Here is a 132,516-nt window from a genome sequence, read left to right as displayed (position 1 = left end):
TAGTATATATCTATGGTTTTAGAGCATCCGCCATGAGAATGGAATTTAGAATGTCATTAAAATAACTATGTGCCTATTATCACCCAAACCAAACGTGGGCTTAATTTCAACTCAATCTGTTGTGGTTAACTCACTTAAAACCTGGAGGCACGGCACCGCCAAGTTGAGCCAAAAAACAACAAAAAAAGCGGCACGGCATTACCATTAATTTCTCGAAGCAATTCGGGGCATTTTAACCGCTTTAAAATGCAGGTAAATATTTGACCCACGACATACTAAGAACTAACAAGACAAGTTAGAGTTTGTTGTTTACAATTTGTAACAGATAAACTATTTAGAGTAGGTACTTTGTAAAGATGATCGCTTCATTTACGTTAATGGTATGGGCAACGGTTTCAGGAAGCTACGATACAGCTGATTGTGTTTGCCCGGGAGCATATCTCCATTAATCACACAAGTCTAAATGTTTGCCCGCCAATTCTGCCAACAGAACTGAAGCCGACGAGTAATCCAAATTCGCTGTTATAGGTACTAATACTACTAATCTAGTTATTAACCGCAATTCATTCTTCACGAATGGTTTATGCGTACCATTAAAACGGTAAGCTTCAATCGGGTTCACGTTTCTAGGGTTCTGTAGGTACAAAAGAGTAAAAATCGAACCCCATTTCTAAGTCTCATCTGTTTATACATTTAAGGTCTCTATCCCTTTAACTAACACCCAAACAGATAAACACATGAATACAGGATATTACAGAGGTTGATATAATAAAAAAAACTGCCACGAGCTCCCACTCTTGCCGCCCGCAACCCTGGAAGCCCCCTTGTAGTCGCCTCTTACGACAGGCAGGGGATAACGTAGACCTATTCTAGTCCCGGAACTACAGGGACAATTTTTTCGTACTACCTAATTCTTGAACCGTAATAGGAAAACAGGTTAAATTTTCACATTCCTTTAGTTCTATGTCTGTCATAATAACAAAATTAACTAATAACTGTATAATGGTAGGTAGGTACAGAACCCTTTCTGTGCGAGTCCGACTCGTACTTGGTCATTATTTTTATTGATTTAGCAGTGCGCGGCGAAACGAGAGCGCAATAAAATGGTTTCGGGAAACGTTTTCAATCCCGACTGAAAGGAAATGGTTACAACTAATTAATTTTATTGCTTAATCACAGTTTTATGATACATTTTACAAGCCAGTTTTATTTTCGTACCGGATGTTACAGAACAAATATATTTTTGTTAAATCGACACATGATATCGACCTAAACTAAAGTTTAAAGATGTGATTAACAGAAGAGTCCGCACATTTTAATACTGTGGCCAGATGTCCATAGCATTACAGAGCTTTTGTGTGTGGACAGTTTTGTAAAGCGTTATAGCGGTCATATTGTCGAGTAATAAATTTAACGAACGTATCGTTAAAGACATTGTAATTGGTCCAAAACCGCGCGGAAGCCCGACAGTGTGTGGTTTATTTATTGTTTCTTTGTAATTATAAAGATGTGGCCATGGTTTTTTATAGTTTATGAGTAGAGATACGATAGGGAATGTCTGTAGTAGAATAAAAAAGAAACACTTTAATCAAAATTTTGCAAATATGATTTTATGCTATAAATCAAATAAAGTGATAGCACACTTTAAAGAAGCCATTTAAATTATAGTGTTTTATTTTTTATTGAAATGAAAATATTTGACACTATTGTTAGTGCTCAAGCAATAATACATAATTAAAATTACCTTCGAGTCTTCACAATGTATGATAAATTAAATTTCATACTTTCTTTTATTTGGTCGATTAAATTAGATTATTGTTTGTGATGTTCAAAAGTTCATTCTTTAATTTATTAGGTTAATCAAAATTAAAAAAGTGGGCCATATATAAAATTGCAGATGGGTAATCTTAAAAAAGCCTATATTTATTAGGGACTTCCCCTGAGGAAGTCTGAAGACATCGCTAAGGTCTCACTGATATGTCCTTTCCTCGGAACAAGAATTCTAAGTTTCCTAACATTATCCCAAAGGAAATTAAAAACATTAGGTTTTATAGTTTGACGTAACTTTCAATATTACATACCATTTGCACCTAGTAGCTGCCAAAGCCACGATGATCCAAACTCCACAATAGCCAATCGTTGCTACCACTATTGGGGAACCAATGCAGAGAAACTTTCAACTGTTTTAATATAAAAAATAACGTAGATCTGGTGTTAATGGGCTCTTAAGCTATACTCCAGAACAATATCTTGGCTATTCTGAATTTTATGTATCCTGTTTTACTAGGAAATTAGCTAAATTGTTATTGTATTTACCTACCGTTCTTCGCGGCCGTACCATTACTACCCATTACCAACGCTTACAATAGATTTAGTTACAGGTATTCGAAAAAATATTATTAGTATGTGTGAGTCATTTAGACAGATGTTGCATTTTGAGCTAATAGCCGGTGCTTGTTCTGTAAATAGGTCACAACAGATCAGTTTTGTGATGTGAACAGAACTGCGAACAGAGATGTTGAGATGCCTACCTGTATATTTCATGAATTATTACTTCTTTTATAATGCAACTAAGTCCTAGAGCAGACGTTCTCAAACTTATTTCATCTAATGCTCACTTAGTATCATAGAATCCATTACGTTCTGGCGCTTCCTAGACTGGCAAAAAATATTTTGTTCTATTTCTGTCTGGGTAATGACAGTTCTCGCAAAGCTAAAATCGCAGATTTTCACATTAGGTCCATTTAATAAAACACAAAACAACCATCGCTGCTGAAACCATTTCAGTGCCCCTTATTTACTTACTGATTTTCCTCGTCAACCTGGAAGCACCCAACGCTAACAAGGAATGTTTTCAGCCACTTTGAGAAGGCCTGTGCTACAGTAATGTAGATATTAAATCAACCGCTGTTCAACAGTACTGTTGGCAACTGTAATGATCGACGAATTAATGTGACAATCATCCATCTCACCTACCCGAGCGATCACGCGTCTCTTAACGTAATTTATCACGTGGGACAAATTAGAAAATGTTTTATTTAGCATTTTAAAATAAATAATTCCTACATGATTGGTTTTTTTGTAATATAGGAGAAGCTCGTCTAGCTTGCTGTTCGCCTGATGTTAAAAGGCTATTGCCACCCATGGACATCTATAATCAACCGCAGATAAGATTAGATTCCTACCTGAGATCAGCCATAGAGGCGCCGCTACCCTTGAGGACTAAGCTTGAATGTCTTTGAAAAGTATGTCTCTCTTAACACACTCATTAGACCAGAACACAACAGCGCTTAACAATGTTGTAATAGGTTCAACGATGTTCGGGACCAGAATAGGGCTACAGCATCCCCAGCCTGTCGTAAGAGGCGACTAAATGGGGGCTCCGGGGTTGCGGGCGGCGACAGTGGGAGATCGAACCGTCTAGCAAGCGACCCCGGGAATAATGGCGCTCCCACGGCACCAGGTACCTTTTGAAGGTTTCCCCCTCGATAACAAAAAAAAAAGGATCAACGATAGTTCCGCCGAAGGCGAACTACAGGGTATTCTACCATCTTCAACTGACTTAAAGTATGATTTATAGATAAGGGTTTAAGAAATGTATCGAGACATCTTCGGTTATAATTGAGGAAGCACAATGTGTAACGTGCATAACCAGAATACCAGAAATAGGTACGTACAATAAGTAAGCACTGTAATATTTACGTCGTCGTCAATTCATCAATCTCTCTCAGGAAGACAAGAGTCGAGACAACAGGTCACCGCGACAGCCAAGTGCGAAATCAAAAGTGGACTATTTCAACCACCCGGATTTCAAAGTGCACATTAATCCACATTTTTTGAAGTTGAGGTAACGAACGAGCGTGCAGTCCACCTGACAGTATGTCTTCCTTAAGACACCCTTCAAAGTCGAAGACCGCAGCGCTTATCACTCCTGTTATAAAGCAAAAATAGATGGTGTGGTGATGCCGTCGGAGTCAAACCACAAAGGGTTCCTTCCCTTCCAAATGAAATAATTAGTCCTCTACGCAGTATTCGTGTTACAGGGATTTATGATAATTAATATTTTTAAGTTATTGTCTGCGAACACCATCGATAACATCTCAGAAATCCTAGCTGATTTTGGATTGAGTACAGAAGCACCTAATCAGGAGTTGGCAAACTTGCAACACAGACATAAAAATCTGAGTGATTTGCTAATTTTACTCATTAATATTATAAATAGGTACTCTTTTATACGGTACAGAATTATTCTTCGGTCATCGGCAAGCACTTAGCAGTCCTAAGATAAATCCGGCGTAATTATGCAGGTACTTACTAATTAGTAAGAGTAAAATAGCTAATGGAATTTGGCCCGACGCGACGGTGATTGACTTGGGTTTGACCTTGACATTTCAAGGGCACTGTTTTTGGCAAGGTGTCGGGAGTAGGTACCTGGCTAATACAAAGTCCAACAAGAAAGATAAGAAGTATGCTAATTTAATAAGTAGTAATCTATTTAATGTTGTATAAGCTAATTTACTAATGTAGGGTATACATGGGATTGTTCATTTTACTCAGCTTTTTTTTCAAAGTTTAAAGTTGCTGATGGCCCTATCGACACCACCACCGGGTGTCACCGGGTGACAGCATCACCGGGTGGCGTGCCTAAAGCTCTGCTGGAACAGGAAGACTATGGACTAGAAGAGAGGGATTTCTTCACCGATTTCTGAGGCTTTTAAGCAAAGTAGTAGAACACGTAGAAAGAAAGTAAACGGTAATACACGAATCGTTGAATAATGAACACCTAGGGAAGTATCTTTAAGTGCAAAAGTAGTGAAACGCACAATATTATGTTTTTCCAAATTAGATTAATCAATACGAAATATTTTTGTTACCTAGTATATATACCTAATAAAGATATAGCTGCAGAATATAAAGCTCTACCTCTAAAGTAAGTATCATCTGGTAAGTAATAAGGACAGAGTTCAGAGAGATACAGAGAGAAGGCGTCCGTCATGCAAGCGTAAATTGTTATCAATTTCCTCTTATAGCTTGGTAGTAATTTATTAGAAGAGCGCTCCTGTTAATACTTAATAAAAATAAATAATTTTGGAGACATGCATAAGGAGTCTGCTAATTTGATGTCAGAAAGCTTTCCTCATCTGTGGATTTCGCGATCATGCACGTCAACCGTGATTATAAAACCGAGCTTAAGAATAAGGCTCAAGTCCTAAAATAGCACCAGGGTGTAAATTATATTTGAATCATAAGCAGTTATGTAAATAGATTACACAAGGGGCCTCGCACTGATTGTAATCAAAGGAACACTGCACAATGCTCGGACACGCAGGCGGCCTGTCAATCTCGAGCGTTCCTTGTAAACGAAACCCATTGTTCATTACGCATCTGTCAGCCTGAAAAATCTTCTCTATTTAATTTCATTGGCAACAGCATCGTCAACTATATATTTTCTTTTGGTCACCGCGTGGGAAGACTCCGATATAGCAGGTGACTGACATCGATTTTTATTACGTGCTTGTTCCAATATTTCACGTATTGTTCCATTGGATCGTAACGTAAATATATATACGTTTTATTGACGTAGAATTTATTTTAGTCCGATTCTATGGAGTATCACTTAAAGACTCCAATAAAATAGTCCGCATACACCGAGGTCAGTATCTGGCGTATCATGAAAAACGTTAAAATATTTTTATGCCAGTTGGATTTCAAACATACAAACACACTGTCAGTCTTTCTTGTCTATTATTAAATTATAGCCGCGCTATGTATTCCAGTATATAATCGGCCGATGGCTAGCTGACGGTTTATTTCACGGAATCGTTTCTGTTTTTGCCGTCAATAGATTTACTTGCGTCAGTAAAGAAATATTTAACGCGCTATATAACTATTTATGAAAAAGTATGATGAAAATAAATGGTTTTTTATTTAATTAATTTTACAGTTTATAGTTACATACTATCTATTATTTTTAAATTCTTAATATTCTTATTGACTGTACCTTTTCTAAAAGTATTATTATCCAACTTCGAAAAGGAGGAGTATGTTCGGCTCACAGACCTATATCTAAACCCAAAAATACAGGTCTGTGGTTCGGCTGTATGTAGATATTGTTTTATTAAATAGGAGGTACGTTATTAGCTAATTACGTAGAACATAGGTAAGTAATACGTAGGTAAAATACCTCGTATTTTAGCACATATGAAAAATTACAATGCTAAGCTCGTTCATATAGTGCGCAAACAAGTGACAGCGTCTTGTCGCTCGCCGCTTTATATTTGAGATGTCCACGCAGCCGCCGCATGACGCCGCGTCACTCACTCCTTAATCTCGCGATAGACGCGGAACAAAAACGATCATCTTGTTGCCATACACGATCACACTTGCCGCTGTCTATTAGATAAATCAAACAATAAATTTGGATATTGTCATGTTTAACAAATCCAAAATTGACGTCTCATATCGGATATCTTCTTACTCTATTATTAGAGAAAGTTGTTTTATAATTCAAAGTAATTTTACAAATTTGGTTATTATTTTAACACTTCTGTTACAGAACTTTTTATACTGTATAGTTAATAATTATGTTCCTTTCATAAAACTAAAACGTTGCTTATTAAGTTTTACAACTTCACAAGCTTTTATAACAATATAAAAACCCCGTTTAATCATAAAATGCAGCTCAAAAACAATTGTCGTTTTATAACTTGAACAATGAGTTATTGTTGATTCCCATCTCTTTGGGTGTATAATAGTGGGTTGCCAGGATATTTTCCACTTCGCGATTGCCAAACAATGATGCACGTTTGTCGTTACAAGACGGAGAAGATAAGAGATTGCGACAGCTTATGTTATATACGGCTGACAGGTGCCGTAACGATCTTTCAGAGTTCATTTTTTGTTATTACTCCACGAAAAGATAGCAGTGATAGCCTAGTGATGAATACACGGCCTACGTTTCGGGAGGACCAGGTTTCGAACCCCAGAAATCAGTATTAGAGATGTAGTAACACTTGCTTTAACGGTAAAGTAAAATATCGTAAAAAAACCTACACGTCTAAGAGTGCTTTAAAAAAAGTTCTCAAAGGTGTTTGAAGTCTACTAATCCGAACATGGCCATTGCTGTCATAATGGCCTAATACAGAGGGTATTAGGACCTTAATAGGAGACTTATGCCTAGCAATGGGTAATTGACATTGATTGTCAAGCAATTGACAAGCAAATCAGGTTGGTAGGTAATAAAAGCAGTCGTTTATAGGGTGGACGTTGCTAAAATTTTAATGAACGTTTTCCCATACAAGTCTGTGGTTTTCCCTTATAACCCCCTTATAAATAATTGTCACTATAGAGGCCTAACGAGCTTATGGCATGACACTTACAGCATGGCGCCAGTAACAAAGGGGATTGTAGTGCGATTATCAGTAAAAAAAACGCTCAATTTTATTGAATGTTACAAACCTATCAGTCAAGCAGTGAAAGCCGAGTGGTTAAAAAACGCAACCACTCATTCAGAGATTCGAGGTTAAATTCCGAGACTCGCACCTCTGATGTTTCAAAGTTATGTGCGTATTAGAAATTAATTATCACTTGCTAAAACAGTGAAGAAAAATACATTGTGAGGAACCCTGCGCGAATGAGCGTCCGAAAAAATCAAGGGAGTGTGAAGTATAGATACCAATTCGCTTTGGCCAACGCGGTTGACTATGCTCTAAAGCTTAGGGCCTAAACACCTTAATCTGATAGGAGACCCGTGCCCAGAAGTGGGATAGTGATGGGTTCGCGACTGACGACTACAAACGTATTGTGTAGACTTATCTAGAGTAGTAAGAGTACAATTTAAAATACAATGAAAACCTTTTGTATTTTCAGACGTTACCGAAACATCAGACCATCACCCAGGCATTAGATTGTTAGCAGGTAGATTATATTTACAGCACTTAAAGTATCTCAGCTGGATCTCGGAATCGTTCCACTAATGACATAATATTTCGAGTGGTAACGTAGTCGCCGCCAAGGACACGTCACCGTCCGTCCGCCGTTTATTTTAGCGTTGGCTATTCTTGAAAGCTTACATTGTTTTATTTCGGGCTGAATACTGTCCACGGGGAAGTACAAGCCTATTAGTAGCGTTAAGGCTTTGGCACTGAGCGCGTATTAATTAGCACTTGCTACGTACCAATTTAACAGATTGGGTATTTGAGTAAACGCTAATTTTGGTAACGGTTATGGTGGTTGTGTTGATGTCTTGTATTAAGTCTATAAGTCTTGTTCTTGACAACTCGAGAGGGAGCGGCCACTATACCGGTCTGACACGTAGTGGGTTCCGGGTTTAATCCCCAGCAAGACAGTTATCATATTCAATATCTGATCTGGGTGTTTCTGTGTGTCCAATTGTCCATGGCACCAGCGACACAGGTTATGAGGGTATAAGCATTATTTATTTGCCTATTATAACGTAATATACCTCCTTAATAAGTAATAGACATACTTATTAATTTGCATTTCGTGTTACTTAGAATTAATTTAAGTAAAGTCATTAATACTTAATTAATTAATATACGCAACACACGTTATTTAAGTAGGTCGTTTACCCGCCTTCTAATAAGCCGATACTTTATGGATTTTTTCAATCGAATCCATTTGATGAATTAGGTCTAAATCAAAATTAGGTACAAATCAAGATTGAGTCTTTAGGAATTAGATAACGACGTATGTATGTATTCAGCAATGTGTTCAATTTTTTTTATAATATAGGAGTAGCAGACGAGCATGCAGTCCACCTGATGGTATAGGATTAGATAGTCCTACCTGAGGTCGGCCACATATGCGCCGCTACCCCTGAGGACTAAGCTGGAACGCCTCGGGAAAGTCTATCTCCCTTACCACACCCTTCAAACCGGAACACAGCAGCGCCTAACACTGCTGTTAGTAGGCCAATATCGGCCATAGCCCTTCATCAAGGTAGAGCAAGATAGTCTTTCATCGCCCTATGGTCGACGGTTTCTAGAAGGACCTTTTATCATTTATTTCATAAGTAGATTTTTGTATAAAAACTTATTTTTCTTCGCATTGGTATCTTTGGCGTACCTTCCCAGGCGTCTAGGTGTACTTTAGAGCTAGCAGTGGACGCTCTTCGGTCTCTACCTTAGAGATGACCCTGGATTTCTCGATCCTCACATACCTACTACCTAATGCAAATTTACTTTGCATTAGAATCATGTAATGCTCTTACGAAGCTAACATTAATATCTATAGCTGGCTACACTGATATTTGTATGTCTATATAACAAAATCGTGAGTGCGATCACGATTACGTTTTGGTTGCAAAAAAAGTAAAACTTTTTCTCATTTTAAATAGACAAATTTTGTAAAATTAATCTTAATACACGATTCTGTTCTAATGACGACTTTATAATGTAAACCAGCTGACCCGGCAAACGTTGTGTTGCCATATAAATAAAAAAATGTTAAGGGTGAACAACCCTTATCACTTAGGGATATGAAAAATAGAAAGTAGCCAATTCTCAGACCTACTGAATATGCTTATAAAATTCGGTGAAAATCGGTAAAGCCCTTTCGGAGGAGTACGGTAACTAACATTGTGACACGAGAATTTTATATATAAGTATGATGTTACTGTGTTATAAAACTTTATTTCCAATTTAACACTTATTGCAATGTTTGATCGTACCATACTCAATCACGTAAGTAATTATTGTTACCAATCTTATTTCTACTTTAATAAATCTTATTTAATTACTACAAAATCTCAGAATGAAATATAACCATGCGAACTTTTAATCATTCAGATGCAAGCCGCGGAAGTATTCTTTTGTGCTCGATTTTTATCGCATCTTTTATATTCTGCAGTTCCATTCGCGGTTCCACGTTCGTCGTTTTAATATATATTTAAATTAAAGCCAGCAATTCTTTGGAAAAGTATTGTATTCCAGCAATAACTATATAAGTATTTTAATTTTTACCCAGATTTTATATCAGGCAAATAAGATTGTCTTCAATTTATCATACTTAATGTGACCTATCTAAGATTACAGATTGTTACCATTAATTATTAACGTAAATATCACGTGTTAAGCGCTGCGGTTTTCTGGTTTATAACGTGTGATAAGGGAGACATACTTATCCGAAGAATTCCAACTTAGTAATCTGTGGTAACAACGCGTCTGTTCAGGAATCTCGGGTTGATGAAAGAAGTCCATGAGCGGCAGTACCCCTTACGGTTGCAGGTCGACTGCCAAGTATTTGCCACATCTATATTACGAAAAAAAATCGAACCATAGTCAAAAACATATGCCTACACCAGCATCAAACTAAATCAGTGCATTCAAACTACAGAACAAATAGATACTAATACAAATAGGTATTTCTGTAGAGATTCGATTGTGGAATCTCCACAGCCACGCACCGCGTTCTAACACCTTGAAATAGCTACATAAGTAGTAGGGATTCACCGGTTCTGGGGCACCGATTTTCCCCCCTCCCCTCTCTATTCACCGGTTGTGGGGCACCGACTTTTCCCCCTCGCTTCCCCGTCCCCCCGCTGCCCTGTTTGCCACGATCGAGGGGCGAGCCCGGCTAAAAAAAAAAAAAAAAAAAAAAAAAAGTTTGGTGTCAAAATGGGGGTTTCCGACCACGCCCGATCGATTGCACGCATTTATTTTACGCTATCTCCTTTGCTTACGAAGTTAGCTTTTATGAATAACGACCTCTAATTCATTATCTAATCACCTCCTTATCTCATTAAGCTCGCTATGTCCATATAACAATACGGACCTTACTTATCTAATCACCACTCGCTGTCCTCACAACATAATAGGGTCATTATCACTGTGTCGTTAATGATGGGGGTATGCGCATGGTAATGCAATAAAAAAACTTCGTATTGACATTGTTTATTATTTCCAAAACAACCTTTTGAACAATTGCGATACTACAATATCGTTTATCAATTTATCCTCACAAAACAGGCTTAAAAAATCTCTGAGTGTATTTCCATAATACATGTAATGCAAGTATGTAAGACTATATTCTCCACAAACTGAAGACCAATCAAGTTGTATTCTATATCTATTAAAATCCCAATGTTTTGCGTTCCTTCTGAAAAAGGCTTTGTGATGGCCTGTTGGTGGTCGACCGTATGAATCAAAATACCCACCGATGCCATTTCTGTCTATGTACATGCCTACCCAGTGAGAGCCTGGTTCACTGTCAGGGTCCAAATTACTTATCAAGTACATTGGAGTCTTAACGTATAGCGGTAATCGGTTTGCTGCATAGACATTGTTTTTCAAGCTACAATGAATTTTACTTAAATGCTTCTGAATCTCGATTGTATCCATTGTGCATGCCTACTTATCGATACCTCTGATAGGTACAATACACTATTTACAAATGCAGAGCAAAATTATCCAAACCTTATATTTAAAGGGACGCAATATGGTTTAACTCGAATGAAAGACTTCAAATAGGTATAATATATTACATTTATTAGGCTTTTACTTACATCTAAGTATATAAATTTATCTTAACTACTGTAGTCGACGGTTACATTTCGGTTCTTATCAATTTCAATAACATTATCAAACTCTGCATACACTATACAATTAATAGTTTCGGTTAGAGTTGATTCAAACCGAACTTCTACCCTTACACTGCCATGCTTTATAAGATTCCAATGAGTCATGGAATTTGATGACAAATCAGGAGTTAGGTCAAACGCTAATAGGCAGTAACCTTTTGCATATTGCTCCCTAGATATTCCATTACCTTCATTTAGAAAATGTATACCAGTCCCCGAAAATAAAGTGTGATAGGCTGCAGTAAAAATATCATTCTCGAATGATGGTTGCAATGCTTTTGAAGGTATTTGTTGGCCATCAATATATAAACAAAATGTGTTCATAGCATAGTTTTCAAAATTGAATGGATTTTTAGTAAGACTTCCATTGAATGCTGTGTTGTTTACAAATCCAACTATACATCTTTTAGGTACTTGCCCCAGAAAAATGTTGTCAAGAGTCTTTCCCTGAACCCCTGATGGTATAGTTAAAACTTTGACTTCAGCTCGAGTAATAGGATATTTTGCTGTAGTAGAGGCTAAGACTTTTTGATGTGCGAGGAGTACAGTTGGATTTATTCGTGCTCTACGAACAATAAGAGTTGCATCCGTAATGCATACTTTACATTTTATATCAGTAGAAGAACCCATCAGATTAAACGATTCTCTTGAGCGAATTAATTTGACACTCATTTGAACCCCATTAATTAAAAACTTTTCTTGGTTAAATATATCACCATGTAGATGTCCAATCATTTCTATTTCTTTACTTTCAGATGCTAGTTTTTGTCGTTTCAGAAATCCAGGATTTGTGTTGTCTGTTGAGTTCATTTGACCAGCTGCATCTTCATACCAAAGAGCACAAGTCAAATGAGATTTCTTTGCGGCAGGAGAGTAGTTCAGCAGAGTTTCCAAATAAGCACGGTAAGCATATGTATTATTAGGTGGTGACACAAGTTTTTGATTTAAATATACATCTAACTGGCTGAATAGTGAGTGTAACCAGTTATTTATTGGTGCTATTACTGTGGGTGTGCTCACTTTTGATGAATCTAGGTTAACTATCTTTGCTTTAATATGTATTAACGTATGCGATAAATCTAGGTAATCGTCACCAGATCCTGGTACTTGAAATTCTATTGGTCCATCATCAGCAAGAGACGAAATTGGTTTGTAATGAATCCAAATACCATTTTCAATACTTGTTTGTGTTGATGGCAATGCAAATAAATCTAGTTCAGACTTTATACATTCACAAGAATGACTATGTAAGAAAGACATAATTCCTTAAATTTATTAGTTATGAAAAAATATCTTTTATGTTGGCACGAGAAACTGCCAATTTTTTAATGGCTTTCACTTTAGCAGCTGAGCGTGCACTGAGTGAGGAAAGACGCTTTCTCTTCGTTATATACCCCGATCCAGACATGTTTATTCTATCAATTTTTTCATCAACTTTTCGTTTTAAATTGGAACTAGCGTCCTTGAGACGAGATTTTATTGAATCCTCCATGGGTCGTGCATTCACTAAGTCCGACAAAATACCAACTCCAGCGCCTAGTGCTTCTTTTCCTATAACTCTAGCACCCCTTGAAAGCAAAGGTAAAACTGATCTAAACAAGCCTCCTAAAAAACTGCCAATGCCATGACCACGTTGAAACGCTGCTCCTTTATATATTACTCCAATACCAGAACCAGCTTGATGGGAATAATAATGTTCGTAGGGGCAAGTCATATTATTATTATTATTATTATGAGAAAACATTGTTGTGTTTTTTAAAGTGAAGTTTGATACACACAGTTCCAAATTGAAATGGTATCTTTTGACCAGTGGTTGACCTTATATCTATTTCAATAGTGTCAAATTCTCGTCGCATGATTGGTAAATAGTGAGGAGGTGAAAAAACATGCATTTTATTCGCCCCATAAATATATTTCATTAGATCTAATGGTATAATTCTTAGTAAAGGAGTCATGACGTCACCTACTATCTGTGGTTCAACTATATCGCAATATACAAATAATTGTGATGGTAGACCTAAATGTAAATTTGCAGGACACTTTCCTGTGTTTCTTTCAATGAGATTCCTGTCAGGTTCAAACCCAAGTTGAAACGACAGCTTAGGAGATAGCTTCACTGATCTTATTGATTTATCGGTAACAGAAACACAAACTAATTTTGATACTTCATCATAACGAAATTTTATATTTTCCTTTGTATTATTTAAAGCTACCAAAATATGATCTATGTTGTCATAATTCGTCGCTGGAATATGAGTCTTGTAATATACTAAGGATGGTATTTGATCGCCTGGCATGGTCATGGATTTTGTAATATATATAATATTTTCATGTTCTTGTACAGTAAACATGGTACATGGATATTGAAATTCGGCAACTCCAACTGACCATTCCCCATCTAGCGTTAAGGATTTTGGTAATTTTGTTGAAAACTTCGTTGTTTTGTTATCAGGAAAGTACTCCATAGAACTGTTACTTAGCAATGTTAAATAGAAACTTTCTTTCATCATATTTTTTCTAATTCAGAGGCCAACACCCAGCTATTAAATTTATCTGGATAACCTTTCCACTTCACCAACACTTGCTTTCTGACACCAGAATATCGCGTACTGATTATTTTATCTATTTTATAACTTGAGGTAGGATTATAAGATACCTTTTGTAACTCCTTTTCATAGAAAGTCCCACTTATTGTTTCATTTTGTAAGTCTTTCAAAGTGTATACAACCCATGGAGACCGATCTATAATTGAGGATATAATAAATATTTCATCACTCCAATTAGATTCATATCCTTTTTGAAATATATGCTTATACTTGGTTATTCTTACATAGTCACCGATGTGGAAGTTAGGTAATTGTGTTGTTGCTTCTGTTTGTTTCTTATCTCTATCATATAAATTATTCCATACAGTCATAATATTATGTGAGTTAACATCACAGGGGCACATTTTAATACTTGAATGATAACTATGATTATATGCATATACCAAGTCTTGTAAAACATCAATATATTTATAAGTATTATTGTGTGTAAAATAACGCCACATCTTCATTTTGAGGGTTCTTTGAAATCTTTCAACAATACTTGCTTTAATATCGGGATTATTAGTAGTATAGTAATTTATATTTTTACTTTTTAAATAACTTTGCACATCTTTGGAAATAAATTCTGTACCCTTATCAGACTGAATATGTATGGGTGTTGCATTAGCTTCAATGAAAATACTTTCAAAACATTCTTTAATATTAAATGAATTTTTATTTTTCATAGCTCTTACAAATGCATATTTGCTAAATACATCAATTACACAAAGAATAAAGTTAAATCCATCATTGTACTTAGAATATGTTCTCAAATCACTTAAATCCGCTTGCCAAAGAATATTGAAATTTGACAGTATGTATTTGTTACGGGAAAACCTTCTTGTTACAGGTTTATGTAATGTGTATGTTTCTTGTGAGCGTAGCCAATCTTTTACATCTTCTCTTTTCATTTTACCTTTCATAGCTTTGGCTAATTTATTAATACTACCGAATGCAGCAGGATGAGAAGGGTTATAATAAATACTATTTATTTCTAATAAGGGCTCCATTTCTCCCAGACTAATTTTTTCTTGGGTTTTACTTTTTCTCTTTCAGTACTAGTTGGTGTTGAATTCGGATCTTTTCGAGGTGTAAAGTTCTTATGCTCATCTAATATTAGCTGAGTTATAAAGCCAGTTCTTTTAGTATTACCAAGGTAGGTAACTGGTGTATTGATATCTTTCAATAAAGTTGCAAATTGTTGCCATCCTACTGGATCAATTTTTCTACTTGGTCTAATAAAATCACTCACCAAGTCTATGATGTTACTTCCAGGAATTTTAACTTTGTCTATGAATACAGTACCCTCGCCATCCCAATTAATTTTATCCTTGTGATCAGACAAGAGACCTAGCAACAGCTCACCTTTCTTTAAATATGTTTTAGGTATCACTCTCAATATTTGTTTCGGTGTATACGTTGGTGAGTTAACCTTTTCGTGTTCATTTATATCAACTGTTGTTCGCTTTGGAGTCTGTTCAGCAACTATATTAGTCTTAGCTTCTTCCTGTAGTTTTATATCACTAAAATCTTTCTTTAAATTAAATTTATTATTCGTATCTAATTCCAGTTTATTATTATCAATTTTCATTTTGATATTATCTGTATCACCAGTATTAACATCAGAAAAATAAGTAACAATAGGTAACTCATAAGGTTTTCGGTCTTCTTGAGTATGGTGTAGGTACCTTTGTAAAATTTGTAAATAGAGAATACACTTTTCTCTATCTTCAATATTACTTTTTAATATATTTTGCATTTCGGCATCCAGTCTAGACATGGGACTGTCTAACATTGTTTGTTGATTAATTTTTTCTATTATACCTGGATCTATAAGTAACATTTTCTTAGCGTGTTCCATGTTCATGTTAGGGTATTTACTAGTGCACTCAGAACTGAACCTAATATTATTGGTAAAAATGATCCTCCTTTTTGAATTATAATATTTTTACGGACTTTGTTTGTAGTTTTACGCACCAGTTGTCGAAGTAAGTGTTTGTATTTCTTTAATTTATTCTTCTCATTTTCTGGGAGTTGTACTTTACCTTGTAAAACGTTATAGATACATTCACAAATACAATTTATCTCTTGTTCGTTGCAGGATTTTAAGAGTGCTTTTTGGTATTTTGGTTTAAGAATATGAAGAGCTTCTAAAAACTTTTTATGTGTCTTCAAGGTTCGAGACATTATTAATAAATGACGGAAATTTCTTGTTGCTTTGCATATTTAAACCCCTTTGTAGGTAAGTATACAGTACAGTAACAGTCAGAAGGGAATATTTTTGTTTTTAATCTACATATATCACTAGTATTTTGTTTTAAATCTATCATTAAATATCCATGAGGTTCTTTCGTTGCATCTTTATAAGAATCTTCCATGAATTTAGTATTTTCAGGTGATACTTGTCTCGCTAAGTGTCGAATCTGTGTTTTATCACGTGGATTTTTAAAATATATTATATAACTCGAGTTTAAGGAAATGTCCCTCTGACCTCTACCTTGATGAAACAAATTTTGAGTTATATAAAACACACTCAAATTTCTATGATGACTTCCTTTTGTAAAAATGTCAACGATGCGGCCATCCGATTCTCTCATAAGATCATCGATGATAACAAGCTGGGGACCTTTCCCATCAAACATACTAAGATCTGGCATACCTTGATGGTAATTAACAAGTTTCAAGTTGTATAAAGGTTGCATTTCATCAAAACACCATGTAACTTGATCGAAACTTGTACTACAAATATCTTTTACATATTTCAAGAAGTTTGTAACGAATTGTGACTTTCCACATCCACTTGGACCAGCAACTATTGCAGTAAAGGGATGAATGAAATGAAACATTTTTAAAACAAGTTGACTGCACAACGTATTATTTAACAATGAACATAATTTAATGAACAATACACATTTATAATAATCAAGTATAATTTGTCTTAAAACTAGAACACATACATGAAATGGTTTACAGGAACAAACATTGAAATACATTACCAAACTAACAATTATAAACTAGACATACACATTTATAAACACAATTAAGATAATATATAGTTCAAAGAATTACATTAAACATATTTGCAAGTAAACCAATATTTCACCGTTGTTATCTAAGTTTGTAATGACCCCAAGCTAATGTGTCAATACCATTAGGCAAAATATGGCAAAATTTCTGGAGCAAGTACCTAAAAGATGTATAGTTGGATTTGTAAACAACACAGCATTCAATGGAAGTCTTACTAAAAATCCATTCAATTTTGAAAACTATGCTATGAACACATTTTGTTTATATATTGATGGCCAACAAATACCTTCAAAAGCATTGCAACCATCATTCGAGAATGATATTTTTACTGCAGCCTATCACACTTTATTTTCGGGGACTGGTATACATTTTCTAAATGAAGGTAATGGAATATCTAGGGAGCAATATGCAAAAGGTTACTGCCTATTAGCGTTTGACCTAACTCCTGATTTGTCATCAAATTCCATGACTCATTGGAATCTTATAAAGCATGGCAGTGTAAGGGTAGAAGTTCGGTTTGAATCAACTCTAACCGAAACTATTAATTGTATAGTGTATGCAGAGTTTGATAACGTTATTGAAATTGATAAGAACCGAAATGTAACCGTCGACTACAGTAGTTAAGATAAATTTATATACTTAGATGTAAGTAAAAGCCTAATAAATGTAATATATTATACCTATTTGAAGTCTTTCATTCGAGTTAAACCATATTGCGTCCCTTTAAATATAAGGTTTGGATAATTTTGCTCTGCATTTGTAAATAGTGTATTGTACCTATCAGAGGTATCGATAAGTAGGCATGCACAATGGATACAATCGAGATTCAGAAGCATTTAAGTAAAATTCATTGTAGCTTGAAAAACAATGTCTATGCAGCAAACCGATTACCGCTATACGTTAAGACTCCAATGTACTTGATAAGTAATTTGGACCCTGACAGTGAACCAGGCTCTCACTGGGTAGGCATGTACATAGACAGAAATGGCATCGGTGGGTATTTTGATTCATACGGTCGACCACCAACAGGCCATCACAAAGCCTTTTTCAGAAGGAACGCAAAACATTGGGATTTTAATAGATATAGAATACAACTTGATTGGTCTTCAGTTTGTGGAGAATATAGTCTTACATACTTGCATTACATGTATTATGGAAATACACTCAGAGATTTTTTAAGCCTGTTTTGTGAGGATAAATTGATAAACGATATTGTAGTATCGCAATTGTTCAAAAGGTTGTTTTGGAAATAATAAACAATGTCAATACGAAGTTTTTTTATTGCATTACCATGCGCATACCCCCATCATTAACGACACAGTGATAATGACCCTATTATGTTGTGAGGACAGCGAGTGGTGATTAGATAAGTAAGGTCCGTATTGTTATATGGACATAGCGAGCTTAATGAGATAAGGAGGTGATTAGATAATGAATTAGAGGTCGTTATTCATAAAAGCTAACTTCGTAAGCAAAGGAGATAGCGTAAAATAAATGCGTGCAATCGATCGGGCGTGGTCGGAAACCCCCATTTTGACACCAAACTTTTTTTTTTTTTTTTTTTTTTTTTTTAGCCGGGCTCGCCCCTCGATCGTGGCAAACAGGGCAGCGGGGGGACGGGGAAGCGAGGGGGAAAAGTCGGTGCCCCACAACCGGTGAATAGAGAGGGGAGGGGGGAAAATCGGTGCCCCAGAACCGGTGAATCCCTACTACTTACATACATATTGGCAATAAATTGAGTTATTATACACTCTACCGTTAAAATTGGCTCGCATTAAATTTATGCAGGTATCTGTGCATGCGTGCGAAAAAATGCTGAACTCAGCGATAAATTACCTCGTTCATGGTACACAGTAAGCGCCAGTAGGTAGTGTTGATGGCTCGACTCAAGATCGCGAAGTAATGATGGCAATAAATCCCCCATTGAATGTGCATGAAGTATTTATAGCCGTGGCGGTCACCTGGGACCTTGGCGCTGGGTGCCAGCTAGCCGACAAGACATTTACATCTCTCGGTTGTGTGCGACGATTATGAACGAATACATATGTTGGTGAAATCGGAGTCGTTAATGTTGGAGCGTGGGCCACCCGGTTCCTGCACAATTAATGCACAAACATTTCACTTTTGCGTTTAAATTTCAAGAATTTATTTCAGTGTTTTTAAGGGAAATTCAATCCAAACTAGTATGAGTAATCCTATTTTATTTAAAAACTTTTTTATGACTCCATTTCGAAATTGATTTCGTTTGCCACTCACATGCAAAACTTTAAGGAATAATCACGCAAACCGCACTTAAAACGCTTCATTTTCTAATAAGCTTTGACTACATCCAAGATATGGCTGATTCCTAACATTGTTGAGAACAATTTTTAAATTAAAAAACATCAGCAATTTCTAATAATGTATTTTAGGTATTTTAACAGGTAAAGTGAGTTACCTAATAATTATAGTACCCTAGTTGCTACACGTCAAATACAAACTGCCGAGAAACGCGCAATTGATGTGAATGGCGTATTTTACGAGTTACGTCCGCCGGCATTAAAACGACTAATTACATAGATTGCTCAAGTAATAACGCTTGGCTTTCAATATCGGATAAAGACAATATATTTTATTATAATGAGGCATTTTACTATCGCACGAGTTATTATAAATCGTGAGGCGTGATATTTTATTTAGAGCTCGCGGAAGGGAATATGAATAAATATTTATGTTCTACATGATTGTCTTTCAACGCTGGCAGCTTGTTCCCGCCCACTACATAACGTAAACCTGTCTTATCCTATAAGATTTTGTTGTACCTTATGATGGATGACTAGTTTATTGAACTAGTTATTTAAATCTAATAACCTATTACAGGTAAAGGTAGAAAATCCCTGTGTGGTTCGACTTAGGAATAAACCTTCAAACAGAGACAGCTGTTATTAGGTAGAAATAGGTGATGTCTCTGGAGTCGTACGATATATGGATTTACCACCATCCAATCCTTGTTATCCGTTAATTATAAAAATGTGAGAAAGAAACTTATTCTAAGGGGTAGCAACTCATTTACCTACTCTTCCGCTGCTACGTATGACGCAACTGCATATGTGATTTAGCATCACTTATTCATGTTACGCTTCCTACCAGCTACTCTTAGAACCATCTTAGAACTAATAATGTTACACGCGCGAGTAACACTTACTCATATAATACTATCTAATTTTATACCCAAGGTAAGTGTACGTATTGTAAAATCCGTATAATATTCAGATATTTCAGTCTTACGAAGCTGCATATCCGTTATCGAATAGTTCCGAGATTCTCTGCTTCCATACAAAGGTATAGTGAAAAAAAGTTTGTATTAAAGAAAGTTTTTGAAAACAATTTTTATTTCAACTAAAATGAAAATAATAACTGTGTGCAATTAATAATAAAACCGATGATTTCAATAGCTCGAAGCTCGTTACCCAATTTCCATCTTTTGGCTCAATTCAAAGTTTTATCTAAATCAGATTCCGCGATGTAAGTCAAATTTAATTTGCAATATACACAACATACATACATTAATTAAAAACTTGTAAGAATTATAACAACAGCAAACAAACATTGCCTCTTATGAACATCTGTAGTCAACCCCAAACAGGATTATAGTCGTAGATACCTAAACTTGGCTACAGATGCGTTGCTAACTTTCAGGACTAAGTTGTAAAGTTGTTTAAACAAGTATACATCAACGTTTACCATTACTAGAAGGTAGATAGGTATAGGTAAAACCACAAATGAAAACTTCAAATTCAATTTAATTTTCATGCATCCAAAATCTCAATATTTTACGAAAATTTAATGGTGCATTACTTTGCAAACATTTCAAAACTAAATTCTATCTGACTAGTTTATTTTTACTCTATTTTAACACTGATCTTGATATTATCAATCTCAGTGAAGCTGGTGTTGCAACCCGCTATCTCGTAACTTTCTGACCGATATTTTCATTAAATTATTTTAGAAAGCTACTAATTTATTGTACCAACCGATTTTTAAAAATATATAACTATGCTAGAACAAACACCTATATTTGCTTTTGGCATATTTATTTGGAATAAATTGATGATATTTTTGGCGTAATTAATGCTAAAAATTTCTAGTCTATTTCATGGCTATAAGATAATAAAATTGTTTGTTAGTTCAAATGCAAAAATAATTGTTTGTTAAATGCAAAAAACACACTCGATCATATTATACAGGTGACATCTACTAACCTCATCTTATCCAGAACCTCTTAATCTTTGATATATTTATTATTTATATACATTTACTTTATATTAAAAACTTTCACTATTGTTATAATTTTACAATATAACATTAGTTACCTTTATAATTGCCTAATTACCTTCTAATTTGAAACCGTTAATATTAACGAAAAGAAAGATGCCATCAAAAACAATGCTTGTAAAAAGATCCAAGTCTCGCCATTCAATTCTTCTACCGTAAAAAGTCTTGAGATCTATGTAATACCAAGCCGGTAATGTATGCAGTCCCTACTTAAGGGACCTTCTGTCTTAAGGTATTATCTCACTATCTAACCTAACAACATCTCATGGGACCATACCAATATTAAAAATCTTTTATGTTCTAAATAAATTAACGTGGCAATCGTACTGCAAGTCACATTGTGTTTTCATCTTATCATATCGCATCACACAAGTACGATTGCCACGTCAATTTATTTAGAACATAAAATATTTTTAAAATTGATATGGTCCCATGAGATGTTGTTAGGTTAGATAGTGAGATAATACCTTAAGACAGAAGGTCCCTTAAGTAGGGACTGCATACATTACCGGCTTGGTATTACATAGATCTCAAGACTTTTTACGGTAGAAGAATTGAATGGCGAGACTTGGATCTTTTTACAAGCATTGTTTTTGATGGCATCTCATTCCTTTTTGTAGATATTTCTACTCTTTTCCTTTCCGGTACCTTCCACTAGTTGAATCTCAACAACAGATTTTTTAAAGGCAATTAAATTGTTTAGGTAGTCTTTGTAGTTATGTAAATAATCTTGCCATTCATCATCACTTTCATTCGAACATGACAATAAATTAAATCTAAAAAAGTTACTATTTTGACAACTGAAATTATGCCCGTTATCCTCAGGAAAAACATCTTCTAAAAACATCTTTACTGATTGTGATTTATTTATTTATTTATTGGGATTTAACGTGTCTTCGTATTAAATAATCGACATCCCTTACTTTCTTCTGAATATCCGACAAAAATCATTGGTAATCTTTCACTGACTTCGTCGGACTCCGGTTTTTGATATAAACCACAGTATTTACTGCTCTTGCTCAAATTAGTTTCAATTTATAATAGACTTCTGACTTCTGAAATGAAATGAAATATTTATTTAATAATAATAACATTCGTTTTATACTTCTCGCATATACAATAATAGTTCTGTTAGCTGTTTCAACCACAACAATTTGTTTAGGGGTATACAGTATCGCCTTCTAATGTAGAATTCCATTTGTTGATAAGAAAATATTGAAAGCTCTATTACAAAATGTCGTCCCACCATCTGATCTCATACATTTGTTCGACTTGCTAGTTCCTTTTTCAACACTTTATATTTTTGAAATTTCTTAAAGACTCACTCTTATGTTTTAGAAAATAAACATTCATCGTGTCATTCGAGAATAATAGTCGATAAATAATAACATGTACCTTGAACCGTTGAGTGAACTAGCTTCCATGGGACTACATAAATCTGTATGTACGATCTCCAGTATATCGTTCGTTCGCGTTCAGAGGTTTGGAAATGGTTTCTTACTAGTCGTCATATCCGTCGGTAATGTTCACATTATCAAGACCAGTCATAATATTCTTTAAAATTCGCATATATTCCGGATTAATATGGGCTAGTCTTCTATGCCAATATTTATTTGACATTGTCAAATTACATATCGGTGATTTGACAAATTGTATATATACCATTTACGTTGTGGCCAGTTGCGATGATAATATCCATAGAGTTACTAATAGTGCAACCGTTTTTCAAGAAATTAACAGTAAATCCTTTTTCAGTAAGTTTACTCACCGCTAACAAATTCATACTTAAAATTATTTATATTAGAAAGGTTTCTTATACTAATTTCCACGTTTTTTCCGGGTAGGTACTAACACAAAATAAAAACTAACAGAAGTTAATCTTCATACAAAGTGGGCTGGAGTAACGCACACGTAGACACCACTTACCGACTCGTTATCTCGGGGGGACTCGAAAGCATACGTGCGCGACTGTCAGTTCATTTCTGACACGCGTTTGTAACTGTTTTGTACAAGCAATGGAGAAAAAAAATACCCTAATTGTGCAATGGACGGTTGTTTAAATTCAACGTTAAACTGTGGATTTTCGTTTTTTTATAGCTATCAATTATCAAGCCACTAGGAGCTGATATTTTTGGTGATCATGGCAAGAATATGTTATAAAGTGGATATCTAAGCTCGATTTATATAACAGTTTCCTATTTCGAATCATTTGAAACGAACTTAACTAAATTTTTGTAATATTGCGTTGAAATGTTACGTACCTAATATTACGTAAGTTGAAAACATGATTTTCTGTTCGTATATATATTGGTTTGTCTTTAATGCCATTTGGTAGGTTTATGTCTAAAACGGATAGGGCAAAAGGAATTGTGTAAATTAGGGTAATCCGTTTAGAAGTTATTAGGGATTTTCTATTGTGAACATTGTAATTTTTTATGTGCTTACATATAAAAATTATTTTCATAGACATTTATTTATGCTCAATAAGGCCGAAAGGAGATGTTTCAAAATGTATGGACTCCCGGCCACCTTTTGTACACTATATTAAAAATTAAGAAAACTTGCAAAGAAGGGGGTTAATTTTCTTCAAATCATGTTCGTTTAATTGTTAAAAAACAATAATTTACACTTAAACTTGCAACACAACAGTGGAAAAACATGGCGGTAGTGATTACCGTAATAATGTCATCTGTCATTCTATTTTAACTTACTATATACATTATATACTTTTTAATATATTTTTTACGCGAATGGGCGTAGATATATAAACATTGTATTGTGTGTATTGAGAAACAAGGCCTATATTTGATAAACATTAATTATATTTACTTTCATAAATCTTGACTTAAAACAAACATACCAAAATATGTACTTTTATACCAATTTATTTTAGTTAAAACATTTAAGTGTGTAAATAAAACAACTTTAAGTACACATTTGATCATATTTTACTTACTCTTCACTTAGATACATTATTTATTCATTTTAAATATCTTCCCTTATCAATATTTTCATCCTGTGACGAGCTCAGCCCAAACATCAAACAATGGGCATAATGTGAGCGCAACTACCTACGAGTACGGTTCGTTGCCCAGCGATGCAGTTGCAATAATAACTGATTATTTTGTCATCCCAAGAATGTCCTTGTCTTGCTAATGTAATTATCTAAAAAAGAGAAATTTAAAAAGATTAGCTTCTCTAGTTTAAAATTATTTACGATTATTTCACGATTAATACAACAACTGATGTATATTTTACCTGATGATATTGAATCCTTGTCAACACAATCCACAGCGATCGCACGAAAATCACAAGAGTCCATAAAACATAATCTGGGTAAACAAGTAAGGTAGAATCACTCCATAATCGTAAGCAGCACAGAGCAGAAACATATTCAGGATTAAAATAGAATCTTCTCATCAGTACCTACATATTTATTCAACGTTTACATTGGAGTCCACTATTATAATATGTATATATCCACTTTTACGCATATCAAATTGACAACTTCTTCTTTTTTAATTTGACATGTCATTTACATCTATAAAACCAGATACTATTTAAAAGGTGGTTTTGTTATTATTATTATAAATAATTAATTAAATTTAAAAATAATGATGGGATACCCAAAACAAAAGCCAGGTTGTAAAGTACTAAGGTAACAATAACTTTACGACAAAAACAGCGAAATACAGAATTACCGACATCCAAAGAGTATAGTAACCTATGTGTGGAGTACACATAGGTTCCCGACATCGACAGTTTTGAAAACTTGACATTGACAGTATTCCGCCATATTTAATATTTCAATGAGGATTGCTTATTTTAAATATTTTTAAACACGAATACTTTAGGTTATCAAAATATATGTGTATTTTTCTTCAATTATACAAATTATTCGTGTTTTTTAGTTATAATGTACATGAGATGGCCGAAAATGAAACATCTCCTTTGCCTAAACACTTATTATTATTTTATAATGCGGTGACAGTTGCTAAACCTCACGACACTTATTGTATTTTGTGTATGTTACCGTTAGATTGTAGAATACGTTAGCATACACATTAACTAGGCTTAAGATTAGCTAGAAAATATGCAGATTAACTATGTAGTTAAAATTCGAAACATCTTTTCAGACTTGTTCTTAGGGCTAAAACACATGCCTTTTTACGACACGACGACGTATCGTGACACATAGCGACATCGTGCCGCAAAGCGATATTGTTTCGTGAAAATATACAATGTTTGTCGTAAATTCATGACACGACGACGCATCATGGCATGCACGGGTCGACGTCAAGGGGTGAAAATTGATACAATCTTCGTTTTGTACTTTAGGTAGTGGGCAAGCTATCTGCGTTTTAACTGATTTAGGCACATTAGCCGTAACATCTAGTTTTTTTCTCATGACATTTGTCAGAAATTCGGAATGTTTTTGATATTATATAACTTTTTAGGGTTCCATACCCAAAGGGTAAAAACGGAACCCTATTTCTAAGCTGTCCGTTTGTCTGTCTGACATAGAGCTCTATTTCTGGAACCTTAATAGATAGAAATTTAAAAATTTTACGGAATATGTATAATGGTGGCCGCTTTAACAATAAGTACTAAAAATAAAAAGAAAAACTTTCAAATAAAGGAGAGTTGCCATACAAGGACCTTCTTTTTCTTTATGAGGAGGAAATCTTCAAAAGGTACTCGACGACGTGGGAGTGACGCCGGGTTATGTGGGACTTTAGCCGCACTAAAATCCTCCGGTGGCCGTCCTCAACGTTTGTTGGAGAACTCCGGGATCTGCGACTGAACGTAACAGAAGTCCTTTAAGCGCGATGCCCCGATCGAGCTCTGCCCTGGGAGAACAGTTTTCGCTCCTCCTAAACTATCCGGTGTTCACGACGGTATGCGACTACACATACCGCCGTCCTTCCTTGGGACACTTATTGGACGGTTCGAGCTCCCTCTTGCCACTCCCAACTTCGGAAGCCCCCTTGTAGTTGCTTCTTACGACAGGCACGGGATATCGTAACCCTTTTTTAGTCCAGGAACTACAGAGACAAACATATAAGGACCTGCTATTTTTTAGCGTTTTTCATTTGAAATGTTCACAATGCATTATATGGTTGCTATAACATCAATTAGTATAAATAAAAATAAAATAAACAAATATTTTTGTGGTACGGATCCCTCAGTGTACGAGTTCGATTCGCACTTCACCCATTATTTGAATTGAATTTAAATTGAAGTTGGAATTGAAAACGTCTTTTGTCTCGAGGATAAAAACAATTGACGCGCCTATAATAGTAGGGGAGCCCAAGACGGGATTTCGAGAGTGACTCGAACGCGGCAGATTAAGATATGGGAGATACCTTACATCCTATAGAGTATCTTAAACTATCCATTTGGGGGGTTCAACCAGGGAAGTCCATCAGACTATTAATAAAAAATCGTATTATCTATAGTAGCTTAATTACATGCTGAAAACAATAAATTTATAATCTGATGGTTTGAGGGCGGCGTTAGGGAGTAATAAGGTTGCAAAAAATCTATACCTGGACATACTCGAGTGCGGTAATTTTTTTAATACAAAGGAAATAATGCTAGAAAATATGCACTATCTGATAGCGCCATTTATTAGCATGGATCCCTGGAAAGTAATAGTGTACAACAAACTAAAGGAAAAGGCAAATTTTATGGAAAATACATTATTCTTTATATATTCTCATTCTATTTTTTTTTCAAATCGTCAGTATAAAAAACCCCTCCACTAAATCGTCACATGAAGGGTTATGATAAGTAAAACATCAGCTGGAATTTCCTGTATAATAATATTACGCCCTCGAGTGTGTCAAGATAACTTTTTTTTCCCATTTTCGAAGAGTCACAGTCTTTCGAATCGAATCGTCAGTCTTTCGAATGGGGGACTCATCTGGGGTAACTTCATATCCCCTTTGAAAATCTAATGTGCTGGTTACTTTTTTTTCCATTTTTACCTCTCGTATGGCTGTCCCCCTATGCAAACCAGCAGATAAACATATTTCCGGCATCAGAGATATATACTCTATCACTAACCTGCCGCGCCTTGAGTATGTCTGACTCTGCTTTTTACATTTTTCGAATCATCTAGAAACTATTCCCACGGTAAATCGAAAAATATCACACAACCTTTTCTTCACTCTAACGTGTAATCTACACAATCGTATACGTCCTATTGACGCTCGAGTTTCTACCCATTTAACATCATGGGCTCCCCTACTACTCGTACATTTCGCGGACAGAAACACAGATTCATTAACTGCAAATGTAACTTTGTAATCCTATATAACTTATATAGGATACAAAGTTATTTAATGTAGTTGGTGTATCTAGATAACTGGACAGAAATTGCAAAATATTTTAGTTTTTCCATGAGTTATATACTAAACACTAATTGTATTCTCAATTTCAACCTTCTATGTCTGCTGGAAGTGCCTTAAACTTTTGATGATCGGTCAGTCAGTCAGTGAGTGAGTGACAAAATTACGAACTTTAACTACTTGTAATTCTTAAACTACTGGTTCAAATTGAATGAAATTCGAAATGTACCGTGTCTATACAATGCTTGCTTGGCTCCTGAAAATTCAGGCTTCTAGCTTCATATGCAACGAAGTTACAGGGGGTCAAAAATGGGCCGAATCGCTTCGGGAAAAGTATGGTACGGCCGTGCCGCTTCTTTTGGCTCGACTTGGCGGAGGCACTGCCGTGCCTCCAGATAACATTCTGTATATTATTTTGTTCTTTTGTTGTAAATATTTTCTTTTACAGAAACACAGCATTTATTATTAATACAGCAAGTTTAAAAATCGTAATTAAATGACAATTGTAAATCGCGTCGCCTACTTACGAACTTCAAATATTTATTATCAATTAAACATTACATCGTCTGCCAATCATCTTGTTACAAACTTACACGTATTAAATAAATTGCTTTGTACGCTCACTACAAAAGAAGCTACCGAGGTTGCCAATAATTGCCTCTACGTATTGTGAAACCGAAATAATATACGATCTTTTGAAATAATGAAACCAATGTCACTACTCAAAGATAATGACTTTATGACGTATCCGCGTCAATCTTGCTTAAAAAATATTTTTGTGTCAACTATCTGTTACTATTCGCGAAGGGGTAATGTATTTTAAATTTACGCTTGTAGAGTTGAAAATTGTTCAGTCGCAGTTTAAGATTTTAACGTCAATTTTGTTTCAGCGACTTGTGTCGCTACGAGCTTTCTGATGCGCGAATTCTTGGAACATTTTGTAAATAGAACGAAAATTTTTAAATGAAAAAATAAGTAGATATATGAACGTAGTCTAAATAAACAAATATTTATTATATTTTAATAAATATAAATGCAAGCCGCTGCTGCCCATGAGCATTTATAATCTGTACCCTTACTAGGAGTTTTTACGTTTCGACAAATATGACTGTTTTGGTATTTGTTTACGTATTGGCCCATACGATTTCCTAGTTCTGACACAATCCGCTAGGGCCGCTGATTGGAATTTGTATGGGCAAATACGTAAACAAATACCAAAACAGTCATATTTGTCGAAACGTAAAAACTCCTGGTAAGGGCACTGGTATACTTAGTTCTTATTCGAAATTACGGGCGTAACTATACCTTTGTTAAAAGCGAGGATCCCAAGTTAATATGAGTAGAATGGCGAATAAAAGGTCGTTCTATTTGAATATTCTTATCTCGCCTATGCTAATGCTGGGCTGTTCTATTTAATTTTCCCAAAATTAATAAAAGTAGGATAAATAGCAACGAAATTGTATGTACGAGTTTTCAGTTTCCGCTTCCGTTGGTATATTTAATTACTAAAAAGTATTCAAAAATTTGCTAAAAATCCAAAATGTTTCTAAATAATTATGACGGGTGATTACATATTATAAATCATACATTTTACTTACCCAGAAATCCAAATTTGCGAAATTATAAACAAACCAAGGTAATGTTGCATATTATTAAAAGAAATAGACTATAGTAAAATAGTGTCCGTCGCATACGTAGACAATCTTGCAACGTATCAGTTTTCGGAAAAGCGAAAAGCTGCCGGAATTTTTCAATGGATAAGTGCCAACACTCTTCTTTCCAAATTAATTATTGTTTTACGCGCCTCTAAAGCATTCTATTATAACAACACTCATACACGACGGCCGCGAGCTATTCTAGGTTGCTCGAAATTTACGACAATTTGATTTGCCCTCTTAATCTATGACAACACGAAACAAAACTCTGTGTCAATCTCATTTACGGTAGGGATGGCGATTCTTTCCCAAAAACATCGATTCTTGAATCGATTCGAATCGAAGTGTAATAAATAGAACACAATAAATCGACGCCCAAAAAATCGATCTTCGTTCTTATCAGCTGAAAAGGGCGAAGATAGCGAAAAAAGGTCATCAGGACCAAACAGGCACTGAAATATGTCTATGGCAAAAAATGTCTATGTTGAATGTGTTATTCAACAAACTTCGAAAAAACTTTGGATTTTCTAAGATGAAAGATCGATTCAATAAATCCATTACTGGAGATGGATTAATATAATCGATTTTTTGACCCAAGAAATCGATTCTTCGATTAATCGATTTCAGATCGCGTCCCTAATTTACAGTTTCCTGAATGTTTAATGTTGTTGGATTCCTTCAAACTCGCTAATAATAGGACGTTCACAGCAACATACGTTACATTTACGCTACGTTTGATTTGCTTGCCGATCCAGATAGAGCGGTTAGCTAATTATTATTTTTAATTCCAATGCGACTTCTATCAGGGTTATTTTTGGACTACCGCATTTCAAACGTAGGGTACACGATGAATATATGCGATATGCGACTATTCCATCTTGTTCTTATTAGATTGTGTTGATTAGACTCCGTATATATGGCGTAGCTAGCCTAGTGGTTGTAAATCGGCCTTTCGATCGGGGGTCCATGGTTCGAATCTCAGACAAATTCTAATTTTTCAAAGTATATGCGTATTAAAAATTAATGATTACTCGCTTTAACGGTACAGGAAAACCTCGTTAAGACGGAAGGTATGTAAAATCTACCAATTCGCACTCAGGCGGCGCGGGGGACTACATCCTAATCCCCTCTCACTTTAACACTGGACTGACTGGACACAGTTACCCATCGTACTGTAAATTATAAATTATAAGCAATTTTGTGTGAAGTATAAGCAATTTTATGAGACACGTACTTCAAATACCAAATATTCAATAATTCAGACAATAATTCAACAGTAATAATTCAACAGTAATATTATAAGATTGTTTATTAAATAAAGCATGATTTACTTCGAACCACGTAATCATTAAAGGTGGGTACAGACTGGTGTAACGTAACAAGCAATGTAACACACAGTGAGAGAATTTACCGTCCACATTATAGCAATGTATCATGCAGTGTAACAGAATTCCCATAGTGTAGAAGCCTTACGCGCACGAACCGTGCACACTACGCGCGCGAACAGTACTCTTACCATGAGTTTTCAAAACATCCCACAATTTTACGTTACGTTTACTCAATCCATTATTCTATTCCGTTTGCTTAGTAGACTGAGTAAACGCAACAATAAGTAAGTGCTCAAGTCTTTTTGTTTACCTCACATGTTCGCAAAAAAGAGAGACAAAACATAAAGCTATAACTAATATATATAAGCTAAACTGAGACTATAGTTCAGATACAATCCGCTAGGGGCGCTGATTGGAATTTGTATGGGCAAATACGTAAACAAATACCAAAACAGTCATATTTGTTAAAACGTAAAAACTCATGGTAAGGGTACAAAGCACTTCAACTCGTGCGCGCCACGATCCTGCATTTGTCGGACAACAACAGTCATTGTCGCTAATATTTGGTCGTCACGATCCATTCTCTTCAGTGCTCTCGACAAACTGAGCTATATTCGCCGCGAGCATGCTGGAAACAAATGCGAGTGGGTACATGCTTAGTTCGTGCGCGCGCTGCGTCCACACTCATGATATTCTCCTTTCATGTTACTTTGCATGTTACGTTACAACAGTCTGTACCCACCTTAATACTTCACGCATACACCGACCGTGGGCGCTGATAGAATGTGAAATATTAGTTCCGCATCCAATGTTACTGTTGAAAAATACTGCTTAAACATTATCTTACATCTAAACCAAAAATTCCAATCATACATATGTTCTTTTCAAATAAATAATGTTTCTAACATTGTCCTATTTTACTATAAACATGTTTTTGTACCTTTTCTTTTTCCTTTTTTTTAATTTTTATGTCGCATTACTTACACCCTTTTTATACATAGACAAGACAAGACAAGACAGTCGCCCATGGACATGTAATAAACTTCAGATAAGATTGGTTTACTAACTGAGGTCAGCCATAGAGCTGCCGCTAACCTTGAGAAGTAAGCTGGAATGCTCCGGAAAAATATATCTTCTTTTTTTACCTTTCAAACCAAAAAAAATGTAGCGCTTAACATTGCTATTATTACGGAGAAATGGGTGTAGCGATGGTGCCGCCGTACTGAACCAATCTTATAAAAACCTTATATTAGTTATTCTACATGTTGCAAACTGTTAAAAGAATTATAATAAACAAAATATTCGATATACCAACGCAACGGGTTTACAATAATTGACTCTGTAAACCACCTTCAAAAATACTTTTAAACGAGTTCATTTCCGAATATTGATATCGGTCATAACACAACTGTAACATCAAAGATAGATCGGTATTTTTTCATAGTTTATGAAAGCGTAGCATATGCAGCAACTTCATAAACATGACTCCGAAGTTCAAAGTAGATCAAAACTATTCAAAACGGACTTACCTTGTTTTCTTGTCGAATTAAAACATTGATTGGTTTGATTCAATTCGTTTCAGTGGTTCCATTCACGATCACAGCATAATATACAGGTTTTTTATATTTACTTTAACTTCTAAAATATTATACGTGTTTCAATCGTAACTATTTTAAAAACTTAGAACCTATCAAAATGCGACAATAGTTACATATAAAAACAAACAAGTTCATTTGATATGCGTACACATTACATACACTATTAAATATTCCCTAATATAAATAAACACAGAGGTGTAGCATGCTGAAGGCGTAGAGGGCGGCCCGCTCTGTGCGATATGTTAGTGGGACGGCACAATTTCAAACTTTCTAAACATGTCCTTCCAATTTTTTCAGTGACAATTTGTAGAAACATAGATTTCGAAGAAGCTTTGCCGACCTATTCAACCTTTGTTTCGCTGACTTATCATTGACAATTAGCATAGCATTTAACTCAAACCCAGGCGGTGCGAACCCAGCCAGTGATAAGCAATGACCAAGCACACTCACTTCTCAGTGAGAAACACGGAGCCAAATACACTAAATTTTAAATGATGGAATTCATAAATTGTCTGTTACTATTGTTTCTTATGACAGTCACGAAAAGTGACAGCTGACCCCTTTTTATTAAGATTCTCGACTGGCGCTACAAATGAGAGCTTCAAATTTGAACTCCGTGTCACGGTCGGCGATCTAGCTTTGGACTATTTGACACTGTAATGTAACGCCAGTAAACATCGTTCAAGGGCAATTTATAAAATACCTTTACATACTAACCCAGATTTTACGTAATAACGAGGTATTCTTAAACTGAAGCACGTATTATAGATTTAATAAGGGATATCTTTTAAAGATATACAGATATTGAATAGTATTGATTTTTCTTTCTTTTGAAAACGCCGTCTGTCATCACTAAGTGGTTATTGGGAACTTTAGGATCTCCAAAAATCATTGCACTTTCAACTCATCACACGTCCGTAGACCCTTTATTTTCGTGGGGAAACCCTTCATGGGTCGAAACCACGGGCACGCTAATAGCACTCGTCCGGGGTCCCAACGTCCGTAGACCCTGATAACCTCAACCTATACCCATGTAAACCAGTACGAAATCACATATGAACTTGTTGTAGATTATTATACTGCTATATATGTAGGTAATCTATCTAGTTGAATTTATTTTAGTGTACAATAATGTAACATCTATTAGAGACTCCTCCTTCTTTAGAATGTCTATCAAATTTATTATTAGAATTAATTACTTACCTACACCTAAAATGCAGTGATAGCCTAGTGGTAAAATGCAGTGATAGCCTAGTGGTTAAGAAACTCGGCCTCCCGATCGAGGGGTCCGAGGTTCAAATCCCAGGCACGCACCTCTGATTTTTCAAAGTTATGTGCGTATTAGAAACTAATTATCACTTGCTAAAAACGGTGAAGGAAAACATCGTGAGGAAACCTGCATACCTGAGAGATTTATAAAAAAAATCAAAGGTATGTGAAGTCTACCAATACGCACTTGGCCAGCGCGGTGGACTATGGCCTAATCCTTCTCATTATGAGAGGAGACCCGTGCCCAGCAGTGGGACAGTAATGGGTTTTTGATGATGATGATGATGATGACTTACCTACTACTGTTGCAAAAAAAACTATAATTTCTTTTACCAACTTTCCTGTTGTCTCAAAATTTAAAGACTACTTTGATTTTTCAAGTATCTATTAGTATATTTTAGTAGAGTAGGTACGTACGACCTTATATTTTTGCAGACACTAAAAATAGATAGCTCGATCCAGATGGCATTGTAGGATTTGGGTATGAATTTCATTAATAGTTTCAGCGTAACCAAGAATAAGTTTAATAAACAAAATGATAGAATACACAATCGATTACACTACACACAGATGAGCGGGCTATGTGCGTGGGCTAGCTTTGGCTTGCCGCCAGGTTTCACCTGCCGACCCTTGTTCAACGATAAAATCGAAATATTATTTACAACAGTATCTAACGAGAGGAAGACACCATTAGTATAATGGTTTACAGGCTTAAAATTTAAAACAAAATGGACACAGGAACAAAATTTTATTATAACACTGTTGAGTGCCATATATATTTTTATTTTTTTAGCTATATCGATATCGCCACAATGGAACGGGTTATGTAAAGATTCTTAGTATAATATGACCTTTTTGCTGTTTCTTATGTTCAAATTAATTTCACTGTTTAGGTAGTTTAAGGTAATGCAGCCAAAATTTAAAAAAATAAATGATATTGCCTGTAATAATCATTTTTAACCAATTTTGCCTCGCAAAGTTTGAAAGACAAAGTTCCAAAGAAAATTTATGACTCAAAATGTTTATTTAAAGTGTGAAAAATATCGCGAAAAAGCGAAAATGTTTTTTTAGGTGAAGGTATGTGGGTAAGCCCTGTCTTTCATCGCTCGACGAAGTTGGGGCTACTTGTACAAAAGCTTCACCTTCCATCGTGAAGATTAATAGTGATCTTGACAGACACGTCGTGTGCAATAGGAACGCGAAGTCTGCAGACGAACAATAGAAATTAGTTGCCAGCGGCGGCGGCCGGGACGTGCCAAACACACTCATATTTATTGTCTGGTAACGTTTTCAAATAGATTCTATGGAACTTACCTAGCGGGGCCTTGATGCCGTGCCATAAGGGAATAGTCAAATGTTATGCGTCTTACATTGTGACAATTATAGTAAAGATAGTTCCGCTCCCGATAAGGAATGGAATTTTCTTTTCGGCAAGTGACGTAAATTCAATATCCAATCATTCTTATATTTCACGCTGAATTTTGTCGTTTTAACTTTAAATGAATGATTGGTATGAGTCAGCCGTTCTTTCTAATAATAGATCCATAGAACCATAGCATATTAAACCTGCAATTTCAAAACAGCAAAATCTACTACAAATATACTCGTACGAAGCGTGGATACTATTCACCGACATACCAAATACCAGCTAAATCGAAACAAGAATTATTGAGTTGTGGACAGACTGACAGACGAAAGGCTGACGGATGAACAACTGATGGATGTTAGAAAGACACGGAAAATCCGAGAATTCGTTAATTAAACGTTTGTTTGTTACCAAACATTTATTAAAAGTCAATGTCTTGCTTCTAATTTTGTAATACTAAGTAGGTATATTTGACAATATCATAGCATTCCTAAGCACTACCTTATGAAATCATACAACAGTTTTTATGACTATTTATTTATCTTTACTTATACAATCGTTTATCGACAATTACGAATACTTATGTACATTTTATGTCAACTTATTAATACACCATATAATAAGTACAAATCAAAAGTTAATTAAAATGAAAAATAAAGTAAAACTTCAATCAAAAACTTACGCCATAAACTACTCGTACAATTAAAACCCAAATCGTTTCAAGCTCAAAAACATTTCTTGTAATCGATCTTGTATCTTTCAATATATGTGGAGCGGCAATAAATTGAATACTAAGCTGGAGTTTGTATGGCGAAGCTATATAAATATTGGTAGATAATAAAAATCGAGCGTGAGTAACATCGAAATGTGAGTTACACAATCAAGTTTATCATGACGCGCCTGCCGGCTACATCTGCGATGAAAATACCTCTGGCCTTCTTCGCCAAATATTTCCGCTGGATAGATATGCAGATAGTGTCTTTTTTACGAACATTGTACATTATTAAAGGTTTGTAATGATCATATAATCAAAAACTCAGATAGTCTAGTCGTTGGCCTCTCGGTCAAGTCCGAAGTTCGAATCCCAGGTACGCATCTCTGGTTTTTGGAAATTATGTGGGTATTAGAGATTATTTATCGGATTATCACTTACTTTAACGGCAAAAGAAAACATCATTAGGAAATTTGTATATTTGAGAGTTATTAAAAAAACCTGCTTATTTGATTAATATTAAAAATATACTCTCAAGTTTATGTCAAGTATAGCAATCCGCATCCGCGTTTGGCCCATGCGGTGGACTATGACGTATCTTTTTTATTCTGCGAGGAAACCTATCCCCAGCAGTAAAACAGTAATGAGTTAACGATGACGTCAACGTAATCAATAAATCCCTAAACCTGGGTTCTAGGCAGGCAATTCCCCTACGTCATCAAGGTTAAGAAGAAGATTACGTTAGTAATATTTAGGTACTTGTTAATTCAATCAGATTACATTTATCAAAATTCTGCTTGGGTATTACGTGAATGACTGATTTTGGGAGATAGTACGCCTAAATTATCAGGGTTGAGGAGTTGAGGCTTTATCGTTAATGAAAATACCTCTGACCGCGTTCACCAAATATCTCCCTCTGAAAATCTTTTTATAACAATGTCAATGTTAACGAACATTTAATAATGTTCGTAAACATTGACATTGACATGTCGGTAACACAGCCTGATCGCAGAAAGAACATGTTTATTGAAAATATACATCATTATTTAGCAAATAGACCATTAGAAAAGTCTTATCACCAGTAAAACTACAATGGGTATGTAGTATAGATACATTCTATAAAAACACAGCAACCAGACTGCCTAAGGTGTCAATATATTTGACAGGCTATTATTAAGAATCGAAAACTTATGTTATACACCATTCATATATTATACATAAAATATGTTCCACTACAAATAAAGAGAAAAATTTTACACTGTAAATGTCGCTGTGCTTTAGTTTTTAGTATCCTCAAGAAGTAGTACTGTTTCATATTAAACTAGATGTGTGTATAAAATCTTTGAAGATAGGGAAACAATTAAATACTGGCCTAGTTGCAGCAAAATTGCATATGCAAAAAAGCATCTATAGTTGCTGGATGGTGTATTTTAACATTGGTTTTCTTCGTGCTGTTGTAGGTAGAATTTATACCGTTTGGCTTGCTAAGGAGAGCAGTTAAACCACAGACCTATATTGGGTACAAAATACAGGTCTGTGAGTTGAACTCTAGAATTGTAAAAGCCACTATTCATTACACAAGCTGCCCTCTGGATGATCGGCGTCGACGCCGAATTTCTGTAATATTTTAATCCAGATTTTGAACATACTAACCAAGATCTTGAATAAACGCTGTCGCCGCATTGTCGAATAAAAATCTGTAATATACAAAAGCAAGTAGGACGGTAGATGTGTGTTATAGAGTTTCTTTCGCCGCTTCTTCTCCATAACGAAACACCTTGTGACGTAGTGGTAGTTGTATTGTCATTCAAAAAGTGCTCTGTAAAAAACCTATTTTGAATAAAAAAATGATTTGATTTGATTTAACTGGAGTCTGAAATAAAAATGTTGCTAACCCTCAGAACTAAGTTACTATTTTTTTTTCATAATACTGACTAACTGACGAGCTTGTAGTCCACCTGATGTTGAGTGGCTACTAATGCCCATGGACATCTATAATCAACCCCAGATAGAACTAGATATTCCTACCGGAAAAGCATGTCTCCCACACCCTTTAAACCAGAACACAGCAGCGCTTAACACAGCAGCGCTTAAACAGCAGTTAAGAGGCAGCCACCGGAGGTCACCGGAGTCGAACCATAAAAGGCGCTGCCACCCTCAACTACTACTTAGTTGGAATGAGTTATAAAAGTGTCTTACCTCTTGTCAAGAGACAAGGTAGGAACCTTGCAGTACCATTTAAATTAGAACACAGAGACGCTTAGGTGTTATTAAGCAGAAACTAAGCAGAAATGTGGCAATGATACCTACAGGGAGTTAATTTGTCTTTTAATCTTTAATTATAACAATATTTAAATATCTTGGACACAACTTCCAAGCAACTTCTGTATGCAAGTATTTAACTATTTAATACTATTTGATAAGTATGACAGAAAACAAGAAAACAGTTTTTTATAAAATTAAAAAGATATTGTTTCAACAGCGTTTAATTCAAAATGTTTTTAGCGGCTACATAAGTACTACAAGTACTACATTTCAAAGAAACCTACAAAACGAAATAAGGTTAAACCTAAATATATTGCAAGATCTATTAATATACAAATAACTTGTTTTGTTGGTTTGCATAATTGGACATCTTTATCAATGGCTAGCTGACCCGGCAAACTTTGTACCGCCTCAAAATCTATTTATCAAATATATTTCATGTTAAATATACCCTATGTTACTCGTAGATAAGCTTTCGAATGGTGAAAGAATTTCTAAACTCGTTCCAGTAGTTTTTGAGCCTATTCATTACAGCCAAACAAACAAAGTTTTCCTCTTTATAATATTAGTGTAGGTTACTTATATTGGCCTGCGATCCTGCTACGCCGTAGCATCCGTAGAGGCCTACACGAATGTAATGTTAGCCATTTGAATAAACGTACTTTAACAATAAATAATTACCGAAGAACACCTTTGAACAAGAACAGATTAAATGAAATATTATGTGTTTGTACCGTGTTTTATGCTTTATATATATTATGCACAACATTTAATTAGTAAATGTTTAACTCTACATTTACTAATAAAATCAGCTAAAAATCTTTTGTTTTCTATTTCTTATTGTAATTAGGGATACTTTCTGTGCTATATGTTGATTCTACGTACATTGCTATGATAACTCTAAAGACTTTCTATCGCAAAAAATTCAACAACTTTAGTAACCATCACAGGAATAAAAAAAAAGTAGGAATTAATGGTACCAGATTACTTATTTCTATGAATAACTAGGTTATTCAGTTCGAATTCTATTAAAGTATTTTTGATATTATCGTAAAAACCACCATAAAACTACTACTAACTTGGTTTATAAATTCACTTTACTTCATTAGGCTACAGCCTGCTACACCGTAGCAACTCGTAGCACCGGTCCGCCAATTAACTTTTACAAATATGTAATGAATTTAGCATTATTACGTCTGAGCTATTTTTGTAAAATCATAAAAATTCAACAAGTGTTTCACGTTTTATTGTGTTAAATAGTTACTATGTGGTTTACCAATTTATTTGCCGCAATGAAATTAAAAAGTTAAGGTTATATTCTTTTATTTTAAACTTTTATATCATCAAAGCAGTGTTACCATGGTTTCAGTTGATTAAATGCAATTTACGTGTAATAATTTGTTTATTAAAGGCAATGTCAAGTATTGTCAGTGAGATTACGTGCGCAAGTCCAGTTTTCGGGCAGAACTGCGAGTTGCGACAGCATTTTGGACCTTACTGAGTGGAGATAGGTGATTGAGCGAGGGTCGCCGAGTCCGCAAGGTGGCGGAGTATATCGGTAACGACGTCGTCGCTGGCAGCGGTCCCGGAGCCGGCCACGAAGCTTATAAAAGAGGGCGCCGATCTGCTCCCACGCCCGGCGCGTCTCAATCCCGTCGCTGTCCTCATGGGGCGCGCTAACCTCACTCGATAGTACAACCAACAAAAATTACTAATAATTTAATGTTTAATAACCAGTGATTAGGGACCAAGTGATAAGTGATACGGTAAGTCGATTTCGTGATGGTGCAGCCTATGGAATTGTGATGTGCATTGTGACTGTTCAGTGTTGCTACACTCCATGGAATTTCCACTCGGATTCGAGAAAACGGACGTTTCTAGTGCGGATCTCACAGCTGACACGCGATTAATCATCTGAACTTGAAATTATTTGAAAATATAGCGTAGAAATAAACTCGGAATTAATAACACAAGTTAGTGTTGCCAGAAGTGAAAAGTGCTTATATTAGTGATCGAATGTGATATAATATGAATTTTATAAAGTATTAGTGACGAATTAATTTTATAAGAATATGACCTTGGCCTTTTCACTTCTGGTAATTGCATGTCGATACACATTTATCAAAATTATACCCCTTGGAGTCGTAAAGTGAAAAAATCCACAATGATCAAAGTCCTTTAGCAAGTCTAAAACCGACGCTCGTATGTAGCTTTATGATAATAAAAACAAAATATCTCTATTGCATTACGAAATTAAAACTGATAAAATATAAAATACATTAGAGTATGTTGCGAATTGCGTCATACTTTTTCTCTGTCACGAGTTATGACGTTGAATCATTAAAAATAATTTATTGCTTGTTGATTACATAAATGATTAAGAAATAGTATACTTAATAAAAACTAAATGTATACGTTAACCTTGTCCACTGAGATGTTAACTTGTTAGTTTATTTTTACATAAAATAGAGAGAGCTGCCAATAAAAAACAAGACTACGCGTAACACAAGCGTATAAAACTAATTTACAGACTGGTGATCAATTAGTTCTTCTAATTAACTCCGCCAAGGTTTTATACACTAATAAGAAATAGTTACTAATACATAAAATACAAAACAAGTCATAATAATCTATTAGAGCTTCCTTCCTCAATAAAATTATATAAATCGTACAGTTCGCATAAGTTAAATTATAAATGGCTATTAAACTAGAATTTCCTCAATTCGGAAATCGCGGTAATTAAATAAGAATAGGGTATCTGTATTCTCTGTTTATAATAAAACATTATAGCTGAAACTCACAAGGTCATACATATTCCATCTAATAAACTTTACATTTCAAACACATACAGAGTACAAACAATAATTTAAACAAAAAATAAATCTTCCAATAACATCAAGGTTATCCAAATATGATACAGATTATACTTCATTAAAGCATTCCATAACGAACTTAATATACCACACTTGCTGCTTAATACGTACCTTAATTCAATCAGACTTGAATAGGTTATGTTTTATTAGCATCCGATTCCTAAAATAGTCGCGTAATACCTATTTTAGATTTTTGGCTGTGACCTAGCACAGTCTTTCAAAACATGTCCAACATGTGCCTCCTAAATCCCTTGTTCTGCCGCCAACAGTCCACGTCGGACCTGCCAAAGCAAATGGTTACGACACACTCAAGTACTATAATTCTATTTCGATTATTACCTTCGCCTGTTTATTTCTAGATGACGAATAGCCTTACGAGCATGCTCCCTGATAGTAGATACATCGTACGTACGCAATGGCGTACATTGGCTCGTTACATTATCTCGGAATTTTAAAAGCTTGTCTTGCAAAGTGCACGTGTGGTGTATTCTAGTACTATCTTTCCTCACCTATCTCATCTACACACAAAAGACGTTGAACAGACGAATGATATGTAGAAGATTGAAAATTAGTTAATATTGTGTTTAAGCTTTGAGGTTAAATGACACAGCAAATAAATCATAGTTCAATATAAGAAAAAATGGTCCGATTGCCTTACTAACAACTGCAAGTAAATGTGAAAGATGAAAAATAATTGCTGATATATAAATCTAGTATGTCAAATCAAACAATACAATACCCCACGCAAGTCCACCCACGAACATTTCGTATGTTTTTTATGTCTTTTAGATTTTTCTGAATAAAAATAACCTTTATTATTTTCTATAAGGTCTATCATTAAAAAGGCGTCTAAAATCGTTTCAACCATCTTCCAAATAACGTTAAAAGGACAAACAAATCCAGGTAGATTAATAAACAGTGAGGTAAACAGACAGATAGGCCCATTCGTTTAAAAAACCGAACATTATTGTGTGTAATGCAAGAGCTATTTGACAAGATTGATAAGAGTATACGAGAGCTGTGATATAGGAACTGTATCCGTCCTGTATGAGCCATAGGTCTCCAGGATGCCATAGAGACGGCGATACCAGTGTAAATAATTCAAAATTTTGTGAAAATGTATGTTTTGTTTGTCTGCCTATTTAGTTAACCTTTTCATACCTAATTATACAACAGGAATAGGACACTGTGAATAGGATACAGTTTTTTTGTCTTAGGTTTAAGTATTATACTTTAATAACAGACGGAATACTAAGGAGAATCTCTCGCTTTGTCTTTGTACTTCTTGCATACTAATCTAGCAAACAGTAGCTATTTAACAATGACCTTGGACTTTTGTTAGAGTGCAAAAGATAGACAAAGTATACCGTTCAAAGACTTAAAATTGTGCATACTCATTATAATTATTTACCAGACGGACTACAAAGCAATAGTATAATCGGTATTGTAGCATATATCTATTAAGATGTATCTGCACGGGCCTCATCGCTACTGAGAGGTGTTTTAACCATACTCCACTACTTTTAACAATTTAACAAAATTACTATGTGACATTAGTTATAAACTAAACACTTTGTTACTTCAGACTTTTCACTACGAATTTTATTATACAAAAATACAGCAGCTTTCATTGTGCATAAATGATGTGCTTTCGGTCCATAATTTACATTGTTGTTTCAATTTACGAAATAAATACTACAAAGAAATATGTGTCTCTTCGTCCATTTGTATTTTATTCTGTATTTTTTATACCAGCAACCGAAATAGATGTTAACATTGGCATTCAGCTGTTTCCCTGTAATTTTCTATTTTCACTCTCTAAATCTATTCCAATGCTCTAAACACAAGGCTGACATTTTTGCCGTGGTCGCCGGGAGATCGTTAGAGTAAAATTATTCTAGAGCTCATCACGAAAATTCTCGTACATTTTGATAAACCGCCCGATGACACTTGACAGTCGATAGCATACAAGTGTAAGGTCATTTCGGTGGTAATGCATTTTATGTTACGTTATTTATAGAGTTATTACTGTTTAATATCGGTAACGTAGACACCGATGTCTCCCCTAATTAAGGATGGCCTAGAACGTATTTCACTTAGCTGCTACAATTGTTAAAGGTACACGCGGTACCTTTATTACTGACTAGCTGACCAGGCAAACTTGTACCGCCTCAAAATATATTTATCAAATATATATCATATAAAATATAGCCTATGTTACTCGTGGATAATGTAGCTTTCGAATGGTGAAAGAATTTTTAAAATCGGTCCAGTAGTTTTTGAGCCTATTAATTACAAACAAACATACAAAGAAAGTTTTCCTCTTTATAATATTAGTGTAGATATTTCGATTACATGGATAGTGTCACGGTGAAACAGGTGCATACGATTTTGGGGGATCACAGGAGAAATTTGGTTAAATTAGACCACTTTCTATGTTTGGTATTTATTGATAAGTCTGGCAGATCCTCTCCGCTACGCCCGCGGCAGGGAGGCATCCATGCAGGAATCCTTACGAAAAAACCTGATCAAGCTCGTGTCAAACTCGACCTGAATGGGACCTTGGGACCGCCCCTGCGGCGAAACACTTTTAATTCATACTCACGTATGCAGCTATTTCGTGTTTTGGCTAATTATATCAAAAATGGAGTAAACTAATGACAATATTAAATTGTGTGTGTGTGCTGCATACTTAATATGAAATATATGTAAATTGACAAGAGTTCCTCTATATCCATAAAAACTAAAGTAGGGTATTCCAGGTTCTTAATAATATATATTATTTTATTTCTCCATCTCTATGGAACATAAACAATAACACTGCTTAATCCTAGATGGTCTGATAATCTGGATGATAAACCACAAAATAAATAACAAAATTATTGTAGGTACTTATATCACATCTTTAGGTATGTCAAAAACCTGCTAAACTAATATCTACATATACTATACATGACTATACATATACATTTACATTAATAATAAGCACATCCTCCAGCACTTTAATATTTCTGTCCCTCACGCACATACACAACACACACACGGCCTTTTCCCTATCTCTGAACTCTCTGATATGTATAGGTCTAGCAACAAAAATACTGTATGTATTTTGTGGCTAGACCAATAATAATAGATAATCAATTTTTAAAAGTTAGAATCCTATCGAATCAAATCTAAAATAATCTAAGTATTTGTCAAATCAAAATGTAACTTGCAGCCTTCGGTATGGCTACTCGGTGATTACCATTCTACCCATTTAATTTTCAAAAGTAATTAGTTCGTTGTAATACCTAATAGTTACCAAGTAATCATATAATAGTATACAATAAAGATTACCTAGCCGTAACATTTAATTACTTGCAAAGTTTTAACTAATGTCTTCGTAATTGTTAATCGTGCCAGATTTTACATCCAAACAGCTTCCATAATCTATTATTAACGTTAGAAAGAAGTAATTATGTACATATATGTATATAAAGTACCTATTGGCAACAACATTAAATGAAAATCTCTTTGCTACGAATAGCCCATATAACACTTGGTAAAGCTTTACTTTAAACTTTTACATCAAATGAGAAAAGATCAGTGTACTCATATTATACCTACTCATTCTTAAGACGTTTTAAAAGCTGCGAGTGTCTTTTACCATTGGTAGTATATAACTATACCTACTAATATTATCTTATATATAAAATTCTCGTGTCACAGTGTTGACAGTTACCGTACTCCTCCGAAACTGCTTTACCGATTTTCACCAAATTTTATATGCATATTCAGTAGGTCTGAGAATCGGCTACTATCTATTTTTCATACGCCTAAGTGATAAGGGTTGTGCACCCTTAACATTTTTTTTATTTGTATGGCAACACAACGTTTGCCGGGTCAACTAGTTCACTATAAAAATCTATGTTGTTTCTGCGATCTCTATACTCTACAAAGCTATGCAACATCAAATGTTTTAAACGTAAGCTGAAAATATTTAAAGTAAATGAGACTACCGTATTTTTTTCGCAATTGTATAGAAAAGTTCGCCTTCATTTTAATTATATCGCCAACAATTATAAGCATACGTGAATTACTATTTTATGTTATTTCAGTACACTTTTAATGCCGATAAAATCGCTGTGTGATAAACAAATAATTCGCCAAGTACGAGACGAACTCGCACATGGAGGCTTCCGTACCACCAAATGTTCATTATTTTTTACTTATCTTAATTCATTTTATTATTTTCAACAATACTTAGTTATATATTAGTTATTATTAGTTGTATTATAGTAAACGGATTGTCTTCCTAGTACGGTTTAACAGTGAGATCGAAAAATACCGGTTTGTTGTATGGATGTCCCCGTTAATATTCAACTTTATTTTATTGTTTGTTATAGCGGCCACCGTTATGCATTTTCTGTAAAAAATTAATGTGTCTATCTATTACGGTTCCGGGGATATATCCCTGTGACAGACGGACAGAGAGCAAAGTCTTAGTAATAGGGTTCCGGTTTTCCCTTTGGTTACGGAACTCTAAAAACAGGGCCAAATTAAAAGGATTCAGTTTTTCCAATTTGCTCCATAACCTTGACAATCAGTCAGTCAAAAATGGACTAAATCCTATTTTAGTACATTCATCCTAGCTACACAGAGAAATACTTTTCCAGGGCATCCCAGCTTAATCCTTAGGAGTATTAGCGTATCTGTGGCTGACCTCAGGTAGGAATCGAATTTTATCTGGGGTTGTTTGCAGATGTTCATGTGTGGCAAGCAGTCGTAGCCACTTACTGTCACTGGACTGCATGCTCGTCGCTATTCCATATTAAAAAGCTACATATTGCCTAGTGTGAGAACGTACTTGAGCGATGCTCCCGACTGATTGTTTGTTTGTACGTTTCTTTCAACTCCAACGCCGACTAATTCCGTTCCAGCCGACACCCAGATTCGACTACTCTAAACTCCGGTCGATTGAAGTGGATTTGAAACTATGCATACCATTGTATCGGACATGCTCTGAGAAAGATAAATGGATAACGATCTATTCATCTTTTCTAACGAAACGCTTATGCTAAAATGCAACTTCAATCAACAGTTGCTCGGTCGTACGGAATTTAAAAAGTAAAATAGAAATTAGAGAATTAGAATTAGTAAATAAAGATAACCCCTCAGCATAATTCTGTTTCTGAGGGACCATGCATTGACAGTGAGGTTATACTAAAACACATTAGGTAAACCTATTTCCTTACAATAGCGGTCCACATTTATAGGTCTCGTTTCTTTTTTATTATGATTTTTGCCTTCTTTCATGATATTATAAGCCGTGTTATCGAGAATCTTACGAAGAGCTTCTTTTGTGTCTAAATTCCGTACTTATACCCATTGTATAGTTTTATGCGAGTTTACCTCCTCATACTTACTATTGATTAAGTCTTCACGTATTAATCAAATAAACAGGTGTTCTTCAGGTGAAAGCTTTCCTGAAATCAGCCTTACCAAAAAACATCACGAAAGTGAAAATTATTACCGAAACACGTATTTAAAATTCAGTCACTAACCAACTGAAATATGTTTACCACAAACTCTACTTATTTCTCTAAATATTGCTTTTGTGAAAATATTTTTTTCATTTTGTGGAGCTAAACTTGCGTATCCGAATCAAGAATCGAAAACCACGAAATGCTATATCAATTCTTACAAATAATGGAAGGATCCTTTTGCTATAGCCTTATCGCCAGTATGTCATGTCTATATTATCCACAGGTCACTGGATTATATCCGACTCGAAGGTCCAGAAAATACGTAAAGGGACTGGGACAGGGTCAAGAAAACACCCTACTCTCTATACAAAGAAACGGTCATTCGTGGTTTATAAAATACTAGCTGACCCGGCAAACTTTGTACCGCCTCAAAATCTATTTATCAAATATATATCATATAAAATATAGCCTATGTTACTCGTGGATAATGTAGCTTTCGAATGATGAAATATTTTTTTAAATCGGTCCAGTAGTTTTTGAGCCTATTAATTATAATCAAACAAACAAACAAAGTTTTCCTCTTTATAATATTAGTATAGATGAAAGCAAATGCATAGAAAATTTTATAATAGTTAAATAATTCAGTAGGTCTGAGCTTAGGTGTTATTACCAAATGCAAAAGTTATCATCTTTTGTATGTAAGTAACAGTTTTATGAACACTAATGTTAAAAACAACTCACAAGGAAAGAAACAAATTTGTTATTAGTAGTAACTGAATCGGCAACATTTTTTGACAAAGTTAACCAAAAAAAAACATTTCGGCTCCAATCCATACACCATTAGTTAGTTGACATTGAACATAACTCTGATCAAAACCTTTTGATGTTAATTTGTGTTCTTTTCATTTTCTTTTGTGTAAACAGCTGATTTGCCTGACGTGAGTCCGATTACAATAAAGGTCTGTTTTCTTGATCCTATCCCAATTCCTTTACATATTTTCTGATCCTTCAAGTCAGACATAATCCAGTGGATAATAACAAATACTTATATCGGTACAAACGTTGAAATTTATTTATGAATTTGTAATTATAGAAAATGCACGAGGTTTACTGTATTAATAACAATATCAGTAGACCCGGTCTTTTTGTTTGTCCCTGTTACTATGTTCAAGTCATTTTCATTGGCAGAAATTTGTCTTATAAATAAAACTGCAATAATTCGTTAAAGACATTTATCCTTGCTCGGGCCAAAGCTCAGAATATTAATGGGTATAATTAAATATTACAAGCTTTATATGTATATGTGCATGTATTATAATTTGCCCGATGAGTGCGTGCGATACTGTTGTCTTGACGTGAAAATATTCCGTCCTATAGATCAGTGTCACCGGCCAGTCCGTCTGCCAGAGAGCGCCAATGTCGAACTGTCGGCCGCGCTCCAATTGCTAGCTGATGATTATCACGCTCAATAACATTTATAATTAAATTACACTTACTTACCTATCCGCAAATAAAAATATTTCATTGTAATTATTTTTCATTCCTAACTGCTACATCGTTAGCAAATTACAAATCGTCATTTAAATTCAATGTTACTAAATTTTAAATACTTATTTAACTAAGTATTTACTGTAAGAACTGATGAGAGTGTTTTAATTCTTAGCAGCACCTACTATATATTTATTTTACAACCCATTTTTTCGTATACCAATTTCCATAGGTACTGAAATTATTTGCTACGAATATTACCAGTCCTATAAAGTCAAAATGCTATCCTTATTATATTACTCAGATTTGTCGTATGTGCTATATAAAATAAAGTAAAATCCTCCTGCAGGTGATAATTTCGATTGAATGACTTATACCGTGAATAAATCTCAGGCGTAAGTCATACTTGCTAAGCATATATTATTCTTCGGAATATGTATATTACTATTTATATTAAAAAGTTTATATTGGTCTTTTAAAAGTAATTAGCCCGTTAATGGTTAATGTAAAATAAAGTACCTTATTGATAATGGTAAACACAAGACGCGCGTCAGTAAAATACCGGGAGCTCGACCCGGGCTGCGGTCGCTATAAAAAGATCATCACAGGACGGCCGACGACGACGGCCGCGCGACATGCAACCCTGGAAAGCGACTCGACTGTGCCATCGAGTACTGCTGCCAAAATAATTAAAGAAATCTCCGTCGGTGTCCCTCCACCGCGCCCGCGCCGCTCTAAAATCGTCGCTCTTCGCCCGGGAGTTGCTACTCGGGGCGCGGCGGGAAAACATCTCCCGCGTCACTCTTATTTCTTCTTTCCTTCCCGACGCTGTCGAAAAAAATATTTCAGTAAGTTCCTAATACCTCTTTAAACCGAAACAAACGGGAGTGTCAATTCAAGTGTGCGAATAAGTGATAAACAACGTTTTAATATAATAGTGATTAAAACTTTAATGTGATAAAGTGTTACATAACCCGCATAACTGAAAGAAAATTATGTAGTCGATTCTGAATTTTAAAAATACCGCACTTTCTAGGCGCCTGTGGCACGAAAATAGCACAGCGTCACGTGGTACAATTTCGACCTATAGAAAAGCTCCACATTTTTATTACTTCAATAATTATACTTTCAACTTAAGCTGAATATTATTATATGTCCATTGTTTTCTTTATTGTTTATTATTTTCTATGGCGGATATTTATTTATTTTAGTAATCAAAACACCGAACGTAATTAAAAGTAGCTCATTTGATTTACGTAGTTCTTAACCTGTACAATAGGTGGCGACACGAGCAACAATTACTTTACGTCAGTCTTAGAAAAAATGACGACGAATTGGATACGTGTTGGTGTGGTTTATGATATTTACGAGAAATAGTAATAACTTAGTACAAAAATTAGTTAAAATTTCATTATATAGGACTCAGACAATTTATGTAAAAGTGAATTATTCCACAAGACATCATTCTTCTCATGTAATAGTAAAGTTCTTGGTGAGTGTCAAGTGCTATATAGTGCTACGATCAAACGGTGCTTCGGAATAGGAAATTGCTAGTTATCCTTACTCAATTCTCGTCCTAATTCATAATGTGTGCGTGAACGTCATACGAAGTGAATATTAACGTCGTAACTTAACCTTTTACGTACTTAAAGGAATACGAATTAATCGTAAAAATACTGTACCAAAAAAATTCCGAGTGTACACGATTTTTTAATTATCAACATCATTGTCGTTCGTCATTTTGTAAGGGCTAAACATTTTTTTGCGTATTAAGTCTTTAAGTAACATAACCTCTAAGAAGTTAAGTTGATGATGATGACTTGTCATTTCTAACCTCTTCTCTCTTGCCTTATAGAACTGACGGCAACGTAGATATCCCACCATGGAGGACGCTCACACGAAATCCGTGGACGAAGTCATAGGATATTTTGGAACAGACCCAGACAAAGGCCTCTCTCCAGACCAAGTGAAAAGGAACCAAGACAAATATGGGCCAAATGGTAAGTTTTTTTGTTTACTTCCTAACACTCTTTGTTCAGAGATAAACTAATCAGATCAGAGCTATGACTATCAGATCAAAAATTGTTCTAGTTTTATATTATACTTTTATCCACATATTGCTACTTAAAAGATTGAATAATAAAAGTACAACAGTATGTTGTGTATATTTCAAAGGATTATTACTTTCCAGATTAAAATCTATTAAAATATTGAACATAATGTTATTTTTTGCTAAAAAAAACCATTCAGTGAATACACATTTAACGGTGTATAACTCATGTCCTTAAAATGTGCATTGTACTTAAAATATTCTATAATATAATACCTATAGTTTACACATTTTTATGCTATGCAAAAAACATACATGCACAATTTAAAATATAAGCATTTGCCAACAACAGTACAACGGTTTTATAACAAACAATTTTAATGTCTCTTGGTAAGAACTCAACCTTAAATAACTACTAGAATTTGCATCAATAGATCATTGTGTCTATATCTGTTCATAATATGCTATTGTCCCTCTCAACACCTTGCCCATATGGCAGTCTGCATATGGAAGCCATAAAACACCCCATCAATAACTGTAAAGTATCATTGTTCTGTTCCCAGGGTTCCAAAACTCTTTAACTTTGAGAATATACTTGTATAACAGTAACAGTAAGGTTTTCCAGTCATTATGGATATTGTAAAAATTAATATTTTACACATATATAAAAAATGTTAATGCTTCCGTCATCATATATAAAACTATAGGTATTTTCATATTGTCGGTAATTACAAAATACATTATAAAACTTTTCAAATCATTGTTGTTTAAAACATAATTACATAAAGTTATATTGAATTTATAGCTTTCAATTATATTACCTGCCATAAAACATATTGTATTTTAATAAAAAAGCAATAGTATCAATAGATAGAACTCTCAACTGTGTAAAAAAATCTTTGACAAGCATTTCATAATGCATATACAATTACTTTCTAAGTTTCTATTTACTTGTTACCAGTAAAGTTGGTAAGAAAATCTTAGGTGTAAAAAATTCAGGTCACTATTTTCTAGTATCCGTGAGTGAAAGTTGGCAATTTTAGAATGTATTGAATGGTTCTTTTGTAAAATCCAGTTATTTTTTTACACCTTAATACAAAATAAATGGCAGAAAATTGTCTAAGACGTTGATAGAAATATAAAATAGAAATTGTGACTCAAAATATAGAGGAATATTTTTATAAACATTTCTTCAGTCAAACGTTTTAATTATTTCATTGTTTGTGTATCTCTGCAGCATTGTTTCAAAGCAGAATAGGATGTATTTTCTCACAGCCACCAGCACAATTGTTATGGCGAACAAAAACTTAATCAACTGTCATAAATTAAAAAATATTTCAGTTTCTTGGGAAAAATTAAAACTGAAAGACTTTTGGACTATTTGTAGACTTGATAAGTAAATGAAGAAGACCCATATAAATATTATCTGATTAATGGATCTGGTGATAATTAATGTGGTTAAATATACATTTTAAATCTTAAAACAGCAATAAATAAAGTGAGAAAAATATGATATGAAAAATATTCTCAACAATTGAATCAAATTATTAATATTTAATCATAAGCAATTATTCTCATCCACTCCCATCCTTACACCAGCTGTCCTGATTGAAGGACCAATGATGCAATGCAATCCATGCAAATCCACTATAGATATAATGTAATTATGTTGCAATTATATTATGACACATTTAATATATTACAATACATTAAAAATCCTTCTCTTTTCAGTTCCAACCGTAAACTAATATCAAAAACTTAAATTAATTAATTAAATTTCAATACCGATTTAATTTTGACGTTATAAAATGGTTGGACAGTCTGGTTTAAACTGTTATTACTTACCATCAACCATTGAATAAGTTATGAGTTTCAGTATATTGTCAACTAGTAACCTAAATAAACCGGCCACCAAAAGCATTGACACTGACCTAAACATACATACCCAAGTTAGTAAGATACAACTGAAAGTCTGAAACAAAGCAACACATGCATACTTCATATACATTCTTTGTATATTCCTTTTGATCTCAGTTTAGCCCTAACAATAGCGCTCATCGGTGCCTTTTGAACGAATAAGCAGTCATGAAATGTCATTACTTCACCTTGTCCACAAACTAATCTGAACTCTCGTATCTTTATTCCGTGAGTAAATAGAAATAATCCATACACTAGTATTATAAATTTAAAAAGTAAATATTATTTTGATAAACCTTGAGTTTATTTACTACAATCTTAGTATTGTGACCATGTTTTCCCTTTGTACTGTGTAGATACAAATGGTAGTACTTCTTGAAAAAGCTACAATACATTTACAGTTTAATGTATATAATTATACGAGAGATGAATCCGTATTTCACAGTGTAGGTATATCTAGGCCAATGGTCAATGTAGAGTATAGATGAACGATGGAGGATTTGTTCACGTGTGCGTCAGTGGGGTTTATTTATAGGTATAAGAGGTGGCCGGCGAGCAGGGCGCAGGTTTCCAGTGGTGCGTATGCCCGAGCATCGCTCGCCGACCGTCCCTTCAGGCGTAACGACGCCAGCACCGTGTCAAACGACCTCACTTTACACCTCTATAATTACCTCATCGATTTTCACATCGACAAACATTTTATAAAATCGTAGGGGTGTAGAAATTTGAAAATTACCAGAAAATTTCGTAGGCACAAAATGCTTTTTTAAAGGTTGTTAAAAGGCTGTAAAGTGTAATAGCAGTGATTAGCAATTGTCTTTAAGTAAAAAATAATATTCTTTCTATTACAATTTCTCTGATATTGAGTTACAATTTGAATGAATGGTTTAAATCATACAAGATTATCGATGAGTATAAAACGTGTAGGATATTTTATCTGTAACCAGTTTAGAGTAACAGATTAATTCATTGATTAAAATTCACGTTATGAAAACAAGATAAAGCACACTTCATTGGTAGACAAATCACATACGTAGTCAATTTATTCGTCCACCCATACGAATTGTAAACAACGCATCGTTATCTATAACAAGTCTAAACTTTTCATGTAAGGCTCCTACTAATGTAACCTTTTGAGTACTAAAAATTAATTATTCCATATTTTGTTTTTACATTTACATGATCTACAGATTATCCTCATTGATAAGAACCAGATTGTTTAAGTGTATTGTCGCTATATATTATTTTTACTTGACGGTGCAGGTTAATCTTTTTCGAGCGAATATAAGTCTGTCTGTATTTCTGAATAGGCTATCTTAAACATTCGGGATTTTCTTTTTTATAATATATCTATAGCTTAATCTTCAACTGATCATACTATAAGCCAATCGGATACTATTACTTTTTCATGACGGATATATTTCTAGTTCATGAATGCTTTTGATGCTCGCATTAATATTTATATCTGCCTTATGGTGTTCTTATTAAGTATTTTTCCACTCAAATAAAGATAAATAGAGAAATACTCATCACCACCAATAGTTTTATAAATGCGGGTTATTATTATCTATTAAAAATAATGATTCTTTCTTTATTGTAAAGTAATAAAAATATATAAGTAAGTCAAAAAACAATTATATTTGTATTCAATGTTAAAATTGACTAACGTTTGCTGCGAAAATATTTAATTAAGTAATAACTATTAAAATAACTGAAACATAATTTTAATATCTTCATTATACTCCAGTTTTATGGCGGGATGTTATCTGCTTACGTTTTTAAACATTCCCCATATAAATATAGGCGAAGTTCAAACATTTATGAGTTGAATCATCGTTATCAACAGCTCCACTTCTGTACACTTACAGCTTTTTTTTTCTTTTTATGGAGAATGTAGGATATAGGTACCGAGTATCATTAGGATTCTGACTTTTTTTTCCCATTTCTACAGAGTAAATAAAGCTCGATACATTGATCCTTTTGCGCAAACATAATGTGAACGAGAAAAAATAAATAAATAAATAGAAATACGTCAGCAAAAAAAATACGATAAGATTTATACGACTGTCATTCGAGCTCGATAAAGTTTAGTATATTGCATTTAAATTTCTTGTAATGGGTTCCTGGGCTAATACATTCTCCATATATGGGATAGTACGGGGATGACTATAAATATAACATCTCAGTCAATCACTCAGACTAGCGAAGTGCCTAGTAGCCTAGTGCCAAAGAAGTAGTCATACATACATCAGAAAAACATTAACCTTCTTTTGGGGAATTCGAAAAAAGAGACTAAAGTCAGACAATACAACTCATCTCCGTCACGTAGTACTGTTTAACGCTCTATAAGCCAGGCTTTAAGTATAATTGCGATTGCGCCTTGTTTGAGTCTTTCGTGAACTTTGTTGTTGTTGTTGTTTATTTTCCGGTTACGTATTTGTTGTTACATATGACAAATCTTTTTTTTTATATACGTAAATGCTACTTATAGTCCGCGCCAAACTGCTAGCCCGCCCTAAAGTTGTTGCGAGCAGGTGTAGTCATACAATTTGCTATGGCGACGCGATTCATTTCTATATTAAGAGACGACTAGCAGCGGATTATAGGTATCTGGCTGTGTTCAGAGGAGGAGTTTTGTGCGTTTAACCCAGAAATCGGTTCATGTGCAGTGGGGTTGTGTGTGTTACTGTTTTCAAACGGTTCTATTAAACTGTTTCACTTAGCTTGACTTTGGTGGGTCAAATGTAGTAATTGAAACTTCCTCTTCTTGTTGTCCGATTGATTGAGACATCTTTAGGTCTGATCATGACATAGTTTTATGTATTCAGTTTAATATGATTATAAATCATAATAGGAATAGATCAACGACAAAAGGGTCGCCTTGTACATATACACGGAGAGCTGACGTCGTCATACAATAAGATAAAGAATATTCTTTGTCTGAATAAAATAACATGTAGGTATGGAATCGGCAAAAAAAACTTAATTACGGTCATGCTTACCTAAGTTGTAAAAACGCAATTTTGACTTCGTTTGGTAGTTATTTTAATTAGCGGTGTTGAAAAGAATAACGATTTTACTTTTATTTACAATTTGTATACTGATTAGTCACTGAACTGACCTGTTTAATATTTCAAATAAAATATTGTAAATGAATTATTCTCTCCTACAGGAGACTTCATATACATATGACTTATACCAAATTGCTTCTCTGAATTTGATCGTTATAATCTATACTATCCGATGGTAAAATAATACAGGTCGTTTTTTATTAAACTCCTATTCCAAGTTAAGACAATATATTTTTTAATTTAATGATGCTGGTTTACTTTTTATCACAATTAGCCTGGTAACTATTTTTCGCATTTTCGCTAATTCTTATAGATTCGGATTTTGCAGCCCAAACACGCTTGAAAAAATCATACAGGGTACGGGTATGGGATATATTGTTGTGTTTACTTTAAACTGTACCTGGGATATTGAGCAAAACTTCTCTCATCGCTTTTCCTGACGGAGTTCATCTACAAAAATCACTGATCTAAGAATGTTAGTGGCAAAACTAGACAGGTCAATGTTTATTTTCACGGCCCATACCAATCGTAGGGTTGCCATGCTATACGGTTTTACCCGGACATTTTTGGTTCTTTATTATCATCCCAGTAATATGATTTTCTGTATCAAACAGAAAGGGGCTGCTAAGTCCTAGGTACCCAAGATCACTTTTTAAAAACTATTTGCATATTAAAAATTAATGTTTATTACTCACTTTCACGGTAAAGACAAACAGCGAAGGGAAACTAGACTCCTGTACTTAAAATAACGATCGCAAAATTATATAAAACATATCAATCCCCACTTGGCGAACATGATAAATAAAAGCCTCAATCTGAGATGTCTCTCTATTCTCAGCAGTAAAGTAGTAATGGATCGACAGCCTAACTACACGACCTTTTAAACAAGTAACACAATATCAATTGGTTCATGCAAACACTTAACCCATTAGTGGTACTCAATTATTTTTTTTTACATTGCAAACGTTACATCCGACTTTAAGTGATAACGCCCGACAACTGCGCAGTCCGGGTATTTCATCCTTGAGCCTGGCAACCCTACTCACTCGTCGAACGATTATTTTCCTTCAGTCTCGCGGGCCAAACTGCGCGTCATTCACTTGAAGCTTGGTCACAATACGGAAAACTTCAAACCAGAATAGATATGAACATAAATAAAATGTCTGTTAATGAATATAACGCCGGTCTTGACGCCACTACTCTTGTTGTATTAGTTACACACCTTATTATCGGCTCTAATTTACTGGCAATTTATGCTAATTGCATATCAGGTGCCAAAACTATAATGATGTTTTGTTTCTCAATGTGTACAATGTGATTATCAATTTTCCACGCTATGCTACGTCGTTGAAATGAATTATAAATGCATGAGATATTTTTGCTATGAATTCTGTCTGTAGTCAAGATGACTGAAAAGAGGTATTTTATAAAATCCCGTTTTTTTAATAATTTATCTACAGGAGCTAAGTAATGTACTAAACTTATATTAATAGGATTCAGGCAAGAATAACGCAATAGGCAGCAAATACACGGTTTTTTTTCTTTAAATATGACAGCTTACTACAAAGAACAAAGTAGCAAAGAACCGCGATTTTATTTTATTTCTATACTTTCACATAAAAGATTTTAATTTTTCCACGCAATCTCGTTATAACAAATCCAAAGATATAAAATCAAATCCAAACATCAAGTTGATGTGCGTATTTCATATCGCTATAAACTAAGTTATTATTGTTTAAAATTTTTATTATTCAATGCAAGGCTCGTCGTTTAAAACGAATGATTCGAATAAATGATATACAGTATTGCGTAATGTTTAAAGAAACGGAAGCCTTCAAGTGAAGCCTTTAAGTATTCAAAGGCAAGCAATACTTCGTTATTGACAATATGATTTAAAACGTAACGCGGTAGTAAAGGTTTATGTAATACTAGCAGTATTTAGCAGTATCTAGTTTTTAAACGCGTTTAAAAACAACCTGACATGCATATAACTGAAAATTTCATATACAATTGTTTCTCTCATCGAATAAAAATGCCTTTGTGATTCAAATATAAAAGCTAGCTATACGATACCGCGGACTTTTTTGTAGAACTTTTTGTGAACAACATGTTGGATTCATCTAAACCGAACCGAACCACTCGTGAATAGTGTAGCTTTCTAATTGAGAAAGATTTTTTATGATCGGTTAAGTATTTCCGAAGATTAGCCGTTACAAACAAACAATCAAAGTTACAAACATTACCTCTTTATAATATTAAGTATAGATTTACTTCGCACAACCGCGCTGCTAACCGCTATATTTTACCCATTTTCTTAATCTAATTCGCTCCGAGGAACCAGCACTCCAAAACCAATCTCGACGGTTATTGAATAATCGAACCCCGGTTTAAATTTTAAACGGTACTTGTGTTCAATTTATTTTGTAGGTTGGCTAAAATACAATGAGTTGCAATATAATCCTCCCAGGTAGTTGGCAACTTCAGATAGAATATCAATGGTTTTTAAAAAGTTAATGGTAGATTACACAAAAAAAGGTTTTACTGACGAATGTCGAAAATGTAAGCAACCGGCAAGACCACTACCTGAAGTAAACAAAACATGCAAGTCCCAAGCTGGCTTATTGCACCCTTCAAACCAAAACACAGTCGCAATCACTAATATAAACTAAAAATAAATGCAGCAGTTGTGCCGTCGCAATCAAACTAAACAGCTCTGCCACCTTCAGTGTTTTAAAAATGTCAGTAGTTGATATAGTTTTAAAGCATCTGATATCGTATGAATGTAAATTTACCTACTCATAAATTCATCAAAATAAACTTGTCATTTACAACACTTATTTGTGTAGAGTAGGTGTAGATATAATTTATTGGTATGAATGAAACGAGGTTTAAGATGCGATTTATCAAACTGTTTCGAACTATGTTGGAGTAATAAATGTATCTACAACATTTCTATCTAACACTTCCAGCTAATTGATACTAATTAGTAATTAGTAAATAGTTAGATAATATGCATTAATAATTTCGTGTTCTTACCTCCCTAAACGAAAAAATTAAAAGACAATAAAGAAAGCTAGTCTTTGCTCTGTCAGCCCAAACTTAGTTTGGTTGTCTTCTTTACCTGAATCAAAACCTGAAAGACGATCATTGTACCTACTCCTAATTGTTTGATGTTTGATTAACTATATCTGAACGGTGTTTGCCGTACTACCTTCGCACTAGAACGCAGCGGTAAAAACAGTGCCGCTATAAAGCAGAAATTGTTGTGGTGGTAACACGGCCGCAGTCAGGCCGCGTAACGAAGAACAGATTATTGGTTTAGGATGCATACGAAATTATGAGGTGCGCTATGCTACGCTCGGCCAGCGCTCAACGATCGCGCATCGTTTGCTCACTATGGACTGAAATATTATATAGATCCTCACCAGAACGGCCGGTTTATTTTGGACAGTCTACGTTGGCGGTTTGCGTCTACGAATGCGGCTGACTCGCGATTCATACGACCATTCCACGTTCATATGTATTTTATTTATTCTATAACAAAAATATAACTATTTTTTGAGCCTCGAACGATTTATGATAACTACTACGACTGCTAAAAAGCCCTGCTATCATAAAAACTCTTAACTGCTGTGAAAATACAACGTATTGAATTTTAGTGTCAGAAATATACTTTGAAGAATTCGAAGTTATTTTCATAAATAGTACTCGGGGCTATATCTTGATGGGCAATATATAAAACTGTATTCATCTATTAATAAATATCTACTGGTATCACTCAATCACACGGTCTAATCTCGTACTGTAATAATCAAACAATGTTTTTTGATGATTTTCTAACAGATGTGATAAACAAGAAATTTTGATATATAATCCTATCAAATACTTTACAGCTAACTCACGAGATATCTAGGCATTAAATTTATAACGGCACGGAACAACTCCCACTTATGTTGTCTAAGATGTTACCGTTTTATTTTCTGTCACACACTTCTGTTTTCTTGGACCCGTCCCAAAGTGTGTATTCCAAAATTAATTGAAAGAATCATTACAGAGTTAAATTTGTAACAAGTATTTCTAAATGCCGTCGTGAAATTCTATATCGGTAATCAAATAGCTTGCTACGACCCAAAGCAAACCCGAAGCCACAATTGGAACCAAGGCCGCTTTCTGCCACCTGTAGCATGCTACTAAACGGATCGGCGGATTCCATCACACTATTTACAGACAGTAAACCTTAGGTCAATACAATATTCTCCACGTATGATATTGTCGAGGGCATTCGACGAGCAAATTATGTAGATATAACAAGCAAAATGTACATTTTAGATCTGTTCCAACAAACTAATCCGGTTTGTTTAAACAGTTATAAAGCATAATCCGCATTTGTACCTCGACATAATTCGATTTTTTGTAAAACAAACGTTCCTGCAGATCTTGCTTTACATTCATTTGATCTAGGAACATTAAATGCCCGATTACGCCCACATTAACATACTTGCGCAGTTTTTCAATTTTTGAGCTGGAATCCTGAACATTTTCTAGCTATAAAGTAAAGTATATCTGTCCCTGTACAGTCCTATACTGAAAATCGATTATGACTATACCAAGATTATCTCGCACACGTAAAACCACGAGTTTCTATGTACCTATTAATAACATACAAATGACTGCTACGTGAGAACACTTCTAAGAGCTATTTGATAATATCGTCGAAACTTATCAAATTATGGAATGAATTTCCTCTCGAGGTATTGCCGAAGCGCTCCGATATGAGGCACTTCAAATGTCCATAGCCGACGGTAACTGCTTTCCACCAGGGAGCCCGTCTACCATAACGCTAGGATTAATCCGTTTGAAAAAACTTCATTGACCCGCGTTCATGAACAGATGCTGACAAGGCGTTATCGACTCGTTGACTAATTGCTCGCGGCGATGCTAGCTGCCGCTGAGTGCGCAAATAGTCGATACAACGCTCGACTTATCGCACGATGCCTGATTACGAACGAGTTCCAGATAGAAGCCGTGGCAAAGCTTTGTCCGCACGCCCGACCGCTATGCAACATCTGTTTTGAACTAAAATCCGTAAAACATCGCTGATCTTATTTCTTAGAAATGTTATTATTTTAACTAGCGTTTCGGTTGCGCTCCACGGGTTAGTTTTCAACAACATGACTTGAACGCATAATGACATCATTGCATTGTATAACAGGCAAAACACAGAACCCTTCGTGGTTTGACTGTGGCATCACACGTCACCACTTATTTTTATCTGGCCTGAAAGAATGATTAAGGCACTTGTATGAAACATTCCAACGTGTATGTGATTGCATTTAAATAGATCTCTTCTATTTAGAGATTGTACATATGCATTATGCATGCATGGATGATCGTAACCACTTAATGTCTATTGTACTTATTGTTGTAATTAATGCAGTGTACTTTTCTGATGATAAGAAAAATCCAATCGAAATTAAGTTTTACGTCATTCGAATAAATTAGATTAGTAGTCTTGTTTTATCATCATGCTTATTCAATATTATTTCCTCAAAAATAAACAGAAGACGATGTCATATTTAAAGTTATGCCTTAATTAGATAAAGCCTTTAAAGCTTGTGGTTTAACATCCACGCGAGTCGTTGGAGTTTTCGATTATGTCAGATGTACAGCCCGAAATACTTGCCGCAAGCGAGGGAAAACAGTTTTCCGTGTCTAAAATAGATCCTTGAATTAAGATAACCGATATTAACCTATTTGTTTAACGTTGTGAGTCACTAGAAATTCTCTTCTCCACCACGGGTGGGTGTACGCTGTACATCCTAAACGTCGTAATTACGTCAAATGCGCTTACGTAGCGAGGTCAGTGAACAGGTCAGTCGCGTCACAGTCGAGACGTGGCCCAATGTGACCGCCACACGACAATTTCATTAACACGCCACACTATTACACATCGCGTCTACGGTGTTCGTACGTCTTCGTCATATCGGAATACGTAGGTATCGAGGACAAAAGGCACAACTGATTTTGACTTGACCAGATGATAGATAAATCGCTGGGCTTTTAGAACTACAGATACTGTGGCTTTTCTGAACAACTAAGATAGGAAAAGCTTTTAATGCTCTACTAAAAGATATAACACAAAAATAATAGAGAAACGTAATAAAGGGAAGAAGCTTTAAAATACTTTAAATGTTTCTATGTACTTGCAATATATTAAAAGCCCCGTTCTATTTATATCGTAAAGTAATCAACACATCGTGAAATAAACTATACGTCAACAAATCATTATTCTTCTGATTTGTTTTTAGCTCAGTGCTCACTACATAAATAAAATCATATTAACATATCGCAAACGAAATATTGATTTACCATACCTATGATACTTTACGAAGATATTATCTATACACTCTACAGTGAAGCAGTTTATATAAATTAAAAAAATATGTTCATCAACATTAACTTATGTGTAAATATAAATTCCAAGACCTTATCTTTGTTATCTTTTGGCGAATACCCTTAATTTTTTGTGTCAATGACAATGATATATATGTTTGTACACCGTATGCATTCTGTAAATACATTATAATCATTCCGTACAAGCGATATGATTTCAAATCAGTACGCTACAACATAATCCGATTAGGCATTCTTTAATTGGAATATTTTATGGTACTCGCTACATGCAATAGTTTATTATATAGCATGTATAATTTTGTCGCTAATGCTGATGGCAAATGCCATTTACTATCTGTAAATGGCATTTGTTACGTCATTGTGGCGAATAATGAGTGTATCGAAATCTCGGTGCGCACGCGCAACCTAGCTCATGTTGAGTTAATCTATGGGATGGTACATGTATTTATGTACATACGATCGTAACTACCGAGATAGATCGCATGCCTGCTCTGACTGGTTTATCGTCTGGTAAATTTACTCCTTTGATGTTCTATTCAAAACTCTAATTACGGTACTTTTCTGATTTCAGAACTGCCAACAGAAGAAGGTAAGACAACTGTTTATCAAACAAATGGATATTGGATACATATCAAAATCTAATTTCGACAGACACAAAGTCATTAAACTCTATCTTCAGTTACAAATAAATATATTTATGTATCACTTAAAATGAATCATGATTTTGCTCAAAATATCACACAAGTGCTAGAACTTACATTTTTAAAACTAAAACACGTTTCATTAGTTTCTCTCAGAAAGGGCGTAAAATCTAAGAATGTCTTTCTGAGCTTTTGCTGTACAATAACGTGACATTTAAAGCCTTTACAAAGACGTTTTATTGGAAATTCTCCGTTTGCTCTCTATTTTATTGTTTGTTACATTATTATAGGAAAAAGTATATGGCAGCTAGTCCTGGAACAGTTTGATGACCTCTTAGTGAAGATTTTGCTGTTAGCCGCTATTATATCATTCGTAAGTAACGTTGTAATATTTCGAGAGAATTTTATGAGTACATACGTTTAATGTTTTCGTACTAATTCGTTTTCCTTTGTTCCCAGGTTTTAGCTTTATTTGAGGAACACGAAGATGCATTCTCCGCCTTCGTAGAACCTTTCGTTATTTTACTAATTCTTATTGCTAACGCAGTTGTAGGAGTATGGCAGGTAATTTTTCCATGAGGTCTCAAAATACCTTTTCATATATTTTATGTTAATTCAGTTATTTCATATTATTGTAAAATGTTCCATTATTGGTTAAATAATCTATCTTTATTGTATAAATATAAAAATGATAGTCAGAATAAGTATAAATGAAGTGAATAAAGTATGATATTTCAAAAAATGTTTACCCATTCAAATGACTTACAGGAACGAAATGCAGAATCCGCCATCGAAGCTTTAAAAGAGTACGAACCCGAAATGGGTAAAGTTGTAAGAGGTGATAAATCCGGCGTACAAAAAATCCGAGCAAAAGAGATTGTGCCCGGTGACATCGTTGAGGTGTCTGTCGGTGACAAAATTCCTGCTGATATCCGCCTGATTAAGATTTTCTCTACCACCATCCGTATTGACCAGTCTATCCTGACTGGTGAATCGGTATCTGTCATCAAACACACTGACGCCATTCCCGACCCCCGCGCTGTGAACCAAGACAAAAAAAACATTCTGTTCTCCGGTACCAACGTTGCTGCTGGCAAGGCCCGCGGTATTGTCATCGGAACTGGCCTCAACACTGCCATCGGTAAAATTCGTACTGAAATGTCTGAGACTGAGGAAATCAAGACTCCCCTGCAACAAAAACTTGACGAGTTCGGCGAACAGCTGTCGAAGGTTATCTCCGTTATTTGCGTTGCCGTATGGGCTATTAACATTGGTCACTTCAACGACCCCGCCCATGGTGGAAGCTGGATCAAGGGCGCCGTCTACTACTTCAAAATCGCTGTCGCCTTGGCCGTCGCTGCCATTCCCGAAGGTTTGCCTGCTGTCATTACCACTTGTCTTGCCCTGGGTACCAGGAGAATGGCAAAGAAGAACGCTATTGTCAGGTCTCTGCCCTCTGTAGAAACCCTTGGTTGTACTTCGGTTATTTGCTCCGACAAGACTGGCACACTTACCACTAACCAAATGTCCGTATCTCGCATGTTCATCTTTGAGAAAATTGAAGGCGGCGACAGCAACTTCCTTGAATTCGAAATCACTGGGTCCACCTATGAACCTATCGGCGATGTTTACCTGAAGGGACAGAAGGTTAAGGCCGCCGAGTTCGATACTCTCCATGAATTAGGCACCATTTGCGTTATGTGTAATGACTCTGCGATCGACTTCAACGAATTCAAACAGGCTTTCGAGAAAGTAGGTGAAGCAACTGAAACCGCTCTTATTGTTCTCGCTGAGAAAATGAATCCCTTCAACGTTCCCAAGACTGGTCTCGACCGCCGTTCTGCTGCTATCGTTGTCCGCCAAGAAATTGAGACCAAATGGAAGAAGGAGTTCACTCTTGAATTCTCCCGTGACAGGAAATCCATGTCCACTTATTGTACACCTCTTAAGCCTTCCCGCCTTGGTAACGGACCTAAGCTCTTCGTTAAGGGTGCCCCTGAAGGTGTCCTGGAACGTTGCAGCCATGCTCGCGTTGGAACTAGCAAGGTACCACTGAACTCTACCCTGAAGAACCGCATCTTAGAATTGACCAGACAGTATGGTACCGGCCGCGACACCCTGCGTTGCTTGGCTCTGGCGACTGCTGACAACCCAATGAAGCCCGAAGAAATGGACCTCGGTGATTCCACCAAATTCTTCACATACGAAGTCAACCTTACCTTCGTCGGTGTCGTCGGTATGTTGGACCCCCCTCGCAAGGAAGTTTTCGACTCAATCGTCCGTTGCCGCGCTGCTGGTATCCGCGTAATCGTAATCACTGGAGACAACAAGGCTACTGCTGAAGCTATTTGCAGGTATATACTCTACAACAATTATAAATTGAAATACTCATAGAAGTTGATATTTATCTGATCTATAATTTTATGATACTAGGCGAATTGGTGTGTTCGGAGAGGATGAAGATACTACTGGCAAGTCTTACTCTGGACGCGAATTTGACGATCTGCCCGTATCTGAACAGCGCTCTGCCTGCGCTAAGGCTCGTCTCTTCTCCCGTGTGGAACCTGCACATAAGTCCAAGATCGTTGAATACCTGCAAAGCATGAATGAAATCTCTGCCATGGTAAGTTTAGAACACTCGTACACAAACTCCCAAACTCCTTGGTGCTCTAAAATTACTTACTCAAAGTTAATAATTTAATACGGTCTAACTCGTGTGATTATTACATTCATAGTCTAAATTTAAATGTAAAATCTATTAACACACTTCATGCTTATGCAAACAATATGTTCATAAATACTCGACGGGGAGTGTGGCGTTATTCCGTGTTTACAAATTGTACTATTGGGAACGCTTTTCGAAATGTTTATGTAAGACAGTTGGTACTGTTTATAAACTATGCTACTCAAAGTTATCATGGCAGGATTTAACGATTCAATAATAGAGGGAAGCGAAGTATGTCTGAATTAGAACCGATGTGCATATTGCGCGTCGAAAATAAAATTGTAAACATCATCGCAAATACGTGTTTTGATTTAAGTCAAAATATTTTGGATTGTTGATTAGTTCATGAGACGTGTTTTAATTAACTGGTAAAGCGAAGTCATACTGTTGGACGTGTTCAATAAAAAATCTATCAATATGAAGTGCAAGCTCAAGAAATAAAACTATTTCAAATCAAAGCATTATTACTAAATTATTGGTACATATTGGACCGAACCGGACAGTACCATAATATCATACCTTATCATACCTAAAAAGACATTATTTAAAATATCTTTATTGGTAGCCTTTTCTGCAAAACATTTAGTAGCTAACTTCATGGTGTCGAATTTAGTTGTCGTTGTAAAAAATCACTCATCATTCTTCCCAAATACCCTAAATGTATGACTTTAAAAATTTATTTAATCACCAGACTGGTGATGGTGTGAATGACGCCCCCGCTTTGAAGAAGGCCGAGATCGGTATCGCCATGGGATCCGGTACCGCCGTCGCTAAGTCTGCCGCTGAGATGGTGCTCGCTGACGACAACTTCTCATCCATTGTCGCTGCTGTTGAAGAAGGTAGCTACTTGCTTACTTTGGTAGAAGTTAAACTGTTATGTCGACGAAGATGTATGAATTGCACTGGAAAATTAAATAAGTGTTTAATTTGTTGAAATGAGTGACATTTTATGTTTATAATAGAGTAGGATAGTGGAGAGTTATAGTAGAGCAAAGAAAGTAGAGTAGGATCATAATTATAGTCAACTGCTGCCATTTATACCCATTGTTATCTATATCCATATGGACATCTATAACTAAATGTAGAATAAAAGTACTATCTGAAATGCGTTTCAAGTCCTGAGAACTAAGATGGTCGCTGATATATAAGCCGGTTCACACCCTAGCACTAGAACTCAACCAAGAAATACTTATGGCAGTGATATCTAGGGAGATATTATCACTGCCATAACTATTGGCTAGGGAGCCAAACCATGCTAGTTATACGACCTGTGTTACCTTATGAAATAAAAAACGTTGATTACTATAAAACTACACGTTACCAGGTCGTGCCATCTACAACAACATGAAACAGTTCATCCGCTACCTGATCTCCTCGAACATCGGTGAAGTCGTCTCCATCTTTTTGACTGCCGCTCTCGGTCTCCCCGAGGCTCTCATCCCCGTACAGCTGCTGTGGGTCAACCTGGTCACTGACGGTCTGCCCGCCACCGCCCTCGGCTTCAACCCACCTGACCTCGACATCATGAACAAGCCCCCCCGCAAGGCTGATGAAGGTCTCATCTCTGGATGGCTGTTCTTCAGGTGAGCTTGTAATAGGAATTGTTAAAGGTCACTAATCAGTCTTACTTTTTTATTCTTCAAGAACTGAGTAGTGACGTGTCAATAGCAGTGCGTGACTAATTTTCAAAATTAAAGATCTATATGCCGTACCAGACACGGGCCAGATGCAAAAGAAATCAATTTTTATATACAATATTTTGACAGGCAAACTTTTTTAGCTGCGTTACTGAATATAAATATGTTCATGCGCACTGAAGTACTAATTAGATATTAAGACATAAGAAAAAAATAAATATATTAAGACATATTATATATTTGTCTGCGACGGCACGTGTCTGACACGCTCTATCTCAGTAAATGCACTTTCAAAAAACTCTAACGCTGCCATGTTAGATGAGTGACCACTAGTGACTTACTTTTCATTATTGTATACATCAATAGACACTAAGAATCCAATATTGTAATTATATAATAATTTATTAAATTAAATATATTTCCAGATACATGGCTATCGGTGGTTACGTCGGCGCTGCGACTGTTGGTGCCGCCTCTTGGTGGTTCATGTACTCCCCGTACGGACCTCAGATGTCTTACTGGCAGCTCACTCACCACTTGCAATGCCTCAGTGGTGGTGACGAATTCAAGGTATACTATACTACTATAATCTTGTATATAAAATTCTCGTGTAACAATGCTAGTTACCGTACGCCTCCGAAACGGCTTTACCGATTTTCATCAAATTTTATATGCATATTCAGTGGGTCTGAGAATCGGCTACTATCTATTTTTCATACCCTAAGTGATAAGGGTTGTCACCCTTAACATTTTTTTATTTATATGGCAACACAATATTTGCCAGGTCTGCAAGTATAAGCTATAATATACTTAAAATCATACAATCAATCAATCATCAATGATGTTATACTTTAAAGCTTGTTTTATCTATATCTTTTTGCCCAACTGTATTACTCATTCTTTGGCAAGCCCCTACAGTCCAAATACTTTACGGATTTTAATATGTGAATTGTCATTAGATTCATCTAAATTGTGGGATATAAGCTGTATATTTTTATGCAATCGAGTTTTTGTTTTTATAATAATAACGAATAAGGCTAGTCTTTGAATTAATATAAAACTTTCTACTTATTTAGCACTTTCGCTCTTTCCAAATTAAGTGACAATGTACATTTTGTATGATTGTGACATTATATAACTTTATTTACAGGGAATCGACTGCAAGATCTTCACCGACCCCCACCCCATGACAATGGCTCTGTCTGTCCTGGTAACCATTGAGATGTTGAACGCCATGAACAGCTTGTCTGAGAACCAGTCCCTGGTGACGATGCCACCCTGGTCCAACATGTGGCTTGTGGGCTCCATGGCTCTCTCTTTCACACTCCACTTCGTCATCCTTTACGTTGAGGTCCTCTCGGTAAGTTGGTTTGAAGAGTAAAGAATATTTTCTTAATAAATAAATTGATTTGGTTTTATTTAAACATATATGTTATAAGAATTAAGGTCGGAACATCTGACGCAAATATCTCAGCCTTTACACACCATTAAAACATGACTATACTCCGTTGTAAGGAAGAAATATGTAGTGTGGTTGTACTGCTGTAACTACCTTCATATTTTGGATCGCGCACTTCAAAAAATTTGTCAAAAATGTTGTGAATATTTTCCGCAGGCCGTGTTCCAAGTGACGCCACTGTCGATAGACGAATGGATAACGGTAATGAAATTCTCCATTCCCGTGGTGCTGCTCGACGAGGTGCTCAAGTTCGTCGCGCGCAAGATCTCCGATGGTGAGACGCGCACCCTAGTGGACTGGCTCCACGGCATGCAATGGATTGTGCTCATGTGGGCCGTCTTCTTTGGCATCATTATCTACGGACCCCTATAAGCCGGCCCGCCCTCGTGAACCGTGCAACCATCCTGTTTGATTCACACCTAATACCCTCATGCCGAATTCTGCGCTACCCAACCCAATGTCGAATTTTAATAGTAATTACAACCCGGACGCAACCGCGGACGGACTAGCCAATTTGTTGATCGCGCTTGGGTAGCACCGAATTCTACTGTGGAAACCAACGGACAATGAGCTACGCTCACCACAGTAACAGTTTTCTAACAGTTTGAAATGCTAATCCCGGAGCACAACGTGTGTGAAGTGACCCTAGTGCGACACGGACCTTGAGGACTGCGTGTAGTGAAAGAACGAGTGCTCGATGAAAAGCCGATGCTCATTGAACTATGGCGGTGCTATCAGCTCAAATATGATCCCTGCGACGCGGCGTTACGTATGAAATGTTTGACTACAATTAAGTCTTGTAGTGATTTCTGTTATACTTTAAGAGTAGACCTAATGGAGCGCCGGCGGCGGAAGCCGGCCGCTCATCGTGTGATTGCATTTTGCATGTGCGACAATAAATTCTTTTATGATACAAAACATTCGGAGCCTCAGCCATTTTTGTCATGTTTACTTTATAGTTGAGCATATGTCTTTATGCTATTGTTTATTAGATGTTAAGTGGCTGTGAAATTATTCATTGCGAAGTCGATAATATAACACCAAATTTATACTGGTTTAAAAGTATTTTAATGCTAAGTTAAAATTATTAAATATACAAAATAGTTATGCCGTAAATAATAAATAATGGGCTACATTATACAAAGAACTCGCACACGGCTCAGTACCTTGTCCTTGTGGACTGCAGACATATTTTAAAAACTTACTGTATCTAGTAATGTGGATTGTTAGCTTAGAGTAATTTATTGTAAGTGTATCGTTAGGACATCGTTATTATTTTTCACGGTAAAATAATATTACTTCCTCTGTCCTCTTATCTAAGGTCGCTTTTTAACCAATTAGAGTGCGTTCTACTTTCCTGTTTTGTTTTTCTTTCAATCTGTGGGCAGTTAGCTTTGGCTACTGCCGTTTTCTATGCCTTTGATTAACCCATTAACAATTTTATGAATGTGTCTTCTTGCACTGAATTAACCTGCAATTTGATAAGCATCTACAATGTTCACGCAGTCAAATTATATTGGCTCCTATTTTTTCTTTAACATGTTATTAAAAATCCAGTGTTTGTGTCTTGTAAAAGAATAAACAAAAATATTTGTAACGCAATATAACCAACGTGTGTACGGAAAGTTAAGTATATGTGCGGTTATGGTACATTCAATATGTTATTTGTGTCTTTGTTTAAAATATAATTTAGGTTTTAACATCCTCTTAGTAGATAAGGTGGATACACCAGATCTTTATACTAATGAGACATAATATTAAACTAAGTGTTAAGTAAAATCAAAACTGTCATTTATTAAATTAAAGGTACAAGGTCTGGATATAATATTGAATTTATTTATAATAGTTAAATAAATCTCGCATGTGAGTGCATTGCATGATTTCTTTTTGAAGAAAACAGTTTTGTGTGATTTAGCGACAATTATATAACTAAAATATGTATAGTGTAGTATTTTACAATCTTATGAAATGAACACAACCTTATTATATATATTACTATTTAAATGATGCCGTCAAATTCACAGGACATGTGTTAAAAGTTATTTCTTCTGCAGCACATAGGGCATGCTCAACACTTGTGGATGTCCCTTTTCCCCTGATTTCACTGTAATGTTACCCCTATTCAACTAAAATATATATTTCACATTAAAACTTCCTAAATAAAAAGTTTGATTATTTGCCTTTCATAATTTCTATGTAAGTATGAGTTATAAATAAATAGATAGAGTTTGATCAACTTAATAAAACCTTTCACTTAGATGCAAGAAGAACATGTACCTACTTCATTAGTGCACAACCTTTTATGCTCTTCCTTCTAACATGTAAAAGTTTTGCAAATATGTAATGAAACAAGATACCTATACGAAATTTAAGCTCAATTACTACACTTGTTAAACATTTTGGACAGGTATTTAGAATGTATGACACAATTTCGTCGCCATTCTTTTGAACAGAATACACCCTTAGGTCGAGGTGACGGCTTCGTTAGTGTTATTGCAGAACTTTGTTCCCCGGTTTGTCCCTCGCCATGACAGGAGCAGTCCCATGGCCCTGCACCCGCATGCACTAACGCTGTGTTGTCTGCCCCCAGCCCAGCCGACGTGGAAGCTATAAGCGCGCCGGGACTCCGCCGCAGCGCCACTGCACGCACATATTCCATGAACACTCATTGTTTGTTGTGATCCCGCAGTGAAAATACACATTTAGTAACTACGACACGGTTGTGATCTCTACGTAAGTTCGGGTGGCGGCAATCGCTCGAGCGATCTCGACACTAACTCTAACGTTGTTTTGCAGCGAACGAGGTGGTCATTGACAAGTGGTAAACGCCACCGATTCATAGTTCCTCACCCGCTTCTCTCTGCTACCACTACCGCTCTCGTCTCTCGATTAGTTACCGATCGGCTCTTAGATGTAAGTTATAAGACGCAGCGGCGAGAGGCGTCGACCGGGCGAGGCCGCGCCCGTGCACCTGCTCACCTGCTACTTCACCAGAGAGGACATGTTCATAATGTGTATATACTATACAGTATGCTTAGGAAGTTTAATCAAATTATTTAATTATACGTTGTTCTAATTAAAGACTACATGGTGCCCGTCGATAAAAGCAGTGCGATAGACTATGTGTACTTAAGTTGACAGCATGCTATTAATTTATTGTTATATTTTTATTCTCTTATTCTAGTTTGCTTATATAGAGTCGAATCTATATTTCTATTAGTGCTGACGCCTCGACGAGCAATATGGTGTCTGTAAGGGAAGGATATACATATTATCCAGAGTTTGGGACCTAATTGTGTCCAAAGTTGAAAAACATACCTGTACATTTTAATGTATTATTGTTTTGTACAATAAATCGTTATAAACTATACGCGTTTCAATTTGAAATAATATTCACGTAATTAACATACATAGTATTTTTTTTCAATTTAAATGTGAAGAGAATTCTAGCAATCCTGTCGAGGATGGTGGCCTTGCCAGATGGTTATTCTCAAGACTAATAAAAGGAAGAAACTAAATCAAAAGAATGCACATAAACCCCTCATCCATACTTCCTGCTCGATATAGATATGTATACTGTGTTTCCTGTTTTGTTCGATGCCACACCACTGTCCATGAACATCTGTAATCAACCCCAAATGATATTACACTACCTGAAGTTCGCCACAGATACGTTGCTAACCCTGAGAACTAAATTGAAATGCCTATTTTTCTTGCGGGGAAATCCTGCATGGGTTTCTCTCGGCTGCAGGGGCAGCGAAGACAACTTCATAACCAAACAAGCATTTGAAATTGCTATTATTAAGCAGAAATAGTTGTGGCCGTGGTGCCTCCGAAATCTTAGAAATTCACTCACATCCAAATTACAGATTAGAGTGAATTTACCTAATAATAATTTTATTATTAGGTAAATTTCGTCACGTGCGCATATCAAACAGAACACAGGATGAAGTTTGTCTACAATGATAATTATTATTTTGTTTGTAACCCTTCTGGGTGAGTTTTCATTTCATATCTTAATATTGTAATCTGCAAAAAACTGAATACGCCAAAGTGACGACTACTGCGTTATTAATTACGTGGGTAGTAGGTATAGAGTTATAGACGCACGCTCTTGCTACAGTTTCACACCCTTCACATTTCATATACGCAGCGGGCGCACCACATGCGCGCGAGAATAAAGTCTACCAATACGCACTTGGCCAGCGCGATGGACTATGGCCTTATCCTTCTTATTCTGAGAGGAGACCTGTGCCCAGTAGTAGGACAGTAATGGATTGATGATGATAACGAAATAAATAATAAATAAATAAACTACCCACTATCCCACACACTTATACGGTTTTACACTTCTATAGAGCATTATTATTATATTAATATTATCTACACCGCTTATTTTTTTAAGTTATGTTGATTTATTTTTGTTCATATCTAAAAATAAACAAATAAACTATTTATGAACTTGTTTAAAGAAAACTACAGTTACCTTTTCGTGTTACGATATTATAACCAAAGAATATAGTAACTTATACCTATAGGAAACATCCGGCTATATAATATTTGTCACGAAAAGAAAATCCTAAGTAAAATATATTATACTTACATTATCTCATTGAAAAATCTTTCGATATTGCCCCGATTCTCCTTACCTATTCGATCGCTTTAAGTATTGATTCAATAATATTGAAAAAAAAACATCCGATTAAACAGGACATTAATAATATTTTGCTCTGTCATTAGTTACATACAAAGAACAATTATTAATTATTTTTAACAACAATCGATTGAATAATGAATACTACATCTATAGAACAACTTTCTTTAATATTTTTTATTATCTATATGGTTTGACTGTTTGCCAGTTCCTGTTGTTTTTTATACGTTAAGCTGAAGTTGAGCTTGAGACTTGAACTGGGTGCATTTTAGAATTTAGTTTTTATATTAATTACGACTATTTAGAGTGATTTTAAATAAGTTTTAGAATACGTGGTAATTAAATGTAGTTTAACAGTTGTTTCATTCATGAGTATTTTGTGTGTTAAAAATTGAATACGTCAGTCATTATGGATCGTTTAGTTTACGTATAAGGCATTAAAGATCTTGAATTATGTATACTTTACATTAAATTCGTAATGTTGTCGTAAAGTTGTAAAATAAATATATAATATGGAAGCAACGAGGTTGGTATTTTGTAACAGAAAAAAACAGCCAAATGTTTTTTTTTTTTTCACTTTTATTGTAGCTAGAGTGCTCTTGTTGCTTTAACTCCCGGCGCATCACCTAAACACCAATTTTATGCACCTATGCCCGACCTCGTTCAGGCCTCAAATCCTATCTACTTGTTTTAATAATATTGAAGCCGCTAACGAGCACGCAGTCCAGCTGATGGTAAGTGATTCTGCCGCGCATGGGCATCTGTAATCAACCCCAGATGAGACAAGAGTTCTTCCAGATGATGGCCACAGACATACCTATATCGGACCTCTACGGACTAAGTTGGTACGCCTTGTATAAGGATGTCTCCCTTACCATACCATCTTACTTTGGAATTGATAACAGATGTCCATAAGCTTGCTCATTTTCTACTACATTTGCCCTACATTTAAAACAAATCAGAGCTGTGGTATATACAGTTCTCAAATCCCATATTAATTTATTTCAGGATTGATTCAGACTTACCTAACAAAATGGCTCATTTAGAATTAATGGATATTGATGGCACAAAAGCTGAAGTTGCAGTTCCTGAAACAAGTTCCCGTGTACTTAGAAAAAGAAAATCCTTTGCTCCAGAAAGTAAATCTTCAAACCGTAGAGTTAGCATGAAGCCTCGTAAGCATTCCCTTGCTGAGAATGCTAACCCTAAGCAAATCGAAGCACTCTATCTTAATAAAAAAGTTAAAACTCTATCGCAGACATTAGAAACCATCTATGAAGAGCCTAAAGTGAACAATACTGATACTGAAACATTAGTTAGTGGCAGAAAAGTAAAAAGACTGTTAACATTCCAAATAGGTAATCATTATACTAAAGAAAAGATAAAAAAACGTAGAGCTAAGATTAAGAAACTTCTAGGCAACAAAACATTTCTGAATAGGAAAAAAATACCTATGCAGGTGTTTTTGAAAACTATTGAGTGTTTGGAACTGGATGAAGTGAGCACAGAAAGTGAAACAACTCTTCCTACTATTTGATATTTTTCTTACCTTTGGTATTCATGAACAATGTTGTGTATTGAATCAAATTTGTATGGATAATTAAGGCATCTGTTTGATGAATTTGAGTATTAAATGGCTGATATCAATTTGTTGTTTACATAATTTATCTATAGTTATGGGTCTTTAATTACAAAGCAGTTTTATAATTTTTGCCACAAACTTAGCATCAAAAGAAGTTTATTTATCACACACTTCCTAAATCCCTTGAAAGGCAATCTGTACAAAGCATCATTGTATAAATGTTACAGGAGAGCTATTTAAAATTGAAATAATAAAAAAATGTCACCAAATCATTAGTTAAAATATTTTCGACGCAACAATGCTCGAAGGCAAGATAAGGCTCTTAAGTTTTTGTAAATATTTTATTTTTAAGAATTGCCATTCTGGTGACAATATCAAACATATTCAAGGCTTTGATTTAGCTAAGTAATGTTGATTTCATCAGTATGGGGTTTTAAAAACTAAATGAAGGAGTGAAAATTGTAAAGAACCTAGCCATTTGTGACAGTGTTGTGTTGTAATATATTTACTTAAAACAACAAAAAAAATATCAGAATCATATTCAATTAGCCTGCAAGACAAGTTTCCACTTCTATCATCATATATAACAAGAGAAGCAATTTTAGTATAAATTATAGTATCCAGTCATTAGATGTATTTGAAGAAATCAAACAATATTGGATATATTAAGTATTTATTTCCTTAATAATAAATATTATAATAATTGTATACCATAAACTTAATACTATCACTAATTTAATATAGTGAGATTCCTTATTTGTACCAGAAATGCATATTATTTTGTATAATACTGTAAACTAACACAGTCATATTTACTTGTGAATGAAAATATCATTATCATATACATTTATTCATTTTGTCAATATATACATATGTAATTATATTAATTTAACAGATGTCTCACAACAATGTTATGTATCTTGGACTAGACATTCCTCTGAAGTATCCGGACATCCATCATATTTTTTTAACTGACTGGAATTACCTTTGTCTAACTGTATGCAAACACATCTTGGTTTCTCGTCACCAGGAGTGAATAACTGACGTGGGACCCCAACCCAATTCCTTATTACACCTCCACTGTAAAATAATAAAAAAGGGTCAGATATTACAGTTTGTGTGACTTTTGTATGTCCTTATTATTGCTTTTTTTTTTCAAACCAGAGCAGTTTCCACTTTTGTCGAGCCCAGTTCTACATTCTCAGTTTATCTCATTTATGCCTAAGATTGAAATTTCACAATTTCTAGATAAAACATGGATAGATTGAATATTAATAATGGCTCATAGACTAATCTACAATTTCAATCATGTATTTTACACTAGCTTCAATATAACTTAAATAACTAATCTTATATAGCAAGATTTATTATAACTGTTCAATTATTCACCTTGACTTAGTGCACCAAACTTTTGATCCCTCATCTTCACTCCAGGAGATATTGCAGGGAGGGTATATGGCCTCTTCCTTTTTAGCTCGATCTTTGTCTTCTTTACATTTCTGTACCCTCTCTTTTAACACCTTCAAGTAATTTGTGTCTTTCCCATATTTATCATAATATCTCCCAGCAAGCAAACCTGAAAAGATTAATGGTACATGAATTATATATAGACATAATCAATTAAATAAAATTGGAAAGGATATTCCTCTGATTTTCAGGGGCCAGCGCAATCTATATATCTGTGCTTCTACCTTACCACGCCCAAGCACTGCTGTATTCTGGTTTGAGGGGTGTTATAAGGGAGACATACTTTTCTGAGGCCTTCCAGCTTGGTCCTCAGGAATAGCGCATCTGTGGTGGACCTTAGGTAGGACTAACTAATCCTATCTGGGGTTCATTACAGATGTCCATGAGAGGCAGTGGCCATTTACCACCAGGTGGACTGCATGCTCAACAACTTCACCTATAAGTATTATAAAAAATTGTACTTACCAACAGCTGGATACTTTTCTCGAAATGTTTTTCTCCAATCCAACATGGTGAGTAATTCATTACAAGTCAAGTCTAATATGTGATCCTTCTCCTCACTTTCATCTTTAAACTTACCAGTAACAAATCCACGTGAACCATCTTTTCCTGGCAATAATATAAACCATTAGAACTAAAATTTTATAATACAGTGTCGAAGTAGAGCACATTGTGAATTTTTTTTTATATTAATTCATTTTTAAATAGAACAATATAATAACTTTACTTAGCAAATATAAAGAATATGTAAAATAGATTAAAATTAGCGACTATAAGCAGTATACATTATTCTGATATTTATTGAACATTGATTAATTACCAACAAAGTAATTATAAGGAGCTCCCTTTCCATAGTGTTTCTCACTTTGTGTTACGTCAAAAATAACCCCCATTACCGCTAAATATAAATTGCTTTCGTCTATTCCATTATATTTTTTTAACTGGTCTGGGGAAAATATGGGAACGGATTTGTTCTCAACTTTTACCTCGTCGATTAGGCTAAAGTACGAAATGTATTTTCGGCATAATATTGCTACAATAGTAACAGCTATTGTAACGATTATTTTTAAATGCTTCCTTAAAAAGGATTTCAAGCTCATTTTGATGTTTTCTTAGTTAGTGGGAATAAATCAGTGCAAAAATTATTTAATTAAGTATCGAAAGAAGAAATGATTTAACACATTGGGCATGGTGACATCATCACCAATTCACCACACCATTCACTTTCCTTTCACCAAGTTCTGCTGTTGATAATTGATAATGCTGCCAAGCCAATGCCAACCATTGCCGATTGCTGATGCCGGAAAGATGACAATTTCAAAATCATTTGACAATGACATTGACATTTGACAATAGAGAGTAGTATAAATATCTATATACTATGTGTGAAGATCACACATCTTGACTTGATCGATCAATTTTTTTGATTCGAATACATCGATTATTTTTAACGATACCGACCATTATATCGATCTCAGGGATGTCACTTATAGTCTGACAAGCTTTTCTGTGCGTAAGCTACTGGTGATTTCCTATATAGGTTACTATACTCTTTGCTGGTGATCAAAGAGCTGGTTGATCATCGTAAAATTGTTTGGTTGTCAAAAATCAACAATGAATATACTTAATAATAGTCTACTTGTGAATCTAAAAATTATCTTAAAAATGAATCATTGAAAAATAAAACAGGTTCTAGTTTTTAAAGATAGTATAAAAATTATAACTAATTTTATTACGACCTTATTATTAATATTTTCCCTGGGGTAACTCACAAAATCACTTAAGATATTAAAAATGACCATAAAATGAACTTAGCTCTTTCCGAAAAAAAAATCGTCTATGTATGATTTGTGACATAAGAAATTTTGCTTGAAAGGCAAGAAGCCAAGGCCGTAAAACATTAAAAAACCATCACTAATTCATTTATTCATTTTACAATTGTCATAAAAGATATTAAGTGGCATCTGGCGTGAATTCGAAAATAGGCGATGTGAGTTGTATTGCATTATTAATTCGTAAAAGTTTTACATCTAGTAATGGTGACACGATATTAAATGCATTCCATATGTACTATATTAGTAAGGCGGCAGGCAACAGGCAGCAGGCAGGGGTTAAGTAAAACTTTCTTCGAACTTAATAATAATAATATTCCTTTCGTGCAACCAATTTGCATAGTTGCCTTTAGTGCTTGAGGCTAGTAGTTTGTTAATTTCCTTACTATGATGCTGCATTGTCAAGAGAAACAATTGAATTAGGCGGCAGGTTTGGCAGACAGGTCGGACACTCTTGCCTACTAATTATTTTATCATCTAGATACCTTTATACTTTCGTCCCTGTTGTACCGGGACCAGAATAGGGCTTCGGTATCCCCTGCCTGTCGTAAAAGGCGATTAAAAGGGGCTTCCTGGGTTGCGGGCGGTAAGAGTGGGAGCTCAAACCGTCCAGCAAGCGACCCCGGGAAGGAAAGCTGTTTGTGTGGTTGCATATCTCTGTAATCACCAGGGGATGTGAGAGGAGAGTAAATTGCTCCCCCCAGGCCAGAGCCCGATAGAAGGGCATCGCGTTAGAAGGACTCTGGTTGTGTTCCATTCATCAACAAAAAAAAAATAAAGGGATCTTTGTACCTTCACCCTTAATTTGGCACCGATAATAATATTCAATACCAGACAGTTTTCTTTTGGCAGAACCTGCAGCGTCCTTCATCCATGGTAGAAGGAAAATGTCCTATACTGTCGTATTTTAATGGACTCAAAGGGCGGGGTGCATGTGGTTTCTTTACTTTGACGGATTCAGTCTGTTTTCTTTTAGCAGACCTGTTTGCCTCGCACAATAAGTCATAAATATCATATCTAAATGCTTTCAAAGGTTTTTTAGATTTCACGTTGCTGGAATGCTTTTGGCGGTACAATAGCCAAGCATTATTTATACAAATGTCAATTATCTGTGCAAATATTGCTAAATACCATCTCCTGCTTTTGAAGGGTGTTTTGTACATAGATATGAGCATATCAGAAAGATCAACACCTCCCATATTTTATTAGGAACTTAAACTTTGGTGGTGAAATTAACCCTAAACTGTATTTAATTAAAGACTGTTATAAAAGCCTTCATAATAGCTGGGCACTATGTCAGACCGAAGTAATTCTATCAAATCTCTTTTCTTTGCATCAGAAATAGATATTTTTGATTGATATGCTACTTTTAAATTGATTTCTATGGGTTAAGTAACTCTTTTTCGTCCCCGTGCCAATTTTAGACGAGCATGGATCCATCCTCCTTCAAAAGATGTTTTAAATTGATAAGAATCACTATTTTTACTTAATTTAATCATTGTGAGTTCAGTAACTTTTATTATGTCTGTGTTTTCATCTTTATGAAAATTAATAGATTGCTTATCAGCCAGTGCTTTCAAATCATAAAAATTGCTAAAATGCATCTCGTGGAAAATGAAGGGGCTACCTTTTTTTTAGCGTCTCGTATCAAATTTATGTATTGATCTGGCACGTAGATGGGTCCAGACTTTTTGGCTCTTTTTATAGATTTCTCAATCAGAGAATGCGCATTATCGCCATCATTTTGACTGTGGCCACTGATTAAAAACTTATGGCATATAGAATTTATAGCTAATTTTTCGACAGCATAGCAGTACAAACTAAAGACAAATCTAAAAATAAAAACATAATTCAGAAATTAAATAAAACACGAAAAATAGTTTATAAAACGTTCGGCATCAATATTTATTTATATGTACCGGTTCTTTTGTTGACCACAACAATTATCGCTGTAGAAAATGACATCTGAATTTGGATGCTCTTCAGCAACGCGTTCTAGAAACTTGTACACGCAAGTTCCTATTTCTGTAGAGCCTTTAGAACCCAAGCCCTCATGCCAAAAGTAACAAGTAGTTCTATCGTTCTTAATATTTGTTATCTGAAATAAAATGCATCAATGTAGCACCTTTTTTTTTTTTTTTTTTTTTGTTGACGAGGGGGAAACCTTCAAAAGGTACCCGACGCCATGGGAGTGACGCCGGGTTATGTGGGATTTTTACCACACTAAAACCCCCCCGGTGGCCGTCCTCAGCGTTTGGTGGAGAACTCCGGGATCTCCAACGGAACACAACCGGAGTCCTCCTAACGCGATGCCCTTTTATCGGGCTCTGCCCTGGGGGGAGCAATTTACGCTCCTCTCACATCCCCTGGTGATTACAGCGATATGCGACCACACAAACCGCTGTCCTTCCCGGGGTCGCTTGCTGGACGGTTTGAGCTCCCACTCTTGCCGCCCGCAACCCCGGAAGCCCCTTTTAGTCGCCTCTTACGACAGGCAAGGGTTACCGTAGCCCTATTCTGGTCCCGGTACTACAGGGACAATCAATGTAGCACCTACATTCAAGAGTTACCTACTCACTTATACTTTGTCCTGGTTCAGTTTTGTTCATATAAAGTCGAGGTTCAGTAGTCAAGTCGATGCGTCTATGTATTTTAAGGAGGTCTTCTGCCAAACGAACGCGGAACTCTCTGTGTGACATCTTGGAGCCCTGCGATGTAAATATCACAAAAGCGTTAAATACAGCAGTGCTCAGCAATCTGCAGAAGACCTTCTTATACCATACCTTATTTTTAATTCTTTCCACGGGTTGAGCAGACAGAAACTGATCTTTCCTATCAACTCCCCCCATGGCCTTATTATAGTCTAGTACAATTTTTGGTTTGTAAGTTAGTCGGTTGTATTTGTTTTGAGTTCCGACTTGTAAGTGGTGGTATGTAGAGATCATGCAAACCAAGTTAGCATCTCGCCATACCATCACTGACAAGTCCGAACTGTAGCTCGTTACTACCTCGCCCTGTCGTAAATCAGTCTTTGTAATAGTTTTGAGCGAATCAGGCATGAATTCACGATTTAAACGTAATGTTCCGTAGCAGTCAGTTTTATGTAGTTTCAGACAACTACAAAGACAATAACAATGGACTGTTGTAGAAATTATCCATTATTATTGTGTGTCCACGGTTAAGTAGTGGCTCCGCTAAATCAAAAACAATTTTAGCGGTAGCATTGGTAGGTCGTGCTAAAGCAACATCTGGTCGGTCAGTAGTGTTATCTTGTGTAATTGTCACGTCATTGGTATGTTCAATCGTCTCGGTATTGGCCATTGGGCTGTTCAATTATCTCGTCATCAGGTCTGTCAGTAGTCTCATAATCGGGTCCGTCAGTTGTTTCATCGTCAGCAGTAGGACGGTTATCGGTCGGTGTACCTTGAGAATTTTTCCCAACATATACAAAAAACTTCCAAAGATAGCCACTGTGAGACTCGCAAAGCTCATATGTTTTGATACCAACTTGGGCAGCTTTAGTGGCAATTTTTTGAGCAAAGCTCAATCGCCCATGCCATTTTAAGAGAGACTCATCAATGGCAATCTCTTGGGATGGCATGTATAATGTTGAGAATTTCTCATTTAGGTAGTCCAATACTGGTTGTATTTTACCCAGTTTAGTCCTGTCAGTCAAAGTCTCGTTATCGACGAAGTGATATAATGATTTCAGCAGTGTGAATCGATTATACGACATAATCCGAGAAAAATATGGCATTGTACCAAAACCGTTGAAAGAGAAGTATTTCTCTTCCTCTGGAAGAGGGTACAGACCCTGCAGAATCAACACTGCTAAAAACGTTATCATTTCGTCGCACTTAGTCGGAGTCCATCTATGCAGACGCGATGTTGGAAGCATCTTGTTCTCCGCTGTTAAACGAGCTATCTTTTGTTCTGCATAGCGGTTCGTCTCAGTGCAAAGTCGGTCGATGAAATGAATATCGAACATTTTGTAAAAAATGTCAACGGGGGTCTTGTTTGTCAGGTCAAAAGTCGGTCCGGAAATCCCTGTAAAAATCTCTCGTCGTCCAGTAAAATTTTTCCTATCCTTCTTCCAGTCAAAGTTGTAGTGGTCTTGGTCAGTTACTAAGTCACGTAAAATTCGGTCATTTAGTTCGTCTTCAGTCCGTAACACTTGAGTCTCTAATTCGGTTATGTCAGCGTCACATGCAGGTTCAGTCGCTGCGCTACGGATGAACGGTATATAAATGTCGTTGTCGTCAAAGTTAACGTCCAAGTCATTGAGTCAAGACGTCACTGTCCTCGTCTTGCAGCCAGTTTTCAACAGTCCTGTCAAAAGCAGCGTCGGTAGCATCTGAAATAAATAAAATACGTATTAGGTATTGCGACTACTAGATTATTCTTCAATGAGTTAAAAAGCGGAACGCAGTTAATACTTACTAATAGAAGTTCTAAGTGAGGTTTTGGCCGATCGACTTTTCACTTCGACCTCTGCCCCCACGATAATGAAATCTATCAAAAAAGAGAAAGACGTATTAAGAGAAAATATCAGCGTGATTACGTGAATGATTATACAATTTTGTGAATATTACTTAGTCGGACGACGATGAAGAGGTACGATAATGCCTCTTCTTAGGTCTCCGTGAAGCCAACTCTAAATCTAGTCTAGTTGAGAGTCGGCTTGGCGAGCTATAGGGTGAATTCGGAACTGTATCCGCTATTTTCCCATATTTTCGTATTCGATAACTTGTGGCTCGGGGTCAATATCTGGTTGGGGTTGGGGCTCGGGCTCGGGTTCGGGCTCGGGCTCGGTCTCGAGCTCGATTTTAGAGGGTTCGGTCTCGAGCTCGTGCTCGATCTCGACTTCTCTCTCTTCGGGCTCTAAAAGCGGACAAGGGTCACGATCCGGGGATGGCCTCCTGCGGACAATCCATACTAATATTATAATTGTGAAAGTTTGTTTGTTTGTCCGTCTTTTACGTCAAAACGGAGCAACGGATTGGTGGAATTTTATGAGGAGATTGTTGAGGGGCTGGAAAGTAACATAGGATACGTTTTGTCCCTTTCTATCCCTTAACCCCCTTAAAATACGTATAATTTATAATATTTTAATTACCGTGCTTGTCGTTTTCGTGGAGGTGCGTTAGGGAGGAGTACACGCTGAAGCTCAACTTGTCGCTTGCGATGTACAAACTCCTTTCGAACTTCAGCGGACATGGAGTTAAGTGCTTTCTGCGCTCTGATATTTATTAACTCCAACCTGCAAAAATAAGATGCCCTGCTATAGAGAACTAATCTAGACAGAAATATATTTTCAGTCACCGAAAGCACAATTATTATTATATTTACGGTAGAGGTTCCTCCAGGCTATTACGCCCACGTCCGCACCCGCGTCCGCGTCCACGTCCAGGCCCGCGTCCGCGTCCCCGATTTCGTTCAGGCACGTTTCCTCCACTTGTTGAACTAAAATCAATGTTTTAAATGTATTTTATTGCAATACATTATACACGCGTATATATGTAATACAATAATAATGTACTTACGGCTGTGCCTCTCCATTCTCGATTTGGTCACTGTCATATAATTCATAATATTATTATGCGTATAAATCTAAAATAAATATGCAACAACAGTAATAAGCCAAGCCAATAAAAAAAACGTCCGTCATCGTATTAAAGATCAATAGTAAAAATTGGCTTACATGCAATTTTTTGGTTTACAGTTTTTTTAATAATAACCTAATTTGCACACAAAGAAAACACACCTAATCCCTCCTCATAACCATAAGCATAATAACCTCTGCTTATATGCAGTAGCGTATTAGCGTGCAAATATTATTTTCAAAAAATTTGTCAATCATCGTGCATATAATCTAGTGTGAGTATGAGTGCACAAGCGTAATTGTATCATGAAAAATAGAAATGTGATAATATCACATATATATTTTCTCTTTCAATATTAGTGATTTAGTCTTTCAATATTAATGAAATTAATTCAAATTCAATCTTTCATATTTAATAATATTAATTTCAGTTTATCCAATAAATTCTTCAATAATTTAACTGTCACTGTTTAATAATTACATATAACACTATTCGTTTTTTTTTTCATTAATATTAAAAAAAAATCTAAATAAAAACGTTAAAGAAACGACATGCCTATACTTAATCCTAAAACAACACCAAACGAAATGTTTGTACGAACCCTTATTTACGTAGTAAGTAGATCTGTCCATGGGGACTGCAGTCCTGTATACTAAAATCATGAATGACGAGTTGAATTTTTAAAATTTCTAAACACATCACTAAATATTTTGAGTCGTTAATTACTAATTACTTCGATAACGTGAAGTATTATCTTATAATTAACACTTAATTTATTAAAATAACCCATTATAACAATTTCTATACGACTTGTAGACATCAAACGACGATCGCGTAGTGACGCTAGAACTTTTCGAGCCAAATTATTCCATGAAAAAGTTTTGGATTTGTCTTAATAACACATATTTCGTAAAGGAAATATCTTCACAATTAAGTAAATGTACAGTGCACATTGAAAGTAATACATAAAAACAGAAAACTTACCACATATTTGTAACAGCTCCACACTCACAAGTAAAAAACTGTACACTCCAAACGACAACTAAAAACAAATAAAAATGGCGCATTTTGCAAAGGTAATGAATACTCGCACGGATAAAATATTTAATATAGCACCATCTAGTGACTGTCTGTTGTACTAATAACAGTTGTATTAGACGATGTTTACGATAAAACTGAACGCTGTCGGTTGGTGACTATAGACCCGGTGGACACGTGAGCGTAAAATTTAATTGGTGAGTACAGTCACCGTGGACTGTAGAGTGGTTATATTTTACAACATTTCGCCGCCACCAATATTCAAACACCATATCTGCAAAATTTTCCGTGTTGTTGTAATTATCTTTTTTTAAAAAATCGTTTTATAGCCCTCCACTGGTACTCAATTCTTTGAGTATGAGTCCCATCTTCTGCTATAAATGGGTTGATTGGATCTGAGTGGTTAACTTTTTTATGTATATAGCCATGTTGTGGCAAGCAGTCATACGCTCTCCAATAGTCTGTGTGAATGGTAGTGCCGACTTCCACATTCTTTAAAATTAGTGGCACCAAAACCTCAGCCGAGCGAACATTGTCTGGGCACACCTCCAACCTTAGATCTTCGGATCCATCCTCGATCATACCGAGAACCCAATGGCCCTCAATATGGCGTCCTATAACAAACAAAAAAATAATTATAAACACAGGTTCAGTTATGAGTCAAAGGAGCTGTTTCTGGGTGGTATAAAAAAAAAAACCACTAACCTAACCAAATGAAGTCGGGTTGAGCCAACTAATACTTTGTTATTGATTTCCTAAGAATTATATACATTTCCTATAACACATAATATGTGAAATATTACCTCGATTGTATTTTCTTTTGCCAAATTTTGACTCGTCAATCTGGACAATTTTTCCGGGGCCACCAATCTTACCAATTGCTTCATTTTTGTCAATTTGGTATATAACAATTGTCTCCCTAAAATAATTATACCAATCACATATGGTGACTCGGCTCAGGCATCTTTCAAAATTCTCCTTGTAGGGATCTTCATTTATTATTTGGGGAGATCCACAAATTACGTGAGGTGTTTTTTTGAATTTTCAGTCCCTCCCTCCCCCCCTGGTGAGATGTCGTGAGATTTTATTCAACCCCCTCCCCATCCCCCAATCTCACGTGAGATTTTTCAAAATGTGCGTTTCTTAAATATGTAAACGTGTAGGAGTGTTATTGTAAAAAGAAAAAAAATTGCTTCGTACTTTTATTTACGACTAGTTAACCCTAGATTCATAACCTTATGTAAGAGTAGCATTATTCATAAACATTCATCCCACGGACGGCTAAATTTAAGTGGCTGGTTTTGAGGTACTTGTAAATAAAATAAATAAATTAAGTATGACTGTCTTTAATATGTTTAACTAGGAAGGTAACAAAAAAAAAATTGAGTCAAAATTAAATTTCATCGGCACATTCCACACACATGAGGCCACGATGATCCATACACATATACTTTTTGCATTGCTTACATTGAAACCTTGTCATACGCCGTTTTTTATAATCACAATAGCCACAAACCTTTTTTTGAGTACCACTTGGACCAGGTGTGTCAATGGTAGGCGTTTCACCTAAAATTTCGGCGATTTTTCTTTTTAGGCATCTCTTCAAAGTTGGCATTTCGTGTCTTTTACGTAACCATGGTTCGGTCAACTTCTCTGAAACATTCTTCACAAAACATCGTCTGCTTATTGGTTTTCGCCCCAGTTTCACATTATTATGCACGTATATTACGTATGAGTTTATTATTGACATGTTGAGTATGCCATAGAAGTAGCATAAAGGCCATCTTTGCGTTTTTCTACAACAAGACATACTTCCACACATTTGGTCGAACGTATCCACAGCACCCTTCGTGGAATTATAGAACTCGATAATTTCCGGTTTACCAGAAGCTCCAATAGTACCGTTACTATGTGTGGTAGAAAGCAAGAGCACGTTCTTGTTGTTTTTAGGTTTGTAAGATACTAACGTACACTGCCTGTCATAACAAAATACGGATGAACCTATTGGTCTTTCTTTTATCTGAAGCAACTCAGGCGGTATTTCGCGTTTATTTGCCCGAAGGGTTCCAACTATTGTACATTTATATGGTGCCTGTAGTAACTGTAGGGCCAAAGGGACTGAAGTAAACCAGTTATCCATGGTGATGTTGCGGTTGCTCCCCCACAAATTTTCAGTCAAAGTCTTGACATAGTAAGATCCGAGTGAGTCACCATTGGTTTCAGTTCTTCCAACATATGGCATAGCGTTTAGCATGTAATTTGTTTTAGAGTCACACAGCATTAAAATTTTTAGACCATACTTATTAGGTTTTGACGGAATATACATCCTAAATGGACATCGGCCTCTGAAGCCCAAGAGTTGTTCATCTATAGTAAGATAACTTCCCGCTTTGTAACTGTCCCTGCATATCTGAATGAACACTTCCCAGCATTCTCTGATAGGCGCGAATTTATCTTGAGCTTTACGTTCATCTCTGGTTGATTTATCATCAAATCTCAAGCAGTTTAGTAAAAAGTCAAATCTTTCCCTTGACATAACTGATATATAGCGAGTTCCACTGAAAGTAGGGTCAAACAGCTCTAAGCTCGTGAGATGATTGTCTTTTTTTGCAGCTGATAATAAAAGCAACCCAAGCAAAGCTGTCAATTCTTTATCGCATGTAGGAGCAATAGTGGCAGTTTTATCTTTGTATTTCGCACTTCTTATCTCAATTTCATCATTTGTATATATGAGTATCTTACGAATCATATCAGCATTTATAAAATTAGTAAAGCAATCGACTGGTTCCGTAATATCCTTCGCGTTATTAGCTGGACCCTGAATTACATGCACGATATTCCTAGCTGGGGTTCTTGTATTTAAAGATTCAAAAGGCATTGAAGACCATTTATGACCATTTTTTCCTCTTAGGTTACGAGCTGATGGAATAATTATACGTCGCGAATGTGTAGAAACGCCAGAAGTACCTGGTATTTCTTCAGTTTCAGAATCAGAAGACAAAATGACGCCGCTTCGGCGTTCCCGCTGTCGTGATCTGATTGGTTGGACGTCGTTTTCACTGTCGGAATCTGTCGGGACCATTTCATCCAATTCCACATGATCTTCGACATCACTCTCTTCATAATTTTTCTGACTGGTAGAATCATCATCACCAGAATCAGATAAACGATTCAAATAGTCCTCAATTTGCTGATCATTCATCCTAAAATAAAATAAAAAGATTTTATGTAAAATACACACAATGACACACTATGGACGATATAATAAAATGTAACTATAAATAATAACTCATACAGAATAATATAATATACTTACTTTACTCTATAAAATCGCAGAACTCATAAAAACAATGTTTTCAAAATAACTTGCAGTCTCGTCAAATGTAACACTATTCATAAACATTCGTTTCTCAGACGTTCAAGAGTCTATAACTTGTGCACAAGATGTCACTGCGAGGCAAGCGCACCCGCGTTACTAACGGTCATGCTATCTAGGAAGGTACTTGAGAGGTCATCATTCTATCTCTTTCACTCGAGGCACTAAAAACAAATTTACGTTTCGCCCGGTCTGTGGGACGAATGGTTATGAATGTAGGGTTAAGACTAGTATCAATAGTAGTATCAATATTGCTGAGTTATAAGTGTAATAAAAATTTAACAATAGAATACTTAAATCGTAACTAATGCGATTAAAAAAAAATATCTACTCTAATTCAGTCCATGGAGAATCATGCGTGGTCTCAAGAGAGACTATTGGAACCAACATGTCCATATGATTTTCAATAAAATCATCTGCTCCTTCAACTTCGTTCTCATCTAGCCACTCTAAGCCGTTGACACTTGCGCACAGTAACTCATTAGCTCGTCTTGTAACAATCCGTGAGGGTACAGTTATGCTCAAATCTTAAGCATGTAGAATCTGGATAATGGGTCAAAATAGTATAGTTCTTTTTTGTTTCAATAAGAAAAAAAATTGCGTGATATTTGCCGAGACCCCCCCCCTCTCTCCAACGTAAGATTAGATGAGATTTGACTCGACCCCCCCTCCCCCTTAAACATCTCACGTAATTTGTGGATCTCCCCTTTGATTGTAGCTCCATTTTCTCGAAAATGCATACATTAGAAAGAAAACATGAACCAAATCAATTTTAATATTTTCAAAAAATGTACCATTGTTTCGTGGTATTTTTGATTTGGTTTTACAATTGCCTTTGGTGCAACACCAAGAATCAAATGACCTGTTGGTCGATTTGGCTATTTTCATCGGAGTGCGATGTGTTCTACATAATTTTTCGGAGAGCACTAATCCATTCTCTTCGGCGAATGCTACACATTGCTCATTGGTGCCCGTTTTTTTTATGACTCTCGCCAAATTCCACATCTTAAGCACCTCTTCTGTGTAGAGATGTCGATCGATAAAAGGCCCGTCGTCGTCGAAAACATCCTCCAAAGCTGCCGAAGGTCCACCCAACCCCGAACTCGTAGACGGTCCCGGTTCTGGGTGTTCACTTCCACTACTTCCAGACGCCATTGCAAGCTGCGATAGCGTTGAGTCAGTATCCAAAAATGAGTGAGCCAAGGTCGAACAGTAAAGCAATCCAAACAGAATCCAAAAACGTAGCCAAGTCGTATAAAAAACACAAATCGATACGGAAGAACACATTTACTTAGACTCGAAAGCAAAGGAATGACGCACAGATTTGACAACTTAACTGTCAAAAATATATTTAAGATGGCTGCTTGCGTTTCGTATTACGCTTTTTCACATAAAACTTGAAAATTACGTTTGAAAAACAGTTCGAAAGCATACAAATTACGTTTCGTTTTGCACAATAGCAATAGCAAATATTTTTTTTTGAAATTTTAAAAAAAATATTTAGACGCAACTCCGGCAGCAAAAATTTATTTTGGGGGATCAAGAATAATTCCCTTAAGGTCCCTACACCACCAATACCTTTAAATTCAGGCGACTTGTTTTAAAATCCAATCCAACAATTTCCCACTTGAAGATTTCATACACGGCTATAGGTTAATAATTTCCCACTATTTTCGAATGAGAAAAAATATACCAACGTAACTTATTTCGTCCGTTATCTTTATAGTAATAGATAAAATACATGTTCTTCTTTACGAAATAAAAACAATTGCATACTTTCAGGAATTTTTCTGGGCGTAATTTCAAAAACTATTTCAAATTTTGGGAGACCGTTAAAATGAACTTTTCACTTTGAAGTACCATTGACATTGACAGCTGACGTTTAGAAATAAGTGTTGCTAGAAAACAACTTAAAAAAACTACCGATCTTAATATACATTCGTTTTATTTTATTATATCTGTAGAAATAAAAAAAAGAAAAATAAGTTTGTGGGCAACTTTGAGATGGGAAATAATAGTCCTATGGCTTATTAAGGGTTAATTCTTCGTCGTCGGATGTATCTATTGTTAGATTAGCAAAGGAAGATGCAATTGATGGTGCAGGAGAAGACAGCCGGGTGGAAGAATTAGGACGTGCATCATGCAATTCAGTTTCCGAATCTGATATTTCGCTAGCATCGGAAGGTGCATGTTCATTCGGCACTAAAGCAATAATTTTACTTGCGCGATTAGGCTGTTGGCAAAGAAAAAAAAACCAAACTCAGCACCATAACCAAACAAGCAAAAGCACACACATTTTGGCGTTGTCCGCCGCAGCGGACATAGTAGTAAAGTGGTAGTTTTCTATACAATTAAGCCGAACGTCCACCGCCAGCTAAAATAATTAGGAACTAAGCTCACTGAAATAAGGTAAGCTAAACTAACAAATTGTTGTTCGTCTACCGAAAAAAAAGATAAAACTACGTTAGTGATGATCAGTTTGTGTTGGAGTGTCAAGTTTACCATTATTACCATTTCAAAATCTACCATCTTTGATTTCCGGGTTTTTCATTTCGTCCACTATTGTTTTCCATAAACCTTCTTTATTATTTGCATCACGGTAGTTGGAGCCTCTGGATTATACAATATAGGATAATGCTTGACGTAATCAATAAATAACTCCATGCTGAAAATACGTGTTTCGCTGCCTGCGCATGATCACACACTAGAAAACAACACTAGCGAACAGTGTTGCCAACTTGGATTTTGAAAAAGGCGTAGGCCAGATTAGAAAATTACGTAGAAATAGTAAAATTTCCATATGAGAAATACGTAGATCTACGTACTTTTTTTTTTGATTGAAATTAAGACAGTAGGGTAGGTAAAAGTGAATAAAACGACAATTCATAAGACCCTAAAAGTTGCAGACAGACAGCAGATAGATAAAACTGGTTAGAGAGATATCTCCGTGAACAAAAATAATAATAAATAAATAAATATTCCAGTAGCCGGTTAGTTTTTACAATATCTACATTCTACATGTGAAACCACCACTTACAGATAATTTAAAAAAGTTCGCTACTTTCAGGGTCATCGATTTATTTAAATTATTCAATTTTTATTATCATTTTCAGACAAATTAAATTTATACATATATTTATTAAAATGTTTAATGTGTTCCTGCGAAGGCTCGCGGTTTATTTTTAAGCCACTTTTCGTGAAAAGTAAGCCTGTTAGCGTTTCTGTGGAAAGTCTGTTTCTTATGCTAGTTTTCATCAAATTGATCGCAGAAAACAGACGCTCGACATTTGCACTGCTATGTGGCAATACTAATAAATTTTGCGCAAATTGGGCCAGTAAAGGAAACATTTGAGACGAGTCGCCTTTTCTTATTTTTGAAATATGACGCCAAAACTCATCTGCTTTGATTAGCTGATCCTCTTGAAATGGAAGATTAGTATTTCTTAGCGTTCTCCATTCCCGGTCTAATTCTGTCAAATTTGTTGGACATAATCCTGAAAATAAATTATTAATTGAAAACTAAATAAGACACAGACTCAACTTTTAAATAAAATATTTGAAGTTAATGATTATTACCTGGAAACATTTGCCCTAAATGAGCTATAGACGGTACAGAACGTCTTAAATTTGAGTCCAGCAATGTGTCAGGGTTTAAAAACCTTAAATTTTTCAACCTTTGTCTGTGCTCATCTTCAAAAGGGAAGCGATTTTTTATTTGAATAAGACTTTCAATGTAAAACTCAAGACATTTTTGTCTTAACTGTCTTATTTGATCTGGATGCATATTGTTTTTGTTCATTGAAATTAAAGCAGTAACATTGCCTCCTAAGTAGATGTCTTCCAGGGGTAAATGGTTTTCAATTTTTTCAAAATCAATATTCAATATTTTTGTTTCCAATGCTGCAACTTTGTCATGGACATGAATGCTTGTTTTTTCCTGTTCAGTTAATTCCAAATATTCTGGTTTTAAAAAACATTCCATTATGGTCTTGTAGGTTATAAAAATTTTTTCATATAGCAAGTAGAGTTTTGGGCTTTCAGATTGCATTTCTTTGTTCAAATCATTGAAGTATGGCAACACAAAATTTAAAAATTCTAAATATATTTCTGTGGTTGGTTCCATACATTTATCAAGGATTGACTGAGCTGCAAGCAATCTGTCAGTTAACACAGCACTTTGAAAATATAATTTCAATGCTGGTAGTTGTTCTAGAAGCCTTTTTACAACTTGTAACAAGGACAGCCACCTTGTTTCGGCAGGGTGTAATAGTTTGAATGGTTTAACATTTACAAAACATTGAAACTCTTTGTAGTCTCCAATGCGTTTTGGACTATTCTGTATATAGTTGTAAACATCACGAGCAAAGTCCTCCACACCTCGTGGTAACTTTTTGCAAGCATATGAGGCACAAAGGTGAAAAGAGTGACATATGCATTTCATTAGAAACAGATTCGGAATATCTTTTGCAAACAATGTAGACAAAGAATGATGTTGTCCAAACATGGAATTAGTTCCGTCAGCTGCAAATCCAATCATATTTTCTTTGAATGGAATATTCTTTTCTTCAAAATATTTTGTACATGCATTATGTAAGACTGTAGCTGTACCGTCAACAACTGGTATTAGACATAGAAAACTATCTTCAACATGAAAATCAACTGCAGTCCTTACAATAAGTGCCAAATGTTTAGTTGATGATCTGTCTGTGCTCTCATCAACTATCAGTGAAAACTTATTTTTTTGTAACATTTCAATTAATTTGTTTTCAGCTACTTTACCAGTAACATTTGTAACAATAGCATGTGCCTTTGTTCTTCCAAAAGTTAATTCTGATGCAAGCTTTGAATCTTGGGCAATTGATTGTACAAGATCCTTTAGACTGTCTGCTAAACTAAATGGTAGATTGTGCTCTGCTAGGAAACATGCCATCTTTATTTCTCCAGACTTAATTTTATCTGTGAATGACTTTGATGCAGACTCAGGCAACATTGAAATAATAGTAGGTTGAAGTATTGCACCTGAAAGTAAAAATAAACGCATTAACAGGACTGCGCTTATTTTTATCATGCAGGCTGGCTCTAGCTGTAGAAAAAAATATCCTGAATACTGAAACTGAAACCATAATCCTTCACATCTGATAATTAAATAAACTTACATTCACTAATGACAATAATAAAGTAAAGGAATATTAACATTATTCTGAACTTAGAACCTAGTTCTTTCTTACACTTTATTGGAAAAGTAAGTAAATAATTTAAAACATAAAAAAACACACCAGTAGACCACACCAACCTTTAACATTATTCTTATGTTTAAAAGATTCTGCATGCTTCTCCAAAACTCTTTTACCTCCACCACATCTCAAGTCACACTTACATGAATTACAATAAAAATAGTAATCTCCTTTGTTGCTTTTTTTAATCCAACCTGAATACTTTTGGTCCTTTTCCCACAAGTGTGAATATTTTTGTTCATAATGCAGCTTTCTTTTTTTAGTGGGAGTAACATTGCGCTCTTCCTCACTGTCACTGCTTCTTTCCATAACAGAATTCAATTAAATTGAGCAGGAAGCTGAAAAATATTGAAATTAAACTAAACAACACCTTCGATATCTTAGTTCGAAATATTTTTAGGTTAAGATTTACTTTTACCGTTTTATTTACAGCAAGACGCCAAGTTTTACACAGTCTTAATTCAGTTAAATTGAGCAGGAATCTGAAAAATATTGAAATTAAACTAAAAAACACCTTCGATATCTTAGTTCGAAATATTTTTAGGTTAAGATTCACTTTTACCGTTTTATTTACGGCAGACACCGCAGACAAGACGCCAAGACGTTTCGTTTTACACAGTCACATGAGTCTCAGTTCTTTTGAATTGACTGATGACTGACACTGTTTTTAAAATGAATACTTGGCGAGGCGAGGCGAGTATGCGCTAGTATAAAACGGAACGTTTATTAACTTTTTTTTACGAAAGTAACAAAAATAATGCCCATTCAGTCTAACAACGGGATATGTTATTTTGCAATTGAATAATTTTGATAGAAAATACGTAGATTCTGGGACTAAAGTTCGTAGGTTTGCGTGGAAGGCTTAAAATACGTAGATCTACGTAAAAAGACGTAGAGTTGGCAACACTGCTAGCGAAAGACGTCAGAGGTGTAACGGAAGAGGGTGAGAGGGGATTAGCTTAGTCCGCGTAGCTTCGGTTCGGCCTACACAACTAAGTTAGTAAGACCTAGTTGGGATATTTTAGTTAGCTTAGATTGCATAGTTTGCGATGGACGTACATATATGAAAAACTGGCTCAACTTTGCGAGCTAAACTAAACTAACTAATTTTAGCTGGCGGTGGACGTTCGGCTTTTGCAATGTCCGCTGTGACGGACAAAACATTTTAGTTACAAATAAATAATTAACAGCCATATTATTAACAGCCATGATTACGCAGAATAGTAGACTTAAAAAAAATATGTTCGCGTACGGCGTTCTACTTTGTTGACTTAATTGAAGGCATTTTGGTAAACTGTGAAGTGTCATTTGCCACAAATGGCTGTATATCTGGTCATCTTTTCGGGAAAGTTTTGTAATCAAGGTGACATTATTGGTATTAAAATTAGCTTCTTCACGTTTTCGTGTCGTGTTCAAGGTTGTATTGTGAGTATTAAAATCAGCTTCTTCTAGGTTTCGTATTGTAGTCAAGGTGGCATCATTAGTATCAAAATCCTCTTCTTTTAGGCTTAGTTTTTCAGATTCAAGGACGTTGTTCGCAAGCTGTAAAGTTTCATTAACAACGTCAATACATAACTGTTGTAAATATTTTGGGTTGTTGAGCGCTTTTAAGGTTTGCTTTTCTTTGAATCTTTTATAAGTAGTTGGTACAAATTTATCTTCCGAGATTACGTGGGAATTACGTGGTACTTTCTTTTTTATATTAGTCCGAGGCATGGCTTTATCATTGCTTCGCAAGCGTTGCTTTGAAAAACAACTTGCAATGGGTAATTCTGAAAGTAAATAAAAGAACTTTAAATCATTTTTCTGTTGAATTTGATGAAAATACATGCGGCACTACTAAAGTAAAGTAAATTAAATCAAATTATATTAAATTAAATAGAAAAGTTATATGTTGAGAACCCCCTGGTCTCTGACTAAGAAAAAAATATGGGGCTATTTCGAATAGATAAAATTTCGAAGTTTACCCGTGGGGTAATTTTGTATGCATCTTCAAAACATTAGATAGAATGCTACAACCAACTCAAAAATGCTTCAAAAATGTCAATCCATCGTTAAAATAATCAAATGAATATTTAACTTACCAAATTCCTGAGTAATACGGAATGGGGTAATTTCCAATATCCAAAAAACCTCCGAATGAGCTCTTTTTGTAAGAATATTGTCACAGCACATGTACACTTCCAGATAGCGACTTGAGCGGACTGAAGCGGAGGAGCTGTTATATTCAATATTCCTTAGCAATATACTGCCGACCTCATCATTCTTAATTACTATATAACGCCTTGCAACCATGTGGCCGGTAGTTGCACGTAATCCGCGTCCGCGAAACATTTAAGTTAAATAATATAAAAGAAAAGTGAGGGGATAATTTCTCTGTAGTTTTTAAAGACATTAAACCAGTAGTGACAGCAGAGTGTGTTTTTTTTAAAGACAATCAGGGGCTGCCGCGTAACAGAGCGTATGAACATGAGGTCTAAATTAGTGTGGCCAAGTTAAAAAAAAAAATTCACAGTTTAGTAGAAATCCGCCATTTTCGAAATTTACCCAAATTCAATTTTACCCCAATGCACCTTATGGATGAATATACGCTATTTGAGCTTCTTGCGCCCCTAAAGGAAATGTAATCTGTTTCATTCAATATTAATAATTTGTCTATTTGACACTATTTATTAATATTTAATTAAAAGGGCCAGAAGACTTTTCCATTTTTTTTTAAATTTTATAAGCACCACAGGAAAATGTGTTACTAGAGGAGTGGCACTATTGGCAGAGTAGTGACAAATTAAAGCAGGGAAGTGACAAGCCATTAATTATTAGCTAAGAAAGATTTATTGAAGTGCTTATGGCTATTTTGTAATATTAGATACATTCAGTCTTAACAGTTTCAAAATGCAACCTTATTTTTAATATAAATGGTTTGTTAAAGGCGAAGTTTTAGTTTGACATTTTTTTTTATTATAAAACGTTAAAAAAAATTAAAAGCCATGTTTGACATGTTAAATGCCACGACAACAATTGAGTATTTCCATATAGGCCAAGAGACTCACCGGTGAGCCTTCCCTTGCTGGTCCGGTCAAGCCACGGGGGTCACCCGTGAGTCACAAGCCAAGAGTAACAGTTATCGAACTAAACTCATATTTAAGTGTGCCGCTTGGCCCTGTAGCCTAACCAAACAGCGTGGTTTTTAAATCGTGTAATATTTTTAAGGATTTTTCAGGGATATTGTAATAACGTCACTAGGATTGTTCTTAACAATACAATAAATATGATCAGTTTCAATAAAACCAAAAATAGGTATTAAAATGGTTATTATTTAAAATACAGGAACATAATATAATTATTTTTTTCTTCACCAAATAAAGATATCGCTTATGAACATTATAACAAACACTTATAAAATATTTTATGAATATAAAATGTGATTTTTATAAGACACAATAACATTTTAATGGCACATCTTAATCTTATTTAATACAATAATATTTATTCTGCACGAAGATCAATTATAAATTCAAGAATGAATTTTGTTAAAACATGGTAAGCAAAGGTAAGGTATATTACTTGGACAGTTTGCACAATAGGTACATACTTTTTTAGTTTTTGTTTTAGCCTGTTTGCTACCCATGATTGGCACGCTTGCTGCGTAACATTGACGTGTTCTTCCTACGGTTCTGGCCAAACCGTCTTTCTTTTCCAAAGTGTCTTTCACTCTTTCCGTTGGTGCAGCACAGTGCTTCCAGATCCCAAAAGTAAAATTACAGTGTTGTCAGCTAAAAAATACAGGAGTTTCTAAAAATAATACAGCAGATTTCACAATCGATTACAGTAAAATTACAGTTGAACTTTTCAATATGTTCAAATATTGAAAGAAAAATAAGCTGATTATTCATTTATTTGTAAACATACATCATTTTAATTTATTTTAAAATAATATTTTCATGATTTTCATAAATTTTTGCCGTCATCCTCGAAATTATTTCTTTAGATGGATTGAATTTGACGCAGTTTTCGGAACTACGGCGAATGGCTTGTTGAGCTAACATATTTCCTTTAATAGTTTTTGTGACAAGACAGTTCCTCTGCTTGGTTTTTATATTTTTTAATTCACTGAATCAGCGTTCGAGTGAGGCAAAGACAATATTTGCAGCATAAAACGAGGCAGAAGATGGAATTTAATGTCTCCATTGCTATCTTTCATTTGAGATAACTGAAAAAAAAACGAAACTATAAAATGTGATCATATGTGCAATATTATGTAAAGTTCATAAATAATTAAATTATACCTGATGCCAAAACACGTCTGCTGGTTAATTTGTATTCAAATGCATTAAATTCGCAGTAAAAATTAAGTTTCTCCATTCATCATCTAACTTTTGTTGTTAAAGTTTGGGGTTTTAGCCTTGGCAATACTGGGATCAGACAAAGACTGTTGTCTATTTTCTGATAAGCAAGATTCGGGATCCAATTTTGCTATTGAGCTCAAAACTGGGTCATTCAAACTGTATCTTTTCCGGATACCCACGCATGCTTTAACGATGAAATTGAGGTATCTCTGTTTCATCACTGCTACTTCTTCGGTATGCGCATGTAGCTCTGGGATATCAAGTTGATTAGCAACACCCAATCTCAGATTTATGTAATGTTGACTATCAGTAGGGTCAATTGCATCGAGTGCGGTCTTTTTAAAATGATTCGGAATTATGTATAGGGATAAGAGTTCTCTGTATAGCTCAGTTATTTTGTTATGGGCTTCGATAATTACCGGATCTTCACTTTGAAAATAAACATTGACTTTGGTAAATTTTGGAAGCATCCAACATAAAAAATAAAAATATGCCTTGATGATGCGATCATTCAAAAGATTGTGAATATCTTGGCAATCCTGGTCTTCCAGCCATTTATCGTCAAAGTACAATCGCAAGGCATCCTATTGCTCCATAATTCTGTTCACAATACTGGACAGTGACAACCAACGCGTTTGGGCTGGACGTAGAATTTTGTGTATGTTGGTGTCCGTAAATGCTTGAAACTCTTTTAACTCGGCTTGACGTTTGCTGCTATTCTTGAAATAATTGTATATCAATCGGGTTAGTTTTTCTGCATCATTAAAGCGGCTACACACGACCCTAAAATCACTGGCGATATCGAGATAGTGAAATCGGGGCTGAATCGGCGATAAAATTGTCTCTACTCTACACACGTCCTTGCCTGTCAGTACGTAACCGACCGTGCTACAGACTGCTCGTTTTTCCGAAATGCCGCCGACGCTCTCAAAACAGCAGAAAATAGGAAATGTCTTGGCACTTACTACGGTGCCACCTAACCAGAGACGAAAAAGGAGGATCTGGGTTAAAAACTGGTTAATGAAACGCCATGAATTAAGCCACATGAACGTCATGAGACATTTAGAAGCAGATGATTTCAGAAACTTTTTAAGAATGGATATTGAGTGTTTTGAAGAGCTCCTCAATATGGTGACACCATTTATACAGAAACAGGATACCGTAATGCGAGAATCCATAAGTCCGAGAGAACGACTTACAGTTACTTTACGTTTCCTAGCAACTGGACAAAGCTATGAAGATTTGAAATTCAGTGCCATAATATCGCCGCAACTTATGTCCACAATGATTCCAGAGACATGTTGTGCTATCTATAATTGTTTGAAACACTTTATTAAGGTAAGTAGACTGAATTCTTATAGAATAATTAAAACATCCATTTAAAAGTTTTATTTTATTTATTTATATTAAGCAAAAACATACAAGGTATTTAATACTATTTATTTCATTTTTTATTAAAGATCAAAAAGTCCTTCATGTCTGAGTCAGTTCCTCTTTGAACTGTTGTGTCGCGTTGGTTGGATTTACGTATTCAGAAGAAGGTTGTTCAAATGTATATTGTGGGATAGACTGTAGAAATGGTTGTACAGTGGAGTTATACTCTGGAGATGCTTGAGGGAATTGTGACATCATGTGATGTTGGGGTGGTTGAGGAGAAGGTTGTACCGTATGCTGTGGAGGTGTTTGAGGGGATTGTGGTATAATAAATTGTGTAGATGATTGAGGGGACGGGTGTATCGCATATTGTGGAGATGGTTGAGGAGACGGTTGTGCCAGATATTGTTGACATGGCTGCGGTGATGAATTTGTCACCGAAGAGCCAGAGGAATAATGATAGTAGCGATGTGGAATGCGAGGATGTAATACTGTGTGTTGTGGAGATAAAGTGATACTAGATTCGTCTGTCAATTTGCCAAGTTTTCCGTAAAATAGGGCATCATTGATAATTTTTTGGGCAATCACTTGTTGATGGGTACTCAGGTTTTTTAATTGAACGCCTATTGACCTTTCCTATTATCTCCCAATCATCGTCTTGTCGAGTCATCAGTGTCTGAGCAGCATCCAGCAGTTTTTCTTGTTTACTTTGTATGGACATTTTCTGCTTCTTGGGCTGTGAACTTTTTCCAGAGTCCGCGGGCCCCTCTTTATCACATATTTCTGTATTTATAATTTGTGTCGATGATGTCGATGCTGATATATCTGGTGACGTAACGTTCCCTTTACTTTCTGTTTCAGATGCCTGCAATGCAAAGTGAATGGACAGATAATGCTAAAATGTTTGAAGACAAGTGGCAATTCGATCACTGTGTTGGTGCAATAGATGGAAAACATATATCCATAGAAAAGCCACCGAGGAGTGGCACGTTATTCTATAACTATAAAGGCTTTTTTAGTACAGTTCTGTTCGCCGTAGTAAATGAAAATTATGAGTTTATGTATATACATACTGGCATTAACGTAAGCGTCTCTGATGGCGGTGTCATAACTCATACATCACTGTATAATAAATTAATCACAGATAAGTTACATCTACCACCATCGTGTACGTTACAGGGCACAAATATTTCAGTGCCCTACACGTTTTTGGGAGACTCAGCATTCGGCATTAATAGACACATTATGAAGCCATACCCATTTAAGAACATAACTCACGAGAAAGGGATTTTCAACTACAGATTATCACGAGCAAGGAGAGTAGTTGAAAACGCGTTTGGAATTTTAGCAGCACGTTTTAGGATATTTCGTCAAAGAATAAGTGTGCACATTGATAATGTCGACAAAATTGTGCTCGCTTGTTGTGCCTTACATAATTATTTAAGAACAAAGTCAAAAAATTATATCACAAAAACATGTGTCGATGCTGAAAATATCAATGATTCTACTTTTCGTTATGGTGACTGGCGGGAAGAAACCACAGGACTTGTATCTCTAGCGCAAATCAGTGAAAAAGAGCGCAATAATGAAGGCAACAACGTGCGAAATAAATTTACAACTTATTTCAATGGACACAGCAGAGTTTTTTCAGGAGGATATGTTGAGAGTAGTTCCTACATAAATTTAGTGTGTATGTGTATCTGACAAATAAAACATCAGTTTATAAATTGCATATATTTTTTTCTTACCTCATCCAAAGTATCCGTTCCAGGTCGGCATGGCTCCGTCGTCCCCTCTAGGAATTGGAAGAGGGGGTAATACCATAACGCTGGTACATAGATGTCATTGGACCCCGATCCTGTTTGCTTGGAAGCATTCACCTGAAACACGTGAATTGAGATGTGCCAAAAAGCGTGAGCTTAAAGTAGGTAGCTCTATTTAAGAGCGTATAACCCTCTTTTGACGGGAAAATGAGAAAAAGACAAATATCTCGTGATTGAGAAGGAATCTCATTTTCCCGCCAAAAGAGGGTTATAGGCTCATAATATTCTACATGATCTTACCTTCTTCAGCTCTCTTCCATACGTAGTACGCATATTCTCAAGTTTTTTCTTGAAGTCAGCCAGCGACGTATCTCTGCCGATCTCTTCATTAAAAATTTGCACTAGCATTTTGAATGCCTCCTGTCTCATGTCGCGGTTGAAATAGTCTTTTTGTTTTTTGTCCCACAAATATGGTAAATCTTTAAATAAATCCATAGATTAGTAAAGATTACTCACTCCTTACAAGAAAATGTACCCAGTTTTGAGAATTGAAATAGTTGCGTAAAAAAGTTGTGCCACGTCTCCGTGCTAAAATGTCCCTAAAATATTTGAAATAATTATTTATTTATTACGTAAATTACGCAGTACTAGTTAATTATTCGTAAATTTTCTCTAAAAATGTTTTTATTTGTCAAGAATTCAAAAAAAGAACTTACTAAAATAAGCCGTTTGTGGCTTCATTCAATTTCAAGGCGGCGAAGTATCTTTACTAATCTATGAATAAATCAATGACTTTTGTCCACGCTTCTCGCTCATTTTCCTTCGCCATATTTTCGAAATAAAAAATAGTAGCCGTAAGCACGTCGTATCGCCCGCGGCGACAATAGTAACCGCAAGCACGTCGTATCGCCGCAGCGCTCGAGCGCAGACTGCGCAAAAATCAGTCCTGATTTCGCTACACACGTCCTGACAACGCTCCCTGAGCCGATAATCGTCCCTGAATCGTGAGCTCGCCCGTAGCGATTTAGGGACGAAAAAATCGGGTACGATTTGCCTACACACCAGGCGATTTATGGTACGATCTAGGGTCCTCCCCACCACTGTCCCGATATTGCCAGTGATTTTAGGGTCGTGTGTAGCCGCTTTTAGGCAATTCTTTACAAGCGTCGGAGGCGCATAAATGTAAGGAATGGCAAAGACATTTTATCACCATAATACCTGGTCACATTTGTCTATATCGTGAAGACACTGAATTACGACAGCCCATCATGGTATTGCAGCCATCTGATCCAAATCCAATTACATTTTCCAAAGGTATATTTTCGTCTCCAAATGATTTTGTTATTGAATTAAATAATTTTTCAGCCGTAGCTGAATAATCACCAGTCAGTGCAGCATTTTTATCATCAAAAATTTGAATAAGGTCCCAGAATCAACTGACTATACGCCCTGAACTTAGATAATAATATTTTACTACGACACACATTGTTTTCACACTGGCAACATCGGTACTTTCGTCTACCATTATAGAAAACTTTTCCCGTTCCAAATCTTCGACTAAACATTCTCTTTCAGAAGCTCCGACAACGTTGTTTATTACTGCTTGTAATTTGGTATGTTTAAGATAGATGTTACTTGCGATTTTAGAATCTGGGAAAACTTTTGAAAGTAAATCAACGAGATGATCCATCACTATGTGTGATATTTTATGTTCTGCCATAAAGGCCGTCAATTTTATTTCCGCAATTTTTCGTTGCTCGTCATCACTTACACGTTGCTGACTCTTAAAAATATTATCAATGGTACGCACTTGCGATAGGGGAAGACGAAGTTTATGTTTAGCACCTTCACTGTGTCTTTTAATAGCACCCAGATCGGCAGTTAAAGAAGAGTCGCAGATAGTGCAAATGCATTTATATACAGACTTTTGGTCACGCTTTAGCCACTTACGGAAGTCTTGTATTTGAAGCCATTCGTCACGAAATTGTTGCCGATATTTCTTTTTTGCACTTGAAGGACCGGCTATGCAGTGATATTCGTAGTGCTACGAATATCACTGTCCTCACTACTTGAGCTCATTTTTTACAGAAAGGATGCTTTAAGTTTTAAGTTAACTCACTCAAACCAGAAAAACTTTAATCTCAAATAAAAATGTACTGACTACAGTAGCAACAAAACCAATCAAAATCGAATGAGACGAAAAATACAATGTTCCTTTGTCAGACAGAGACGGCTAGTTGCGACCCGGTGCGTTTAGCGTTAGTTTTAATTCATCGGGGATTTCCCTGTACTTAAACAATATACAACTCTTTTTACATGGTCTATGAATGGATCTAGGTTAACTGCGTTTCGTTTTACGTATTAAACATTTTATATGATTGGAAATAAAATACAGTATATTCATACACTGTATTTTATCATTACAGTATACAGTAAAAAAGTCTGAAATACAGTAAATTTACTGTAATTACAGTGAATCTGGAAGCACTGGTGCAGCATTGGGCAAGATACCGCAAAGTTTCTTTAATACAAACCAACCGTCGGAAATCAACGATTTGTATGTTTTTTTAGTCACTGATTTATTCAATGTCAGAGCATTTACCATTGCAGTATTTAACAACAAATCTATAGCCAACTTCTTATACTATTTTACTGACTTTCGCAACGGTGATGAATATGCTTGGCTGTGTTATAATCCTTTATGATCTTTGGTTTCCGTGCCACCTTCCCCTGACGGTTCTTTATTTTCACGAATTCATCTGAGTGCTTCGTGGACAAAACCAAAACATCCCGTTTCTCCTTTCATTTCATCACCGTGATTTCGTCATTATTTTCTCGAGCAATGAATTGTCCCTTCTTCAGTTTACTACATATAACTGTTTTGGGCAAGGTTTCGTTTTCTAACAAAGCCTTGGCTAATTCGATACTTGTATACCAGTTATCGGTGAAAAGGGCATGACCTTTATTTAACCCTTAAATCGCCACCGACAGCTGCGTTGTGATTTTTGTGATCGAAATGGATATTTGGGAATCGTTTAGGTCTAGATAGAAGAAAAATGCAGTTTTTCAATTGTATTTTTATTTCTCATTTACACTTCATTTAGAACGGACATTGCCAATTACTCGTGTAGTATATGTACTACTTTTCTCGTGATGCACTGGCTCGACCACTCACTATGTGCGCAGGCGGCCGTCCGGTCTCGCCCTTGGCTCTCGCGATACTGACGCCTCGCGCCCCGCCACACCGTGAGCACGAGACAGTGTTTACAGCTGTACTTTAGTTAATAGTCATGATACAAACACTACAACTCGTAACAAATTAATCTCGTTATCTTTCTCGTAATCGTTAATCTTTGACACGTCTCATAAGACGGACATTGCCAATTAAAATTAAAACTACAAACTTTTTATTTTTAAATAGATTAAACTTATTTTGAAATTAGATTAAATCCTTTTTTAATTATTTTCTTTTAATATATGAGATCAAAAAAATAAAAACATTCAATCGCCCATGTCTACTTTGAAGTTCGTTTGCGAATTATTTGCGCAATTGTCTTTGCGAATCGCCATAATTAATGGAAAAATCGTTTAGTGCGCATCCGTCAAACACTGTCAAACGCTAACTTCACGGTTGCCATGGGCGATTGATCGTATTATAACAAAACAAAACCAAAAAATTTGTATCAAATTTCTCTAAAAGTAACATTTTATGAACATTTTGGAACTTTTATCAATAACAACAATTATATGATATTCTAAAAATACAGTAGAAGCTTTTTATTCGCGGGGTATATGTTCCGTAAATATGCCGCGAATACAGAAACCATGAATATGGAATAGTAATTTACGAGGGTCAAACTGAAAGTTCTTAGAAAATCAATAACTAAGCAAACTAACAAGTTATTTATAATATGATTATTTAGTAGTATATTCTTAAGCTTTAATAAAGGCATTACTTTTATTTTGATACATATTGAAAACATTTAGTCAGGGCCCAACCACATACATAATTTCTTTGACCATGATCTTGTTCATATATCTTATTAGAATTTAAAATTGCATTTAATTAATAATTCATTTCATTGGGAGGATTAGAAGTAATCTCATCTTGATTTACGAGAGTCAAACTGAAAGTTCTTAGAAAATCAAAAACTAAGCAAACTAATAAGTTATTTATTTTATTATTACTTTTCAAATTAGTGCCCGTTCACGTCAATAATCGCTGCATCCCATGGAACCGCTGAGAAAAGCACTTTGCCCATTCGGACTTCGGGGTCTCTTCGAGGGCCTTTTGAAACGCAGCCACTGCTTCCTCGGCGTCCGTAAAACGTTTTCCTCGAAGATTTTCTTTTATTTTCGGGAATAAATAAAAATCGCAGGGTGCGAGATCGCGGCTATACGGCTCAGTAATTCCACGTCTGAGGTCGCTAAATAGTTTATCGTTTTCCTGGCGGTGTGCGACGAGGCATTGTCGTGGTGAAGGAGGATCCTGCTAACTTTTTCCAAGACAAGTGGCAAACAATTATTAGTGTACCACTCTGCATTAACCGTTTTATGATCCTCCAAGACAATTATCGCGTAATGACCTGTCCTTGTCCTGAAAAACGAGGCCACCATCTTCTTTCCAACACTTACAACTCTCTTCACTTTAGTTTGCAACTGAACTCGGAAGGAAACACCCACTGAGCAGACTGCCTTTTGGTTTCCGGATCATAGCAATAAATCCAGGTTTCGTCACCCGTTACTACGTCGACACAGCATTTGAGTCACCTCCGTTAATTTTTTTTATCATTTCTCGGCACCAATCAACACGGCGCAGTTTTTGGGCTGATGATGATGATGATGAGGTATCCAGCTGGCACAAAGCTTCCTGGCCGCTAAATGTTCATGGATGATTTTGTGCACTTGAATGCTTAGGCTTGTCCGAATCTGCTCATAGGTCACCCTTTTGTCAGTCTCTATCATACGCCGCACAACACTGATGTTATCGTCAGTCGTCGCTGTCCCTCACGCAGATCATCGGTGATATTAGTGCGACCACGTTTAAGTCCATTAAACCAGTTGTAAACTGTAGCACGAGATGGGCTTCATCGTGAAAGGCCGATCGAAGTCTATCATAACTTTCTTGTTGACTTAAATGACATCTAAAGTCATAAACAATCATTATACGAAAATTTTCTCAACTTATATTCATGCTGACGTGCCCAAACAATTCAATTTGCCGCCAAATCGTAAAACAAATAACAAATGAATGAAATATATACCTAATAATATTGGTAGAGTTCTATTTTTAAAATTTAAACTTATTTTTTAATATAATGTTTATAAGTGGCGAGTTCTAAAACTTTCAGTTTGGCCCTTGTATATGGGGTTATAGGGGATACGTTCCTAGGCGACGAAATAAAAATAGCAAAGACATAAAAAAACGGTTTAATTTAAGCTTTTGACCATACATTTTGATAAGTTATATATTATCTTCAGGTTTAGGCAATGGTTTAAAAAATTTTGTATTCTTTTCTTGCTTGGCACTCACTGTTGGCAGTGGCATTAGCAATTTGCCTCTTAAAAATAAGACTTTGTTCCATTGATGGCTCAATTTTTATAAAGAAATCACAAAGCTCATTTGCCATTCTTAAGACATTATTAAGATTTTTCAGATTAAATGTCACGTTTTCAGTGTTTATTGAAGCCTCTTCTTCAAAGGGTTGTAAATTTAACATTTCCTCTAAGTCGATTTGAGTCAAATCTTCGTCTTGCGATTCAAGAAACTGCTGAATGTCACTTGATTCTATTTGTTCGAACCCATCTCGTCCTATTCCACTCACAATTTCGGCAATGTTTGCAGTTAAAGTTTGAATTTGCACAAACTCTTCCTTATTTTCCGCGATCAGAACAGGCCACAGTTTTTTCCAGCATGATTTCAATGTGTATAGCTCCAGTTCTTGCAATGATTATTTTATGTTTACGACGCATTTTGCTATGTCAAATTTCTTCCAGCATTCCATTACATTTATATCAGGATCACATTCCATTTTATCTATTAAATCATACTGGTTCATCGAATGTAATAGAGCTTGAAGGCCTGGATTATTCCTTGGTCCATAGGTTGAAGCAAAGCCGTCGTATTGAGGGGTAAAAATGTTACATTTATTCAAAGCAAAGTTTAGGTAAAGTCTTTAACCACTTTTTGTACATATTACATTGGTTTTTCCATTTTTACACAGTCGATATCGGCTCTGGGTTGTGAAAACAGGAAAATGGTCATAGCAATCCAGTCGTGCCTCATCCACTGGTCTTGCTAAAAATGGCTTAGCGATTTTGGCAGGTGTTGGAAAATCTAACGCTAATCTGTTTTTCGATAATGTGTTTGTTTTCATCAAAGCAAGAGCGACTTGAGTGCGAAATCTCTTTAGGCACATATGTTTTTCTCCCAACTGCTTGCAATCTCGACGATGTAATAGCCAACTGTTGTTGAGCGAAATATCCAACATGTGAGCAAAAACGGATAAATACCAACGTCGGGTTTTCATATGGATCCGATAGAGCGCGATCAGCATTTCCACAATGTCGACTCTTCCGATATGAGTGTTGTAAACTTTAATAGCGTTTGGACAGCTAAAAATACACCACTAAACCTAAACTCTATCAAAACATAAATTATTTCACCGCGCGTTCAAGCGTCTACACATTTCATCGGGGAACTCTCGTAAAAGACGTTAGGTCAGAAAAGACGGCATTTGCGCAGAGGCGCGCATTTTTAAACATTGTACTAAACGATAAGTATATGTAGATATCCGCATAAACGGCACTTATTCCTAGTAATGATAATACTTGTTCTCTTATACGATTTGTATTTTTCGTTAATACATAATATTTAAGAAAAAAGTACACCATTTCTTATTTTGAATTTGTTTATTAAATAATTTGTTCTATTTCGATTTGATTCTATCTAAATCTTCTACTATGTGTGCCTTTTACAATATTTGTTCCTTTTTTTACATCATTTCCATGTGACTCTGCCAGTAGCTTTAAAATTGCAGCAACAGTATTGCTTAGCATTTGAGCAGCTAGCTTAACTTTCAGTTTTGATCTGAAAGTCGATTTTACATGAAGGGATGTTAATTTTTTAAAATGTGGAGTAGATTTATTTTTCTGCCACCTCTGCTAGATGTAACCACCGTCCTTTTTTCCCGTCTATTTCTATTACTGCGCCACTAAGAAAATTATTACGAATAAACTTAAATAAATGAACATTATAAAGATTCTCATATGATTGTCTAATATAAAATAATTAGCTATAGTTGTAATGCCAGACCACTCCTTAAGTAGATTTAAACTTTCAATGTTTGTAGGTCACAAACTCCGGCGATGGCAGTGTATCCAATATCACCAACAGCTTTAATTACATGTTTGATTAAAACAGTGAGACTTTGTGATGAAATTGTATCTTTAACAAAGTAATGTGCTATTGGCTATTTAAATTTTTTGTGAAGGCCTTGTAACATAAATACTAACGCGTGATTAGCATTTGTAATGTTTTTTCGTCCAAATTGCACACAGCTTTTCTTTATCATTTCATTTCTCAGCTTTCTTCTTTAAATGTACCATGATAGTTTGGCTGATTCCTGTGTTTAACTCTATACCTTGAAGAAGAATTTGCAATGGTCGTATGCTTAGTAATGCCATCAAATGTGTGTCTGTATATTAGAGGTGACTTTTTCTATGTAGCAATAGGCAAGGCTTTTTCTAAAGATAACGATCGTTTACCTTGAGTTTTTTTAACATGGTTGTGTATGTAAGCCTTTATAAGAGTTTAAGTGCTAAAGACTTAATATGGGCCATTATGTATTTTTCTCTTCGAAGAACATTGATTTTCTGTTTGAAAATATTTATTCTTTTTATCAGCTTTGTTCCGAGATTTATTTATTTATGCACACTAAATATTATTATAGAGCTTATATTTAAAATTAAGTGCAAAGGCACTGCTTATTTCTTAAGAAATCTCTTTCAGCAGAACTGCAATTGGAAATTGGTTATCACCTGGTAGTACTGCGTTCACTTTTACATAATATATTATATGACTAGTAATATAACACACACACATTTATATTTATATATATATTCTCGTGTCACAATGTTAGTTACCGTACTCCTCCGAAACGGCTTTACTGATTTTCACCTAATTCAGTTGGTCTGAGAATCGGCTACTATCTATTTTTCATATCCCTAAGTGATAAGGGTTGTTCACCCTTAACAATTTTTATTTATATAGCAACACAACGTTTGCCGGGTCAGCTAGTTTGTAGTACTTTAGTAATAGCCAATTTTTCTATTCTAGTCGCAACTCCTGAAACTTTCCCACTCGTTACACTTGCGCACTTACCTTGCGTTACACTTAATTCCGTGAAAGTGGCTGCATCCAGGTTTTCAGTAGTCTTAACCATCAGCAACGACTCATTGACGACACCATCCTTGACGTAACGTATTGCTAATGCAATATTTTCGCGGTTGTTTTTATCTCTCTTCCCATCTTCCGTTACAGTAGTAGTAGTTAGAGTAAACCATTTCACGTCAGATTCATTAATATCTTTAACAATGGGACTTCGCACTGCTTGAACCATTGCTTGAATTATTTGATTTTGAATTTCAGGTGACCGATAGGTTGCGTTTTCTGGTATAGGAGTGAGAACCTCGTTCAAATTTGGATCTTTCATACATGTGTATTCAAATAAGTTCTGAAACAATTATTTTTCTTCTTCTAAAATATAATTTCCACGCAAAGCTAATTTGTTAACAATTAGAAATTGTATTAATTCAATGAAAGACTTCATGTTATACCTTTTTTTTTCTAATACATTTTGATTTATTAACATTTTAACACTGCTATAAGTCGATATTCTTTGTAATTTTTCCGGTCACATCGACTTAGTTTGAATATGAGAAATTGATTTTTCATGTTTTGGAAAACCAATTTTAGAATCAGTGGCATTTTTCCAGTTTGTAAATCCTGTGGAAGTGTACGAAGTTTGTGTGCTTCCATGAGGTGAAAATTGCTGGCATGTATAGCAAAAAGCAGCATCTTTCTCGACATAATACTGCAATCATTTATAACGCTTAAATCAATCAGAAACAAAGGCTCTGTTATGTAGTTTTGGATATGTGTCTAAACTTGTTTTATTGGTTCTCCGATTTGTGCAATATCAGAAGGAATACCATAGCTAACATTACCAACCTGCTGCCATGGAATTAGGAGTTGCGATTGAATTTTGGGCTTCCACCTCTTTAGAGCAGTGAGGTTCTTCGTGGTCAATTTTCTCTTCAATTCTTCGTTTTTACCACAGAAATTCCGTATGTCCATCTCAAAATCAATGAATTTTTAATTTATAGCAATAAAAATAACAATTATATCGATTTTTCACTAAAACACTCTTTGCAGTATACTTAGAAATTAAAAGAACTTACCTAAGTAAAGTTCCATTTCAATTGTACGAACTGCATAGTCTCGAAATGATAATGTAGATGTAATGACAAGAATACTCAGAAGATAGTTTAAATAACAAGTATCATTAACATCTTTATTTTACAAATAGGGTTTATTTACAAAATAGATTATATTTATTACAAAACAGGTCTTATAACTAAAATATAAGAATACTCAGAATATAGTTTAAATAACAAGTATCATTAACATTATCTATGACAAACATTACATTTGTGATGCACCCACGCTAATGTGTCTGTCTTGTTTGGAAGAATATGTCTCTTAGTATCGCGGTATGATAAAGCCAACTTATTCAAAGTACATTTCTAAACGTATAATATTACTTAATGGAAATATACCAGCATTTTTATTATTTTGTGTTACATGATGTATGAAAATAAAAAACGTAGATTTTATAATTGACTTTATTTGTATTCTACGAAACATTACAATAATCAACCTTTTTAGTCGTAAAATTGAAATCAGTTCACGAAGAAACAAAAAAAAAATACTTCTTAATTTTAACATAAACTTTCTCGTTGAAAAACATAAATATAAGGATTTATGAACACAATGAAATAAAAATTTCTTACTTTTCAGAACAGGAACTGCAAATTGCCTGCATGTGTTTTTGGCATATGGTTTGTTTGCAAAAATTGCAGTGAATCAACGTTTTGATGTCTTTAGACCGTGGACAAACTATACAGCGCTGTTTTATTTGTTGGTGATATTTCGGTGCTTGGTCCAGGAGTATTCAACATCCTCCTGAGTGATTTGGGTAACCCTGTTTGGCCTTTTCATATTGCTTTGAGATTGCGTCATATTCCGATTATAGATAATATTGGTATTGATACCAGAAGTATCCAGCATATGAAAGAAAAATCTCAATGGCCAACGTGAACGTATCCTTGAAATACTATAGTTGCCACACATTTGGTCGGCCGTGTCCACGCCGCTTTTTGTTTCATTTGGTATAAATTTCATTTTATAACTTTTGCTTCTGAAATGATTGGCTAAATATTGCTTACATACAAGTTGTTGACAGATATCACAAATATTTTTTTCCTTTGGGTTGCTTACCGATGCTGTTGAAGTAGAAGCACCTTCGTTGATTTTCATCCTCTTGGCAGTAGGAGGGTGAATCTTAGTCCAGAATATATTTTTGACGATTTTTACGAAAAAAATTAAACCTTGTGGGACAAAAATTATTTTATACTAGGATTATTTATTGATTAATATCAGCGAAATTAATAAAGAAGGCACCATTGTGAAGTTAATATTTTCGGAGATTAATCAAATTTAAAAAAATCACTGTTGAAGATAATGACAGTGTGTGAAAGGTAATGATTTTATGGTAAGACATAATGATAAGTTTTGCGAATAATGATTTTGTGTTAATTGTAATGTTTAAATTAAAAAAAAATCGAAATAAAGTAAATCCTGCATCAAAAATCAACAAAATATTTTAATTATGAAATCACAAATACAAAATATGTATATACAAATACAAAATAAATATACGTCTAAAAGAATACAATTTTGACATAATTATTGAATTAACAATATTTTTATTTAAAATAAAGGATAAGTTAAAGACTTTATAATCTGAATAGTTTTCTTTCACTTTTACAATAATTTTATTTTTTTATTATTTAGTAATCATAATCTTAAATAGGGTTCACTACAAAATTTTACTTATTATAAAATAATAATTTCTTTTATATTGTCATTATACATTTCTTTTTCAAATTTGATGTTTTTTAATATAATAAAAAAATAAAAATTTAGGACACTTTTAGCATGAACATTTAACGCATGTCCACTGATCATATAATTAAACACAAATATGATAAAATCATAAGATTAATATTGGAAAATATTTATTGAAAATAGTAATAAAATTACATTTTAGATGTTGAAGGTTTTGGTTCTCCATAATCACCAATATAATAAGGGCTGCTTTGTTTTATTTTAATATCGGATAGAACAACTATTTGTTTATTTGGAATTTGTTTACTTCGGTTCCCATTTTCTAAATTTGACAATGGGGTAACATAATAAGGATCAATATTTTCTATGTTTTCATGGTTATTATTTTGGAGACTTCCTAAATCATATCCATGGACACATTTGTCATCAGCATTACAATCAAAGCAGCTGAGTTTTCTAAGAACTGTCGTTGGAACAGTATTATCCCATATGACCTGGTACACGGATAAAGTGCCCTTGAAGGGTTTTAAATTTTCTGGAATTAGTCTTTCTTTAGTTATTATTTCCTGTTCACCCACTTTCTTGATAATAACATTATCGGTGGTTAACATGTCACAAAATTGATTATAAGTGCCAATGTCTTTACCAAAAAGTATCATACGGTCAGCTGTCCTTTTAAGAACTGCGCCTACCTCATCAGGGGCACCCTTTCTATGTCCAGCTTCAGAGTGGTTCCATGTTACTTTCTTAATTTGATGGAAATCTTGACATATTTGTGTTAATATATAAAAATCTAGTTATTGCTGCTTTAATATTTATTGTAGTCTTTATTTTTTCAGTCAACTGTTATTTTTTCTTAGTTCCATTTTTCAGTGTAACTTCTTTGATTGTTTTTCGCCTTTCTAAAATTGTACATTGCTATCGGAAAGATTAAAATATTCTGGCTGATTTGATGAACAAGTACTACAACTTATATTTAAACAAGCTAAATTCCTCGAGTCACAACACAGTTTTGATAGTAATTGTTCACAAGTTCTCACATTTACTACACGAGCTCTATGTAAACCTTGTATAAATAATTCCAAATTAAGATGTCGTGTACAAAGACAAGTATTGCTAAGGTTTGGAAATACTGTCCAAAAAGGTCGCAATTTACAATTCGCCTGACATGCCGATTCTGCCTTTGATTTTTTACAGCTACAATGGTAACTGCGACTTGTGTCTAAAAGTTTAATCATGGGTTATCCGTCCCACAGTTTCCTAGAGGCTAGTGTTCTTCCTTTAAAATATCTTTTCCTTTAGTAAATCACTCTTTAATATGCTGATCTACCTAGATACTAAATTATTATGAATGGTTAAACCAAATTTAGGTTCTTCTGGAGTATCACAAAAGGATGTTAATGATATCTCCAAATTGTCATCTGTACCTAACTGTAATGATATTTTTATATCCTGTATCATGTACATTATTAATCTGAATGATTCTTCAATAAAATGTTCATTCATTAAAATCATTACACCCCTTCGATAGTAATAGTTGTGTCTATCTACTAATTATTAGTATTTTGTTATATGGGTATATACCCAATGTGAAGGAGATACCCTATTAGAATGGGTGAATAACATTTCATCCATGTACTTAATAGTAGTATCTTGTAATGTAGGTAAATATCCAATTTGTAAGGGTCAATACCTTACTTGAACGGGGGAATACCCATTATATTCATCTACTCAATAGTAGATTACTCAATAGTAGAAATGTGAGTAAATAATCAATATGAACGGGTTAGTACCCATGCATAGGGCTAAATAGCAGCCTATTTCTATGTTCACAGCTTTACGGATTTATATAAGCGTGATCACTTAAATAGGTGACAAGCTTAACTAATGAACATAAGGCGTAAAAAATCCTTGCTACAGAACAATATGGTCACCTAAAAATCCTTTGCTTGGAAAAAAATATATATCTAAAATTTACCTTGTCGTTCCTCATAGATGTATAAGATAATCATCTTATCTTTAATAAATGAAAAAAATACTACGTTTTCAATTTGCAACGGCATTCGTAATGGCCGCCTAGTACAAGTCTTCAGAATATTTTCGTCAAAATTCTTTATTTTCCATTGTAACTTTTCAGCACGATATAACACACCTACGTCTTTTATAAATTATTAATTGAAATACTTGTTATAAAATAACGTTTATATCACGGCGTGCGTAAATTGACGTTTTACGCACGCTTCGCGTGCGCAAAACCCCCATTTCCGACCCCGTAATATAAAATTTTATACAACACGCGGACGAAATAGTACATTACAATACGAGGACGAAAAATTTTTTTCTGACAAGTGTGAGTTTGCAGGCCGAGCCGCAGGCGAGGACTGCAATCACACGAGTCAGAAAAACATTTTTCGTCCGCGTGTTGTATAAAATTTTATATTACATAAACGTCAATTTACGCACGCCGTGATATAAAATGTTTTTCTGACTCGTGTGAGCACAATACATATCTTACTATCACGGTGTTCCAGGTGAAACTAGAAATAAAACTTACGAAATTCACGGGCCATGGAATTGCGATGGCAAAAAGTATGCTACCTGATTTATCAAACCTTTTACTTCAATAATAATCTTCATTGTGACTAGTTTTATTTTAAGACTGGGAGTTTATTAAGAATGTTAAATGCATTACAACGAATAGGTACATACAAAAGGGTTGTACAGGTACGAATAGGTACATACAAAATCAGAACTTGTATTCACAATCGTAAAATATTTTTTGCAGCGCAATAATTTAAAACAGTATGATCGTTATTCATTTACTTATTTAGCATAAGCAAGCATCGACTCTTAAAGAGTTGATATAAGCAACGAAACTGTGAAAAGCATAGTTGAAATGACTCGAAGATTTTAAAAACCCAAAACATTTCTAAAAAAATGTCGGTACCTACGAGTGTGATTGTTAAATTTTTCGCGCATAACCAAATATTTTCATATTAGTGATTCTTATAATCTTTAACAACTTTCAAATAGCAAAATTGAAAATATAAAAACCATTGGTTTGATCATACCGGAGCGCCAATCGTTCGCCAATGAGTCTCGGCGCCAATGAGTCTTAATTACGAAGACGGTTAACATGGACAATGCTAACCACCTTCCAACTCCTCAATTTTCATACCCAAGCTTGCGGTACCCAAGCTTGCGGTTGCTTTCACACGCTTGCTAAAATAATGCACATAAAATTATTACAATATTTAGACAAACCGTACACGTTACTCACGCAACCGGTTTCATCATGTGTTTCACACACAGCTCCTCCAATGTCGAAGGCCTTGTCAATATCGCCTCCATTGCGCGTCCCAAACTGTCGTCAGGAGTACAGCCACGATAAATTCTTCAGTAGAACACTTCCTATACACGCGGTTGATTATCTTCTGTTACCGTTACTTTAAAACTATTACGTAATAAAAGGGCGTATCCTATCCCGATTCTGATGTGGGCGCGCCGGTAGGTAGATCTACAATGGTATTTCGATTCAACTAATTTAACCAATATTTATAAAAATATAGTTAAAATAATTAAATGAATAAGCGTTAATGCCACCATAGTAACAATAACACCCAAGCAAAACACCAAACAGTTCAGAGCACCACCGTGCCGTGCCCACTATTGGACAACTTCTGATCTGTTGACAGTTGCGCGCCCCTTTTTTATACCATGATACAGCTAGCCAATTGTTAATACGGAGCGGTAGTTCGAAATTAATATATTGCGACTTTAAAAACGGAATATTTATATATGAAATTAAGCATTCTCCCACATAATTATTCTCTTTTTAAATTTTTTTAAATGCCATTATTTTTACATATAATTAATAAAGCATTAGCTCCAGTATCTTGCTTTACATTTATCTAAAAAAAAAGAAGTTTGTTCAGCAAGATACGCTACACTTTGACATTTTCTTAATTAACTAATAATTATGTTATTGATCAGTCCCAAGCTGTTTTATCATTAATATAATCAGAAATTTTATAATAAGCTTTACGACTAAGTTTGCTTTTGATAATAACTTTAAATTTATTAATTGACAAATTTCTGATTTTGATAGGCAGTTTATTATAAAAACGTATACATTGACCCACAAAAGAATTATTTATTTTGTGGAGACGAGTAACATGTGTAGAAAGGTTATGTTTGTTCCTTGTATTTACATTATGCGTGTCACACCGTTTTACAAATTTATCAATATTTTTCCTTACATAAATTAGGTTTTCATATATGTATTGGGATATAACAGTTAGAATATTTATTTCTTTAAATAGTTCTTTTAGTGAAGCTCTTGGAGGCAGGCTGTAGATAGCTCGTATAGCTCTCTTTTGCAATATAAATATATCTTTTAGGTGTGACGAGCACCCCCATAGCAATATACCATAAGTCATAATGCTATGAAAGTAACTAAAATAAACTATTCTAGCTGTTTCTACATCTGTTAGAAGTCTAATTTTTTTAACAGCATATGCCGCCGAACTGAGTCTACCCGACAATTTATCTATGTGGCAGCCCCATTGCAATTTGGCGTCAATAGTAACACCTAGGAAAACAGTTGACTCCACGGGATCCAAAACCGTTCCATTTAATAACACATTGGTTTCAACATGCTTCACGTTGGGTAACGAGAACTTGATACATTTAGTTTTCTTCTCATTAAGAAGAAGATTATTTATGTTGAACCAATGGATAACTTTCGAGAGAGCATTATTTACTTCGTCGTAATTATTGAATTGTCTTTTAATCTTAAATAAAAGTGAAGTGTCATCAGCAAACAATACAATCTCGTGATTAGTCCCTACATAGTAGGGCAAGTCATTAATATAAATTAAAAACAGAAATGAACCGAGTATTGAACCCTGCGGCACGCCCATTGTAACAGAAGCACCGGGCGATTTTGTACCATTTACATCAACCTTCTGAATTCTATTATTTAAGTAAGAAGTCAAAAGGTTGAGAGCCTTGTTCCTGATTCCGTAGTGGTGTAATTTCCTGACCAGTGTCTCATGGTGGACACAATCAAAGGCCTTAGATAAATCACAAAACACACCAAGGGCATCACGCGAATCATCCCAGGCCTCATAAATATGTTTTAACAATTCAATCCCTGCATCTACAGTAGAGCGATTCCTTCTAAAACCAAATTGGTTGTCATGAAGTATTTTGTTTTTATTAAAATACATCAGCAGTTCATTTAAAACAATTTTTTCAAAAATTTTACTTAATGTTGGTAGAATAGAAATTGGCCGAAAATTGGTTGGATCAGTATTACATCCCGATTTAAATAAGGGAATCACTCTACTTTGTTTCATAAGGTCAGGAAAAACACCACAAGTAACACAAGCATTGAACACAGAAGCCAAGTGCGGTGCAATAATGCCGATAATGGAAGAAACGGCTTTAACGGAGAGCCCCCATAGATCTGCAGTTTTCTTAGAATCAAGATTACACTTTGTTTAAGCATGTTTTCAGCGGAAATAGGAGATGATTTCAGAGTTTTAGTTGATAAAATAGGCATGTTAGTAAAGAAATTCTCAAACTCTGATGCCACCTCTAGATCCCCTTTTACATCAGTATTATTTATTTTTAAAGTATAGTCTTGCTGATATGTCAAATTCTTATTAGTTTCACTATTAATAATATTCCACGTTGTTTTAATTTTATTTGATGATTTTTTAATCGTATTTCTTAAATATAGAGACTTAGCACAGGAACAGGCCATCTTAAATATTTTGGAATATTTTTTTACATATTCCTTAAATTTAACATTATGATTATAAGATCTCTCATAGTATAATTCATATAATTTTTGTCTACTTTTGAAAATACCTTTAGTTGCCCATTCACTAAACTTGGCAGTGTCACTTATAGTTATCGGTTTAAAAACTTTGCCAAATTCACCACTGATCAGATTAAACATAGAATTATATAATATATCAGGGTCACCGTGTACAGGCAAAAAAGGAATTTTTTGAGCCAAATTGCTTTTAAATAGTTCAAGGCGGTTATTATTTATAGGAACAAACTTAATTTCCTTTTTTTGGACTTTCTTAACTTTCCTAGGGAAAACTGCTAATTGACCACAATGGTCAGATTCTAAATTATGTATAATTGATGTATTTAAAGGTTTTAAGTCCGTAAAAATATTATCTATACAGGTTGAGCTCATAGCAGTTATCCTAGTCGGTTCTCGGAAAATGTTGTATAAGTTATAAGATTTAAAAAGCAGAATAATTTTCTTACTTTGAGGTGTATTTTCTAGTATATTGATGTTAAAATCCCCACAAACAATAATTCCCTTATTAGAATTCGAGATTTTAAATAAGACTTCTTCCATTATCTTTTCAAACTCCTCATAAGATGCAATAGGGGGTCTATATACGTTAAAAACCAGGAACTGGTCAAACTCTATACAAGAGATTTCAATAACTCGCTCAGCAGACAGGTTCACGATGTCTTTTCGTTCTTTCTATTCTATATTTTCATTAACAATTATGAGGGAACCGCCACGTATCATGTTTGTTCTGCTGAACGAGCTGGCAACCTGATGCTTACAAAAATTAAATTAGATTTGCTCGGTTTTCAACCAGTGTTCTGTTATACAAAGAATATCCACATTACTATTATCTAAGAATAATTCTATTTCTAGATCCTTGCCTATCATACCTTGAATATTCTGATGCACCAGGTTGATCGATGATAAATTTGATATGTAATTATTGGCATTACTAGTATTGCAAGAGGTTGTCTCTATTGTCTTATTAATTAATTTAAATTATTGGTAATGTCAAAATTAGCCAAAATATTGACAGAAGAAATGTCAATATTATTAGATCGCTCAATAGAAGCAACCTTGGTAGCCAAGTTCTTGGCTGTAATATCAAAAAAATATGATAGCGAAACAGCTACCTGTCTTTTTAAATATCGGTTAAAATAATATTTATCTTTTGTCAAATAATTTTTTTTAACATAATTGTTAATGTCTATTATATGAAATTTCATACTATTATTACATGTCAAATTATTTAATGTCAAGTTAAGATTATATCTATAATTATTTCCCACCTGTGACATATTGTGACAGTAGGGAAAGGTAAACATTATGATTTTATCTACTTTTAGACTATTTAATGCACTGTAATAATTTGATAATGTGTGTTTGTTTACATTTCCTTTATCACCGATTAATATAATTAATGTAGTATGGGCACTGAAGTTATAAGTCAAAATTTTATGCATGATATTCTGATATGATAAACCAGGCATACAGTAGTTGATTACCGTATGGCTCTTACATGCTTTCGACAAAAGTTGACCCATATCCTTGCCCATTTCGTCGCTAAATATTACAATATTTGCATTTGTTGCTGTGCAGTTGGGAGTTATCGAGTTATTTGACAATTGAGAGCTGTCAGTGGCAGGTAATACACATGACTCGGCCACTCTCGAGTCACACTTAGGCAATGAACAATTTGTTAATGACGAGTTATTTATTATGTCGGGATCCCCGGTTTGTTCCGATGCACTGCAAGCCATCAATTTGTTCATTGCCAAAATGTATTCTCGCAATTGGTTTTCAGATTGATCGTATTTTGATGTGACAGATTTTAATTTTGCCTCCAAATGATCAATCTCACTCTGAAGGTTTTGTATGTCATTCTTGTACTTCAGTGTGTTATTTTTCAATTTAGAGGCATAAATATCCAATCTATCAATGAGTTGCAGTCGCTCTCTATTTAATTTTACATTTTTTATGAAAAATTTATGTTTTTTTATGACCTTTTGTGTTTTACGAATATATTTATTAATATTTACATATTTTTTAAGTTTGTTTTTGCTACATTTAACCTCTTTATTGATGTTTGGCATATTTAAACTATCAACTTGTTGAACGATCGCTCCGATTTATAGAGAGATGAACATCATCTAATGCATCTTGTCAGGACCTATTCGGTCTTGTTTCTACGACAGTTAACATTTTTAAGTGTACTCATTATGCGCTCTACTTGACCATTAGCGCGACAAGAGCTGGTTAATCAACATTCAACAGGGGTCGTGGACCGACCACTTGTATCATCAGTTTCTAGATCAAGTTTCCCAAATATTTTAGAAGCTTTTATCATATTGGAGCCATTATTAGTCTCTCGGCAATAACTTTACAAATCAGCAATTGTATTTGCCAAGAGCACTGGTTCATTGTCATTTGTAACTTGTTTCTGTGTTTGTTGGTGTGTTAGGTCCTTACTAAATGCAAACATAATTTGAAATATAGTTGTGAGGGACAACCGTACATCAAGCCAAGTTCCTTTGGCCTGGCTTATGTACTTAAATACATACATATTTTTTCATATTAATTTGGCAGTTAAGTTACCGCCATTCATCAATTTAAACGTTTCGCGTATTAACCTTTTTTTTCGGCTCAGTTTTCAAATCATTTAAATTTTTAAAGAATTTATATTTTTATTCTCGACTTAGTTAAGGTTATTTTTAGGACCATTATAATACATTTAACTTTCTATGGGCGTAGTTTTGTTAAATACAGATGTAAAGTTGCAAGAATGACTTTTTCGAGTCAAATCAGAGTGATTACTAAACAAAAAGATAAAGAAAATAATATTTAACGTTGAAACGAAGTAGTAAACAATAAACAATAAGAATTTACTTCATTCAGTTATCTATTTTTATTTTTAAAAAGACCCAAATACGGCGGTAGCTTATTTGCCAACCTATTACTTTCTCATACTAAGCCATATGTCATGGTCATAACATTGAATAATTCGTTGATTAACCAACAATGACTTAAGCTGGGGCTACACATGCCAGTAAATCGGAAAAGTAGCTGGCATGAAAGTTACTGGCATGTACGAGAAACTGGCACACTGCGGATACATTTGCAAGTAATACTGGCATGCATACTGTGCCCTTGCATGCCAGTATTACCATCGCGTATACACAGGACAGTTCGTTAGATTACCTACCTAACCGCGCCAAACATGGAGAACAATCGAAGTGAATTAAACAAAATCGTGTTGTTACTAGCAATTGAATGTGTAGCTAAATTAATGAGAGATAAAAAGAAAAAACGAAGACGGGTTTGGGTAAGAGATTGGATTAGTCGAAGAGAAGATTTTGGAGCAAGTAGTTGTCTGCTTAAAGAAATGCGTCAAGAAGATCATGACGGTTACAAAAACCATTTGAGAATGCTCCCAGAGAAATTTGATGAATTGTTAGGAAAAATTGGCGACAAAATAACAAAGAATGATACTCACATGCGAAATGCCATCCCGGCAAAAACCAAATTGGAAATAACACTAAGATTTTTAGCCACAGGTGATTCATTTGTATCTCTAGAAGCATTGTACAGAGTAGGAAAATCGACGATTTCACAGTTCGTTCCAGTTGTTTGTAGTGAAATAGCTACTGCACTAAAGGATTTTATTAAAGTGAGTAAAACAATTTTGAATATCTTTAATGTTTTTTATTTATTTCAGCATAGATTCACACACACACACATAGATGCACAGCATTTTCAAGCTTGGAATAATGCATTAGGCATTATTCCAAGCTTGAGAAAAAATATTCTGTCCTGATTCTTGATCAAAAGTTGTAGTGTTAGTGTTTGTCTGCGTGGGTATTGTAAGTATGAATCGATCATCTGCAGATGATGCTATTTCTTCAGAATATATAGATGTGTTAGAATACGGAGTGGCTGGCTGAGAATATGAAGTGGACAATCGAGACCTCTCTGTACTTAGCAAAACTTGAATTTTGGATTGCATATCCAGAGCGTTATTTAATGGCAAGGATCTTAACTGAGCAGCAACACTTTGTCCGAAATAATAAAATTCATCTTTTTGTTTTTCATTTCCTGGATTATTGATTACAGTAGCAATATTTTCCAGGCTTTCTCTAAACGTTTTCTCTTAGTCTGACTAGTTTTATTAGGTCGGTTGAATGCTGCAGTGCGAGAGGAGGATCTTTGGTCTTGGAGAGAGGGTGATGGTGCTTGCTCGTTCGTAGTGCTTGCTTCAGCGGATGAGTGTGATTGTTCAACTGCGACAGTTTCGTTGTTTAGTGGGTTGACTGTAGAGGAGGATTGCTGGTCTGATTGCTGGACTGTTTGATAGGAGGATTGCTCTCTTTGAGAGTGTGATGGTGGTGTTTCTGTTTTAGTGCTCGATTGAGAGGACTGTTGTACCTGTAAAAAAAATTTTAAATCAATTGTTGCAGGTAGTATTAGTTTTTATATTTATTTGTTTTAACAGACATTTTGTTTTTAGATTCCTGGGAGGCAGGAATGGAAGGAGATAGAAAATGGCTTTCGAACCAAATGGAACTTTCCAGGCTGTATTGGAGCTATCGATGGCAAACACATTAATATTATCGCTCCTGACGATACATCAAATTATTTTAACAATAAAGGAAGCCACAGCGTAGTGCTACTAGCATTGGTGGATGACGATTACTGTTTTTCCTATATTGATATAGGATGCAACGGCAGAGCTTCTGATGGAGGAGTGTTTGAAAGATCAGGCTTGAAAGAAGCACTAGAAAATAATTCTTTAGATATTCCTGAACATTCTGTTATAGTTGGAGATTCAGCTTTCCCATTAAAAAAATATCTCATGAAACCGTTTCCTACCAGAGCCACCCGAAGAGAAAAAAAATTTAATTATCGTTTGTCAAGGGCTAGGCGAATTGTCGAAAATGCATTCGGTATCCTTGTATCAAGATTCCGAATTTTTGAATCATTTATAGCTCTAAAACCAGAAAAAGTTGATGTCATAGTATTAGCGGCATGTTCTTTGCACAATTGGTTGCAGAAAACCACTAATACTTATATCACACAAAGGTGTGTAGATTATGAAGATATTCAACTCGGGACTATTATTAACGGCTCCTGGCGTGATCACTTACAAACATGTTTACGGAATTTATCAGGAACACGAAATAATCGATCGTCTAGAGAAGCGATACTTATTAGAAATAAATATGCAGATCTCTTCATTACAACAGAAACAGTGCCTTGGCAAGACCGTTTGATTAATATTTTAAATGAATAATTGTAATTGTATAAGTAATTTTGTTTAATAAAACTTATGCGTGAACTTTTTTTTTACATCCATACCTCCATACCTATATTATAAATATGACAATGTGTTTTTTGTTTCGCTCATCAAGCCTTTTCATTTGAGACACATATCATTAAAAACCGGCCATGAGCGAGTCGGGCTCGCGTCCTGAGGGTTCCGTAGCAACATTAGGTTAAAAAAAACAAAAAAACAAGCATTAAGTCCTTATATGAATTAACGACAATCATGATTTCATCCAAGGATAGTATCAAAATTATTAGATAACTAACGTAGGTCGTAGAGTAGATAGATAACGATTAAAACAGTACAGCGCCATCTGTTGTCACGAAGTGGAATGACTTAAAAATCAAGATTCATCAAAAGCTAATATCAAAATTACTAAGATAACTGATAGCGCGATTAAAACACTACAACGCCATCTGTTGTCAAGAGTAAGCATGCATGTTAAAAAGAAAGAGTATGTACTCACAACAGCTGTTTGGATTGAGTTTCTATATTCGAAACTTTCATTTATAAAATCCATTTCCTTAAACCAAATCAAACTGGGCTTGTAAATGTCACTGGATCCAGTTCCGGATCGTTTTGAATTTTCCACTTTATTCCTTTCTTGATGGTAAGTACTTCGCAGACTTTTGATTTTATTTTTAATTTCTTTTTCAGTCAGATGTAATTCTTCTTGTATTTTGCTGTAGGCATTGGCACGTGCTATTTTGTTTTTATAAAGCGAGCTAGTGGGCTTCCAAAGACATTCGTATTCTCTGTACAAATGAATGAACTGTATAGTTCTCTCATCTCCCCATCGTGCCATGTTGAATACAAAAACCAACAAAAGAAAAACTTGACCTTCGAAATCAAAACAAAAAACGTGCGCCTACGGCCACAACAAGTCGGCTACTGGCATGCCCGTAGCTGTCGCGTCTGTTCACACGTGCCAGGTAAGCAGCCTCCCGCGTCCCCTCCCTCAACTGGCATTCAAGAAAATCAAACGTTGTGCTAGCTACTTGCAACTAGCTAGCTTCCAGTTACAGGCATGCCAGTTGGTGGATACACATTCCTGTAGCTGGCGCTTGCAAGGAGCTGGTATGCTAGTGTGCAAGCTACTGGCATGTGTATCCCCAGCTTTATGTATAGTTCTAAAGAATTATACATAAGTAATTTGTTATGTGTAATCATTAAGGATTAGTAAGCCAATGTATGAAAAAATATGTATTTTCTTCAAAATTATACTTTTCCTTTAATTTGTCACATAACATTACTTCGCAGAATTTGATCCTTATAAGCGACACTATGAGATAGTGGAATAATATAGAGGGTGTAATTTTTTCAAAATGAACTCGTTCGATTCCCGACTAAGGAAAAAGATATTTTAAAAAACTAATGATGCAGATTTAGTTTTTATCAAAATCGGCCTTGTAACTCCTTTCAGCATTTTTCACTTATCCTTATAGTTTCGGATTTGGCCCTGAAGGCCTATTTGAAAAATTCACTCTGTATATACAGGGTTACTGGAAATTCGATTCATTCCCTTGGAGGGGTAAAAGTAGAGCTCATTTCCAACAGGTTTTGTCATTAAGTACCCTAGCCGATAGTGATTTGTTTTTGAGATATTCAAGTTTTTGTGTTTTTATTTCTAAGTACCGATTTCAGGCAAAAAAATAAAATGCTCCTAAGTGAATGTCCTATTTTGATCCTATTTTTGTGCATAATCTTATACCTAACATCGCAACACATTCTTAAAATGACAATACGCTGTAGTAGTAGCTCTTAAACTTTACGTTATGGAGGTCAATTTGCTAGAGTTCAATAAAGAATTTGGAAATAAAGATGTATGGAATGTGTCATGCAAATTATAAAAAATAATAGCCATATTTCACTAGCTATCCAAAGTGCTACGAAATATTACGGTAATTTTTTTTAAATAAAACAGTTAAACAAATATTCAGAACATCAGTAATTTGTGGATTCACAAACTGCACTATAGTCTTACTGTTCGGCACCGGTAAAGCACATCTTAGTTAACACTTTAAACTGTGTTATTGTTGTGATTGTCAATGTAGATAAAAGTTTTATACCATTTTGGCAAGCTAGTGAAATAGGGCTATTATTTAAATATTTTTTACGACACATTCCATACATCTTTTTTATGCAAATTCACTCTAAAGTGGAAATAAAAAGGGTTTTTTTATTGAACTCTAGCAAATTGACCTCCATAACGTAAAGTTTAAGAGTAATTCTACAGCGTATTGTCATTTTAAGAATGTGTTGCGATGTAAGGTATAAGATTATGCACAAAAATAGGATCAAAATAGGACATTCACTTAGGAGCATTTTATTTTTTGCCTGAAATCGGTACTTAGAAATAAAAACACAAAAACTTGAATATCTCAAAAACAAATTACTATCGGCTAGGGTACTTAATGACAAAACCTGTTGCAAATGGGCTCTACTTTTACCCCTCCAAGGGAATGTATCGAATTTCCAGTAACCCTGTAAATAAATGCATAATATAAAATAGTCTTAAACTACTAAATTGTAACCGGCCAATATAATTGTAGTGCCCCATAGATGAAATAGGGCGCACTCAGCATATGTAACGGCGAGCCGCAACCACTGGTTTTCAGTGCGACCTTAGGGTTCGCGGTTCGGATATGAACTTGTTCTCGTTCAGTAAAATCAAGGTTCCCATTTTATTTTCTGAATTGGTTTTATGCCATTAATATTGAAATAGGTTCTAATGTTAGGAAATGTCCCGCTGTTAAAAGCAACGAGATTATTTGCATCTGAGATGAGAGGGTTTACAGGTTGTGGATTACTATGCCTCTATCTGAGCTAGAACTTTTGCCTTTGCCACTCTAATTGCTTCTTCTGGAGTTGATTCTGATATAATTGTAGCCTTTCACTTGTTTTGCCATTGCACAGTCCCATTACAATCTCATCTCTTATCAAATCTTATAATTTGCCACAATCACACGAATCTAACAGTACGTACAACTGACTTACAATATCGTCGTTGAAGTTCTAACACCACGGATGTCAAAAATACCAACTTTTCAGGAGAGAGAAAAAGTTGCATTATTTTGTATAGATACTATAATAATACAAACTACTATTTGTGTATACTTAATTATCGTTCTATTTTATGTAGAATCATTATCTATTTATAAAAAAAAAACATTTATTAGCCCAAAGATAATGATGACATACGTTGTGTTGCTACTTTAATATCCAAATTGACATGACTTACGTCATTTTATCATAGATTAGTACATTTTATATTAGAAATAAAAAAAGAAAAAATCTTATATTTAATCCTTTATTACAATGCAATCAGTCTTTCCATTTATCAAACATTATACCTATTATTTAAGTATTTAAACATTTACCCTTAACAAGTATTGCAAGATTAATTACACTTTATTATTACTACTGTACTATTCATAAATTGAATTTGTACTTGAGGAGATCGATACTAATTGACTAAATCACATAAAGTCTTATACAGATAATTATACTGTAATAATAATTATAATGTAACAAATTAGTTAGTTAAATATTTAGCATATTATATTGTTAAACAAAATTAAATTAGAAAATTCCTTAAAACAATAAACAATCCTCAAGGACATTTTAAATATTCGCAAAAAAAAAACAACAAAAATCGAAAAGTTCTCAAGTAATAAACTTAAGTACCTGGTGTTGTAATCATAAAACAAAATTACCGATTATTTGAAATAAAAAGTCACGAGTGCAATTAGTTTAAGTAGTAAGTTGATAATGTCCTGCAAACCATATTTTGGAAGCATCGGAGCTTCATCCATCAGAAAAATGTCTATTTCTGCTAATTGTCTCGCTTTAGAGTTTGATACTTGAGACTGAATCCGGTGTCGGTGAATCGGGAACTTCTGTTGATGGCAATTCTGTTAAAAATTTAGCAAACTCTGGTCGAAACGAAAGTCTATATTGTGCTAGTTCAATTTATGGTATACTTGTCCGCAAACGATAAAACTATAAATGCCATGGCTATTTATTGTTCTGTCATCTTCTGCATTGAAGGATGCTAGAGCAAAAGATGCGTTTATGTTTTTTATTTTTTTATGAAATTCTTCCGAATGTGGATGACGGTTTAAAAAGAGACGTATTAATTCATTTGAAAATTTTGGTTGCTCCAATGAAATTCGTCCATGCAAACAACAGCCACCAAAATAATTTCTATTTATACTATTAGAAACGCGATACTCAGGGAAATGCAATGCACCACAATGGATACACAAAATTTTAAAAGGTCCTAAGGGGTGATATTGCACAGCTGCAGTAACGGCACATTTATATGTCGACAAATAATTATTAAGTTTAAAACCCTACGACGTCTCCCGTCTCGACGTCTTTGCTCTTCTAATCGGTAATCTCGTTGTTCGTTATTTTCAGTAGTTGTACGTTGTTGAGCACGCTGCTGCAAATCTTGGAGACGTTGTTCCCGCTGAAAGTGACGACTTTCAGTAGCTATACATTGTTGCGCACGCTGCCGCAAATTTTGGAGACGTTGTTCCCGCTGGTCGTCACTTTCAGTAGCTATACGTTGTTGCGCACGCTGCCGCAAATCTTGAAGACGTTGTTCCCGCTGGTCGTCACTTTCAGTAGCTATACGTTGTTGCGCACGCTGCCGCAAATCTTTCAGACGTTGTTCCCGCTGGTCGTCACTTTCAGTAGCTATACGTTGTTGCGCACGCTGCCGCAAATCTTTCAGACGTTGTTCCCGCTGGTCGTCACTTTCAGTAGCTATACGTTGTTGCGCACGCTGCCGCTAATCTTGAAGACGTTGTTCCCGCTGGTTGTCACTTTCAGTAGCTATACGTTGTTGCGCACGCTGCCGCAAATCTTTCAGACGTTGTTCCCGCTGGTCGTCACTTTCAGTAGCTATACGTTGTTGCGCACGCTGCCGCAAATCTTTCTGACGTTGTTCCCGCTGGTTGTCACTTTCAGTAGCTATACGTTGTTGCGCACGCTGCCGCAAATCTTGGAGACGTTGTTCCCGCTGGTCGTCACTTTCAGTAGCTATACGTTGTTGCGCACGCTGCCGCAAATCTTTGAGACGTTGTTGCCGCTGGTCATTATTTTCAGTAGCTATACGTTGTGCCGTACGCTGCCGCATATTTTGCAGACGTTGTTCCCGTTGTTCGTCATTTTTTGCTCGTATAATGTTGGTTAAGTTTTGCAAGTATCTTATTTTTGCGGCACGTGTAGAACGAGCGGAAACCTGATTATTTTCATGAACGTTTTCTTGTAATGAGTCTTCACCGTGTGAAGTTTGAGAGATACGTATGGGGCGAACGGAAATTTCAAGGTGTTCTTGAGACAAGTCGCGGCTTCGCGAAGTTAGATTGTTCATCAACGTTTTTTCAAGGGTCTTTTAGGCATTTTTAAATGAACACGTGAGATCAAAAGACACATAATAGCTATAATTTTTGTGGATTACCAGTTTACAAATGAATTATTAGATGGCAATACCATCCATAGAGTATAGTAACTAAAGATACCATCGCAAAGAATCGATTACATTTTACGTAATACTCTATTTTAGGAAAATAATTTTAAGCAATAAAAAAATATTTAACAGTAATATACATAATATATCTACTATTATACTTTTAAAACTTTATGCAATATTTACTTTCATACTCGTATTTAATACCTTTCTCAATATATATATTTATAATAATATATCCATGTTTTGATTTATGATGAAAGTGTGCAATGGAACGTTCTAAGTATAGGTATTCTGTGGTTCTGCAATGGAAAATTTTCCTGTTGACAGTTGAGTTCAACTTTTTCCAAAACCTCAGCGATGTTTTATCGTGGATTTAACTCTTGAAATGTTCTCCAAAAGAAACGTTTATTGCGTTTTCGGATGCGCGGAGTTTGGTAAGTTTCAGAAATATATTTTATTAATCATTCATAACGCAACTTTCGATGTGGCATAAACCAATATTTAAGTCCGTTTTCGATTCATTTTTATGTAATTATCTTACGAGGAAGAAGTCCTTTGTAGTTTCTTGATTTAAGTGTGCCAATATACAATTTTTGGAAGTTGTTCATTATAAATAGTTATTCTTTATCAAATTGCTGTCAACTAAGTGCTAGAGTTTAATACGGGGTGGGCCATGAATTAGTTAACATTTGAAATAATCATTTAAAAAAAACTATTTGACATATTTTAAAAATTGTTTTATTAAAAGAAAGCTAATTAGTTGGAAATTATTTTTTAAAAATTATATCATCTAAATGACCACCATTTCGATTTTTACACTCTTCTATGCTAGTAACGAAATTTTCGAATACTCGTCCGCACAGAGACCGTGAGATCGTCGATATCTCTTCGCTGATTTTTTCTTTTAGTTGACGTAGTGTATTTGGTTTATCGATGTAGACACGACTCTTTAAATAACCCCATAAAAAGAAGTCAGCTGGGGATAGATCTGGACTTCTGGGTGGCCATGGAATGTCACCTCGTCTGGAAATCAGCCTTTTCGGAAACATTTCTTTAACCACCGGCAGTGACTGGTTGGATGTGTGACAAGTGGCTCCATCTTGTTGAAACCATGTGTTACGATTGTAGCCAGAAAATTCCAGTAGCATCGGTGCCAAAAACTCCCGTAACATTTTCACATACCGAGTAGAATTAACAGTAACTGAACGGCCGTGAGAATCTTCAAAAAAGTAGGGTCCAATTATTCCTTTTGCTGAAATTGCAGCCCATACAGTTATCTTTGGAGAATGAAGTGGCCTTTCGTGTTTAGCTTTAGGATTGTCACTGCTCCAATATCTGCAATTCTGTTTGTTTACATGTCCGTTAAGATGAAAATGGGCTTCGTCAGAAAATAAGAGGTTCTCAAAATTACTGAATCGATCTAACATTGTTTCAGCATAGGACTTGCGTAAATTTAAATCATTAGGTTTTAGTTCCTGCACCAATTGGATCTTATACGGATGCAATTTCAAATCTAACTTCAAAATACGGCGTAACGATGTGCGGGATAATCCTAATTCAGCCGAACGTTTGCGCGTCTATAAACCTGGATCACGTCGAACAGAAGCAGAAACTTGCTGTACGTTCTCTTCGCTCCGAGAAGTCCGTAGGCCGCCGGTTTGCTTTACATTTAGTGTAGATCCCGTCTCTTCGAACTTCTTCACCAATTTCTTTATTAAAGGACCACTCGGACACTGACTTAAGTCGTGTAAATCATATTCAACACGAAATAAGCGTCTCACAGTAATAAGCGAATTGTTGTTTAAATAAAATTGTTTCACACAGTAAGCGCGCTGCGGCCCCGTGAAGCGATCCATTGCGACTAAATTTCCGAGAAACGAGCTAGTGACAAGACCCCTCCCCGCGCCCCGCGCGGCATTTACTTGCGTAGGGTATTAGATTCAAATGTTAACGAATTCTTGGCCCACCCTGTATATTCCGTCAAGTATTGACATCATTACGTAATTTATGTAGTATTGAAGTTATAACTGAATTATAAATTACTAAGTTAGTTTTAAATTCTTACTTGTGTTGTACTTTTTCAGGAGCTTATCTGGATCGCTATCCTCATCCTAGTAAAAAAGTGGAGTTGTTTGCATCATGGCTTTCCATTTTGGGTAACAAAATACCAGAACATGAATATGAGAAGATTTATTAAAATAAGGGAGTGTGTGATTACCACTTAATACCAGAAGACAAAGTTCCTAACAATCGTCGCTTAACAAATTTGGCAGTACTATCACTTCATTTAAATGGTAGGTCTATATTTCTTTTATGAGGACCCTGAAGTTGGCACATAGCCGACAAATATAATTTTTAGATACGGATATCTCGAGTAGGAATGGAGCTACCGCAAATGGACGAATATGCATTTATTTGGAGCGAAAATATCTACATGTACAAATTTTTTTAAATTTTGAAAATTTTTCAAAAATTTTTTATGACCAAAAATAATTTTTGGAAAGCTCTCAAAAAGTTCTGGATGGTCCAAATTTCTTAAAAATTCATTAATATATTATACTTACTTATTTGTTAAAAATCTTCATGTATATTTTTAAAAAACACCAACATTGTCTATTATCTATGCCTAATATCTATTATTAATTATAAATTACTATTTTTTAACTTCTTAATCTAAAGTGTGCCATAGGACTACTTATTATTCTATACTAAGAATTCAAATTGCGCGCGCTCTAATCCTGAACCAATAAGAAATGAGTCGAGTTTTTATTTACAATTGTTTGTGTAAATTTAACGAGTGATATTTTGCACGACTCTCCCTTAAAAATATTTTTACATTATAACGAAATTATTTATTCATAAATACGTAGAGGTGTTTTTGATGACAAACAAGATGGCAGCCTCATAATGCGCCATCTGCGCCGTGTGGTAACGGTCATAATTTTGAATTTTCAAAGATATATTTAGTAATTGAATCCAATGTTTATAAGTTGATTATCATCATTCACTCTTAATTGTTTTCAATTAGTGATTGTTTAGTTGTTATTTTTTTGAGTGTTCCATGAACGTTATGATTTAAAAATTTATTTATAATGAAGTTTGACGAAGAAAAAGTTCTAAATGGTTTATTAAAATTCGTTGACAATTTAGATGAAATTGGTGAAAGTCCAGTGAAAAATAAGTTTCTTTTTGTGAACCTTTGTGAGTATTTATACTTAAGGAAAAGGAATGATATTTACTTGCTTCGGACTCGTTTGCATTTTTATTGGATGAGAAATGAAAACAGTTTAGTAGACAAATTCGAAAAACTGTTGAAAAAAAATTGTCTCATGTTTCTCCGATTAAAATTAAAAAAGGCGACGATCTGGAGGAATTAACGAAACAACTGAGCACCAGTTCTATGACTGATGAATCAGCAGTACCGGATTCACATCAATTAAAACATGTCCCTAAGAAGCGATACAATTATCACCTGGTCGGATCAATCGAAGTTTGCTCTTCTGAAATCGTTAAAAATGAAGCTGTGTCACCACCCTTATATCGTCAATACTTAATTGACAATTTACCAAAAAAATTGAACATCACCTGTGTCATGATATTCCACGGCTATACTCCTAGCAAGAATAATACTTTTAGAGACTACGCTCATTGCAAGCAACCTAATTGTAATGTGCGATTTATAGTGAGAGGAATGACTGTAAATTTCACAACAAAAATCTCCATCTTCTCTACTGATGATACACCGAATCATACACAGTTTCTTGCATATGCATTAACAAACAGCCGTCGACAAAAAATTAAGGAACGTTTACGATTTGCTAATCCAAAAACCATCCACAATGAGCTGATGAATGAAATTTACGAAGATATTGCTCGTAAAGAGAAGAACTTCCAATCTGCTCATTCCCTTGAAGTTCTCCAAAAAGCTCGTTCGGAGTTGAATTCCGAGAAAACTCGTCATCGAGATGATTGTGCTGATATTGCATTAAGACTTACTGAAACTAATAACAGTCATCAGTATATCAGACAATTTACATTCCCACCATTCATTGTCTATTTAGGGATTGATGAGCAAGTAGCAATGCTAAAAAAATACATTGGTTTGCTAATACTCCATTTAGACTCCACAGGTTCAGTCGTCCGGAAGCTTTCTAAAGAATCAAAAAGAGTTAATTATTACGCTGGGGTAGTAAATATTAATCACCGTATTTACCCCGTCTTAGAAATGATCACGAACGATCAATCTGCTGACAATATTGGCAAATTTTTATCTTTCTACAAATCCCTTTGGAACTCCAATAAGTTGAAGTGGCCTATATTTGAAGCTGTGGTCACTGATTGGTCTGGGGCCGAAATCAACGCCGTACTTTATCACTGGAATGATTGCTCAGTATCCCAGTATTTAGAGATGGCGTATGATGCAATCACTTGTCAAAAACCACTGAAGGAATCCATCACGCCTCTTTTTTTTGCTATCCTCATGTTATGAAAATGGTCTCGAGATATTTACATAAAAAAATGTAAATAAAAAAATTACTAGTTTTTGCTTGGAGATTATGGCCGTTTTAATCCACACTACAGATTACAATTTGCTAAACAAAAGTGTAGAAAATTTATTT

The 132,516-nt window shown here is 35.1% G+C and overlaps 7 protein-coding genes, 4 long non-coding RNA genes and 2 pseudogenes across 16 annotated transcripts; 2 read left to right on the top strand and 11 right to left on the bottom strand.

Annotated features, from left to right (window-relative positions):
- Nucleotides 1–22,373: 22,373 nt before the first annotated feature.
- Nucleotides 22,374–28,270, bottom strand: LOC140753303 (uncharacterized). Of its 2 annotated transcripts, XR_012103555.1 has the most exons (3): nucleotides 24,784–28,270; nucleotides 22,921–24,690; nucleotides 22,374–22,580 (listed from the first exon to the last, which is right to left on the bottom strand). It is a non-coding gene; the product is annotated as an uncharacterized LOC140753303 (long non-coding RNA). The 2 variants fall into 2 exon arrangements; XR_012103554.1 differs by having other exon boundaries at nucleotides 22,921–28,270.
- Nucleotides 28,271–34,500: 6,230 nt separating this feature from the next.
- On the bottom strand, nucleotides 34,501–35,879 carry LOC140753183 (uncharacterized). Its single transcript, XR_012103547.1, has 3 exons — nucleotides 35,777–35,879; nucleotides 35,043–35,294; nucleotides 34,501–34,933 (listed from the first exon to the last, which is right to left on the bottom strand). It is a non-coding gene; the product is annotated as an uncharacterized LOC140753183 (long non-coding RNA).
- A 3,797-nt stretch (nucleotides 35,880–39,676) lies between these two features.
- On the top strand, nucleotides 39,677–71,179 carry SERCA (ATPase sarcoplasmic/endoplasmic reticulum Ca2+ transporting SERCA). Of its 5 annotated transcripts, none has more exons than XM_073087241.1 (13): nucleotides 39,677–39,837; nucleotides 49,753–49,897; nucleotides 61,921–61,938; nucleotides 62,281–62,363; nucleotides 62,450–62,554; nucleotides 62,759–64,344; nucleotides 64,424–64,613; nucleotides 65,407–65,554; nucleotides 66,040–66,298; nucleotides 66,778–66,922; nucleotides 67,503–67,712; nucleotides 67,968–68,085; nucleotides 70,608–71,179. In XM_073087241.1, exons 2-13 carry the CDS (start codon nucleotides 49,780–49,782, stop codon nucleotides 70,634–70,636), a joined length of 3,009 nt encoding a protein of 1,002 aa, XP_072943342.1. In that variant the 5' UTR covers nucleotides 39,677–39,837; nucleotides 49,753–49,779; the 3' UTR covers nucleotides 70,637–71,179. The 5 variants fall into 5 exon arrangements, with proteins under 5 accessions (XP_072943342.1, XP_072943343.1, XP_072943338.1 ...); XM_073087242.1 differs by having other exon boundaries at nucleotides 70,402–71,179; XM_073087237.1 differs by lacking the exon at nucleotides 70,608–71,179 and having other exon boundaries at nucleotides 67,968–69,977.
- A 1,488-nt stretch (nucleotides 71,180–72,667) lies between these two features.
- LOC140752940 (uncharacterized) lies at nucleotides 72,668–74,112 on the top strand. The gene is made up of 2 exons (XM_073087244.1): nucleotides 72,668–72,991; nucleotides 73,474–74,112. The coding sequence occupies exons 1-2, from the start codon at nucleotides 72,978–72,980 to the stop codon at nucleotides 74,000–74,002; spliced, it is 543 nt and encodes a 180-aa protein (XP_072943345.1). The 5' UTR covers nucleotides 72,668–72,977; the 3' UTR covers nucleotides 74,003–74,112.
- Nucleotides 74,113–74,703: 591 nt separating this feature from the next.
- LOC140752939 (neuferricin) lies at nucleotides 74,704–76,835 on the bottom strand. The gene is made up of 4 exons (XM_073087243.1): nucleotides 76,335–76,835; nucleotides 75,980–76,123; nucleotides 75,437–75,623; nucleotides 74,704–75,127 (listed from the first exon to the last, which is right to left on the bottom strand). Exons 1-4 carry the CDS (start codon nucleotides 76,612–76,614, stop codon nucleotides 74,959–74,961), a joined length of 780 nt encoding a protein of 259 aa, XP_072943344.1. The 5' UTR covers nucleotides 76,615–76,835; the 3' UTR covers nucleotides 74,704–74,958.
- Nucleotides 76,836–82,063: 5,228 nt separating this feature from the next.
- On the bottom strand, nucleotides 82,064–82,567 carry LOC140752992 (uncharacterized). The gene is made up of 2 exons (XM_073087337.1): nucleotides 82,463–82,567; nucleotides 82,064–82,265 (listed from the first exon to the last, which is right to left on the bottom strand). Exons 1-2 carry the CDS (start codon nucleotides 82,561–82,563, stop codon nucleotides 82,064–82,066), a joined length of 303 nt encoding a protein of 100 aa, XP_072943438.1. The 5' UTR covers nucleotides 82,564–82,567.
- Nucleotides 82,568–83,398: 831 nt separating this feature from the next.
- On the bottom strand, nucleotides 83,399–88,959 carry LOC140752941 (uncharacterized). The gene is made up of 3 exons (XM_073087245.1): nucleotides 88,070–88,959; nucleotides 84,791–84,993; nucleotides 83,399–84,601 (listed from the first exon to the last, which is right to left on the bottom strand). Exons 1-3 carry the CDS (start codon nucleotides 88,648–88,650, stop codon nucleotides 84,288–84,290), a joined length of 1,098 nt encoding a protein of 365 aa, XP_072943346.1. The 5' UTR covers nucleotides 88,651–88,959; the 3' UTR covers nucleotides 83,399–84,287.
- LOC140752944 (uncharacterized) lies at nucleotides 85,318–87,588 on the bottom strand. The gene is made up of 2 exons (XR_012103526.1): nucleotides 87,304–87,588; nucleotides 85,318–87,190 (listed from the first exon to the last, which is right to left on the bottom strand). It is a non-coding gene; the product is annotated as an uncharacterized LOC140752944 (long non-coding RNA).
- Nucleotides 88,960–90,245: 1,286 nt separating the features above from the next.
- On the bottom strand, nucleotides 90,246–91,608 carry LOC140752942 (uncharacterized). The gene is made up of 2 exons (XR_012103525.1): nucleotides 90,940–91,608; nucleotides 90,246–90,857 (listed from the first exon to the last, which is right to left on the bottom strand). It is a non-coding gene; the product is annotated as an uncharacterized LOC140752942 (long non-coding RNA).
- A 6,808-nt stretch (nucleotides 91,609–98,416) lies between these two features.
- Nucleotides 98,417–100,569, bottom strand: LOC140753051 (uncharacterized). Its single transcript, XM_073087417.1, has 4 exons — nucleotides 100,381–100,569; nucleotides 100,066–100,197; nucleotides 98,949–99,182; nucleotides 98,417–98,614 (listed from the first exon to the last, which is right to left on the bottom strand). Exons 1-4 carry the CDS (start codon nucleotides 100,507–100,509, stop codon nucleotides 98,417–98,419), a joined length of 693 nt encoding a protein of 230 aa, XP_072943518.1. The 5' UTR covers nucleotides 100,510–100,569.
- A 6,456-nt stretch (nucleotides 100,570–107,025) lies between these two features.
- On the bottom strand, nucleotides 107,026–107,758 carry LOC140753050 (uncharacterized; annotated as a pseudogene).
- Nucleotides 107,759–117,884: 10,126 nt separating this feature from the next.
- LOC140753049 (uncharacterized) lies at nucleotides 117,885–119,188 on the bottom strand. Its single transcript, XM_073087416.1, has 2 exons — nucleotides 118,385–119,188; nucleotides 117,885–117,995 (listed from the first exon to the last, which is right to left on the bottom strand). Exons 1-2 carry the CDS (start codon nucleotides 119,186–119,188, stop codon nucleotides 117,885–117,887), a joined length of 915 nt encoding a protein of 304 aa, XP_072943517.1.
- Nucleotides 119,189–125,945: 6,757 nt separating this feature from the next.
- On the bottom strand, nucleotides 125,946–129,592 carry LOC140753491 (uncharacterized; annotated as a pseudogene).
- Between the last annotated feature and the right edge of the window lie 2,924 nt (nucleotides 129,593–132,516).

Source organism: Epargyreus clarus, unplaced genomic scaffold (assembly GCF_041222505.1).
Source record: "Epargyreus clarus isolate Ecla_fem2 unplaced genomic scaffold, WU_Ecla_fem_2.2 ptg000026l, whole genome shotgun sequence".
NCBI lineage: Eukaryota > Metazoa > Arthropoda > Insecta > Lepidoptera > Hesperiidae > Epargyreus > Epargyreus clarus.
This window is presented reverse-complemented; position numbering and strand designations above follow the sequence as displayed.

What these genes read in the sequence shown, in the direction of transcription:
- LOC140753049 (XM_073087416.1), bottom strand. Translation starts at nt 119,188, where the DNA reads ATGCCAAACATCAATAAAGAGGTTAAATGTAGCAAAAACAAACTTAAA. An exon ending in ACTGTCACAATATGTCACAG is followed by an intron (nt 117,996 to 118,384) that starts GTGGGAAATAAT and finishes CTGGTGCATCAG; the next exon opens with AATATTCAAGGTATGATAGG.
- SERCA (XM_073087237.1), top strand. Translation starts at nt 49,780, where the DNA reads ATGGAGGACGCTCACACGAAATCCGTGGACGAAGTCATAGGATATTTT. An exon ending in ACTGCTGAAGCTATTTGCAG is followed by an intron (nt 64,345 to 64,423) that starts GTATATACTCTA and finishes TTATGATACTAG; the next exon opens with GCGAATTGGTGTGTTCGGAG. An exon ending in GTGGTGGTGACGAATTCAAG is followed by an intron (nt 66,923 to 67,502) that starts GTATACTATACT and finishes CTTTATTTACAG; the next exon opens with GGAATCGACTGCAAGATCTT.
- LOC140752939 (XM_073087243.1), bottom strand. Translation starts at nt 76,614, where the DNA reads ATGAGCTTGAAATCCTTTTTAAGGAAGCATTTAAAAATAATCGTTACA. An exon ending in TCCTTATAATTACTTTGTTG is followed by an intron (nt 76,124 to 76,334) that starts GTAATTAATCAA and finishes TATTATTGCCAG; the next exon opens with GAAAAGATGGTTCACGTGGA. An exon ending in GTTTGGTGCACTAAGTCAAG is followed by an intron (nt 75,128 to 75,436) that starts GTGAATAATTGA and finishes ATTATTTTACAG; the next exon opens with TGGAGGTGTAATAAGGAATT.
- LOC140752992 (XM_073087337.1), bottom strand. Translation starts at nt 82,563, where the DNA reads ATGTCCGCTGAAGTTCGAAAGGAGTTTGTACATCGCAAGCGACAAGTT. An exon ending in CCACGAAAACGACAAGCACG is followed by an intron (nt 82,266 to 82,462) that starts GTAATTAAAATA and finishes GATTGTCCGCAG; the next exon opens with GAGGCCATCCCCGGATCGTG.
- LOC140753051 (XM_073087417.1), bottom strand. Translation starts at nt 100,509, where the DNA reads ATGAGACAGGAGGCATTCAAAATGCTAGTGCAAATTTTTAATGAAGAG. An exon ending in ATGGAAGAGAGCTGAAGAAG is followed by an intron (nt 100,198 to 100,380) that starts GTAAGATCATGT and finishes CACGTGTTTCAG; the next exon opens with GTGAATGCTTCCAAGCAAAC. An exon ending in ATTGGGAGATAATAGGAAAG is followed by an intron (nt 98,615 to 98,948) that starts GTCAATAGGCGT and finishes ACACCTCCACAG; the next exon opens with CATACGGTACAACCTTCTCC.
- LOC140752941 (XM_073087245.1), bottom strand. Translation starts at nt 88,650, where the DNA reads ATGTGTTCTTCCGTATCGATTTGTGTTTTTTATACGACTTGGCTACGT. An exon ending in AAATGGAGCTACAATCAAAG is followed by an intron (nt 84,994 to 88,069) that starts GGGAGATCCACA and finishes TTGTGGATCTCC; the next exon opens with CCAAATAATAAATGAAGATC. An exon ending in CAAAAGAAAATACAATCGAG is followed by an intron (nt 84,602 to 84,790) that starts GTAATATTTCAC and finishes TGTTTGTTATAG; the next exon opens with GACGCCATATTGAGGGCCAT.